The 144,179-nt window shown below is 37.8% G+C and overlaps 3 protein-coding genes and 2 pseudogenes across 6 annotated transcripts; 4 read left to right on the top strand and 1 right to left on the bottom strand.

Annotated features, from left to right (window-relative positions):
• Positions 1-17,798: 17,798 nt before the first annotated feature.
• LOC140498409 (S-formylglutathione hydrolase pseudogene) lies at positions 17,799-19,096 on the bottom strand (annotated as a pseudogene).
• Positions 19,097-20,297: 1,201 nt separating this feature from the next.
• On the top strand, positions 20,298-27,122 carry PENK (proenkephalin). Of its 3 annotated transcripts, XM_072604630.1 has the most exons (4): positions 20,533-20,600; positions 20,772-20,872; positions 21,476-21,616; positions 26,142-27,122. In XM_072604630.1, the coding sequence occupies exons 3-4, from the start codon at positions 21,479-21,481 to the stop codon at positions 26,802-26,804; spliced, it is 801 nt and encodes a 266-aa protein (XP_072460731.1). In that variant the 5' UTR covers positions 20,533-20,600; positions 20,772-20,872; positions 21,476-21,478; the 3' UTR covers positions 26,805-27,122. The 3 variants fall into 3 exon arrangements, with proteins under 3 accessions (XP_072460730.1, XP_072460731.1, XP_072460732.1); XM_072604629.1 differs by lacking the exon at positions 20,772-20,872 and having other exon boundaries at positions 20,298-20,600; XM_072604631.1 differs by lacking the exon at positions 20,533-20,600 and having other exon boundaries at positions 20,799-20,872; positions 21,350-21,616.
• A 9,558-nt stretch (positions 27,123-36,680) lies between these two features.
• Positions 36,681-37,870, top strand: LOC140498408 (cyclin-D1-binding protein 1 homolog; annotated as a pseudogene).
• Positions 37,871-56,887: 19,017 nt separating this feature from the next.
• On the top strand, positions 56,888-86,394 carry LOC140501254 (short-chain dehydrogenase/reductase family 16C member 6-like). Its single transcript, XM_072604628.1, has 7 exons — positions 56,888-57,056; positions 64,478-64,824; positions 73,145-73,276; positions 74,329-74,428; positions 77,692-77,836; positions 83,107-83,232; positions 86,012-86,394. The coding sequence occupies exons 2-7, from the start codon at positions 64,504-64,506 to the stop codon at positions 86,136-86,138; spliced, it is 951 nt and encodes a 316-aa protein (XP_072460729.1). The 5' UTR covers positions 56,888-57,056; positions 64,478-64,503; the 3' UTR covers positions 86,139-86,394.
• A 2,325-nt stretch (positions 86,395-88,719) lies between these two features.
• SDR16C5 (short chain dehydrogenase/reductase family 16C member 5) lies at positions 88,720-120,141 on the top strand. Of its 2 annotated transcripts, XM_072604627.1 has the most exons (8): positions 88,733-88,823; positions 92,043-92,084; positions 95,107-95,456; positions 104,192-104,323; positions 105,385-105,484; positions 109,359-109,503; positions 113,975-114,100; positions 118,540-120,141. In XM_072604627.1, exons 3-8 carry the CDS (start codon positions 95,121-95,123, stop codon positions 118,631-118,633), a joined length of 933 nt encoding a protein of 310 aa, XP_072460728.1. In that variant the 5' UTR covers positions 88,733-88,823; positions 92,043-92,084; positions 95,107-95,120; the 3' UTR covers positions 118,634-120,141. The 2 variants fall into 2 exon arrangements, with proteins under 2 accessions (XP_072460727.1, XP_072460728.1); XM_072604626.1 differs by lacking the exon at positions 92,043-92,084 and having other exon boundaries at positions 88,720-88,823.
• The last annotated feature ends 24,038 nt before the right edge of the window (positions 120,142-144,179 follow it).

Below are 144,179 nucleotides of genomic sequence, written 5' to 3'. Positions count from 1 at the left end.
TTCTTTTTCCCTTTCTGAACACAAGTCAGAGACCCAAGAATAAAGCTTTTTGGCCCAAAAGCAGCCAAAGGAAAAATAGAATATACTGAGAAACACATAGGAATTGCACATGCTTGCCACATGACCCTAGAAAAGAAATCACGGACAACATTCCTTCTGAACCATTGCCCCCTGGTCAAAGGTGGGAGGGAATCACTTATAGGTAGCATAGTGCCAGAATTTGGCCTTCTAACCAAAGTAGAGAAATTGCTTGGGTACATTAACCTTGGAAGTAGCCTCACAAGTACAAGTTCAAGCATTTATAGATCCGGCCTTCTATCCAAAGAAGGGTAAATTCTTGAGTAACTTCCACTGTAGTCAATAAAAAGTATACTCCATATGACACCTCCCCCCCCCACCCTCAGCTAGAATATCAAGGTACAAAAGCCATTTCTGCCCAATATTATAGCAAGTTATTCTGACAGTACTGTTACAGTGGGGAAGGTGCGGGACTGTCCGTCCAACAGAGTGTTTCACTTCTTAGAGGGAATTCAAACTACAGGGAGTTCAAAGTACAGGTAGCATTACAAGTTTAGGGGGCATGGATGGGTAGAATATTCACTCGAGAGAGAGAATTCGCTCAAATATCAGGATATCATCCTACTGGCAACATCAAATTCTCTTCCTTTCTGGGGGAATCTAAACAAAGTGCAGTAATGCTGAGTCTGAAGAACTCTAGGATACAGTGTAACAAGTGGGGTCACTAGAATGGGAGGAGAATTTTATTCATGGTTTATGGGCTATGAAAGACCCTTTCTGTGCATTTTACATTGTCATTCATGCTAGCTGATAATATAAGTTCCTGTGAGTCCTTTGCATTTTGAGTATTTTCTGTGAGGTGAAATAAGAACAGTCCTGTACTCAATACTACTATGTGTTACCTTGAATGATTGTACTGGAGTTAGAGATTTATTACCTCTATTTTTTTGATACCTAAAACAAATTCAATTCAATGATCTTCCCAACATAAATTTTGGATAGGGGCTGTTGTGGGAGCAAAAACCTAAGCACACACATTTTACCCCATGCAAGTTAGACTAGTGTTTCCTTAAAAGCTATTGGAGGAGTCCTTGAGATTTGATTGGCTCAAAGGACTAAGGTTCAGGCCACTGACACATATTCCTGGTCATCTGAGTACAAAAAGACCAATGCAGAATATGACGGATGAGCCCCTCTCTGAGGCTTAGAAAGCAGACCAACCCCATGAACAAACAGGAAAAATTGTGCTCCACTGAATCAATGCTTTCTCTTAAGTAAACATCCCTTACCTGCTCAGAATATCTTTCCTCTGCTATGGATAAGTAACTCTCCTCTAGTTACCAATTAGATGGATTATATAAGAGCATAATAAACCAACGAGTCACATTTTAGGCCAGCCCCCAAGATCAAACGCAGTCCTTGTGAGCCTAGAGCATGGAGGGTACTTGGCTGGGAGGTACACATTGAATCAATAAAAATAATGTGCAATGAAATATTTATTGCATGGCAATGTACTCATAGATTCTCCCAAGTAGCCACCAGATAGGGTTCTCCAAACCAAGGAGTTCTAGGGATAACACAGGTGAAATGGATGGGTTTTAAGTGTCAAATTAATGAATTTGTATTTTATTCTAGAGTATAAATTTTTAACCTTTTTTTGTGTCAGAGATCTCTTTTATAAATGGGAGCAGCTTTCTCAGAATAATGCATTTAAATGCATAAAATAAAATATATAAAATTACAAAGGAAAATAATTGTGGTGAAATACAGTCATCAAAATATTTTTAAAAGCAAGTTCAAAAAATTTAAAAGCAGAACCTAGAGTGCATTGTATACAGTAACAGCACTATTGTTTTTAAGAATAGCTTTAAGTGATTATGTCATTTTGACTATTATACATACTAAAATTAACTACAAAGGATCTATAAAGGAAAATGCTGTCTACATTCAGAGAAAACAGAAGGGTATATAACACACACACACACACACACATATATATATACACACATGTATATATGGTAGCCATCTCTAGGGCTGGGGGGAGGGAAGAAAAAGGGGGAAAGTTTCATGATAATTTTATTATTTATTTAAAAGGAATAACAAATTGTGCATAATAGATTTGCAATTTCATGGGCAATCATCTTTTTCTTCTATTCTACTATGTTATGAAAATACTTGTTTTATTTTTTTAAGTTCAAAACAAAATAAATATTTTTAACAGCAAATTCACAGATATTAAGAACCCCTTGTCTAGACACAATAAGAAGTCACTGAAACTTTAAGAGTGTGACCTAAACTTTAGAAAAATTACTTTGGTAGCTGTGTAGATGACAGATAAAAGACAGACCAAAAGATCAAAGAGAAGATTCTTATCCAGGTGAGCAGTAATGAACTAAGATGGTAGCCACGTGATTGGATACAAGGAAAGAGAGGTAAGCTATGCTGCAAAGAGAGAATCAGTAATACCTGGTGGTGCCTGATTGGAGAGGAGTGTGGAGAGAGAGGGAAGACCAGAGGATGCCTCCTAGGTTGTGAACCTGGATGAGTGGAAGAATGATAGTACCCTTCAACAGAAATAGCAGCTAATGACTCAAAATCAGAGAGCTCAGAAAAGATGTGCTATTACGTATTAGTTACCTATATAGAGATGAATATCTGCTATGATCGCCAAGAGAAATGATGTAGTTATACGCACAGTAAGGAAAAGAGCCCAGGACAGATATCAGAGAGTAAGGAGAATGATACATGGATGGTGGTTCAACAAAAATGTTGAAAAAGAGTTGCGATACAAAGGAGAAGCTAACCTAGAGGAAATTGTCATGAAAACCCAGGGAAGAGAGAATGTTTGGAAGTAGTCTGTGGTTAACAACATCACGTGCTTCAAAGAGGTCAAGGACAAGAGTTCTGAGGAAAGACCATTCAAAGAGATTTAAATCCTGCATTTGGGTACTAATTAGTCTGTTCAAACCTGAGTCCAAATCAACTTGACCTTTAAAATGATTTAGTTGCCCTAGTTTCCTCAAACCCATATTCATTCATCCAATAGTAATGTAGAAAGCGCAGCAACCCCCACAAGAGGAAAATTTAAGACTATTTTTAGAAAAATAAAATTCTAAGGATCATTTTTAACTAACAGTGACACTTTTCCAAATCATATGAGTCCAAAGTGGATCAGCTAACTCTTGTCTGGCCCTGGTCCATGCTCCAATATTTGCTCAGGTCAATGTTTTTAATCCAATGAATGAAACTCCTCTCCTCTCCTCTCTTCTCTTCTCCTTTCCTTTCTCTGATCTGCAAGCAGATCTACTTTACCCTAAAAACCAACAGATCTCACTTGTTAATTTCCCTTTGCTCAATCGTGATACTTTAGGCATTGACATATCTAGGTTTGTTTCTCTTTTCTAGTAACGTATTCGATAAAAGGTTTCACTCCCTATAATCAGTGTTGTGATTAGGCTGAGGTAATATAAATAGCTAAACCCTCTAGTCAATAGGCTGGATCTCCCACAATCCCACACACAGAAAGAAACCTCTTGTGGGTTAGCTTGGCATGTGGCAAAATTTGCCTCCTGCCTTACAGAAATGTTCCTCTCCTTTATCTCTGGCATAGGCAAGGGGTGGGCAGAGAAATTCAGAGAGGAGACACAATACCTTACAGATGCATGAGTGGAAGATTAGATGGAATTTTACATATTGTCATTGTACCATACCATTTTTGACAAATGGGTCTATATTTATTAGCAAACTAAAGCACCACTTTTCACTCCCACAAAATATAACATTATTACTTATCACCTAAGAGTCTCTCGTGCTCTGTGTAAGCTTCTAGCTCTACTTTAATTATTCACACAAGACAAAAAATAAGTACTTTTTATCTTTTTTCTATTCTGCAGCACACTTGAAAAACTCCCACAGGCAAAATAGGCATGACCTTAAGCTAGGGAGCAGTGAGGAACACAGCCACTTAATTAGTCAAGAAGTATTAAGTGCCTAGTTTATGACAGTCACTGTGCTAGGCACTGAGGATATAAAGACAAAAGTGAGACAGTCTCTACACTCAAATATTCTATCCACGGTATGATGTGTCCACAGATGGGACAGCTAGTTGGTACAATGGATAGAGCTCTGAAGTCAGGAAGAACTCAGTATAAATCTAACCTCAGACAAATTCAAATCCCAGCTATGTGACCCTGGGTAAGTCACCTAACCTCTGTCTGCCTCAGTTTCCTCATCTTTAAAATGGGGATAATCATAGCAGCTGTCTCCCAAAGTTGTTGTAAATATAAAGGGGAAAAATGTGTAAAGTGTTTTGCAAACATTATAAGTACTAGCTTTTTATTCTTTTTATACATCAGTAAATATGATATATACACAAGATAAACAAACAAGGATTTGAGCAGAAGGCCCTAATAACTGGAGGAATCAGAAAAGGAAAAACCTCTCTGAAAAAGTTTTTAGTTGAAACTTAAAGGGATCTGGGCCTGACATGAGGCAGAGGTGAAGGAAGGAAATAATTCCATGAATGACATGGAGGCAGGAGCTAGAATGTCCTTAAGCAGGCCAGCCTGGCTGGACTATGAAGGAGAGTAGTGAGTAATCAAGGAGAAAAAGGAGGCAGAAAGCAGAACACAGTGAGTTTTTAAACACCAATCAGAAGAGTTTGGAAAGGGAAGAAATCAGATGCAGGAAGAGCACTTAAGAGAAGGCTAAGAGTGGATGAGAGAGTATAATAAAATGGCAGCCAACCTTGTGAGCAGAATCCATAAACAGTTGTCAACATACTCATTTGCCAAAGTAGCTGACAACAATCAAGAGGTGCTTCGCCATATGCTTAACCTAGATGGTTAAGGAAGATTCTGAAGGTCACCTGGCAAGATAAGGTACCAGACACTGAGGTCCTTACTCAGCTAAACTGCTAGGCATTCAAACTATGCTTCAGAGAATGTAACTTCAATGGGCTAGCTGGGTTGTTCGAATACAAAACATATGCTTGCCAAAAAAGACTATTTTTATGGAGAACTTGCATGGGTCAGAAGAGGGGATACAAGGACACTCTCAAGGTCTCTCTCAAGAACTTTGGAACTGATTGTGTGACACTAGCACTGGACCATTCAGCATGGGGTGCCCACATCAGAGAAGGTGCTGTGCCCCATGAGCAAAGTAGAATTGACAGCTCAAAGGAAATGTAGGATGTGCAAATTTAGAGTATCCACCCCAAATGTTCACTCAGACTATCTGTGCCCAATCTGTAGAAGAGCATTCTGAGCTCATATTGGTCTGATCAGCCACAGTCGTACACATTGAAACTTCACTTTATCGTGGTGGTGTCAATTTGGTCCTCTTCAAGAATGTAGGACAACCACCAACTTAGATGTAAAGGGCTATAATTAAACTGAGGAAAGTTAGCTATAGAGATATATATGGCTTAGTGATAGTGTCTTCTTTTTTCTTTTAAGGAAACACTGGACTTAGAAGACTGGGATTTGATTCCCATTCCTGCCATTCATTAGCTGTGTCACCTCTCTGAGACTATACCCTCCTCCATAAAATGGAGAGTTTATTAACCTTACAAGGAGATTTTAAGGTTGAAATGAGATCATCTATGGGAAAGGATTTTGAAACTATAAAGTTCTATGTACATACAGACTACACTATACCATCACAGCACCTAATGTAGTACTCAACACAGAAGAGTTTTTCAAAAAGTGCTTGATGGTGAAATAGTTGAGGAGAATTTTCTATCTTTACTTGAAATGGAAAGGAACTAGTTGCTGAAGAGTATTCATAAATGTTGCCCCTGAGACCAAAGGTATTCTCCCAGGCCTTGAGTTTAGCATCATCTGAATTATATGCCTTGTATATTAAAGATATCTGGCATCTCCTTTTTCAGAATTGATGCATGTGTAAGAATTTTCATCTCTCTTTGTCTACCTCAGTACAGAAGCATACAGATCCTAATAGCCATGGGCCATCCAGTGTCAGGCTATGTCATGTTAAAGCAGCTCCATGGGAAGAGTGAGATGTATGGTTTCATTTCCCTAAGCTAGACAAAGATAGTGACCAGCAAATAGAAGTGAAGCCACAATTACGTGTCTCCTGGTATCCTGCATGAATGTATCCAGAAGAACTTTGAATTCAGTCAATAACCCCTGTAGATGAATGTGTAAGTTTTCTTTTGCTCCCTGAAATTCTAGACTTGACTAGAACATTAGGATTCCTATAAGGAGCCACAGTCAGGCCTACTCATACCCTCTCTGTCTTCTCCTCAGAACATATGCTGGTTCATATGTTCTGGAGGGTTTATATAAAATACATGAATGCATAAAAATATGAGTAACAAAGGAAATAATTTTCCTTCCCACATACCTCAGTAAAGATGCCAAAAACCTCTGAACTCATTCCTCTTTTGTAAGAGATGGTGGTGGTTGTCCTTTGTTTTCAAAGAGGACCAGGGGCATCACAGGGTGATATCTTGACTCTTGAGTGAACTAGATATGTGAGGCAGTTGAACAAAGTCAAAAGCCTCATTCTCCTTTCCAGAGTCACTGAAGTCTAGTGGCAAGACAAAAATCAAGACAGCTGGCAGTGGCCTGGGATGCAGTGGATGATCTTGGTGTCTTCAATGTCTGACCAAGCTCTAAGCACTACTGCTTCAGCCTCCTTCATGGTTATTGGAACAAATTGCTTTCATCTGCCTATTCTGCCAGGGGAAGACTTCACATGCTTGGAGTAGACATTCCCCCTAACTCACCAATGGGGTTGAAGCTTGTTGATTACCCTCAACCTGGTTTAGACTGTCAGCTGGGAAAATTTTACCAGGATGTTGCTGCTACACATACTATAGCTTCTTGGAACCACGGTTCACCTAACAGGTGAATGCCTAAAGTGAATAGGGATTGTGGTATAGAGTTCTTCCCCTGAAAAGAAATATTTGTAGAAACAAGATTAGTGGTTTGGACTTCTACAAATGGCTGCCCTTGATTTCATGCTGGAACTAAGTACTCAGTTCTTACCCCATGCCACCGACAAGAAATCCTAAGAAGACTTCCTTCAACAATGATTTTTCATGCTTCATTTTTCACAGCATTCCAGATCATATAAGATGCAGTCTTGGAAGGGACCCTAAGTAGCAAGCTTCTATATTTCTAAGAGACCTTGCTGTTGAATCTCTCTCCAACTCCCCCATCCACTGAAGGCATAATATATGGTATAATTTTAACCACTCACCATGATCCATCACTAATTAACATTTATGTATGATCAGACTATTTTTTTTTGCAATATTGTATATGTCATGGCCACTGTTATGTAGCAGTTAGGTGGACAGAGTACTGGACCTAAAGTTAGGAAGGCTTCAGTTCAAATTCAGCTTCAGAACTAACTATCTGCCTAATCCTGGGCAAATCACTTAATATTTGTCTCAATTTCCTCAACTGTAAAATGGGAATAAAAAGAGTTATCAAATTGTATACACCCTTTGATCCAGCATCACCACTACTAGGTCTGCTTCCTAAAGAGATCAAAGTAGAGGGGAAAGGACCTATTTGTACAAAATAATTTACAGTATATCTTCTTGTGGTGGCAAAAGATTAGAAACTGAGAGGATGCCCATCAATTGGTGAATGGCTGAACAAGTTGTGGCATAGAACTGTGATGGGATGCTATTATGTTATAAGAAATGATGAGCAGGATGATTTCAGAAAAAAAACTGGGAAGATTTACATGAATTCATGCAAAGTGAAGTGAGTAAAACCAAGAGAACATTGTACGTAGCAACAACAATATTGTAAGTATGATCAACTTAGTTGCTCTGATCAAGACAATGATACAAGACAATTCCAAAGGAGGTATGAGGAAAAATGGCATCCAAAGCCAAAAGGAGAATTAATGAACTCTGAATGATGCAAATTTAAACATTTTGTACTTTCTTTTTCATCTTTTTTGTGTGTTTTCTTTTGCAGTATGACCAATATGGAAACACGTCTTGCATGACTTCACATGTATAATTGTATATCATGTATAATTGATATCAAATTGCTTCCTTTTCAAGGAGGGGGTGCAGAGAAGAGGGAGATCATTTGGAAATCAAAAACTTTTATATGGTTGTTTAAAAATGGTACATGTAATTGGGAAATATTTAATGCAACAAATAAAATATATTTTAAAATAAATTAAAAATAATAAAATTGGGATAATGACAGCATCTACTTCCCAAGGTGGTTGTGAAGATAAAATGAGATATTTTTGTAAAGTTGTTAGCACAGCACCTGGCACGTAATAAGTGCTTAATAAATGCTTAAATGGTTTAAAGCACATTTTAGCGTATCTTTGACACTTAAGGTCTTTTGTTACTTCTTATTCCTAGTGCGTTAGAAATGAGGTTACATGGCATGATGGAGAAACAACCTGACTGATACTCAGGAAGAACCTGGTTACTAGTTCTAGGTCTACAGTACATTGGTTCTGGGTCCTTGGGAGAAAGTCATTACTTTTTCTGAGCTTCAGTTTCCTGTATCAATAACAACAGATTTAAAGTCACAAGGTCCTAAAATCTCATTTCCTTATTTTATAGATTAAGAAAATGACACCTAGAGAGATTAAGTGATTTGTGCACAGTCACAAACTAAGTAAGGGTCTGAGGTAGAATCTTTACCCAGATCTCCATAACTCCATCCACTGCTTATCCACTGCATCATGCTGCATAATCAGTAAGGCACTATATAAATGTGAGTGATGATGATGATGATGATGATGATGATGATGATGATGATGGTAATGATAATAATGGTGATGATGGATGGTGATGATGGTGATAAGCCACATTCTTATAAACTTCAGTGGCACAATGAAGGGCAATGGGGAGAAGTATGGGTGGTTTAAATAGATGTACCATATTGCTAACAAGGACATGTGCATAAGAAGTGGTATAAAATATGTCATCAAGAACATTAAAGAAGCAACATTGTTTATCAGAAAGAGCCGTGGTTCTGGAGTCAAAGAACCTGGGTTCAAATCTTACTTCTGATGCTTTGTACTTCAGTGACCTTGGGCAAGATATTTAATCTCCCTGGACCTCAGTTTCCTCATTTTTGAAACAAGTGGGCTGGAGTAGCTGTGCTATGATATCCCTTTTAACTTTAGATCTATCATCCATTGAAAGCTATAATCCAATATATTATCAAGAAAGGAGGTGGAACAAACATGTATCAATAGTCGCTGTTCAGTCACTTCCATTGTGACTGATTCTTTGTGACTCCATTTGGGTTTTTCTTGGCAAAGATACTGGAGTGGTTTACCATTTCCTTCTCCAGCTCATTTTACAAATAAGGAAACTGAGACAAACAGTGTTAAGTGACTTGCCCAGGGTTACAGAGCTAGTAAGTGTCTGAGTTGAATTTGAACTCAAGTCTTCCTGCCTCCAGACCTGGCATTCTATCCACTGCACCCCCTAGCTTCCCTATATCTAGATAACAGATGGAAAATTCAAGTGTTGGTCTTGGGTGTATAATCTGTCATCCAGCATGTAAATTATTCCTCCCAGTTTTGATGAGAATGATAGACTGACTTCACCTAAGTAACAGTTAAAAATGTTAACTAACAAAGGGATACAAACATCTGTTGTTTGGGACAACATGCATGGGGCATGTCATTAGAGACCTCTTCTGAGGTGATATCAAACCCATTAATAGCTAAGCTTTGGGTCTATTTGGATCTGACCTAATTATACTGTTTTCTAACTAATCTCCTTCTGTATCACTCACAGGAAAATAGGAACTGCAAAATGTTTTGCTGAAATATTGGTAAACTCTATCAACAGTATTCCTTTCACTTACTAATATAGTAATCCTGTCAAAAATTATGATGAATTCAATATGATGTCAATATGCAACCTACAGGTATTCTTATGGACAGATTAGCAGTCCTGTTTCTATTTGAGTATGACACCAACACTTTACACAGCCAAACTAATTAGCTAAATTAATTAACTTCATTCAGCTGAACAATATGGCTTAAGCAGGTCCCTAAGTATTCCCTTCAACTCTCTCCTCCCCCAACTGTCACCCAGTGTAGCACCCTTCTGAACTCTGAAGATTAAGACGAATGTGACCTAGTAAATATCAAATAAAATATGTGATAAAATTGGGTAGTTATATCAAAGAATGATTTTTCATTAATAACATAATAGCTAAAGAATGACAAAGCAGCTTCTTGCTTCTAGTCACATCTTCCTTTACCATTCTAAATCCATGTGGTGTTGAACCTAAGTTCAGCATGAATAGTTTACTTCCTTTGACCAAATTCAAAACAAATGGAAGTAACTTGAGCTTTACCTTCTTTCAAAAAAGAACACATTTTATTTTGAACATTCTTCTTAGCCAGCTCAAAGACAGTACTGAATGTGAGAAACCAAGATCATGAGAACTTGGGGACTGCGAAAAAGCCATTTGGCTTCAGGAGCTCAATTTTTTCACAGCACAATCATGAAATATAACTAAAGCACTCAAAATTAACACCTGAGTTGCTTATTGGCAATATCAATTTTTTTCACAAAAGAATCCTCCATTTGATTGATCTCTATAGCATCTATTAAGATGCTTTTTTCTAGTATGTTCTTCCAATAAATTCTTCTTGTTTTGAGGATGAATTTTATCATGAGAAAAAGGAAACAATGCATGTGTATGTTTACACACATACACACACACACAGACATACAATTTAGGAGTCCAGGAATATTAAAAGGTATATAAACATATAGCTAGGCACACTATATATGTATATGTGTGTATACATACACACACATATATGCATACACATAGATATGTGCACAGGTATATACTTATTAATGCACATCTATACATGAATGTGAGAATAATTACATTTTTACATCTCTGAACCTCAGTTTCCTCAAAATTAGAGATGAGACACTATCTACACGGGGTTCCTAGGAAATGATTTATAAGGTGTAAAATGTGTTCTAGTATTCTGTAGGCTCTGCAGGTTGTAACTATAACTCATGTCTACATACTGTTTTACAGTTAAAAAGCTAATTTAAAATGTGATTTCATTGAATCCTCACCTTATGAGGTATTATTGTCCTCCTTTTACAGATGAGCAATCTAAAACTTTGAGAGGTTTAAAGCATTTATCTAAGATGACACAAATAATGCGTAAAAGGGCTGATACTATAATTGAGGTGTCCTGACCTCATTTTCATTTATACCAATGAAGGAGAAATAAAATATAATAGATGCCATAAGGACACAGTGAAGCAGAGGGTTTCATCCACTGCCATCAAAATTGTGTATTGTCCTTGAATATGAAACCCCTGCAATTTTGTCTAAATGGTTATGTCAATACTGCCTTCTTAGATCATACGAACTTCTTTAACAGTTATAAAAGTATTCAGTCACCTCTTCTTTCCTACCCTTGAACAAGGAGTATTTTCTCATTATAACAACAAATTCTGCCAGCTGAGTGGCATTGACTCTCAGAAAACCTGCTTTTTCCATTGACTAGTTCTCCCTTTTTCTACTCCCCTCTCCTGTGAAATGCTTTATTCAGCTAATCTAAATTGACTCAAAATGCTGCTGATTGGGTATGCTCCATAAGATCCTAAAAGGTTATAAAAAAAAAAATCTATTCCCTAAGAGTTGGAAGCTGCTATCAACAAACAGTCCTTAGTCTACTAATAAATCCTTTCCTTTGCAGTTTGGATATTTGTGTTATTTGACCCTCAATCATCAGATCTAGCAGATGGATGATATTCTCCCACAACATTCCAGGAACCAAAGGATTACTGACTGGAAGTGTTTTGTTGGCCAGAGAGACTCTGGGAAGTGGCTAAGGAGGCTGAAAAAAAAAGATTTCTCATCACTCCGATGGTTAAAAGAATGGACAAAAGGAGTTTCTTCATGAAGACATAAATATCACTTATAAATGATTGTGGGGTTGAGCCAAGATGGCAGTGAAGAGAGATGGACCTGCTGTAGCTCTCCCCCCAAAGCCCATAAAATACCTGTAAAAAATGACTCTAAACAAATTCTAGAGCAGCAGAAGCTACAAAATGACAGAGTGAAAGATATTTCCAGCCCAAGATAGTCTACACAGCTGACAGAAAAAGTCTATCACAAGGGATGCAGAGAGGAGGGCAGCCCAGTCTTGGTCAAGTGGCACAGCACAGACAGGACTGGAGCAGACTTCAGAGTGGGGTGGTAGCTTAGATTCCAAGATTTCTTAACCGACAAACACCAAAGACAGCTTGAAAGTTTCGTAAGAAAGCTCTTTCACCTGGGTGAGAAGGGAACATGATCTGGCCCCAGCCCCAGGGCAGCAGCAGTCACTGCAACACAGTATCCATTTTAGAAAGCCTTGGCCTAAAGACCCTGGGGGAATTGGCTGATCTGGATCTCAGCCCTGAGTGGCAGCCCTGGGGTGAGGAAGAGTGCTGGTGGAGCAGGAATTCTACTCCCAGATCCTGAACAGAAAAGCTTATGGTTGCCCCCAGACCAGAGCACAGGCCAGGAGAGGAGTAAACTCCTCTCCCCTGATTGTGCCACCTTGGAGGAAATGAGAACTTACAGGTCCCACAAAATATACCTTCCACTTGATAAAGCACTCAAAAATCAAGTACCTGGCTGGAAAAATGCCCCCCAAAAGGCAAAAAAAAAATTAAGACTATAGAAGGTTACTTTCTTGGTGAACAGGTATTTTCTTCCATCCTTTTGGATGAGGAAAAACAATGCATACCATCAGAGGAAGACATCAAAGTCAAAGCTTCTGTATCCAAAACCTCCAAAAACATATGCAATGGTCTCAGGCCATGGAAGAACTCAAAAAGGATTTTGAAAGTCAAGTAAGAGAGGTGGAGGAAAAAATGGGAAGAGAAATGAGAGCAAGACCAGAAAATCATGTAAAGTCAGTCAACAGCTTGCTGAAGGAGACCCCAAAAAATGCTGAAGAAAATACACCTTTAAAAATCGACTAACCCAAATGGCAAAAGAGGTCCAAAAAGTCAATGAGAAGAATACTTTAAAAAGCAGAATTAGCCAAATGGAAAAGGAGGTTCAAAAGTTCACTGAAGAAATAGTTCTTTAAAATTTAGAATGGAGCAGATAGAAGCTAATGACTTTGTGAGAAAGCAAGAAATTACAAAACAAAATCAAAAGAAAGAAAAAAATAGAAGACAAGGTGAAATATCTCATTGGAAAAGCAATTGACCTGGAAAATAGATCCAGGAGAAACAATTTTAAAATTATAGGACTACCTGAAAGCCATGATCAAAAAAGAGAGCCTAGATATCATCTTTCTTGAAATTATCAAGAAAAACTTCCCTGATGTTCAAGAACCAAAGGGTAAAATAAATATTGAAAGAATCCAATGATCACCTCCTGAATGAGATCTGAAAAAAAAAAAAACCTCCTAGGAATACTGTAGCAAAATTCCAGAGTTCCCAGATCAAGGAGAAAATATTGCAAGTAGCCAGAAAGAAACAATTCAAGTATTGTGGAAATACAATCAGGATAAAACAAGATCTAGCAGCTTCTACATTAAAGGATCGAAGGACTTGGAATATGATATTCTAGAAGTCGAAGGAACTAGGATTAAAATCAAGAATCACCTACCCAGCAACGCTGAGTATAATACTTCAGGGGAAAAAATGGTCATTCAATGAAACAGAGGACTTTCCAGCATTCTTGATGAAAAGACCAAAGCTGAATAGAAAATGTGACTTTCAAACACAAGAATCAAGAGAAGCATGAAAACAGGAAAGAGAAATTATAAGGGACTTACTAAAGTTGAACCATTTGCATTCCTACATGGAAAGATAATATCTATAACTCTTGAAACTTTTCTCAGTATTTGAGTAGTTGGAGAGATTATATACATACATATACACACACAAGATAGATAGATAGATAGATAGATAGATAGATAGATAGATAGATAGATAGATAGATAGATAGATAGATAGATAGATGGATGGACGGACGGACGGACGGACGGACGGACGGACGGACGGACGGATGGATGGATGGATGGATGGATGGATGGAGAGAGAAAGAGAGAGAGAGAGAGAGGGGGAGAGGGAGAGGGCACAGGGTGAGTTGAATAGGAAAGGATGATATTTAAAAAATAAAATTAAGGGGTAAGAGATGAATACATTTGGAGGAGAAAGGGAGAAATGAAATGGGCCAAATTATCTCTCATAAAAGAGGTAAGAAAAAGTTTTTTCAATGGAGGGAAAAGGGGGAGGTGAAAGCGTAAAAGTGAAACTTACTCTCATCCCTTTTGGCTTAAGGAGGGAATAACATGCACACTCAATTTGGTATGCAAATCTATCTTACACTACAGGAAAGTAGGGGAGAAGGGGACAAGTGGGGTGTGGGGGGATGATAGAAGGGAGGGTAAATGGGAAGAGAGGGTAATTAGAGGTAAACATTTTTGGGGAGGGACAAGGTCAAAAGAGAGAATAGAATAAATGGGGGCCAGGATAGGATGGAGGGAAATATATTTAGTCTTTCACAATGTGACTTTTACAGAAGTCTTTTTCATAACTACATATGTATAGCCTATATTAAGTTGCTTGTCTTCTCAGTGGGGATGGGTGGGGAGGGAGGAAGGGAGAGAAGTTGGAACTCAAAGTTTTAGGAAAGAATGTTGAGAATGGTTTTTGCATGCAACTGGGAAATAAGAAATAGAGGTAATGGGGTATATAAATCTATCTTGCCCTACAAGAAAAGAGAGAAGATGGGGATAAGGTAAGAGAGGGGTGTGACAGAAGGAAGGGTAGATTGGGGCAAGGAGTAATCAGAATGCACAGCGTCCTGGGGTGGGGAAGGGGAGAGATGGGGAGAAAATTTGGAACTCAAAATCTTGTGGAAATGAATGTTGAAAAACTAAAAACAAATAAATAAAGAAATTTTTAAAAAATAAAGGACTTATGAAGAAAGACACTATCTGCATCCAGCGAAAGAACTTATAAATAGAAGTATGTGTAGAATAATGTTACATACATGCATACATACATACTGTATATGTACATATACATATGTGTATACATTTATATATAATACATAGACACACATATACATATATATCCCTATTTGTGTCTAATGGTCACCATCTCTAGGATAGGAGGGAGGAGGGAGGAGAAAAAGAAATTTATGTGGTAATTTTGTTGTATATTTGAAAGGAATAGCAAGTTGTGAATAATAGATTTGCAGTTTCATGTACAATCATATTTTTATTGTACTGTGCTATGGAAATGCTCGTTTTTATTCCATAAATTAAAAAAAAAAACATTCCAGGAACCCAGGTTAAGAAATTCCCCCAAATTCCTCAAAATTGGCAGCGTATAACCACTATGCTTCAAATATTTAGTTAATTCAACCTTTTATCATTTTGTGATTTTTTTAATATTTAAAGGAATTTTTCAGACTGCTTTCACTACCAGCTGTTTCTCCAAATAATCAAATTTCTATTCAGTTTCTGGATTTTTAAAAAGTAAAATTTCCTTATATAATCATTCCTTAGAATTGGAACCTACAGCATGGCTAATAGTATGTACATTATATACATACATAATGCATGTATTTCATAATATGTCATTTATACAACCTTCTGTCTCCTTTTAAACCCCCCCCCACATTCACACACGCATACTAAACTAACCATATATTTCAATAGCATATGCCTTATATGGTCCTCTCCGTGTATACATCCCTAAACTTAGTTGAAATTATCTATTTAACACTGTTAATCCATTGTCACTTTAATGAAGATAATAACACCTAACAAAATCCAGCCTGGAAAAATCACTCTCGTTTGTACAGCGCATGACATCCTAAGTCTAAGCTAAGTGCTTTTGGAAATATTACCTCATTCAATCTTCACAACAACCCTGTGAGGTCAGTACTATTATCCTCATTTTACATTTGAGAAAACTGAGGAAGACAGAGGTTAAGTGACTTACCCATGGTCACACAGCTAGTAAGTGTCTGAGGCTGGATTTGAACTCAAGTCTTTCTAACTTCAGACCCATTGATGTATTCACTGTGCCACAAGCTGCCTCTAATGGAAGGAGACTTTTCATGCAAAAAGTCAGTATTTTTCACTGCCTTATTTCTACTATAGACATAGCAGCAACTTTCTAGTTCCTATATTTTATGAAAGGGAAGTAGGGAAAAGAGAATGGATGCAATGAGGGAAATTTGAATGTATTTAAGCCATGATCTAAAGCCATGAAACATGAAAGACAATTGCAACATTCTTTCCCAAAAAAAACTTTCTGAACTCAAAGGTCTGAGGAAAACTCCAAATGGTTACTCAGTTGGGACATGGAGTGACTTGCAAAGGCTCCTGATTTTCAGAGGTAGAAGATAAGGTAACAGTAAGGTCCCTGAGTCTTTCTGAGCATGAGTAGTATTTTTTTATTAGATAGATAGGCACAAATGAGTTTACATCTCCTGCTAGGTCTGATAGAGTCAAGCAGCTAATCCAATAATAAAACTAGAGATCTGAAGAAACTACATGAAAGGGATTAGGAAATGCCTTGCTGCACCATTACATCATTAACTTCTGTCTCCATTCAGAGAAAAAGTGGTAGGGAACATTAGTCTCTGTACTTCAGTAAACATTATTTCCATGAGAAGATTGAGTGGTGATTATCATAATGGGCAGAAAAACAGATGTTTCTATACTCTCTCTCTCCCTCTCCTCTTTCCTTGCCTTCTTTCCCTTTTACTTCCCTCCTCCCCCCATTTAGAGACAAGTAAATAGCCCATTGGATAGAATACTAGACTTGAAGTGAGAAAAACATGAGTTCAAATTCTCCTGCAGACACCAAGTAGTTGTGGGAGCCTAGGCAAGTTACTTAATCTCTCTCAGCCTCATTTTCCCTATATATAAAAAGGAAGTAGGTTTATACCTGATGGCTGCTAGGGTCTGTTCCAACTCTAAAACATGATCCTGTGGTTCCTAGAGAGCTTGCCAAGGGGGGTAAGGAAAGGAAATAAGCATCTAGTAAGTGCCTACTATGTGTCAATGATGAAAATTTCCAACGATGAAAATACAAAAAAGCCCTCTCCCCCAAAAAATCCTTGCCTTCAGTGAACTCACATCAAAGGGGAGGAGATAACATGCAAACAATTATGTACAAACAAACTGTATATAAGATAAAACTCTCTGAATCTCAGTTTGCTAACCTGTAAAAATGAAAAGGTTAGACTAGATGAATTCAAAAGTCTCTTCCAGTTCTAATAGTCTGTGATTCTATACTTCTATAAGTAAATAGACTCTACATTCCCTTCCAGCTAAAAACTTTCATGATTTCATGCTTCTCTGATTCCTTTTGGTCTCTAGTGAGAAATTTAGGACATTATTGTTTAGTGTACACTGTTAGTAAGAAATAACCAGGTAAATAAGCTCATTCCCTTCATTTTCACACCCCTGTTTTTATTACTCCCTGACCATGAATATGATAAGCCCTCAGATAAAGACGTGTATTGTAACTCTATAATGTATTCTTTCTATACCACTTCTTAGCAAAAAACAACGGGGGAGAAATGTGGTTTAAAGAAAGCATTTGTTTCCACTTTCAAGGTTGCACAGGTCGGGAAAGTACAGTAGCTGGGGACAACATGATAATTTCCATCTGTAAAGAGCATAAAGAGTCCCATTGGAATCGTGCCTTTTCTTTTTTTTTTTTTTTCAGTTCATAAAATCTCTTTATTCAGTTACGTAGATACAATTCCATAATTTAATTCTCCACGAACTGATACACCCAATGACCAACAACTTACTATTACATCTCCAAATGCATCTAAATCACTGCATTCTTTATAGTCAACTGTAATCATTTACATATTCTGTGATCCTTTAAACTTAATTTTACAAGGATTTCAAACTGCTCATAGATTATGATATGTCTTCCATCAGAGTATCTATGAGGAACAAAAAGGAATCTAACTGCTTGATTTTATATATTCATTCAGAAGGTGGCAAGCTTGTGATAAAAATTAGAAGTGAATGTTCACAGGCAGTAATTTTTCATGTGTAATTATTTTCAAAAGTTCAGTTTACAGGGTAACTTTTATAACTGTGAGATTACTTGTATATGCAGCTTTATGCATTCAAGTATTTTGCATGATGTCTGATGTGGTCATTAATAAAAGCTGCTATGAAGTAGTAGTTATGATCATATCCCTCTTGCAATCGAAAAACAACTGGAATTTTCCGCTCCACACAGGCAGCTATAAAGTTGTCAGGAAGTAATTGCCCATCTTTAAGGAACTGGTCATCTTTGCCTTGATCGATTAATATGTCCAACTGAGAATCTGGATAAGATTTCACAAGTTGAGTAGCATCATATGCCTCCCACTTACTTTGATCTGATCCTAAATATTCACCAAAGGCCTTTTTCCCCCAAGGACAGAGTACTGGATTGCAGATTGGAGCGAATGCTGACATAGATTTGTATTTTCCAGGATTCTTCAGAGCACAAACCAGAGCTCCATGGCCTCCCATAGAATGGCCAAAAATAGATATCTTCTTTGGGTCAGCTGGAAAATTGGCATTTATCAACTTGGGCAGCTCATCTATTACATAAGAGTACATCCTATAGTTGGTTTTCCAAGGTTCTTCAGTGGCATTCACATAAAAACCAGCACCAGTACCAAAGTCCCAGCTATCATCTTCTCGTTTAATATTACAGCCACGTGGACTGGTATCGGGTGCAACAACAATGAGGCCATGCTCTGCTGCAGCTTGGTGATAACCAGCTTTTGTGATAAAATTTTGTTCTGTGCAAGTTAAACCAGACAGCCAATAAAGTAGAGGACATTTTTCAGTTTCTGCCTTTGGTGGTAAGTAGATTCCAAATTTCATTTTGCATTTTAGTTCCACACTGTCATGCTCATAAACTTTCTGAAAACCTTCAAAGCACTTGTTGCTGGAAATCTGTTTCAAGGCCATAGTTTCTTTGCTATTCAGGTGCTACTGTTTTCCCACTTACTGACCCAAGGTGACTAGCAGAAGGTGTATGATCCTAGGTCGAGGCAGGAGGCAGTAGAGACGGCAGGGGGTCAACCGTGCCTTTTCTTACATGAAGTATAAAAGACTAAGGAGGCCCCTAAAAGATTATATCTTTGCTTTTCCCTAGTTCTCTGATGCCAAGGAGAAACTCTTCCCTTAGGTCTATCCTAGTAGAGAATAATGTGGTGGAGATGGTTAATATTTGACCTGTATTCTTCCACTCAGATTCTCCGGCCTCGCACCCGCAATCCCTGACCAGCATCTTCTCCTTGGCTAGCAAGACCCGGCCACCTGGCTCTCTGGAACCAGCGCAGGAGCGCGCTGCCCTCTAGTGACCAAAAATTAGAAGATGCGGAGCTACAACTAGCCGTCCAAAGAGCCAGCATTTCCCAAGCCCAGCAGAGGAAGACCTTTTATCATTTCCCTGTCTTTCTTCCCCTCTTCTTGTCCGTCCTAGATCCCTCTTGCATGATAGTGGCAAAATAGCAGAAGGAATGTGGCACCAGTCTTTTACATGCTTTGTCTCCTCTGCTCAAATATTAAAATTTCTATAATCAGGCTTTTCCAGGACTTTGAGAATTTCTTGTTGCTGTTAAAGTAAAATAAAAAAAGCGAGGGATGTTTTTTCCCTCTCCAAACCTTCCAGGACATAGTGTGTCTTTAGATCTCTCCCTTTCTCTTCCCACCAAATTAAAACTGTTATATCTGCAAAGAGGCCTTATTAAGTTTATCTTGAACCCCCACTGAGGTTATGAGCATTTTTCATGCAATTATTCACAGGTCAGCTCTGCAAAATGCTTGAGTACCAACTTCAGACTATCTGCTTTAAGGTTTATCAGCAGAGTCTGTTAGCATTTGCTTTCTGCTAAGACAAGCTTTAACTTTGGGAGAAATATCCTGTCCTGTTCCATTAATGGGAAGTGATTCAGATTGGTATGACTGTCCTCAGTGTTCTTTGAAACTATGACCCTGGGAGAATGCTTTAGAAAGAGAGGAGACAAGTCTGATGTGGCCCTGCTGTTTACACATACCATTTCCAAGAAACCTAAGGAACTCCCCAGATGAAATTCTCCTCCATTTCACTCCCCTGTGACATTAATCGAACTTTGAAACCTTCAGATGATTGATGGGAAGATGACTGAGCCACCCCTTCTGCCACCCCCCCCAAATAAAAATGCTTTGAGAGTTAATTTTCCCAAAGGGCCTAGGGTTCATGTGCAGAAAATACCAAGCAAATCACCATGTGTGAGTAACAAGCCCACCCCAGCTTCCCAAACCTATTGGAAAGAATAGAAAATGAATCCTATCCAATCCCACACTGTCTGGCTCAGCTCCTTCTTAGTGATGATAGTTAATAAGATAGCAAGTGCGTCTGAGGTGGGATTTCGTAGGTCCTGCGTCAGCTGGAGCCTGTAGGTGATTGGGGGACTCTTGAGTTTTCCCTTTTTTTCACTAATTATAAAGTAGCTCCATCCACTTCCCAGCACACTGATTCAGGTGGAGAGTTCCAGCCCTTCACGTCCATCCATTTCAGTTACCCACTGAGGACGGTAAGTAAAGACCTCATAGCTCTGCTGATAACTCCTTACTTTCTAACCGAGGGACTGCCGTAAGTTTGCCAGCAGCAGTAAGAGGTGGAATTGCAGGCTATTGCTTTTCTCCTGTTGTTCTCCCCGTCTCCCCTCCAATCCCCTCCCCCTCCCCCACCTTCTTCCTTCTAGAGATTCTCCTGGGACACAAATTGCCCTGCTCCACTATAAATACTTGGTGAGCAAACCAAAGCATTTCAGTCAGCCCACACTTGATCCAAGGAAGCATCTATGTAAGTAAACTTTGCTAAAATATTGGATTTTCCTGGTGGATATGGGGGACCTATTTGCTGTTCGTTTCCTCTTTTATTTTGTTTTCTTAATTTTCCTCCTCTATTTTCCCTTTTGTGACTGAACTTGTATTAAATCTTCCGCTGGTGTGTTTTAGTCTTCCTTGGTACTGAGCCTGGCCACTCCATTTCATACTTTAGCGAGCTCTCAGTGTTCACAGCGTTCTAGGGGGAAAAACATCTGCCCCCAGGAAGTTGAGGCTTCTTAGGACCGCAGATGAAAGAAAGGACAAAATCTAGTCTATTTTGGTGGTCTCAAGAAAGATTTACTTCCTAGTCAGTCAGCACAAGGCAGGTAAAGATAGAAGCCTCTTCCCTCTTCCCTGAAGCTTGTCCGGATAGACAGAGTTCTTAAGAAAAGGTAAATGCTTATTACTAGTTGGAATTTGGATTTCCCCTGCTCTTGTGTGTGTCTTTCAGGAAGTAGGGAATGTGAGTAACCTGAGGACGAATTCGTGGATCAGGGAAGAAAAGCGGTTTTTCCTTAGCGTTACCAAAGGACGGTTAGACAGTGGCTGAGCTACGCATCCCACTCTCTCTTTTCAGCCCATGGCGCTGTTTCTGAAGCTCTGCAGTTTGCTTCTGGCTCTCAGCCCTGGCCTCTTCCTGACCGTCAGGGCGGAATGCAGCAAGGACTGCACCTCTTGCACCTACCGCCTGGGACAACATGCGGACATCAATCCATTGGTAAGCGCGAATTGGGGTAGGAGGAGAAAGAAGGGGGGAATGCTTGTTATTACATTTTGTTTCTGTTTTACCTAAACACAGCATAAGTACATCTCTCCATAACCAAAATCTAGACTCTCTTTGTTACACCTGAAGGAACTAAAGAGTAAATCTGACTCCAGAGCTAAGCTTATTCTGTGTCCCGCGGGAAATCTGTATCAGAATTTTGGCTTTGGGAAAAGGCAGGTGGGAGGCGGGGTAGGGGGGTGGACAAGTAGGCGGCTGGCAGGGACTATTATGCTGTTGGCGTTGGGTTGTTGTTGCTTTCCATCCGTGGTGGGTGTGTTTTGTATGTGTGCTTTAACAATTGGATATCTGAACCAGCTGAATTAGTCCACTTGAAAAAAAAATCACCAGGCAGTTTTTTTCAGGACCTCGGAGAGCAGCAGACGCACTGCTGTCCCAAGAGCATTGACCCACAATGCCAACTCCTTGCTCCCTATTTGTCTCACCACTTCATTCCACTAGACACTAATGTTAGAACCACTTCCTTTCAGCTAAAGGATGAGTAGCGGTATCGTTTAGTGGACAGTTTAACTGTAGTAGAAAGCGCACTCGATTTTGAGACAGACTAGGGTTCAGATTTCAGTTCTGCTATTTGTTGTGTAGCCTTGGCATGTCATTTCCCTGTCTGGGCTTCATTTTCCTCATTTGTAAAATAACACGGTTTGCCTAGATAACTTTAAAGATCCCTACTGGATCAAGACTGAATTTCACTGAAAGACAACAGTATCGGCCTTTGTTGAAAGGAGAAACGGGAGGGGAAGGAACAACAAGAAATTGGTAGAGTAGAAATGAAAGAATGCAAGAAAGACAGTGGGGATTTCACTTTTGGATCTTGTAATAATTACTAGACTATAATTTGTCCCACTCTACAGAAGGTATTGGAGAGTAGCTGAAGAAAGTACTGCAAAACAGTAACAGAGGCAAGGTGCAGGTGGGAGAAAGACCAATCCAGAACAAATGACTCAAAACAAAAATCAGGTTCCTTGGGAAATTTATTTTGAGACATATTCTGAATGGGGTACTTGGAATTTTTAAAAATGCAGTTTTCTAATCCTCTTTCTAAGGCAATGGTTAAGGTAGATAGGGACTCCTCAAGTAAACTCTGGTATTTGCAATGATCAAAAAAACTTAGCATATTTATTTAACATTCTTAACAATATGTTTCAGACTAGAAGCAGCTTTTCTTGGGCAAAATAATCTAATTCTACTTCACCTGTTCTATGCTTATATAGAATTATTATAAAGTGTATACATATTTTTGAATTTCTATATATATATATATATGTATATACATATGTATTATATTCTCTGAACTAGACCATGTCTTACTTGTCTTCACGTTTCTCCCAGTATCCAGCTCGGTTCTTTGCATGTAGGTTGTTAAATGAGAAAAGGATGAGTAAATGAAACTATATCATGGAGCCTTGTAAGATAATGACAAAATAACATTCTTTCCTTCATCCTTCTTCATTCTCTTTTAAGCTTTAGGTTGACTGTGCCTAGAGACTGAATGTAGAATAGACCCATTTGGAGAGCTGCAAACAGAGGAAAAGAGGAGTCAGGCACTAATTCTACACATATGTACCCTGTGTTTCTGATTATACAGTTCTCCCATCTTTAGTCATACTCTGACACCCAACTTTCACATATGTATGTTGTGACAATCTGCACATGTTCATACTGAGGCATCGCATATGTTATCCCTATCCCCACATGTATTGGCTAAATGATAATGGAATTTCTAATCTTTTTGTTTAATGAGCTAAAATTAAGGTGAAGTTTAGAATACTCTGTTCATTGTATTTAAAGTGATATGAATGATTAGCATTGCTTGTTCAATTATTTTTCTTCTTTACTCTTTTTCCTCACCCAATTCCCAACATACTACTACTCTTTTCATGTTCTTTTGTGGAAGAGCTAAATTATCCCCCAAATCTTACCACCCTGTGTTGTTATGATCTTTTCCCCCTTTCTTCTCTAAATCCTTCAAGGACTAATTTGCAAGTAAGCAACATTTTCCATATATGCCTTAGAAACTAAAATGAACTGATAACATTTTTGCCCAGATGTTGGTCAGCAGCCTTTACTGTGAGCCCTTTAACACAGATGGGCTCCTCATCAACTATAATAGTCTCTTAAGGCATTTTGAATGGCTAACTAATAATGGGTTGTGAGTCAAAATTAGAATTATCCTAATCTAATTAATATCGCTAGAATTGCATTAGTGGAGAGACAGGCTACCATGAAAACAAAAGCACTGTGGAAATTTAATTGCTTAATCAATATCACACATTTGTGAAGAAATCCTTAAGAATGCTGGTAGGGGTTGGAAGGTAGTTAACAAAGGAAGGATGTTATCACCCTTACAGTGATGTGTTTTCTGTGAGAAAAAGCAGGGATTTGTTTTTTAAATAATCTAGAAGAAAAAGGACAAGTTGTAACTTCATATTTTAACAGAAATACACTGTGATAATCATTTTTAATGTATAACCTTTTTCTAGCTATAACAGATATATATATATGTATTTTGAGAGAGAAATTTATAAATGCAACAAAATATTCTGTATATATTTAAATAATTTTTACTAACTATACCACTTTTCCTCCTTCTAACCTGTTTTTTCCTCCAAAAACTTAGGTAAAATATTAGAATATAAATCTAAAATTTAGGGTCAAAAGAGATCTTAGAGGTCAGTCTCCTTAGCTTCCTCATTTTGCTGATGAGGAAATTATGACCCAGAAAGAATTTACTTCCACAAAAGTCAAAACCAAGGTACCAGTCCAGGTTCTCTGACTGGTAATCCCTCTTCGATTTAATTTATGGGGCTCAATCTCAAGTTCATGTCCTTTGGAGGCAATATGGTACTGTATGAAGAGTATTAGTTCTTGACTAAAAAGATAGAAGTTCAAATTATATCTCTGATACTTTGTGTGCATGTGACTTCAGGCAAGTCATTTACCCTCCCTTGGCATCAGTTTCCTAATTTGCAAAATAAGGGGTTAGACTAGACATCCTTAGGGGTCCCTTGAAGCACACACTGAATGATCCTAATAATATCCTAATTCAGCAAATTTTATTTGAATGTCCACTCTTGATAGCTAATCAGTAAATGCCTGCACAAAGGTATGGAAGGCATCCAATTTATGAGATTATATTCATAATAGTAGAAAAGAAAACAGAAGTAATTTCTTTCTTAAAACATTTATACTCAACATTGTGGCTTGGAACAATACCAAAAAACATCACTGAGATGACTTCTTTGAAGTAGTTATATATTTTGGGCAGAGTAGATTCTCCTCTTGAGTAGAGGAGAATCTTAATAGTATCATTAGGAGCAATTCGTCCTAAGTCTTACATTGGTTAAGATTTAATTACTATATAATGAATAAAGGGAAGAATGGTATGCAGATTCATTTCCTTTTATTGAGTAACATGATATCCATTGAAAAAGGCTTTCAATTTTGCAATGACTAAGTGTTTATGAGAGGAATGGCCTTCAAGTTTGCATATTTATAATATTTTAATTATGTCAGACCTCAGAAGCAAATTTTCAGGACAAAAATGAAAAAAAAAGTGGGCAAGACTAAAATGAAAAATTTTCTACTTCATTTTAACATAAGGTCACCCTGTAGCATTATCAAGCTTAGTTTTGAATTTTAAGACTTTTTCCACAACTACTTTGGAATTCTTGTTGTCTGTAATAGAAAAGATAAAATAAAGAAAAGCCGCAATATTAGGAGCTATCTAGAATAAAATTACAATATACATAATATATTCATGTACATATTGTGTTGCAAGCAAGTATTGAACATCAAAGAATTATTTTTTTAAGCCAAATGCATTTTATTGTAATATTTCCTTGATTCAGGATTGTTTTCAGTCATATTGGTAAAGTGGAGTTGCTTTGAGTCATCAGGGAAAGTCAACCCAAGTCAATATAATCACTCCCATGTGGGTGCAAATCATTTTAATTTAAAATTCAAACTTTTAAATATCAGTGATACTATAATAACTATTTGTTTTAGTTCCATAACATTTGAACTTGCTAACTGCTTACAAAAGAGACTGGTAGTTCAAGGAACACCTGATGTTATGTCCTACCTTTGCCATATAATGACACTATAATCCTAATCACTTAACCTCTCAAGACAACTCTCAAAGGCCATACATTACAAAAAAAATGTCTGTCTTCATTGATAAAGAATTGCCTAATTCAATAAAATTATGGGTTCCATCTCTATTCCTATCCTTAAGTATCCATTCAGGGCAATGAATGTTTGTACTAAGAAAATGAAGATTAGTTTATTATGTGAACATTCTCCAGCAACAAGAACTAATATCAATAAATACAAGTATTTCAAGCTGATCTAAGTAATATTTCTAAGAATTAGAGCTGGTGTGAATAGAAGATGCAGGTAATCATATCTATTTAGCAAAGCCACAACAATATTTTACCATTGAATTAATCATTTTCTACAGGCTTGCACGCTAGAATGTGAAGGGAAATTGCCATCTGCCAAAGCCTGGGACACTTGTAAGGAGCTTCTGCAACTGACCAAGATGGATCTTTCTCAGGAAGGCACCAACCTCCTAGGAGACATCAAAGAAGATGAGAGTCATCTTCTAGCCAAAAAGTATGGGGGCTTCATGAAAAGGTATGGAGGATTCATGAAGAAAATGGATGAGCTTTATCGAGTGGAGCCAGAAGATGAGATGAATGGAGGAGAGGGCCTTGCCAAGCGATATGGAGGCTTCATGAAGAAAGATTCTGATGATGATGCATTGGCCAATTCATCAGACCTGTTGCTGAAAGAGTTGCTGGGAGCAGGAGACAAGTCTGAGGCAGGTCATTACCGAGAAGGTAATGAAAATGAGGAGGAAGTGAGCAAGAGGTATGGGGGCTTCATGAGAAGCTACAAGAGAAGTCCAGAACTGGAAGATGAAGCCAAAGAGCTACAGAAAAGATATGGGGGCTTTATGAGAAGAGTTGGAAGACCTGAATGGTGGCTGGACTACCAGAAAAGATATGGTGGATTTCTTAAGCGTTTCGCTGATTCTCTGCCTTCAGATGAAGAAGGAGAAAGTTATTCCAAAGAAATTCCAGAAATGGAGAAGAGATATGGAGGATTTATGAGATTTTAATACTTTTCCCCATCACTCCCCAAATGCCCTGCCCAGCTTTCCTTTGGAAAGACTGCCTCATTGATCATATTTTCTTGTAAGGTGTTGCTTGCCCTGTACAGTTTTTTTACTGTCCTAGTTAACAATACACCCTTCAATCTGTTATTTAAGTTTCTGTGTTCTTTGGAAGGTCTGCAACTTCTGTTCTAGTCCAATTCAAACCATCCTGGTAGTTTTCATGCTAATACTGTTTTTGTTCATTTGTTCTTTACTTTAAACAAAAATATCTATAAATGCTTACTTGTACATAGATAGAATAAATTCCTCATGCCAACTGCATAATGAGCTTGGAAGTGTCTATTTTCCACATAATGTTCAACCACCCTGCAGTTTTCATTATCCTACAGTGAAACCCACACTCCAAAGCAGTCAACAGATCAGCTCTGGGCAACTGCAGGCCAGTGGTCTACATCTCTCCAGGGAGTTGGGGTAGGGGGCGCGGGGGGGGAGAGAAGGAAAGAAAAAGATTTTCAATTTAATTTGCTACAATTAATACCTCTGATCAGTAAGAAATTATATATTTGAAAATCATACTATTCTTGCTTTCCCTTGTGCAAATAAGCTGCATTTAAAAAGTCCAAAGCATTACCGACTTCAGGTCTGACCTTGCATATAACAAGAACTTGCACTTTCTACATCTAAAATCAGCTGTTAATATTTTGTCTCTAATGCATCCCATTAATACTAAAAGGGGGCTTAGGATATCTTTCTTCATTTTACTGAATAAGAAATGGGAGCTCAGACAGGTTAAGTGATTCATCTAAGATTATACAGTTTACTAGCAGCAGCTCAGATCAAAGGTCTCCTATCCCAATCCAATGCTGTCTCCCAAACACTACACTGCTCCTTCATCTACCCTGCTTTCAAAAACCCAGGTACATTTATATTCATGTTGATATCAGTTGGTGCTTAATCAATAAACAAGTAAGTATTCGTGAAGTATTACATTTAAAGTTTTATGCTAGGTCCTTTGAGGGTTAAAAGGGAGGCAGAAGGCATAGTCTCTGACTTCTGGCAACCTGCTCTTAAATGGTCGTATTAAGTAAAGCTCCAGTACTGAACAGAGGTATATACACATCTCTACAAAAATTAACCATTATACACAAATCTGGAGAAGGATATGTATGTGCCCCAGGAAAGTTTGGAAAGTGCATTTCCTGTGTGGCTTCTGTTGGGTTTGAGCCTTCACTCTAAGACTTATAATTTGACTTGTTACAAAATAAACAAATGCTCCCAGAAAATGGAATTTCCAATCATTAAAATGCATGGATTTTTTTAAAAGAGGGATTTCAAGTTTTGTTTTCCCCTGAGGAGTTGGGATGATTCAAATATTTGATTTTATCTGCTCATCTAGGAATTACCTTCTTGGAGTTGCCTGGAACACTGATAATTAATATAATTTTCCTAGGGTCACCCAGTCAGTATGTATCAGAGGCAAGACCTAAATCCAGATTTTCCTAACACAGAGGTCAACATTCTATCCACTATTAGACTACCTACCTATTAAAAAAAAAGAAAAGTAGTATAGATAATAATGGCTGACATTTCTGGGGCACTTCAAGGTCTTCATCTCATTTAATCTTCCCAGCATCCCTGTGAGTTAATGTGCTATAGGTGTTATTTTCCATATTTTTATTAATGAAGAAACTAGAACTCGGGTTAAGTGACTCACCCAAATTCACACACCTGTTAAGTGTTAGGGGTGGGATTTAAAATTTGGGAGCAAAATCCTAATCCAAGGTGCAGTGCTCTTTTAATGCCTTTGTTCTCCATTACCTGTCCCTCCCACCTCCCATGTTTTTTGGTGCCCTAGGCAGCAATCTTACTCTCTTCACCATTCACAATTAATACTTTGGAATCAGATTTCAGAGTTAGAAGGAGCCTATGGGGCCATTTACTTTAACCTTTACTTGTACCTGAGCAGGAGTTCCTTCCATAATATCCTCAATAAGAAGTCATTCAGCCTCCAGATGAAGCCATCCAATTATGAACAGTTTACTTTTTCTGGAGACAATCCATTTCTCTTTTGTACAGCTCTAGTTTTGGAAATGCTTTTTTTTCCTCCTAAGACCAAGCTGAGATTTTCTTCTATTCAAATCACATCCATTGCTCCTATTTCTGTTCTCTAGACCTAAGCCAATAATTTATTTATTTATTTTAAACTTAAATACAAAATAAGAAAAGAAAAAAGCATTGCCATGCACTCATCAGAATGTGAGAGAAGATTCAGAATACACAGCAATAAATTTCTGTTTTAAGAAAGTCATATATTTACTACACATTACATTGAGAGCTGTCCATCTTTGCTTCTTTGTAAATTTTTTATTCTCTGCTGTGCACTTCACTTTCTTCTTTTCCCCTCTTCTTCCCCCATTCCCCCCAAAAGGCTACAATTAAGCATGGATATACATACACATACACATGCACACACGTATACACATACATACACCCATATACACACATATATAAATACTTATACACCTACATACATATACTTACATACATATATTCTTAGATATTTATAATCATACTCATATATATGTAGACCTACACATTCATATACATCTATGTAAGACCATACTATACATGTCTGTCCTCTGTTTTTCTGCGGGTGGATAACATCTTCCTTTATATGTCCAAGTCTTTCCATATTTTTCTAAGTACACCAACTTATTTCCTCCACCACAGCAATATTTCAACCTTATAATATCTAGTTATTTTAAATAGTCTAAAACAATATTGATTAACATGGGTGACATATAGTATAGCTTCCCTATTTTTCTCTTTTGATTAAATCCATTTTAGATTTAACTTTGCTTGAGATCATGATTGCTACCCCTGCTTTTTTCCTGATAAATTATACTCCTTATTTTTATTTTATGATTGTGTGTATCTCTTGTTTCCTATCCCTCCTGACTCCTCTATTTTACTTCTCTCAACTACCTTGCACTCTTACTACTTAACCACCTCCTCCAAAGATCCCTCCCTTACCCTATCCTCTCCTTCCCACCTTTTCCCCTTACCCTCTTGTTTCTATCTAAATTTAGAAAACTTTCATAGCCCTCCAAATATATATGTTGTTCCTTCCTTATCCCATTCCTGTTCATCTAGACACCTTTCTATACTCTCTCCTTAATCCTATTCCCTCACATTCTTATTTCTTTATGAATTTAGAAGACTTTTATTCCCTTCTAAATCTACATATTCTCTCTTTAACCCCGATCTGATGTGAGTAGGGTTCCCACTAAAAATCCTTCCCTTATCCTCTTTCCTCACCCTGTCCCATTAGTCTCTTATTTCTTTCTGTATTCAAAAGACTTGTATATCCTTCTAAATATGCATGTATTGTTCCCTCTTTAACCCATCCCTGATGAGAATTACCAGTCCTACTCTCCCAATCTAATTCCTCAGTGTCAGTTCTTCCTCTTATACCTCATTTTGTATAAGATGATTACTCTATTTCCCTTTTCCTAAATGGTTCTACTTTTTAGAATCACATCATATTCAAGTCTACCATAATCTTTCTTTCAAACTGCTGAATTACTAATAATAATCTTAGATATAAGTTTTTCATTTCCTCATATATAAACAGTCTGTCATTATTGAGGCCCTTGAGTCTTTGATGTTTATCTTATATTTCTCTTGGATCTTGTATGTCAGATTTTCTAGTGATTTCAGATCTCTTTGCAACAAAATCCTGACAGTCTGGCAATTCATTCAATGTCCTTTTTTTTCATTCAGGATTATGCTTAACTTTGCTGGTTTGATATTTTTGGCCACAACTCCAGTTCTTTTGCTCTTTGATATATATTGTGTTCCAAGACCTGTGGTCTTTTAATGTAGCTGCTGCTAGATCTTGTGTAATTTTAATTATGGCTCCACCACATTTGAACTGCTTTTTTTCTTGTTGCTTGTAATATTTTCTCCTTGAGCTGAGGGTTTCACAATTAGACTATGATATTCCTGTAGGTTTTTCTCATAAGATCTCTTTCAGGGAGTGATCAGTGGATTTTTTCTATTTCTACTTTGCCTTCTTGTTCTATTGATTCAGGACAATTTTCTTTAATTATTTCTTGTACTATTGTATAAAATTTGTTATGTTTTATCATAATTTCCAGGTAGTCTGATTATTCTTCTGTTTTCTCTTCTTGATAAGTTCTCTAGATGGGTTGCTTTTCTTATGAAATGTTTCACATTCTATTCTATTTTTTCATTCATTACATTTTTGTTTTATTATTCCTGGTCTCTTATCACTTTGCTGGTTTCCCCTTGTCCAATTCTAATTTTCAAGAAATCTTGTATCTCCTTAAGATTCTGATTAAGATTCCTTTTCTAGTTTACTGACTTTCTTTTCATAGTTTTGTTTTCCTTGGATTGTACCTACTTTTTTAATTTTTCCTCAGTCTCTCTCATTTGATTTTTAAAGTGTCTTCTATGAATTCTTTTGTGACAAGTGATCATTTGATGTTACTCTTTTGGATAGGAGAGGCTTTTTTTTTTGCTCCAGTTTCCTCCTCTGAAGAGGTACCCCAGTCTTCTCTATTCCCATAGTAACTTTCAATAGTTGGGTTCTTTCTCCTTCACCTGCTCATTTTTTTTTTGTTTATAGCAACTTACTTTTGTAAACGTCACTAGTCCTGGAGTATGGGACATGGTGACTCTGGCCTAGGATCCTTCTTCAGTTTTCCCCTCTGACCTGGAATCCAAAACAAGAACTTCACTCTCCTTTAAGTGCCCATAGCCAATGGAGGCTATGTCCCCACTGCTTCTGCCCTCACCACATCTATGCTGGTTAATTCTCACCTAGGGCTGTGTCTAGGTACAGTTGGGCCTGGCATCCCTTATCAGCAGAGGTTCCATCAATCTTCCGACACTCAGATGCCCAATTGCCCACACTGTCCAGGGGACAAAAATTTCTATGGTTAGAGCCAAGGCTACCTCTCAATCCAACTAGCCCCAGGACTCGCTGCTTGCTGTTTCAGTGGAGCTAGACTGAACATTTTTACACTTCACAGGGACCAAGCCTCAGTCCTGGGATTTTTCTTTGGATATTCTCTGGTTGTCCCAAGAGGACTACTGTTCTGCTTCAATTCTTGTTTATTTTTACTGTGCTACATTCGCCCTGAGGTGCTATTTCATCTTGTTTGTGGGAGAAATCTGGAGAGCTTGGAATTTTCTGACCTGCTCTGCTATCTTCCCAGAATGACAGCTAAGCCAATAATTTATCCTGACAGTACTTCCATGTGATAGCCCTGCAGACACACTGAAGCAGTTATCACAGAAATACAGCATGATGAAACGGAAAGATTATTAGAAAAGGAGTCAGAAGATTAAGACTCTAGTCACAGGCTCCACCACTAATCAGCTGTGGGACCTTGATCATTAAGTCATGTCCAAGGTTTCCAAATTTACAGATAAGGAACCTGAAGTTTAGAAAGGGGCCTGATTTACAGTGTTAAAATTTTATAACACTTTTTCCCCCAACCAAAAAAAATGTTTTATCTTCTCTAGGACAAATATGCCCAGTGCTTTCACATAGCACTACTATGGCAAGGGTTCAAATCTCCCTATCCATTGGATAGGTTATTTTCCTCTGGCATACTCTAACTTTTCAATGTTCTTCCCTTCCCAAAATGTAGTGCCTAGAACTGAACAAAACACATCAAATGTGGGCTGAGCAGCAAAGGGCATATTAAGACCAGAAACTCCCTTCTTTTTGATTGCATAAGTCTAATTAGTGTAGGTCAAGATGGTATTAGTTTGTTGTTTTGTTTTTGTTTGTTTTGGGGTAATTTTTTTTAACTTTTATCGTTATACTGATGAAAATGAAGTTTACAAGCCACTACAACCCTGAGGGCTTTTTTGTAGGCACCCTTCTTTAATCAGGAATCTTTCATAATCACTTGTACAACTGATTTTCTGAAACCAAGCATTAAATTTGAAATGAAAAGGGATAAATTTGATCTTATTATATTTGGCCCATGGTTGAAATCTGCCAAGCACTTTTGAGATCTCACTTCTGCCATTTGATTGTATTAGCTATCCCTTTCAATTTGGGTCATCCAGAAATTTGAAAACCTTGCCAAGTGTATCTTTTTTCTAAGCCCAAAGATCATAGCCAGTGGGTTAATTGACTTGTTTTAATATAAGTTTTTATAACTATATTCCAATACACTGGGTGCCCTTTGTAATGCTATGTATTTTATTTTATCCATTTAAACTCATTATTCTAAGAAGGGGTTCACTGGCAACAGATTGGATATAGAGGATGAGAGATAGTAAGGAACTGAGGATGACATCTAGGTTATGAACATGAGGGACTGGGAAAATGATGTTGCCCCTAAAATAATAGGGACATTGGAGGGAAGGGGATTTGGGGAAAAAATAATGAGTTTGGGAACTGATCTTAAGTTGTTTTTTACTTCAGGAGTTAACTTATGGCTTATTTAATTTCCTTTTATGAGATTGGGATGTTTATTTCTTATTCTGTTCATCTAGGTATTCTATATTTTGCAAATATTCATTTATTTAAGTTGTTGGTTTTATTGGTGCATAATTTTGGGGAAAACATTTTCTAATCATATACTTTACTTTTTTATTTGTTGTGAATTCTCATTTTTCATTTTTGATGGCATTAATTTGGTTTTCTTCTTTTTAATGAAATTAGCTAGTTATTTATCCTTGTTATTTTGTTCTTTAAAAAAAGCAGCCACTGCTTATAGTTTCTAATTCAATAGTTTTTGTTGTGGCTTTAAGCTTTGTTCGTTTTTTCCTTGATTCTAGGATTTCTATTTTGTTGTTTAATTTTTTATTTGTTTTCTAGGGATTTTTTTAATTACACATCAAACTCATTGATCTATACTTTATTTTTTGAGGGAATTAGTGAAAGCGTTCAGAAATATAGATTTTTCTCTGGACTGATTTGGCTGCATCCCTAAAATTTTGGCATGTTGCCTCATTGTTTTCATTATCTTTAATGAAATTATCTATGTTTCTGTAACTTTTTCTTTGACCCACCAATTCTTTATGAGTAACTTGTTTAGCATCCTATTGATTTTAACACTTTGTTTTTTACAGTGGCCTATATAATATAATTTTATTGCATTGTGGTCAGTAAAGATCATATTAAATATTTTTGCTTTTGTTTTTAAAAAAAGTTTTTTATGCCCTAATACATGCTCAATTTGTGTAAAGGTATCATGTAAACATATCTTATTAATATTTGAATCTTCTTTGGAGCTATAACAGTGACTTTCAGAAACTTCCACTTAACATTTAATGAATCAAGGTTTACCAAAGTTACCAACAAACTGTAAAACTAAGCCTCACCAGTTCTCCTCTCTATTTCTCCCTCTGCTAAAAGTACAAGGATCAAGAAATTGTCACAGGTGAGTGACCAAGAAGAAAAACAAAAGATACAATAAATCAACTACTGACTAATTAAACCTTCAATTAAATACTGTCTTTATGTTGTGTTGGCAAAGCATACTTTTTCATCTTTAACTCTGTCCCTCTGGGCCCAGAGGAGATCTAATAAAAAACTAAACCCAGAGAAAAGTTACCTCTTCTGAGCACTCCTAAAAATTCTTAAAGTTTTTCACTATGGCCACCCTTTTAATCATAAAAACCTGAAACATTTATATTTTTATGTTCCATTTAGGAAGTTTTACACTGCTCTGCATTTCCTTTATTTCAGCAGTGCAAGCTGAAGATTACAGATGGTAATATACTAGACAGTGAAATCAAAAACGAGCACCATGAAATTGTTTAAGTGCGTATAAGAAAATGAAAGGAAGTCAGAAGGAAGCGCAAACAACCAGGACAGTTTTTAAAGTAACGTTTAGGATTTATAGTACACTGTTTTTAAAGTAAGTCGTGACTCTTCTTTTCGAGCTCTTTGTCTCTAGAAATCATCTTCTTTGGTGTTTTAAGTACAAAAAAAAGAGAGAAAATTCTAATAACTTTCCTACTGTGATAGCTACAAAGTGATTTAATTTCAGATGCTCTCTTAATATCAAAGCGCTATTTTATTATTTTATAAAAGAGATTTATGCTAATAGGATAAAACACAATGTATCTAATCTTAAAGCATTCTAATTAAGCTAAAAAAAAAAACCCTGCTTTGTAATAAAAAGCTGCATTAACATTTACAAATAAAAATTCAATAGCCCTGTGGGTCAGATAGAGTCTGACTCAAAAAGAAAAATGCTAGTTGAGCCACTAGGATCACATCCTAAGTCACACATAACTTAAGAAACCTCATAATATAATAAAAGATGATGGCTGACATTTTTATTGTTGCAAAATATTTTCAATACATTGTCTTATTTGATACTAACAAAAACCTGAAAGGTAGGTACAGAAAGTGCCTCATTTTAAAAATAAGTAAATTGAAGCTTTGAGAGGTTACAAGCGCTTCCCAAAATCGTATATTTATTTAATTAGCTTCACCCTCTCCTAAACTCATTCTCTTTCCTCACAATTTCCAGTTGCACTACCCCTATGCCACCTTGGGCTCTTCCAAACAATCACCACTGCTGTAGTCTTACTTTCTTCCCTTCCAAATCTCAACTCTATAGTTCAACTTTATGTTATGCTAAACCCTTTATACTCTTCTCAATCCCCTGTTCCATTACCCTATCTTTCATACCTTTCTAGACCCCATCCCTGAATTACTTCTGTTATCTGTCTTTCATTGTTGCCCCAAGTGCTGCTAAAAGGCCACTCAAGGCTATGACAGAACCATGCTGACTAGTTCTGCTGCATATTAATAATATCCAGTCTCAGCTGGGGTATCATTGCTTGATGCCAGTCTTTTTACTCACCTTTGATTGACTTTTCCAAAACAATCCTTAAGCCACCTATGCCTCACTCCCCTTAGAGGATTTCATTTCATACTTTGCTGGAAAAATTTAAAACTATGTGTCGAGTTCCCTCTCCTTCCCTATTCTATATTTCAATTATCCTCTCAACATTATCCCATATCCTCTCTTGATTTGCTCCAGGCTCAGGCAATGAGATAGATTTTCTCCTTGCCAGTGCCAGCCCTTCTATCTGTGCCCTTGATACCATCCCTTCCCATTACCAGGAGCTTTCCCCTTCACTCATTCCTTCTTCCTCCCTAATTTTCAATCCTTCCTTATAAACTGGATCCTTCCCTACCCCTTACAAATATTCCCCTGTCCTTAAAACACCTTTGCTTGGCCTTCCTATCCCCTCAGGCTATCTTCCTACATCTCTCCTTTTCACAGTAAAACTTCTAGGGAAAAAGATCATTATTGATACTTATTGCCTTCTCTCAATTCTCAACCCCTTACAATCTGGCTTTTGTCCTCATCACTCAAAGAAAAATGGTCTCTCCAAAGTCTTTAACAACCTCTTCATTGCTAAATGCAGGAGTCTTTTTTCAGTCATCATCTTTCCTGACCTTTTGAAGTGTTTGACACTATTGACCACCCCCTCCCTGGATTTTCCTAATTCTGATGTGTTATAATTCTGCTTCCTTTCTGTTAGATCAGTCCTTCTTTGCTTTCTTTGCACATTCTTTATCCATGGCTGTCCCCTTGTATGAGTATATGAAAGGGATCTATGCTGGGCCAAGTCAACAAGCATTTGTTAAATGCTTATTATATGTCAGGCAGAAAGACAGTCCTAGGAATATGCTGGAGCCATCTCACATTGACTCCAAAGAGTTGATTGTTATATGTTCGGTGTGACCATTTTATACATAAGAAATTGGCAATGCCACAAGTCAGGGCTTGTTTTACTTATTAAGAAAGTGGTAGAGGAAATGTTAATAATGCAAATTACATTTAAAAATGCATTGTGCCGGGAGCGATGGATCTCGGGGCGGTGGGACCGAGACCGGAGGAGCCGTGGCGCAGCTGCGGAGGCTCATCGGGGCGCTGCGCTCCTTACTGCCGCGGGTGCTGGACGGCGAGGCCCGGAAGACCGCGGAGGCGTTCGATGCGCACAGATTTTGGGACCAGCTGGGCCAGAGGGCCATGGCCGTGTCCCAGGAAGCCACGAAGCTGAGCCTGGCCTTCGCGAGACCGCCCCTGCCTTTCCCCGAGGACTGCACGAAACTCTGTGAAGGTATCCAGAATGCTGTGTGGCAGAGGTTTCTACATTCTACTGGCTTCCCAAAGATCAAGGTATCACATTACGAAAAATGGTTCGAGATACCGTTGTGGATGTAGTGGAGGGGATGGCCCAGCTTGCAGAGGTGATCGTCAGAGCTCGACCTCAATGCATATCACACGAGTGATATCTAATATCAACTGGCAGTATCTGGGAAACATGTGACCAGGTGTCTCACCTCCCGAAAGATAACAAAGCAGCAGCCCTTTTAACGCTGGCTTCGTATCTGAGGGTAGTGAAGGATGCACTTGAGGAAATGGAGCAGGCACAAGGGGATGGTGGAGACCCTTACAGTGACATCTTGGAAGATGATGAATTGGGATCTCGGGGTAATAGGGACACATATTGGTCAGAAGAGGACCAGCAGCTCTTAGCCCCATGTATGGGTCTGATGAAAGCCTCTAAAGCTTGCCTCAAGAAAGTCAGGTCATCAGTGGAGACCCATGGGAAGACGATTGTCTCCGATCAGGTTGCCCAGCTCGATGACATTGTAGACATTTCCAGTGAGATCAGCCCTAGTGTGGATGAGTTGGCTCTAAGCATGTATCCACCTTTGAATCGGATGGCTGTGAGACTAAATGCTGCAAAACTTGCATCTGTGTTGAAAAAGGTTCTTGAAATCACAAAGGCAAGTCATGTGTGTCCCCACGAAGAAGAAAACTGGATCCAGTTTCTCTCAAGTGCCGTTGATCACAACATGAACAAAATCAAGAACCTTACCCAGGGTGAACTCTGAGCCTTCTTCCTCTTCCTCTCACGGTGCCACAACCATGCTCATGTCAGCTGTTGTGATGGAGCCAACAAGCTTCCTGGGTCAGGAGAGCTGTAGACTGCACTTAGAAAGAAAGGCTGTCTCCAAAGGCCGTCAAGTAACAGAGACTGTTAAATGTGTGCGAACCCTATGAGCTCAATGCTTTTAGGGGCGGAAACAAAAGATGATGATATGACCTCCTATTTATGTTACTCGGATTCCTGGAGAGCTTTGTCCTGTATATTCTTTATTTACAATAAAATATCTTTTTTTGTTTGTTTCCAAAAAAAAAAATGCATTGCGCCTAAATTGGATAGAGGGGAGCAGTCAGGTGTTAAATATTTACCAGCATACTCTGAATAGGACCTAACCTCAAGGAATTTACATTCTAATGGAGAAAGACAACACCTAAAAAGAAGCTGGAAGGGGGTGGGATGAAGGTATCTGGGTGAGGACATTGTAGAGAAAGTTCAGGATGAAAGTCAGGAGAGGAATGGATAATCTAGATGTCTTTCTTAAAATGGAGGTTGTAGGAGGAGCTAGTCAATCAGAAAGAGGGACCATAGGGGTAGGAGATATTTCCAAGGTGGGAAGTTAAAGAGATCTTCCAAGGTAGACAGATTTTTAGAGCATTATAGATAAAGTCTGGGAAAGTCAGAAGTGTAGCCTTCCTTGTATATATTTTCTATTGCTGATCTCATTAACTCCTATAACTATTTTATCTATGTACGTATGACTCCAAAATTTACATAACTCACTTTCATTTCTCTCCTTAGATCTGGTCTCAAACAGAGGCTAGACATCCTCATCTGAATGTGGGAAATTGTTCCAAAACCTAGGTTCTCAATTCCGCCATCTACTTCCTCCATATCTAAGGGGACAAGCTTAATAACTTTATTAATTATTAATTATAATTGACTTAATAAATATTAAGTGCCTGCTATGTGCCAGGCACTGTGCTAAGCAATTTATAAACATCCTCATTTGATCCTCACAACAATTCTGTGAGACAGGTGCTTTTGTTATTACCATTTTACAGTCAAGGAAGCTGAAACAGACAGAGGTTAAGTGAGTTGTTGACCCCCTTCCCCCACTAGGAAGTAAATGGTAGAGTTGAGTATGGCTAGGTTGAGAACCTAGGCATTGAAAGGAATGTGATGTCCTCATCAAAAACAGAGGATTTAGGAAGAAAGGTAATTTTAGGAGGCAAAGATAATGAGGTCTGGTTTTGACCAATGAGTTTGAGATGATTGTGAAACAAGTGAGAGAGAGACAGAGACAGAGACAGAGAGAGAAAGAATAAAGAGAAAAAAATATGCTCCAATTTATACTCTGACACTAACACTTCTTTACCTGGATATGAATAGCATTTTTCATCATGAGTCCTTTGGACTTGGGATAGATTATTATATTGATCAGAGTAACTAAGACTTTTCTCAGTTAATTACAATATTGCCATTGTCATGGAAATTGTCTTCCTCATTCTGGTCACTTCACTTTGGGGAATGGCTGAACAAGTTATGACATGAATATTATGGAACACTGTTGTGTTATATGAAATAATAAAGTAGATTTTTTTCAGAAAAACCTGGGGAGATCTATATGAACTGATGCAAAGTGAAGTGGGCAGAATGAATTAATGAATAACTTCTGTCTTAATGGAACCTATGTAGTCACTAAGCATTTCTTGGCAGCTACTTTTTCTAAAGCAGGGTCTCTTAACCTTTTTTTTGTCATGAACTCTTTGACAAGATAGTAAAATTGAACAATCACATCTTATAATAATGTATGGGCTTATTTTTAATTCACAATTAAATTTCAGGTAGAGGTTAGTGAAAATAAAGATGTTATTTTTCCCCTCCAAGTCTTTTGACCTCTTGAAATCTATGCACAGAACTCACAGGGGTTTAGGAATCCCAAGTCAAAAACTTGTATTCTAAAGATAGCCTATCTCTTTCCTCTAATGAAAGACCCTCATACCTATTTCTTAGCTTGGGTGTTCAATTATTCTTTCCTTTTCTACATTATGTTGTTTTACCCTACAACCTCCTAATATGGGTTAGGATTACCCTATCTCTTCAGGGTTTTTTCTACCTCAAAACTCTTTCTCCAAACTTTTAAGGAAGTCTTCATTCATCCTGATGATCTGAAGAGTAAAGATAGTTGCCTGTAGTTCTTAATTTTCTCCTCAAAGACAAAACTATAATTGTACTTTATATGTACATAACTGTTCCTAAGTATTGACAGAAACAAAAATATAGCACATTCTCTACAAATCACCACGAAATTTCCCTTTTCATCCATACCTGTTGGCAGCAAGATATTTAGGTCTTTAAGATTTTATTGATGATGGTTGGGGGTTAGATTTTTTTCTTTCTTATTTATTCTGTCTTTTTTTTTAACTGAGATGATTAACTCCTTTGACTCATGTAGTTTTCATTTATGATTTCTTGAAATATAGCTCTGAAAAACCAGGCTTTGATAAAGCTCACTGGAAGTCAAATGGAGCTACTTGATTATGCCTTTAAACCCAAATCACTCTGGCTCCCACTGGTTAGCCAATAATAATCCCAGCCTAGCCTCACTTGCTTATTATTTGGGTTTTGATGGTTCAGAGTGAGTATAAATAGCAATTGTTTCTATTCTTGCCAGAAACCCTAAGGTCTTCTCCCAGATCAATTCTTTTGAGAAAGCAAACTAGGCCATCTTTTGCAACAATTCTTACCTATTCTTTACTGACAGAGATTGCTCAATCCAATTCACTTGCATATCATGGCCTCACCCCCCTGATGTCATGGTCCTCTTCAAGAATGAAGGACAAAAAACAACGACCTACCCTTTAACTATTGAATGGGTGTTGCCTCAGACAAATTGAGACCTGGGAAAGTCCTTAACTTAAAAAGGCCAAAGTCTACTGCATCTGGGGCCATCACCAGTTGTGATAACCTGTGTCTTGCTACTGGACTTTGAATGACTCTGGAGGAGAGAGTGTGGCTGATGACTTTGCATATCTCTGCCTCACTTAAATCCAATTCACTTGTAAGTCAAACCATCACCCTACTCATGTCATTGGTCCTCTTCGAGCAGAAGGAAGGACAACAAACAACAGTAGTAGCAGGAGTGGCTAAACTGCATGGTTAATTACGAAAACTCACTGGCTGGTGAATACCTATTTACTACATGGTGATACTAATTTTCTGGGAGATCCTGAGAGATCTTACTTCATAAATGGCAAGCATCGCACCTTTTATTGTAATATGATGCTCAGCTGCCTTGATTTGCAATTAGCACCTTCCTGCAGAGTCCAAATGGAAACAGAAGCTGCTCTGGTTGATTCTCAAGAAGGAATTCAAGAATTCAATTATCAGCAAAACTCTGTGAACTAAATCTAATCACTTTACCTAAGTTCTCCTCCCTCTGATGCTCAGATCCTCCTTGTGTTTCTCTGGGTGAAACTTAATTTTCATTAAAGTAAGTCAAAATGACACAAGCAGTAAGTAGTCATAGTGGGACTAAAGCTCTTGCTTTCTTAATTCCAAATCCATTACTTTTAGCAATCTATGATTCCAAGAAGGGGAGTGAAGGAAGATATGACAGTAGTTAGGGATAGAAAGGTATCAGGGGTGGGGAACTAGTGACCTCAAGGTCACATGTGGCCTTCCAGGTCCTCAAGTGTGACCTTTGACTGAATCCAAACAGAAAAAAAAATCCCTTAATAAAAGAATTTGTTTGGTAAAACTTGGATTCAGTCAAAAGACCAAATCCAAGGACCTAGAAGTCACATGATCTCAAGGCCAGAGGTTCCCCTGGCAAAGGAAAGCTTTTTTCGAATTGTGGAGACCAGAGCACATTTTAAGGCATATGTGAAAGAGCTAGCAAAGAGGGCAATATTAAGGATGCATGGAAGAGAGAAATAAACTGATGTAGTCTTGGAGGTAGCAGTAAAGAAAGGGATCAAGGAACTTTAATAGAGAGATCAAACTTAGTGAGGAGTAAAGAGTATTCCCTTCTCCATCTACAAACTTGGACAGAGTAATACCTGGCATACTTCCCAAATGAGAAATATGTGTATGTATGTATATGAATATACCTATGTATGTATGTATATATATTTCATATAGTGTTTGGCAAACTCGAGTGCTATACAATTTTTATCACTCCTCAAAAAATATTACCCAGTTTACTCACTCACCACATTCACTAATATAACCTCCAAATAGCTTTTGGCTTTTTCACATTTTTCAAAAGTGAAATCCACCAAGATTTATCATAATGGGAAATATCTAGAGTAGGATCTTCATAAAAACTTAAAAGGAGAGCAGCATCAGTTCAATGGAGGCCCATTCCCCAAAGATGACTCCTTTTAAGAGAAGAATATTTATTTGTATCTGTGTCTTAGCATTTTTGTCTAATAGTAAAAATCACGTACAACGCATGTAAAGGAGTTTTCTTCTTTACATTAACTATGAAGTATTTCATGCAAATAAATATTCCAATTTTACCGATGAGGAAACCATAGCTCAAACAGGTTAAATGACTTGCTTAGGGTCACACTGGCTAATAAAAGGACTTGGGGGCTTCAACTAAGGTGTTCAAAGTCCATATTTGTACTATACCTCTCTACATACTTGCTTTCAGCCAGAAGCAAAATCAGTTATAGAAATTTAGCCTGTGGAGTGTATTATAGCTCTTTATTGATTCTTGGTTCTGTACAGACAGTTATGGTTCTTTATTGACTCTTCCTTCATTGGCTCCAAAAATACCCATCCTTAAAAACAAACAAACAAAAACTCTCAATATCTACCTCTTCTCCTCCCATTCTCGGCCAATTGTTTCTCAAAGCCTCCAGTCTTCTTACATGTTACTTCCCTCTGTGTACTCTTTGAACCAGCTACCCTGGCCTTCTTTGTTGTTTCATGCACACCATAATCCATCTCCCAATTCTATACCTATTTACGGGCTGTTTTCCATGCTTGGAATATTCTGCCTCCCCTTACATCATTGGCCTCCTTCAAATATCAACTCTAATTCCACCTTCTGCCGGAGGCCTTTCTGACCAGGTATAAGGTGGGGGACCATGTCAGCTGCTAGTTCTTTACTCTCTGAGACTACCTTCCATTAACTCTGTTTATATCTGGTATGGATATTGTTGTTTGCATCCTGTCTCCCCACCTTGGAATGTGAGCTCCTTGAGAACAGGGTCCAAGTTTTTGCCTTTTTTGTATCCTTGGCACTGAGCACAGTATCAAGTGGCACAAAATAATAGCTTCATAAATGCTTGTTGACTTAACAATATCAACAACAAAAGAAACTGAAGACTATATAATTATACCTACCTTTGTAGAGATAAGGGACTACGGGCATGGGATTTGCATACCTTGGTTAATGGATGGGTTAATTTTTGTGGAATTGCCTTTTTTTCTCTCTTACTATTTTTTTATAATAATGATTTTGTTGTAATGAATGATTCTCTGAGTGAGGAAAAAGGAAAAGATATAATTGTAAATGAAAGGAATAAAAATGATATCCATTTTAAATAGGTAATACAATAACCAAAAAAAAAGATTGAAACATTGCAGCATTTAGTATTAATAAGTCACACATCAAATAACAAATTCTTTCAACAGTCATAGAACGTAGCCTCCGTTTTATCACTGGAAATTATACAAGCATGTACTGTTTGTAGAAAAGAAATCCAGTGAAGAAGTGCAATGGTGAGCTGACAGCTTTAATTAAAAAACCCTGCTTTGAAATTTTTTTTTAAAAAAAAACATGATGGTAAAACACCAAAAGAGATGGAGAAAATGCAACATTTGAAGGTTAAAAAAGAGCGAAACTCCTTTGAGAATACACAATCTCATAAAACTAGATGTAAGCCACTAATCCGTATACTAAATTACTAACCCAATCAGTTTCAAACACTGTTGCATAGTAAATTAATGGTTGCCATAGCAAACTTAAGTGCATCAAGACTTTTGACAGTATATCCCATAAAATAGTATCTCGTAGCCTTAGATTCAATCAATCTCTCTGAAATGAAGCCTGGAACCCTCATGGCACTAAGTATAGATAGCTGATAGATAGAAAGATACATAGAAAGAAACACACACACACATCTAATATGTTAAGCATCTATTATATCAGACAGTTTTCATATGAAGACAAAAATTCCAAGTGAATCCCACATGACCTAATTCTTTCTATTTTAGGTCACCAATATTCATTCTTTCAAGGACAAAACCTCTTTTATCTTAATTCTTACAGAGCTTGTAGGACTCTCAAGAGATTTTCTAACCCAGTCTTCTTCCTTCACGTAATCAGAACCTACAGTCTGTTTACTGTTTTTGAAGATCTCCTAGGAAGAAGATTCTACAACCTCTAAAACAGCCTTTTCCAAGGTGAATCAACATTGCTGGCAAAAAATTCCTTCCTTAGGTATAACTACTTTCACTCAATGTGATTTAAGTACATTTTTCTTCTTCAGTCCTCTATGAAAATGGAAAACTAATCTGCTTTATAATAATCATTTATATATTTAAATATAGTTACCATCATCCTTTATCCTTACTGCATCTAGGATTAACACCACTAATCTTTCTTCATCAGACCAGTTGTATATCTTTTTAATCATTTTTTCATCTCCATACTGTTGAATGTTTCTCTGAAAATTTTATTTTTAAGAGCACAAAGTGAACTTGGACACAGCATTCTGAGAAGTTCTTACCCAAGCAGAATATTACAACATAAAATATCCATTGCTTTTTAAAGAACCCAGTAGGACCAAATCATATTCAGCAGATCCACTATGATTCTATGTGTTTTTCCCCATCAGTGGAACCAACTGTCAACATTACTCCATCCTGACCTGTGTTGTTTATTTGTTCAGAGGTTGCATTGCTATATATTTGTCCCAGAGGAATCTTACTCTGTTTTCAGTAGATTCTCTAATTTAGGGGTAGGGAACCTGCAGCCTCAAGGCCACATATGGCCCTCTAGGTCCTCAAGTGTGGTTCTTTGACTGAATCCAAACTTTTGCAGGTTCCCCACACCCTGGCACAGTCAAGTGCTTAAAGCATTTAGAGTTAGACTTAAAGTCTATTCAGGGAGACAACACATATCTGTGTAAGTATAGGCAAAATAAATACATGGTAATGGGGAGGAGACAAGGGGTATTAGTAGTTGGAGGAATCAGGAAAGACAGCATACAATAAGTGGCAAGGAAGTTAAGTCTTGAAGGAAACAAAGCAATTTCATGGTACCTACTGAGTATTCCTAGAGCTTATTTGTTGAGGGCCGGAATGGAGTGCGGTTGACAAGTTCAGGATAGACCTTCAGGGAAACTGTTCTTTGAGACAGTGCTCATTATCATCTGGAATGGCTCTCCATGCCCCCCAGATGTTGCTGTCTCCATGAGACAAACAAGAGAACTACAGAATACAAGGGATATGTAAAATAGATGCCCTCTAGGCCAACAGTCTTTAAGACAATAAGACTGGGCACACAGTATGTCATGTAGTCTTGCGGTTTCTGTCTATAATACCCCGACCCTTGGATCAATAAACAGAGTTGCCCTATCTTCTCATGCCTGCCCATGTGTCTTTCTTTTTCACTGCTGTCACTGAGCCATGTGGGAACACAGGCTGTCCGCCACAAATGGCTCCTCAAACAAGGACCTGACCCAGGAAACAGACTCATCTTTTGGTGATAGTGGCCCCCTTGTAAAGGAGCTCTGAGTTGTGACAAAGCAACTAAGGTAAGGTGAAGCCTCGAAGAACCCCTGTGGGGGCATTTCACTTCATCCGAGGTTCATGCAGACACAGTAAAATCTTAGCAATTACAGGCTTATGGGGAGAATTTACTGTGTTAACAGAATCAAAAAGCAGATTCTGTTCATAAGAAATCAAAACTGACAGGTAAATAGCAAAAGTAAGGTTAACAATGGGTCAGATACTATTTAAAGGCAGAAACACTCAGGTAGGGGTAGATGTGGAGAGGGAGGAAAGGGGAGAAGAGGTGGATTCCTGGTCAGAGGAAGCCTCAGCACTCCTGGAACCCTCAGCTCCCACAGAGCCGCTGCCATTCTATACTCCTCCAGAAACCCCAGAACCCAATAACCCAGGAGGAGTTGCAAGATAATTCATCCCTCTGGATTTAAAATTTTTAAAGGAATTAAAACAAGGGGCGATCAATTATAAACCAAGTAATCCTTACATTCAGTCTCTTCTAGACAGCATTTCTCAGACAGCCCTATGCCCCACTGATTGGTGTAATTTAGACAAAGCCACTCTTGAAGGAAATTACTTAATGTGGAAATCTGAATTTCATAAAGCATGTTTGGAACAAAGTAAAAGAAATCAAGCCATAGGTCCAATTTGTGCAGAGCATTTCTGACAATCTTTTCTCAGTTTTTTTAATTCTTTTTTTATTGTCTGTATATGTATTCTGTCTCTATGTTCTGTGTGAGTGTGTTTGTGTGTTAATCTCTTTCCCATATTTTCTCTTTCCTTCCCCCTTGTCCCTTCTATCTGATGACTGCAACATCAGGGAGGAGAATGAGATAAAGAAAGAGAGAAACTAATCTTATATTGCTAAATGCTGTTTCAGATAAGGTATACAAGGAAATAATGTGTGTGCAGTTTTAAGGAAAGCATAAAAGTTTTGGAAATTGTTGGAAAGTTGTTGGTAAAACTCTCTCTCCCTTTCTACTTTCTAACCCTGGCCAGGCTGTGAAGGTGGAGAAAAAAGACAAGAAGAAATCAGGGAAGCTTTTTCCCTCATACCAGAGAGGCAGACAGACTGACTAGCATTTTAATTTCTCATGCTGCACCTAAAAGAGAAAAGTTTTTGGATAATGGGAAATAACCAAAAAGTAGTTATCCTGGTCATATTTTCAGTGAAACATGTCACTCCTAATTGGATGTTTAAGACAGGTCAAAATTTCTTATATTATTTGGCACTAAGGCAAATTGGAAAAATGTATAGATCTGAAAAAGAGACATCTCAGCAGAGATAAAGCTTTTGAACTCTCCAGTAAAAAGGAGGGGACTTGGCACCACTGGATAGTTGTCCAGAAGTCTCCCTCACATCAGCTGATAGATTCAAAAGCCCTCTCTTTCAAAGAAGTTCTTAAGGACTGGACACAGAAGTAAAATTTACTTAAGGTTAGAACCATTAAGATTATTTTTCCCTGCAGTCCCAACTCATCATCCAGTTAGGGCTACAGTGAATTAATTGTTAGAACTGCTAAAGATAACTCTTATCATCCCAGATTAGATCAAGGGAAGTGAATGCTAAAGAATAGTAGGGAATTAATTTACCCTCCCCAAGATTAGGGGTTGGGCCACAGCAGTATGAGATCACAAGCCAATCAGCCCCTACGTTTAGTAAGCCCTGTCTTCTATTAATAATAATTATATGTGATGGTTTGGAAATGTAATTAATGACACCTAAGGTTCACTAGTTGTGCTTCAAAATTGTAATAGTCTTGTATTGTAAAAACCGAGTAATCCCTGTAATCCAGAAACAGTGTTAGAGAAACCAGTTTCTAATCTGAATTTTGTTGAAATGAAAAGGTGTTGGGAAAATTGTGTAAAACCAGTTGTTATTTTAAATTTTATCAGTCCTGCTAACCTTGTCTTATAATGTCTTGGTTTTTGTAATTGTCATTTAGAAAACCAGGTATTTTCACCTTTGCCTGTTAAAGAAGTTTCGGTTAAGACAATTTGGCTATCATTTTAAAAGTTGTAAAATTGTTAACTAGTTATTTGGAATTACTGTTTTAATGCTAAACCTAAAATTGTTAATTGATTACTGTGTGTAGAAAGAAAGGAATTGAATGAAAACTTTATTTAGATTCAACAGTCCTCCTGTACGCTTAGGGGTTGGCAGGCATAGGTGCCGTACCAATCTCCTTATTCCTGAGTCCAGCTATGAAACAGATACTACATAATTGGAGAATTTTACTCTTATCTGAATTCAAACAAAGTCAAGGATGTTTTATCCTGTCATATTTGCTATGTCACATGTCCCTGTTTTCTCTTTCTATAGCAAATTTCTATGATCAGCAGCAAGTGACCAACAAAACAAGTGAGCCCCTTTTGTGTAATCTTACTAGGAAATCTAATATTATTTTTATCTGAAATTAGAACATGTTCAGCAATCTAAGTAAACTACTTAAGACTCAACTAAGATGTCCCCATTGTTTAAAAGGATTTTATAAGCAATAACATTTTTCTGTAATCAGTCTCTTACTGTTGAGAGATCATATTGAACCTTTTTGACTAAAGCATTTTGTGTTATCTAGGAATTCTGTGATAATTAAGAATTTGGTTCTAATACTTTGGTCATTCCTATCACTTAACGACATTTTCTTACCAACTAAGTTTTAATGGATTTTAATTTTAAAGTTTTATTTTTGTTTCAAAGTAGAAGAGAACTATCATTTTAAAGGTTTTCAACTAATTTTCTTTATAAAGATTTAGTGACTGTTAACATCAGGACAAATTTTAAACTGTTTTAAAACAAAAGAAAACACTTTTAGAAGAAATATTTTAAAACAATCTCTCTTGTAAAGCCTACTAAATTTTCATTTTCAAGACAATGTAATTGATAAATTAATATGTAATGATCTATAAAGCAGAAAAGATCTTGCTGTTTTAATCTGAATTTGTAGTCATTCCATGGCCTGAGCAAAAGTTAAAATTAGTGTTTGAACTTATTAACAACTTAATTTCTAAAAGTTTTTCTTCCAGAATAAATGTAATCAGAGAAGGAAAAACTAGCCTGTGAACAACAATGTACATGTATTCAGTTGTAAGGTTCAAGTTTAAAATCTCTTTTGTTTAAGACAATGCAGTTATGCTGGTGAAGAATGGTAGCTTGTGACCTATCTTGTCTATGGTGGAAATATAAAGGAAAGTGAAGCACTCTGAATGATGGGGTTCAGACTCTGGCAATCTCCCTGAACTCCCCTTGAATCTTGCTACTTAACCTTGCTTTTCATACTCAAATTTGTAGCCAGGTCTTCCTGAATCTTCCCACTTAATCTAGTCTTTCATATTCAAATCTGTTGCCCTTGGCCTAGCCTGGCCTTCTTTGAGTGTTATGCCAGGGAAATTGCCTTTTATTTATATTCTTTTTGTGCCTGTTTGATCTTTTTCTAACTTCCATGCCAGGTTTTTCTTTTTCAAAGTGCAAGCCATCAACTTCTAGATAACTGCTCAGGCTATGTATCCCTTGAATAAGACCCCTCGAGTCAGGGATAGCTCTATATCCAATCTCAGCAGGAAGCAAGTTCAGAAGCTGAGACCTTCATCCCTTACCCCAAAAGATCTTGGGTTCCATCTCATACACAACTGTAAGGGCCTATTTTAGAGGGAAATAGACAAGCAGACAGTTTGCTCACACTGGCAGTTTTAGAAGCACAGCATTCCTACAACCAATTTCATCAGTCAGCTTCCATGCTTCGCAGGCAATTTCATGTTACTAGAGAACAAGCAAGAAGCATTGTAGTAAAGCCTTGTCCACATTGCATTCTGTTTTTGCCAGTTCCATCAAATACATCCATCAATCCTCAAGGATGCAATCCTCTTGAAATATGGCAAATGGATGTCACACACATCCCAGAATTTGGAAGGAATAAATACCTTCATGTGACTATAGACACATATTCAGGTTATACTTTTGCCACCCCACTGACTGGGGAAATCAACAAAATTTAGGTGTTTTCAACTCTAGATATTCCACAAATTGTAAAAACAGGTAACAGTCCAGCTTATACTAGTCAAGCCTTTACTAAATTCTGTCTGTCATACAGAATACAGCGTAGAACTAGCATTCCATATAATCCTACTGGTCAGGCCATTGTAGAATGTCACAATCATGACATAAAAACTCTCCTCCAAAAACAAAAGAAAAGAGGAGAAGAAGGTAAAAGAATAAGGAGAAGAGTTGACATCGTATTGTATACCTGATACCAGGTAGAGAGAGACTTATGCCTGCACAAAAACAGTTTCAAAAAAGGCAAAACACACCTCACTGATTGGAAAAAAAGTGAAGGTGAACTTGAACGACCCAAACTCTTAACATGGGGGTGAGGGTATGCTTGTATTCCCACAGGAATTGGTGAAGAAACGATCTGGACACTGGAAAGAAACATCTGACCTCTGACATACTTTGAAGAAGATAGTGAATGGGAATAGATTTAGTGAAGACTTCTCAGGAATATGGAGCCTTCTCCCTGGAGTGGAAGAGACTTTGGCCCAGGTTTCCATTCTTCCAGAGTGATTTCCATATAAGGCTATGTATTGCTTTAGGATCAATGGTTGGATATGACTCACTAACTCCTCAATACCTAATTTGCATATGTGCATGCAGTCTGCAGTCCTCACACAGGTCCACCCAATTTGCATAAGTTCTCAATGCCCAATTTGCATGAGTCTTCAATGCTTCCTTTGCATATATTTTCAATGCCTAATTTGCGTATAATGACACATATTTTCGCAGGCTTTGAAAGGGTTCAGGGAAGCTGAAAATTTGAACTGAGTTTCAAAAGGGATTGGTTAGATTTCCCGCCTAGAATGTAAGACCTTGCTTCTCAGCCAATGAGAATAATGGTCAGTGGTGGGAGGGGCATTTTCGTGTCAGGGTCTATATAAATTACCATTCTGCTTCTGTAAGGTGCCTCCCTACTCCAGCTTTACTGGTGAAGGGACTGCCCAGTTTCTCTCCAGAACCAAATAAAGAAGATTTTCTGTTTTTACCTTGAGACACCTCTGAGCAGTCAATTTGAGTAAGGGGCATTTGTGCTTTCCCCCACATAAAATATAGATTGAGGAAAAAGAAGAAGCCATGATCATTGGACTGACAGGACAATGAAGACACTCATTCTGCCTCTAGGCACTCTCCAACTGACCACTGCAGCAGAAGGAACTTATCAAGAGGGAGACAGATGGACTTTTTGTACATAATCTGCCTTGGGTTATGGGTGGTGACATGGGGAGGGAAGATACAGGAGGTAATTATGGTAGGATATGGGTCAAAGTAGTTTGGGAAACAAATAGATATATAGATAGAAAAAAAATTTTGCTTTTATGATTGGGAAATAATATGCTTTAATTGTACTAACATGCATTAATTGTATTTTCACTGAATATGTTGGTTTTCATGCAGCTAACACTAGCATTATATCTGTAATTATGTATCCTAGGTTTACTTTAATGCCTATCAAAAGTAAAGGCTGGTATATGTCTGTATCTGATCAAACTTTTAATCAGTTAATGTTGAAAGCAAGACAGAAAAGATGTATAAGTTGCATTATTTTAGGCATTATAAGCTTTGTGGCAACATTGGCTTCCTCTGCATCAGTTGGTTTATTCGTACATAAAATTTAATACTTGCTTTAAGGGAAACTTGTGGTGGTGGGAAACAAAGTTGATGTTCTGGAAACAAGATTGTCCGTGAGATTTGATTATAGGTTCATTTCTATTTGTTACTACTCTCTATTATAATAGCTCTCTATATAATTGGACTAAGATTAGAAATCATTTGAATGGGATACAGGGAATAGCAGTCTTACTTTGCACATTGAAGATCTTAGTCACATTGTTAATAATATAGATCAGGCCTCCAAGGGAAATCTTGATCCCAATGAAGCTGCAAGTGTGATTTGGGATTATTTTGCTAATACAAATCCCTTTGCATCCTTGTTTCATTGGCTCAATGTATCGGCCACCTATTTATAGGTGCCTTCTCTCTCATGGGTAAGGTCTTCAAACCCAAGTCCCTTATCTCCGGTTACAACAAAAGAAAGGGGGAATTGTTGAGGGCCAGGATAGAGTTCGAGTAACAAGTTCAGGATAGACCTTCAGGGAAACTGTTCTTTGAGACAGTGCTCATTATCATCTGGAATGGCTCTCTATGCCCCCTGGATGTTGCTGTCTCCATGAGACAAACAAGAGAACTACAGAATACAGGGGATATATAGAATAGATGCCCTCTAGGCTAACAGTCTTTAAGACAATAAGACTGGCCAAATCGCTAGAACAGGAGACAAGCATTGTATATCTTGTTCATTTCTGCCCCTAATTTTGCTATTCCTAGTTACTTTCCTCATCCAAAATACTACGTAGATCCACAGCCTAAAGGCTAAAATTCAAATTTCTCAGCCTTGTGTTCAAGGCCCTTGAAGAGGGGTCTATTATGTTTTTGTGTTTGTCCCCCCTAGACCTAGTATCTACCATATAGTAGGTACTTAACAAATCCTAACATCCTCTTCTAGAAAACCTTTATTGATCCCCTAGTTCTTAGGCCTCTTTCCTCAAATCATCATATATTTATTTATCTGTGTGTCTATGTTGTTTCCACCAATAGAACATAAGTTCCTTGAGAATGAGAACTAGTTTGTTTTTATTATTATGTCTTTGTATCTCTTGCACTTAGGACAGTGTTTATACCTTATAGGAGTATGAATTGATTGACTTGGTTTCTACGCCCATTCCATTGATAAGAAAATAAGGTTCCCAAAGTGAGGTGAGTTGCTCAGAGTCATGCATAGTTAAGTAAATGGCTGAGTTGAATTTAAAGTCCAGCAGTCTTTTCACTACAGCCAAAAGCCAACTGAATTGGTGAGAATTGCTACTTTGTTTTAGCAATATTCCTTTGTTAGGATGTTTTATAATAAAAAGTGATATCAGAATCTACTGTCCTATGAAAGTAAGAAATCTACATTTTACTGAATACTATTATTTTATTAATTTTAACTAATTATTAATGAGTAATTAGTCTTCCCTCTGAAAAAAAAAAACTCTTTGATCATTTTGTCTAAAAAAGGATGGACAGCCTTAGAAATTCATTACACATTTGCCCAATAGCTTGATGGTTGGCTTGTAGTAGTTAGACTTCTAAGACACTAAGAAAACAATAATGACTTCCTGAAACTCTCCCCCAAGGAACTTGGGATTTCTAGCAGGTTGTATGGCCCATTTTGTAGATATCCAAATCTGGATAATGAACAGTTTCTTCTGAACTTCAAACATAGAAATCCAATTACATTGGGATTTCATTATCTAATTCCCATAAATTACTTTGGGTTCCCCATATCTAAGGTCAAATATGACACCTCTATTAAAATGATAAAATCATAGATTTGGAAATGGAAGCAATCTTAGGACTCATTAAACCCAACATTTTTAGAGATGGAGATTTTATATCCACTTGCCTTTATTTCTGTTGCTTCTTATTCCCTCTTTCACTTCAGCTTTCATCTTTATCAGCCCTCTGAAACTATGTAATAATATCCTCTAGCCAAGTTCACTCTCATGCCTCTGGGGGTCTGAATTTTCCTTGGCCATTCTGATCATCTTTCCTGGACACTCGTGGCTTCAGAATGATTATCCAAAGTAACTGTTGCTCATTCCCTCCCAGCTCTATTTACTTATTTTTTTCTTCCTTTTGCTCATTAAAAGGACCATGCCCTGTTTACTTCTTAAAGAGGCCTATTGCCTGAATGGGCATTACCTCACTCTAAGTGACTACCTGAATAGGCCAAGATCTCCCAGTGCATCCTGGGACTCCATCCTGATGAATATCTGGTCACTGGACCCAGATGACTCAGGAGGGGAAGTGACGCTCGTGAACTTGCACAGCCTCCCTCACTCAACACAAAGTCGAGTGCAAGTCATGTCCTCATTTCTCTGATGTCATGGTCTTCTTTGAAAATGAAGGATGAACACAGACAGACACCTTGTGTGGAAATTTTGGTTTTCTTGCCCCTGCCCTTGTAATATTCCCTTTAGGTATCTACCAATTCTTATTGTACCATCCAAGGCATACATTCTTCCCATGACATTGCAGTACATCAAAGTCCATGCATAGGAGGTAGAAATTTCCACATAAACTCATCTTTCTGTAAAAACACATTCCAGGATTCAAAGGCTGATATATATCTATTCATGAAAGACTTTAACCAAAGTTTAAGTAAGCCTGGAAGTCCCTGACTCCTGACAACTTTCTGATTTAGGGTTAGAATCCTCTATTTTTTAATCTATAGCCCCTTGAACTAGTCTAGGGACTCCACTCAACAAAAATGCAAAGGGACAAAGTTTCCCTTAAAGTCAATAATATTCTCAACATGTAAATCAGCTTGCAAGTAAGAACAAAAGAATGAAGGTCAAATGTATTCCACCTTTGTTCTAATCTTCTGGCTTCACAAAGAGCGTGGGCAGACCTTGCATTGTTCTGGATTATTTTTTCGTAATCACCTAGGAGGCACAATAGTTAAGAATGCTGGAGATGAAGTCAGAAAGAGCTGAATCTGAATCCTGCCTCAAATATTTATCAGCTGTATAACCCCATAAACCTCTAAGTTTCCCTCCAGTTCTAAATCTATAATCCTGTTATATAATTCAAAGGAAGTTCTTGAGGACTTCTGCCAGAGGACTATGTACATTTGTATCTGTAAGAGGCTGAGAATTTAAATTCATCTTTGAAAATGTTGATTGCTCACTTGAGGTTCTCTATTTTGGTTGCCTCTTTTTCCCACAAAAATTTCTGCTGTGATTTTTATGAAATTAAGTTTTCAAGAAGGTGTGCACCCCAACATCAGAAGGGTCTCTGACACTAGGGTTGCACTATTATCTTACGCTGTCCCCCTCTCTATTTCACTAGCTCTATGTATTAATTCTATCAACAACTATCTGTAGCTACCCTTAGACAATTTTAGAGCCTCCCAAGCAGAATAACCATGATGTGAAATTAGGTGCAAAGGACTACGTATATAGATGATGCATTTTTGCTTATTGTTAATATAATTTGCTTCTTAATAGGAAGATGTTTCCCATCCATTAATAGGCCCATATGACCTGCTTAAATCACCTGAATTTGGGATCATAAAGTATAATAACTCCATTTGTTCCAGGATCCATGGCCATTTAGATTGCAAAGCCAAGGATCCTGAAAGAGTGGAGTATAAAGGCAAGCAAAGCAGGATCTTTTGCTGTTTTTGTTTTAGTATAATCAAGTGCCTCTGATTGAATCTTGTCTTCTATTGAATTAATCAAGAGTCTTTAACTAGAAACAGTATATGTATTTGAATTGTTAATTATTTTAATGTGATTAGAGAAGATCTTTCTCACCCCTTAATGGGCCTGCCCATTAAGGGGAGTTTGATTAGGGAAGATTTGTCCATACCCTTTGTTAATGAGGAACTGGTTCTCAAGGGTTGTGATGTCCTCTGGCTCTGAAAAGTGTATAAAGACTCTCTGGTGAGGTTTTACTTTGGTCCTTAGATTTTGGAAGAAGGTTTGTGTCCTAGATGAGCAGCCGCTAAGCAGCCCCCTGTCTTTGAAAACCTGCATGTTGGTGCTTCTCTCTCTGATAACTATGGTCAGACAGTTATCTGTCTATTGATTTGTGATATATGTGTTGCTTACTGTCAAGCAGGTGGAAGCCCTCTCTGTTGATTTTGATTTCTCTGTACCTTCTCTGAAGTTCAAGGTACTAACATTTTCCCCTGAACTAAGTGAATGATATATGTGCTTGATTAAAGTGATTTTTGACCCCCCCAAAAGTTATCTTTCCTTTTAGAAAAGCAGAACAAAGAATCTGTAATAGCAGGCCCTTCTGTGTATGTTGTGGTGCTTGCTTTTACACCATCCCAGAAGAGACTATTACAAGAGGATAAAAGTTGAGCACATGCTTCAATTACCTCATGGCAAGATGAAGACAGAGAACTTTTTTTCCAAAAGTCATCTTTGAATGAAATTTCTGACTCTTGGAACTTCAGCATAATCATGAAACAATAGCAAATGAAGAATAAGGACCACAATATTTCTTGGTCTTTTAAATTAGAAAAAAAAAACACTCTACAGTTGGTGATGCCTCATGTTTCAATAATTCTCCTATCACAAATCTAGAATTGGAAAGGACTTCAGAGACTATTGAGTGGGACAGGTTTAGTGAAGACTTCTCAGATTGTAGTTCTTCTCCCAGAGGTGAGGTAAGACTGAGAGGCTCAAGGTTACTATATTTTTAGAACAGAATAATTCCATATAAGGATATAAAACTGTGTAGTATGTTAGGGTCTCAATGATTGGATAAAGTTTACCTAATTCTTCAATGTCTTCATTTCAAAAGGGATAGGTTAGATTTCGTGTCTAAAATGTAAGATCATATTCTCAGCTAATGAGAATAATGGTCGGTGGGGGGGGAGGGACTTGAGTTAGGGTCTATATAAATCACTGCCCTTTTCTTTGTCTTCGGCTTTCCTACTCCTACAGGTTAGCCCCGCTTCTCGAGAACTGAATAAATCTCTTTTCGGTCATCACTTTGACAGGCCTCTGTCACACTATCTAGTCTAACCCTTCATTTCAGATGAGGAAACTAAGGCCCAAGGATGTTAATTGACTTGCTCAATGTCAGAGGTAAGTAGTCAAGACCTGAGGCAGAATATAAATTTGACATTACAGACACTGAAGGAAACAAATGTAAAAATATGAATGAAACATGAACACTGCCTTCAGAGAACTTGGAATCTAGACAGTTCAGTAACAGTAAACTTCTAACAGGACACAGTATGCATATAGAAAAAGCAGTACGGCCTTGGCTTTTATTTTCAAGTTTTTCTCTCCCTTTGTAGATGATACTTTGGAAAGGCATAAAGAACTTTCCCTCAGTGTCAGAAGTTTTAACTGAATAAGAAACATGGCCCAACATTTTTCCACTTAGATTTAGGAGATAACACTCACATGCCCAGAATAGAAAAGAAAGATATCTACAAAAAGAGATAATTACAATATCGTCATTTACTGGAGTAAATTTATTCCAGCCCCCTTTTGTGTAATCTTCTTCAATTAGAATGAGCTCCTTGAGGGTAGGAATGCCTCTTTGTTTGCACTGGTAACCCCATTGTTTAGCACAGTATCTGGTACATTGTAAAAAGTTTAATAAATGTTTTATCTGTCTACCTCTGAGACTTAAAGAATGTACTTTTAATTAATACTTTTTTTCTCTAGATCCTTTCAGGAGATATAGAAGCACAGATAAGAATTTCCTTCTACTTGTTGGCACTATAGGAATGTATTCATAAGTTAACACCTGGATACCTAGTGTCACACCCATACACTCTCACATAGTAGAAGAAGTGGGAGGAGAAATCCACTGCTAAATAAAGTGTGCTCCCAGGAACATTACATGAAATCTTCACAGCTGCCCTGTGAGTTTGCTTTCACATCAGCTTCCTAAAACTCTTAAAGGAGCTAACAGTTAACAAGGTATCATCGTGAACTTCACAGAGTGACTGCTGTACTACATCAAAAGAGTTATCGGTAAGATGGGTTCTTTGGCCATGGGAAGAATGCTCTGGGTTTATACCACCAGGAGTTGCCTTCACTGGAATGTATCACTGGATATTCAAATATGATTTATAGTAGCTTCCCAAACAGGGCATCAGGACACTTTGGTGTATTGAAAAGAGGTCTTGGCTGTTCCATAATCACAAAAACTTCTCTGTCACCATTATTTGATTCTTTTTTTTTAACCACAGTATGTAATGGTAATATCAGGGAAAGAAGGCTCATTGCATAATAGAGGACAGGACGCTGCTTGCTATAAGTAATATTTATGTATATTAAAGGAATGCATACCAGATGTCTTGACCTATGAGTGGCTGGAATAAGATTGACTCTTTAGATCTATACCCTTCCCTCCACCCTGCTGTTTGTCCCAAAAAGTTCAGATTATAGTTTATATATGTACCAAAAATTTGTTTCCAGCATATGAGAAATACCTGTTGCCCAAATACAAAATGCAAGTAAATACTTCGATTTTCTTCACAGCAGTTCCTCAACCTGGAACACAGCACAGTACCTCCCTGATTGACTGTTAGCACCTCTTGTATCTGTTTTCTTGGTTGCTACTACCCAAGGGCTGACCTGGACCAAGTCCAGGATGTCAGTTCTGTCTTAAACCAGTTAAGCAGAAAGCAGTATTTTATTACAAAAAAAAAAAAAAAAAACACACACAAAAAAACTTTTTATTTGCAAACAATGTACATTTTTTTTCCTTTCAGGATTAAAATATTATTTATATAAATTATGTATTTACTACATTATTTACTTTTACATGTATTACTTTAAGTTTTACAAAAGGGGGTTCCCTGAGAAGTTTTGAATTTGAATGCTTTCAGTAGCTAAAGTAGCTGATTTCATTAACTCAAGGAATAATTTAGCAATGATTTATGGTTGGGATTTCAAAAACCTGTTCTCTGTGTGTGTCTCAAAGAATAATTTAATCTCACTTCAGTCAATGAAGCATATATTCAAGGAATCTTAGGTTCTTATTCTTTTTTGCAGACAGACCAAATTGTGACCTGAAAGCAAATTTTCTTCCACTCAGTGGAAAAAGTGCTGACTCATTCTGCTGAATCTGTTGTCATGGTACCTGAGTTCAACTCCCAGCTCTGCTACTTACTGCCATTATGACTTTGAACAAGTCACTTAGACTCTCCGAGCTTCAGTTTCCTGGTCTGTAAATAGGAAGGGTTCTGGACTAGGGGACGCTAGATGATGCAGAGAATAGTGTACTGCTCCTGAAATCAGGAACTTTGAGTTCAAATCTGGTCACACACTTACTGGCTATGTGACTCTGGGTAAAAGTCACTTTGACCCTGACTACCTCAGAATGATAATAATAGCACTTACCTCCCAGAATTGTTGTGAAGATAAAATGAGATAACATTTAATAAAATACTTATTATAGTGCCAGGCACATAGAAGGTGCTTAATAAATGACTATTTCCTTCCTTCCAACTCTAAACCTATCACTCTGTGATCTCTTCTTCCATGTCCTATGATTCAGAAGATTCAGAACTCCTTTCTAAGCCACAGTTTTAAAAGGGAGGGAGGAGGGTACAAAGGAAAGGACAGACAAGATAGTGGTTCTTTTGAGTTTTGATAAAATTCATAATAATGAAGTTTTGTTGAGCCAGATTACTATTATGGACATGTAGCTAGATTCTCCTAGAACCCTAGCTTTTACCTAGTTTTAAGACTAAAAATTTTGGAAATTGCATTAATTTTTACATGTCACTAAGCCACTTTTCCTCTGGAGTCACTGATACCTCCAGTAGCTTGGAGGAGTGATGCTTATCATGGTGTCAGTGGAGCATCATACAAGTACATGCCACAACTAACAGACATGTAGCACATGTAGAGAAAGTCCTAAGAGCACCTTAGAAAAAACTTAGACTTGATTTTTCTTAAAGGAAGGTCCTGAGAGGAGCCATCCAGAGGAAGAGGCCTCAAAGGTGGAGGGTACAGTTATCTATTCTACCTAGCCAGAGCCGGGGGCACAGCACTTCCACAATCTGGAAAATTCATATAAAAATTTTTGGTCCTCCCTTCATACCAAAGAAGTCTGATTTTTTTCTTTAAATTTATGAGGTTTTAACAGCACCTTATTGTAAAATTTATGCTAAATATTTGGACATAGACTCTGGGTCCTCTGTTGGCCTTCACATGTTGTCTGTAGCTTCCACAAAACTCCCCCAAAATTACCATTTAATTTCTTCCAGGGGTGGGGAAACTGTGGCCTTGAGGTCACATATGGCCTTCTAGGTCCCTGGGTATGGCCTTTTGCTAAGTCCAAGTTTTACAGAACAAATCCTTTCATTAAGGGTATTTGTTCTGTGAAGTTTGGATTCTGTCAGAAGGCCTCACTTGAGGACCTAGAGGGCTACATGTGGGTTACACCCCTTATCCAGACCTGAGATTTATCAGAACGAAGATGAGGAAAGTCACGATGTGAAAGGGATAACTGTATTTCTAAAATGTGAATTCCTGGGCTGAAATGAAGCTTCAACATAAAGAGCTGTGACCTGGTAGAGGAAATCAAGAGGGAATCCTGGAGAGGAAATGGGATATAAAATGGATATCAATTCAATAAGGATTTATTAAACATCTACTATATGACAGTCACCAAGCTAGGCACAAGTCACACAAAAACAAAAATGACATCATTTCTGCCCTCAAGAAACTTATATTCTACTATATTGCAACAGCCAAGCAGTACGAAAGGCTAGTGTCTATTGGTGGAGGATAGAGAAACTCTAAAATCTTACTCCCCAGTTCTCTATTCTAGAATTCCATTCAGAATTTGTGTTCGTTTTATTCAAAAACTTGGCAATCGTACAATGAGTTTGAAAACTAGCTCTGCTGATTGCTACCTATGTATTCTTGGAAAAATCATTTAACCTCTGTAGGACTGAGCTCTTCCTCTATAAAATGAGGGAAATGGACTCAATAGCCTCTTAAGTCTCTTCCAGCTCCAAGTCTGTGCTCCTAATCCTCAACTCTTTATCCTACTTGCCTTTCACTTCACTCTTGGTGTTCCCCAAAAGACTAATGTCCTTTTTTTCCCAAGGAGTCAATAAAGGGTCTTCTTTTGCATAATATGCAGCCTGTTTGTGTGGGAACTACTCAGATGGAATAGCATCTGGTTATCCCAAAGGATGGTAAATTCTAGAAGGGGAGCCATAACCTTTCTTTTTTTTGCAATGGTTAAGAATTAGGTGGGGCGGAGCCAAGATGGCAGAGTAGAAAGACACACATACGCTAGCTCCGAACCCACAGCCCATAAAATATCTGTAAAAAAGAACTCCCAACAAATTCTGGAGCAGCAGAAGCCACAGGACAACAGAGAGGACAAGATTTCTGTTCCAGAGAGCCCTGAAAACCTCTCACAAAAGGTCCGTTGTGCTGCCACCGGGAGCCGAGCCCAGCCCTGCCTTGGCTGCGTGGCACCCAGACGAGCAGATCCGGGCAGGCTTCAGGGACGGAATCTCTGGTGGCCGCACAGGTCCCTCCAGCCACGGGCTCCAAAGGTTGGTGAGAGGGTCTTCTCAGCTTCCCGAGAAGGGAGTGGGGTGCCCCCATAACACAGGCCCCCTCAGGAGGCAGCAGCGGGGCCGTGGCAGACAGGGGCTCCTCAAGCAGGCAGGAGCCCAGATCCATTGTTGAAGGTCTCAGCATAAACCCCCTGAGGGAACTGAGCCCGTAAGGTGGCCCTGCCCCTACCTGAGCACCTGAACTTAATCTCACACTGAATAGCAGCCCCGCCCCCGCCGAAGCCCTGAGGCTGGGAAACAGCATTCGAATCTCAGACTTCAAGCGCTGGCTGGGCGGATCTGGAGGCAAAGTGGGTGTGAAGAGAACATTCAGAAGTCAAGTCACTGGCTGGGAAAATGCCCAGAAAAGGGAAAAAAAATAAGACTATAGAAGGTTACTTTCTTGGTGAACAGGTATTTCCTCCCTTCCTTTCTGATGAGGAAGAACAATGCTTACCATCAGGAAAAGACACAGAAGTCAAGGCTTCTGTATCCCAACTCATCCAATAGGCTCAGGCCATGGAAGAGCTCAAAAAGGATTTTGAAAATCAAGTTAGAGAGGTGGAGGAAAAACTGGGAAGAGAAATGAGAGACATGCAGGTAAAGCATGAAAAACAGGTCAGCACGCTGCTAAAGGAGACCCAAAAAAGTGCTGAAGAAAATAACACCTTGAAAAATAGGTTAACTCAACTGGCAAAAGAGGTTCAAAAAGCCAATGAGGAGAAGAATGCCTTAAAAAGCAGAATTAGCCAAATGGAAAAGGAGGTTCAAAAGCTCACTGAAGAAAATAGTTCTTTCAAAATTACAATGGAACAGATGGAGCCCAATGACTTTATGAGAAACCAAGAAATCACAAAACAAAACCAAAAGAATGAAAAAATGGAAGATAATGTGAAATATCTCATTGGAAAAACAACAGACCTGGAAAATAGATCCAGGAGAGACAATTTAAAAATTATGGGACTACCTGAAAGCCATGATCAAAAAAAGAGCCTGGACATCATCTTTCATGAAATTATCAAGGAAAAGTGCCCTGAGATTCTAGAACCAGAGGGCAAAATAAGTATTCAAGGAATCCACAGATCACCACCTGAAAGAGATCCAAAAAGAGAAACTCCTAGGAACATTGTGGCCAAATTCCAGAGTTACCAAGTCAAGGAGAAAATATTGCAAGCAGCTAGAAAGAAACAATTCAAGTATTGTGGAAATACAATCAGGATAACACAAGATCTAGCAGCTTCTACATTAAGGGATTGAAGGGCATGGAATAGGATATTCCAGAAGTCAAAGGAACTAGGACTAAAACCAAGAATCACCTACCCAGCAAAACTGAGTATGATACTTCAGGGGAAAAATTGGTCTTTCAATGAAATAGAGGACTTTCAAGCATTCTTGATGAAAAGACCAGAGCTGAAAAGAAAATTTGACTTTCAAACACAAGAATGAAGAGAAGCATGAAAAGGTAAACAGCAAAGAGAAGTCATAAGGGACTTACTAAAGTTGAACTGTTTACATTCCTGTATGGAAAGACAATATTTGTAACTCTTGAAACTTTTCAGTATCTGGGTACTGGGTGGGATTACACACACACACATGCATACACGCACACATACATAGAGACAGAGTGCACAGAGTGAATTGAAGAGGATGGGATCATATCTTAAAAAAAAAATGAAATCCGGCAGTGAGAGAGAAATATATTGGGAGGAGAAAGGGAGAAACGGAATGGGGCAAATTATCTCTCATAAAAGAGGTAAGCAAAAGACTTATTAGTGGAGGGAAAAAGAGGGGAGGTGAGAGAAAAACGTGAAGTTTACTCTCATTACATTCCACTAAAGGAAGGAATAAAATACACACTCATTTTGGTATGAAAACATATCTTACAATACAGGAAAGTGGGGGATAAGGGGATAAGCAGGGTGGGGGGGATGATGGAAGGGAGGGCAATGAGAGGAGGGAGCAATTTGAGGTCAACACTCATGGGGAAGGACAGGATCAAAAGAGAGAGTAGAAGTAATGGGGGACAGGATAGGATGGAGGGAAATATAGTTAGTCTTATACAACACGACTATTATGGAAGTCATTTGCAAAACTACACAGATATGGCCTATATTGAATTGCTTGCCTTCCAAAGGGAAGGGGTGGGGAAGGAGGGAGGAAGAGAAGTTGGAATTCAAAGTTTTAGGAACAACTGTCGAGTACTGTTCTTGCTAATAGGAAATAAGAAATACAGGTAAAGGGGTATAGAAAGATATTTGGCCCTACAGGACAAAAGAGAAGATGGAGACAAGGGCAGAGAAGGATGATAGAAGAGAGAGCAGATTGGTGATAGGGGCAATTAGAATGCTCGGTGTTTTGGGGTGGGGGAGGGGACAAAAGGGGAGGAAAATTTGGAACCCAAAATTTTGTGAAAATGAATGCTAAAAAGTTAAATAAAAAAAAAAGAATTAGGCTCACTATTTACTAGGGAGACAGTGTGTTATGACAGAAAGTATATCGAACTATAATTTCAAAAGACCTGGGTTCTGGACAGGATGTAACTATTTGTTACCTTGGGCAAATTATACAATCTCTCCCTAACATGATGTGACTGGATGACCTTCATAGGGTCCTGAGTATACAGCTGGAAGAAATGTTTGTAGTCATGTGAGGAAAGAGTCCCAGACAGGCTATGGTCACTAGAAGTCGCAATGCATAGACTGCTGAGTTCATGTAGGTCTCAAAATCTTACCTCTCTCAGTGTCAGTTTCCTCATTTGTACAAAGGGGGAAATAATATCACTTGTTTCATAAAGTTATTGTGAGGACTTGGTGAGATAACATGAGTGAAATTATTCTGCAAACCTTAAAGCACTATCCAGGGTGTCCCAAAAGTCTTGGTTCAGTTTAAGCTTTAACAACTGAAAACATGCATAGCTTAAAATCACACCCAGATTTTTGGGACTTCCTGTATAAGTGCAAGCTAATATGATTATTTTTAAGGAACATTCAACTCTGGTTCTATGGTCCTATGTCGATAAAAGCATTATCTGCCATGCTCAAAATGCAATGTTTTTGTCAGGATCAAATGAGATGATAATCATTAAAGTGTTTTAAAAGAATCTAATGTGTTATATGAGAGTAAAGTAGATTATTAGATCTCGAAAATTATGTATTGACAAGAAGCCTTAGAACAGGGATTCTTAACCTTTTTGATTGACTCCTTTGTTAGTCTGGTGAAACTTAGGGATCCCTTCTTAGGGAAATATTTTGAATATGTTGAATAAAATGCATAGGATTACAAATAAATCCAAGTATATTGAATTAAAGGTGTAATTTTTTTTTCCATCCAGTTCATGGAACTCCTAAAATCTATGTACAGAGGACCTATAAGATGCCAGGTTAAGAATACCACCTTTATATCATCATCATCATCACAGGCACTAAATAGTAGGAAAAAACACTGAACTAAAAGGCAAAAGGTCCATCTTCCAGGCCCTGTTTCTGCTACTTACTGATAATCACATAATTTTAGGTTGACTATCTCCATGAGCCTCCAATACTTCATTTATAAAATGGGTCAATAATACTTGCCTGGCCTTCCTCTTGGAGTTCTTGTGAGAATTAAATGAGATGAAAGTATTTTGTAAATCCTAAAATCCTGTGTAAATTAAGGTATAGTTATTACTATTTATATGATTTTAAGATATAAGTGAAATTAACCCTTAGAACTTCACCCTGTCCCTAGGAAGTAATATCAAGCAATTGTTTTCTCGATCCAACAAAATTAAAGGTTTAACTCATCAAAATAACCTAACTCATACGTTCATTTTGTAACTTCTTTTGTTCTAATATGCATGCTGACTTTTGCCTTTCTAATTATTAGGCAACACTTTTCTCCCAACAACTGACATGGAACTCTTGAAAGAGATAATCATGTTTTTGGGGAAATTTCTCTATTACTTTGGAGAGTCTGTAATCTACTATATCATTCCAAAACCTAAAAAGAAAGTTGCTGGTGAAATTGTGCTAATAACAGGAGCTGGAAGTGGTCTGGGAAGATTGTTGGCTTTAAAATTTGTCCGTCTTGGAGCAACAATAGTTCTCTGGGACATTAATCAAGAAAGTCTTGCTGAAACATGCAGGTTAGCCAAAGAACACAGTTCTGAAAGAGTGCATGCCTATACTTGTGATTGCAGCGAAAGACATGACATCTACAAAGTTGCAGAACAGGTAAGACCTATCGTACCTATCACCCAACAAATCACTGCATCTGGTCATCTAATTGTATTGCTTGGCAAGGAAAGGAAGAAGGGTAGACAAAAATCTTCTGGACTTTTTTCAGGATGGGAAACATCTGTGCCAACCCCCTAGACATTATTAGGGTTTTTATACTTTTTTTAAAATATAAGTATTTAAAATGTTTTAACATTCTTTTCTTAATTTTGAGTTAAAAATTCTCCACCTTCCTCCCACCCCTCCTCCACTCATTGAGAAGGCAAGCTACATAAGATCAATTATATATGTGAAATGATTCAAAACACATTTCTATATTAACCATGTTGAAACAAATAAAAAGCAAAAAAATAGAAAAACTATGTTTCAATCTGCACTCACAGTTCATCAGATCTCCTTTTGCAGGTGGATAGTGTTCACTAGAACAATCCCCAAAATCTGAAATAGTTTTTAAAGAAAATTTATTTGGTCATTTGGTAAAAGAGAGAGAGCCAGAAAGAAAGAAGGGTTGACTCCCTCCTCCAGATTCTGGGAGTATCTTGTCAAAGGTTTCAGTAGACACGTCCCATACAGATCATCTGATAAAGGTATTACATGTGACTCACACATGAATTACCTGAATATTTTGAATGGAGTCAGAATCTGGGGGAACCCAAAATTACTTGTAGCCATCTCCAGCATTTCTAGAGAGTTATTGAGGTCAGGATAACATTCTGGGTGTGAACAATCTATAGCTAGATTTAAATAGTATAATAATGAATAAGTTTTCCAAACAATATAACAAAGCACACTTTCCACAATAGTATTTTTCATCATGGGTCCTTTGAAATTGTCTTGGATATTGTACTCATCAAGGCATCTAAGTCTTTCACAGTTGATCATTGTTACCGTAATACTGTTACTGTGCTTTCCTGACACTTCTCACTTCACATTGTCTCAGGTCATTTAAGTCTTCCCGGGTTTTTTTTTTTCCTGAAACCATCCTGCTTGTCATTTCGTAAAGCACAATAGTAATCCATAACAATCATATACCATAACTTCTTCAGCCATTCCCCCAGTTGATAGGTATCCTTTCAGTTTCCAATTTTTTTGCCACCACAAAAAAAGAGCTGCTATAAATATTTTTGTACATATGGATCCTTTTTCCTTTTCTTTGATCTCTTTGGGATACAGATCTAATAGTCATACTACTAGGTCAAAGGGTATGCACAGTTTTATAGCCCTTTGGGTATAGCTCCAAACTGTTCTCCAGAATGATTGGACCAGTTCACAACTCCACCAGTGGTGCATTAGTGCCCCATCTTTTCCACATACCTTTCAGCATTTGCTACTTTCTTTTTCTGCCATGTTATTGAATCTAATAGTTACAAGGTTATACCTCAGAGTTGTTTTACTTTGCATTTCTCTAAATAGTAGTCATTTGGAGTATTTTCTTATGTGGATAGTGATAGCTTTGATTTCGTCTTCTGAAAACTATCTGTTCATATAGTCAAATATGAAATAGACTATTTAGCAATTGGGGAATGGCTCTCAAATGAGGCCTTTTATCAAAGAAACTTGCTAAAAAAATTTCTCAGTTTCCTTCTTTCCTTCTAATTTTGGATACATTGGTTCTGTTTGTGTAAAAACTTATTAATGTCATATATTCAAAATTATCCAATTTATTTTCCATGATCCTATCTCTTGTTTACTCATAAGTTCTTCCTTTACTTATAAATCTGACAGATAAATGTTTTCCATGCTGTCTTAATTTGTTTATAATTTCATTCTTTATGTCTAAATTATGCACCATTTTGACCTTATCTTAGCATACAGCATGAAATATTAGTCTATGCCTAGTTTCTGCCAAACTGCTCTCCCATTTTCTTAGTAATTTTTGTTGAAAGGTGAGTTTTGTCCCAAAAGCTTGGATCTTTTGGTTTATCAAACAATTAAGATGATCATTTACTATTATGTATTGTGAACCTAATCTATTCTACTGATTCACTGCTCTATTCTTTAGTCAGTACTAGATTGTTTTGATGGTTTCTGTTCTGTGATATAACTTGAAATCTGGTACCACTAGACCACCTTCCTTCATATTTTTTTCATTGATTCCATTGATATTTTTGACCTTTTGCTCTTTCAGATGATTTTGTTACTATTTTTTCTAGATCTATAAAGTAATTCTTTGGTAGTTTGATTGGTATGGCATTGAATAAGTAAATTAACTTAGGTTAAATTTTCATTTTTATTATGTTGGCTCAGCCTCCCCATAAACAATTAATATTTCTCCAGTTGTTTAAATCTGACTTTATTTGTGTGAAAAGTGTTTTGCAATTGTGTTCATATAGTTACTCAGTTTGTGTTGACAGATAAACTCTTATGTGTTTTATACTGTCTGCAGTTATTTTAAATAGAATTTCTATTTCTTCTTGTGGACTTTGTTGGCAATATAAAAAAGCTGTAGATTTACTCTATATCCTGCAACTTTGCTGAAATTATTAAATATTTCAGCTAGATTTTTAATTGATTTTCTAGGATTCCTTCACCCTGAAGGCCCATAAAACCTCTCTGCCTTCAGGGGTATTTCTTAGATCCCCTGTGAAAGGCTGAATTTAAGATTGTAAGAATGTAAAACACACATTTTGGTTTTTAGTTGTTTACAAATTAAGATTTTAGTGTCTGGAAAACACATTTATGTCTCAGTCAACCAATATACATTTTTTAAGTACATGCCAGGCACCGTGCTAGGTGCTGAGGATCAAAAAATAGAGGCAAAAAGACAGTTCTGTCCTTGAAAAGCTTACAATATAACAGGAAAGACAACATTAAAATGATTATATACAAAGCAAGCTATAGGCAAGATAAATAGGAACTAATTAAGAGAGGGAAGTCACTGGAACTAAGAGGGATTGGAGAAGTTTGTAGAAGGTGGGATATTAGTTGGGACTTAGTCGAAGTCAAGGAAATCAGTAGTTAGAAAAGAGGAGGGAGACCAACCCCTCCCCCCAAAAAATACCCCTTTCTACAAACAGTGGTTTTAAATTTCAGTTCTTTCTTATCACACAATGACTCTTACACAAAGACTTCCAGCTGTGGATACCTAAAGAAATGAGTTTAATGCTGCCCAGAGAAAAACTTTGTATGGGCAGCTAAAGCTACAAAAGCTTTACAAGCTAGGTTGAATTGTATCCCTGGCCAGTACCCTTGAGTAGAAGATTGGGTCACCCAAAACCAGAAAACTAACAGATTAAATAATGAATACTAATCTGCCAAATAGATGATAGATACCTTTCCAATCTCATAATGATTCTCCTTTAGGTAGTAAGCCTCTGGACCATGAAGTACTATGGCCTACCCCACTAAGAATCTATTATGTTTTCCATTAGTCTTTGTTGCAGCATACCTACCCTGAAATAAAAATAATGTATCTACTTAATCCTCACACTCTCCACCCATCCACCGTAATTGTGGCAAGAGGAATATATAAGCCAAGAGAGCCTAGAATCACAGAGGCAAAAGGGCTCCCTCCAATGCCTGGTAGATGGAACCTGACACTATATACCCAGTGCACCTGGTAGACAGAACCTGGGCCTGTGTATCCAAGAGAGAAAACACAGTAACAGCCTGAATGCCTCAAGAGTTGGTGGAAGTCTTCTACCAATGTTATTACATTAAGCCATAGCTTTCAGCTTCAGAAGCTATTCTAAGATAAGATGTCAAGGCACTGTCTTCAGCTTAGTGAAGAATGGGTATGACAAGTTTGCTGCCATAAAAGGCTGCTTTTCTTTATTTAAAAAATGCTATTTTTTTCAGAATCGCAGAGTCAGAAAAGACCTCAGTGGCTATTTTGTCAAACCCATTGCTAAAAAAATAATTCCCTTCACAGCATACCCCAAAAAGTGATCTTCCAGGCCTTACTCAGATATCTCAAGTGAAAGGAAAGGTTCTACTTTGGTAAAATTCTAATTGTTGTTAAATTCTTCTTTATATCATTTTTCTTTTTTTTCACCTTACACCTATCACTCCTGCTTCTGTCCTTCACAATCAAACACATTTCTAATCTCTTTCCCTTTGATAGTCCTTCCTCAATAAGTCTTTTCTTCTCTATGCTAAATATCCCTTTTTTTATTCCACTGATCTTCACATAACATGGACCTTCTCAAACATTCTCCAGTTTATCATGTTCTCTCCTAAAATGTGGCATCTAGAACCAAATATCATAATGCAGACATGGTATCCTATAGTGGGACTATCATCTCCTTATGCTTTACTTCTCTGAATGCAGCCCAAAATACCAAGCTTCTTTGATATTTCATTTGTGCCCCTACTACTTGAGATTGGGATGTTCAGGGAGGACTAGCACCTCTGGTATGAGGGCTTGCTTAGCCCTTTTCAGGGCTGCTCATCCGCCTTTGGTGTCCACCTTTCACCGACCTCTAACCTATGACTCTAAGAAGCTGTGGCATACCCAGGGGTCACAACGTGGTGAAATCATCTCATTAGATGAGCCAATCGGGATGAACACAACCAACAGGCCACTTGTTGGTGAATTATGGGAATGTCTACCCCCAAACATTTAAAAACTTCCCTTGGAGGAACGGGTGGATAAGAATAATTTGTTCCAATGACCATGAAGGCAGCTGAAGCTGGTTTTGTGGAATGCTTGGAGCTTAGTTAGACATTGAAGACACCAAGGTCATCCCCTGCATACCAGGCTATCACCAGTCATCGTGACTTTTATCTTGCCTCTGGACTTCAGTGATCCTAGAGAGAGTGAAGCTGATGATTTTGAATTGGGGAAAAGACTTTCTGCAACGTCAGAAAAACTCTGAGGATGAGAGTGTTTTAAAGTCCTAGAAGGAAGAGTATCCTATCCTTAAGTAAGAAAATGAATATTTGTTGAATCTAACCAGCAGTGAATTAATGTAATTATGGATAATAGCTTACTTTCTAGAATATTTTATGATTATAAAGCACTTAGAAATAGTTGAAAGAACTGTGGATGGAACACTGGGCCTGTAGTCAAGAAGACCTACATTCAAATCTGGCCTCAGACACTTACTGGTTATGTTGCCCTGGCAAGTCATTTAACCTTTGTTTACCTCAGTTTACTCAACTGCAAAATTGGAATAATAATTGCACTTACCCTGCAGGGTTGTTGTGAGGATTTAACTAGTTAATATTCATGAAATATTGGCTTAGCCCACTTAACACAGTACCTGGTACATAGTAGGGGTTATAGAAATGATTTTTCCCTTCATTTCTACTGTCTCATTTGATCTTCTAAAACTATCCTGTGAGGCTGATAGTATAAGCATTATTCACATCTTACAGAGGAGGAAGCTAAAGTTCATAGAGGTTATATGACTTGTCCAAGGATATAAAAATAATTAATAAGCAATAATGCCCAGATTCAAACTCAGGTTCTTTGACTCTAAATCAACTAAAATTTACTGTATTCCTCTTCATTTCAATAAAACTTCTATAGATTCTCCCAAATTTTTTCTTATGGGAATTTCTCTTCCCTTTAGGAATTTCTGACAAAAAAACCACAAATATCAGTACCAAACACCGTATCTCCTAATGTCTTTTCTTCTTGCCCCCTCCTTCGGATAGGCAACCTAAAATCTACCACCTCTCCAAAATCAAATTGCTTATCATTTTTATCTACCTTCTTTCTTCATTACCTCAAATTCCTTCAAGTTACAATGAACCTGGAAATCAAAAACATCTCAAGCAAAGGAACCACTGACAACTTAAAATTAACAATAACAATATAAGAAGAGTGATAGAGGGGTTAACTATCTAAGCCTAGTAGAAGGAAGACCTGGGTTGAAATCCCACTTCTAAAACATTCAGACTATATGACCGTGTGCAAGTCACTTAACCTCTTAGAGTTCCAGGTCACTCTCAGGTTATAAATTACAGGGCAACCAACCTACATTGGTACGGCAGACTTCCTCACTGAGAATTTCCTATACCAATGAAATCACAAGTCTAATCCAAAAACATCAGCAATAATAGTAACCATTTGTTGTTCAGACATTTTTCATTAATGCCCAACTCTTCATACCACATTTGGAGTGTTCTTGGCAAAGATACTAGAGCAGTTTGCCATTTCCTTCTCCAGCTCACTTTATAGTGGAAAAACTGAGGCAAATAGAGTTAAGTGACTTGCCCAGGGTCACACAGCTCATACACGTCTGAGACTGTAAAGCCAATCATGGTAGAAGCCAAAGTCAGGTGCAAAAAGGATAATTTCCAGTACATTAAATGAAAAAGGATTTGTACAAATAAAACAAATGTAGCCAAGATCAGAAGGGAAGCAAAAAATTAGAGAAAAAATTTATAGGCAGTTTCTCAGATAAAGGTCTCATATCTCAAAGATATATTGAACTTCATCAAATCTATAAGAATATGTCATTCCCCGATTGATACATGGTCAAAGGATATGAGCAAGCAGTTTTCCAATGAAGAAATCAAAACAATTTATAGTCATATGAAGAAATGTTCTAAATCATTATTGACTAAAGAAATGAAAATTAAAACAAGCTTTTTATCATTTTACACCTATTGGATTGGCTAAAATGATTGAAGGGGAATGTGACAAATAAATGTTGGATGTGCCATTTTATAAGAGAACAATTCTGTCATGCTAATTCATTTCCTAAGAAAACACAAATAGGATATTTTTGTTTGGTTAACTAACAATTTAGTTATATAAAGTTGTGTGTGTGTGTTTTGTTTTTATTAGACTTGTGATTTCACAGGTATAGGGAACTCCCAGTGAGAAAAATTATTTTATCAATGCAGATCTGTCCATACAGTGCAAATTTTTAATCCCAGAGTTTTGTAGGCACTGTGAAGTTAAGTGGCCTGCCAAAATCATACAGTCATTAGATAGGTGTCAGAGGCAAGATCTGAACACAGATATTCTTAATTTGTTCATCCATTTTCCAGGCATGTTCAGCTCTTCATGAACCCAGTTACGGTTTTCTTGGCAAAGATACTAGAGCAGTTTGTCATTTTCTTCTCCAGCTCATTTTAGAGATGAGGAAACTGAGCCAAACAGGGTTAAGTGACTTGCCCAAGATCTTACTAGCTAGTAAGTGTTAGAAGCCAGATTTGAACACAGGGAAATAAGTCTTCCTGACTCCAAGTCTGGTGCTCTATCCACTGGTTATACCTTCAATAGAAATAGGTGCATTGGAGGAGAGGAAAGTTGATAAGGAGACCCCTGATTAATACATTCCCCTCCACGTAGTTAATGAAATCATTCAGTCAAATAACATTTATGAAACAACTACTATTTATTCTTTATTTTCCTCAACTATTAAGCACCTAAACTGTGTGTGTGTTCATCCTTCGTTGCTGAAGAAGACCATGCCACCAGAGAAAGAATGACATGACTTGAACTTGACTTTGTTTTGAGTGAGGGAGGGCTGTGCAGGTCACCAGCCTCACTTCTCCTCCAGAGCCATCTGAATCCAGGGACCAGATATTTATCAGGATGACTGGAGATGACCTAGGATGAGGCAATTGGGGTTAAGTGACTTGCCCAAGGTCACACAGCTAGTGAGTGTCAAGTGTCTGAAATGGAAGTGAGATTTGAACTCAGGTCCTCCTGACTCCTGCACTGGTGCTCTATCCACTGAACCACCTAGCTGCCCAAGTACCTAAACTATTTATTAAGCCTCTACTGAGCCAGGTTCTGTGCTAACCATTAGGGATAGAAATATAAAAAAGAGAAATACAGTCACTGACAAAAGGAAACTGAAAGGGGAAGCAGGGCAGAAAAGAAGGTGACTGGTTCACAGGTATGACGGAAAAGTCCAACAGGGAGACAGATGCTAGTCACAAACCTATGACAGCCTAGATAATTTACTCTATGTGAGGTCCCTCTCTTCCAATTGATTGGAAGAGAATATGCCCCAGGTTTACAATGGGATTGTTTGATTCCTTTTGTTTTCACAATGTCATCTCACCTTTGCCATGAATTAATTGTGTCTATTGATTATCTATAAAAATTAAATGAATTACTGGAGACCTGTGAGCTATAGTTTTAAGAGTGAAGATCAACAAAGTGGCTCGAATCTAGGAGTAGCCAAGCCTTAGAACCTCTGCCTTATAACTATGAGTTGGAGGGATGGCTCATAGTGGGGTGGCATTTCAAGGAGTTTTAGTAGAGTGGTCTTGAGGGAGAAAGATCATGAGTTCTGCATGGTGATCCTGAGATACAAGGCAACTATGTAGCAAGATGACAAAGCCTTGGAACAACAAAATCCAAAGGTCACAGATTATATAAATTATTTGGGGGTTTTCTCCTATTCAGGTTAAAAGAGAAGTTGGCGATGTTACCATCCTCATCAACAATGCTGGAGTTGTAACAGGAAAACCATTCCTTGAGACTTCAGATGAGCAAGTGGAAAAATCTTTTCTTGTTAACACCTTTGCTCATATTTGGGTAAACTATTTTCTTTTTAAGCATAAAGATTATATAGTTAATTGTATTTCTCTAAATATCTGTTTATATCCATTCATTTATGAAAAATCTAATGGGGATACACTTGGATTGACAGACCAATTATTAGTGATCTGGTTTGACCTCATCCTTATTCAGTTTCATCTGACTCCTGCAGATTTACTTCATTTTATCTTCCTACTACAAAGTTCCGTCTGGTCCCAAACACGATTCCCTTTCCCAACTCCTTCTTATTAAGTCATGTCTTTTTAGACTGGGTAGAAATTGCCTGGCTAAAAAGATGGATTGTATTTATAGCAGATATTGTATGAAAGGCAGAAAATTTCTGTGAGATTTTACTGAGTGACAGGGAGAGAGATGCTAGTCAGAAAGTCTATGACAACACAAAAGAGGAAGTATATACACACATACATATGTGATATACATATGTGTATATTATGCACATAATGCCCTTTTGCAGGGCATGGAAAGAGTAAAAAAAGAGAACAAATACTCTATTTGCAAAGAAAGGATGGTGTCACTATAATTTTCAATGAAAGAACAAATGATCCCTATTAGAATAGCTGAAAATCTTTTGTAGCCAACTATTCCAAATCACTTGACCAAATTTCAAAATTATTTTCCCCTGAAAGTTACCTTCTTCAAGTGTGTTTTCCCTATAGCTTATTTAGCTATCTATTTTCATGGTGTCTTTGATTTTGTTCAGATTTGGAGAAGGGAGAGGAAAATTAAATTGTCACAAGAGTATCCAACGTTCTAATGACTTTAGCAGATTGGAAAACTAATGGTCACTTTCTCTACTAAAAATACAAACCTAAAATGCTCCACTGATTCAATTAGGAAAAACTTCATTTTTATTAATTTTGTGTTTATTTAACGAACATTTGACTAAACTGAAAGCTTTTTGAGGTCAGGGTCCACATTCTTTGTATCTGCCAAAGTGACTAGCATATATCTTAGCACATGGTAGGAAGTCAATAATATTAGTGGAATGAATTCATAAAATGTTGGGGTTGTCTACTTATGTCTTTTAGACTTACAAAGCTTTCCTTCCTGCCATGATAGCTAGCAACCATGGTCACTTGGTCTGTATTTCAAGTGCAGCTGGACTAATTGGCATAAATGGACTAGGAGGTGAGTATTTTATGGGGCTGATGTGGTCCAGGGTGATATGGACCTTGCAATTTGGATCCTGCCTCAATTTATGAGAAAATCTCCTTAATGGATTTGAATTAATCTATGTTCAATAGAAATTAATCTCTCTGTGTCTCATCAGTATTAATATGGGATTGCTTTAAAAAAAGATTAGCTTACATGCTTGCTTTTATTTTTTAAAAAATTTTGAACTTTAAGAAAATGTTTGGTTGTTTGGTTTTTAATATTTCCTCAATATTAGAAGCTTCTGGGGGATGCAGGATGCTTTTTTAAAATAAATTTGAAAGTATGTTCTATTCTGAAATGGACTAATGGTACTTTTGGGGGAGAATAGAAGGTGAGAAGCAGTACAATGTGAGTTCAGAAAAAGGTTCAGAATAGATACAAGCTGAAGTCTGCCTGATCAAATCCTGGTGTTAGAAAAGCATCCTTTATTTCATCTATCCTACCTAAAGCACCCTCAATATGATGTCTGAGAGGAGTTAAAAGAATTAATTTAGGGAATCTTTGAATGCCACTTGTCAATGATATTGTACATGAGAACCCTGAATAGAATGAAAATTTGGATGATATAAACCTACATATGTGGGTAAACCTAGTATTATTCGATAACATCTACTGCTATTTTAACCTTTTTTGTATCAACAATTATTAGATGTAAATAATGAAATCTCCATTGATATCCTGCTCCAAAATCTCATCATAGTATGGAACGGACTTTGAGTTGAAAAGCAAGTCAATGGAACACAAGTTCTGGAAAAACTTACCTACATGGTATTAAAGAACTGAACACTTGTAAAGAGAAATAATGATCTATAAGAGCTAGTTTCATCAAGTATAGAGTATAGCAGACTAAAATTATCCAGTGGAATATAAGCTCCATCAGGCAGAAGCATTTTCATTTTTTTCCTGTGTACTTCCAGTAGCCAATACAGTGGCTTGAATTAAACTAAATTTCCTTTTGTAACAGTATTATAATATTGATGTCTAATCAATGCCATTTCACAGATATAGTTTATCTAGTTTTTAGCAAGGTATTTGACAAAATATCTCATGATATCTTTGAGAATAAACTGGAGACATATGGGCAAGATAACAGCACAGTTAACTCTATCAAAAACTGGTGGAATGAGCAAATGAGAGTCAAATGACAGGAAAAAAAAGTTGTCAGTAAGGGCTTGACATCACACTGGAATGAGGTCTGTAGTAGAGTGCCCTAGGGATCTATCATTATGTTTTCATGCATAATAGTTTTATCAATGAATTAAATCATGGCATCAACAATATTCATATCAAATGTGTAGATGATGCAAAGTTAAGATATTGGGCAACAAAATTGGTATCTAAAAATATAACTAAAAGTCACAGTAATTAACTGCTATAAGATGGAATTTAATAAGTATAAATGAAAGTCCTACACTTTAGTTCAAAAATTAGTGGCACCTAGTCATTGACAATGATAGGACTTGTATGACAAGTCTATGATCATATATAGGAGAGTTGATGGCAGGGACTGGAAGAAAAAAGCATGGCTTGACAACAGTTCACATGAAAAAAGATCTGGGAAGTTTAGTGGACCAGAAACTCCATATGAAACGTCCATGAGATCTTGGATTATGAACTTAAAAATCACAATGTCTACATTAATGGAAGCGTAGTATCTATTAGACCAAAAGAGATTACAGTCCTGTGTGCTGATCAGATTACATCTGTGTTCAGTCCAGGGTGGCACATTTTAGGAAAGACGCTAACAAATGGAGAATATCCAGAGGAGAATGATCATGCTGATAAATGATAAGAGAGTATACTCTATGAGGTATGGCATAAAAACTGGGGATTTATACCATGGAGAAGAAGAGGACTTAAAATGGACGTATTAGATCTGGAAGGGAAAAGTCAATAAACATCTATTAAGCACCTGCTATGTGCCAGGGATACAAAAAAAAAAAGGTGAAATGAGTCCCTATGCCCAAGGGTGAGCACAGTCTAACAGGGAAGACAACAAGCAAACAACTATGTGCAAATAAGATACATACAGAATAAATTGGAGATAATGAACAGAGACAAGGCACTGCATTAAAGGTGACTGGGAAAGATTTCTTGTAAAAGGTAGGATTTAGCTGGATTTGAAGAAAACAAAAGATGGAGATGAAGAGGTAAAGAACTCTATGCATGAGGCATAGTCAATGAAAGTGCCCAGAATCAGAAGATGGAGTATTTTGTTTGAAAAGCAGCAAGGAGGCCAGTGTCATTGAATTACAGAATACATGGCGAAGGGTGGGGGGTGGAGAAGTAAAGTATAAAATAACTGGGAAGGTAGGAAAAGGCCAGGTTATGATGGGTTTTAAAGAGATTTTTTTATTTTACTCCGGAGGCAACAGAGAATTATTGACTAGGAGAGTGACATGGTCAGACTAATGCTCTTGGAAGATTAATTTGATAGCCGAATGATGGGAGTGGGGAGAGACTAGGCAGGGAGACCAAACAGAAGGCACATAGTCCAGGAAGGAAATGAGGAAGACCTGTTCCAGAGTAGTGATAGTATTAGAGGGAAAAAAAGAGGCATGCATGACAGATGTCATGAAGGTAGAATTGACAGAGTTTAGCAATAGATTAGATATGGGAGGAGGAGCAGAGAGGAGAAAAAGTGAAGGGTCAAGAATGATATCTAGGTTATAGGCCAGGGTGACTAGGAAGATAGCGGCACCCTTGATGGTAACAGGAAAGTTAGGAAAGAGGGGAGGTCTGGGAAGAAAGATGATTCCAGTTTGGAGCATGTTGAATTTAAGATGTCTATGGAATATCTTATTAAGAGGAGTTACCTGGATTTTTCCGGGCTTCAGAGGACAGAAGTAGGAGCTGTGGGTGAAAGTCACTGAGAGGCAACTTTCATCTTGACAGAAAAGAAAACTTTCAAATCGTTAGGAAGATCTGAAACTAGAATAAGGATACTTCTGAAGGTAGTAGATTTCAAATCCCAGGAAATCTTCAAGAGGAGGTTGAATAGCCACTTGTCAGGGTTATTGTAGAGTGGATGCATACTTGAGTACCTGATTGTACAAGAGGATCTTTGAGGTTTCTCCCATTTCTGAAATTCTGTGATTCTTCATTCCATGGTTATTATGTCACAAGTCTGAAAAAGATCCACTACTTCAGGTAAGCTTCGAATTAAAAAAAAAAGTTCCAGGAAATAATGTTAAAAATCTATTAATAATACTATTGTGATCTCTCCTATATTTCAGATTATTGTGCAAGTAAATTTGCATCATTTGGATTTGCAGAATCTATTTGTTTTGAATTGAGAAAACTAAAGAAACATGGAGTTAAAACTACCATTGTCTGCCCATATTTCATCAAAACTGGAATGTTTAATGGTTGCACAACCAAGTAAGAGATGATTTTATTTTTATAAGAATCTTTGCATATTCCAGACAGCAGTATGGCCGAGGCAAGCTGGTGCATTCCAAAAGACACTGGATGAACTGACAGCCTGAATTAGAGTCCCTAGCCTTCTACTAAGGAGCTGAGTGACCCCGGACAAGTCACTTCACCTCTATAGACCTCAATTTCTTCATCTGTAAAAGTGTTGGACCAAATTATGTCCAAGTTTCCTTCCAACTCTAGGATTCTTGATTTAAAAAAAAAAAGTCATCTGGACTCCTTTTAATACTTCAGGTATCAATAATTTGATCAGAGTGGGTGCTCCTTCCACTATTACAGATTACAACCCTTCCATATCTTATCCTTCATGAATTACAACTGGGTGGGAAATGCCATCTGTTAGCTGACCTTCTGTGAATGTATTTTACCAGACACAGTTACCTTAGAATTGATCATAAGATCATAGACTAGGAACTAGAAGAGACCTTAGAGGTTATGGAGTCCAACCCACTTGTTTCTAAAGAGAGAAAACTAAGGACCAGGGAGTTTAAATGAATTTGCCCAAAGTGACATAGACACCAAGTGCCAGAGTCAGAATCTGAAACCAATTTCTTCTTAGACAATTGATCTATATTCTATAACTAAAGTCCACATTAGAAGCCTTTCCTTCTTGTGAGGACCTGTCAGAAATAGCCCCCTGACAGCATAGCATTTGAGGACTGAGTCACTTTGATGACAAGATAAACCGTCAGAGTAGGACTTGGGTGTAAGTATCAGTGAGACAATATTAACAAATATAGGTGGAAGATTGGCACATTTTCCATCAGATTATGCCAATAATCTAATGACTTTTTTTTAATATGCCCTGAATTTCATAGTTAAACATTACTTGGGATCTAAAATTCCAAATGGAGCATTAAGAGTAATAGTTTTTCATACTTAGTATTGAGCCAGAGAAATTCATCTATGAAAAGCTTTGCCCACTAAAAAGAAGAAATATTTTTATAAGATAGTAGAATGTAAATGAAGAAGCATGGGGCAATAACAAATATTTTAATGCTAAGTGTAAGGTTGCTCAATGACTCCCATACTTGAGGGGCTGGCATGGAGAACAAGATCAACTGATGCAATTCAGGTAAACAGAGAAGTTGTCAGACTTTAAACGTATTACAACTATTTTATACTATATGGGGGTGGGGATGAGGGCAGCGAGAGTCTCATGAGGGAGGAGCCAGATTGAAATCATGCTGAGAACACCACTGGTAACTATTCAGAGAGAGGAGACCCCCTAGTGCTATCACCTGTCAGCTCCTGTCATCTCCCCAGCAAATTCTATTCTCACTCCTTCATAGTAAATCCATCTACAGAGAAATTTTAAGAAGAACAGGTAAAGCCAAATGGCACCTGAACTATGCTTAGAAGGAAACTACAGGTCACGGTAAGAAGGAAGTACCTTCTAAAACACGAGGAACCACTTGTACAAAAGCACAAAAGAAAGAAAAGGAATGTTATGGATGGGTAACAGCCAATCAGCTTTCAAAGACTTGTACTATCAAACTTGCAAATCATACAAAGTTAAGAAGGGTCTTTAACAATGGCTGACAGAGGATCCAGCAGAGCTCTTGAGAACTGGGGCAAATTTAATAAGAAAAAGTTTAACAGGTATAAATGTAAAGTATGATATTTGAGTTCAAAATTTGACTATACAAGTAAAACAGAGGAGAAGTACAGCTAGCTATCAGTTCTTCAAAGCAAACAAGTTTGAAGGCTTTAGGAGATTACAGGTTCCATTTGAGTTAACAATGGGCCATGCCACCTTCAAGAACTAATGTGATTTTAGACTGTATTAAGGGAAAAACAGCAGAAGAAGGGATAGTGAATCAAGTAATCAGTGAATATTCATTTAGTGCCTACTACGTGTCCCTATTTAAAAAAAAAAATTAGGTCCTTCTTTATTAATTTTTGTTCTCTATAAACAAATGTGACTTGATAGCACAAAATACATAGAATTCACCTCAAAAGGTGCAACATATTTGACAATTCTCTCCCCCCCCGCCCACCCCTTTCAAAATACTTATATTCTAAGGGGGGAGGGGGGAGGAATACACATGTAAGTATAGACAGAAAATTATAAATAAATACAAAGAGGTTTGGGAAAGAGGATACTAGAGTTACTAGTACTAGATGTAGGTAGGTATTAGATGTAGAGAGGTACTAGATGGTACTAGATGAAGAAGTATTATATCTTCACATTAAAGGAGATACTTAAGCTGCATTCTGAAAAAAGAAAGAGATTGTATCCAGTGAAGGTGAGAAGTGCATTCCACTTATTAGAGATGACCAGTGAAAAAAATCACAGGAATGAGAGACAGAGTACCCTGATAAGGAAAAGAGAGATGGCCAGCTTGGCTAAATCCCAAAATGTAGGAAAGATACCACTGTACATTGATGTTTTAAAAGTTCAAGAGATAGTTTCTGTATAATTAGTCATTTTATTAATCATTTAAATGTTAGCATTTTTTTTTTTGAACAATTGGAACTGACTTGCCAAGAGTCACGCAGCTGGTAAATATCTAGGGTCAGATTTGAACTCAGCCCCTCCTGACTCCAAGATCAGTCCCTGCTGCCCTCTACCATCTTACTAATAAAAGGGTTAGTGACACTGAAATGCCAAAGACCCCTTACGGAGGTGGGTGCAATCAACTCTGACTGGTTAACAATGAGAGAGTGAACATTACAATGAGAGATGGACCTATTCTATGAAAGACTGGGGATATGTCATTTACTTCTAAATTGCCTTGGGCAATCTAATCAAAGAATTTATAGCTACCCTTACCTATGTAGACTAAATTCATTGTAAGGTTGGGTAGGATCTGATCAAGACGGAAGAGAAAGTTAATTAATCTCTTTATCAACAATGTCCTTCAGATACTAAACCTAGAAATGGGGACTTTGGAAAGAAGGGTCTCCCCAAATCTCTGGTCATTAATAACCATTTCTCTCAGTACAATGAGGTCTGAGAGACAGTTTGGAGCCAGGATGTGAAGGAACACAAAAGCAAAAGAGAGGAGTTTATATTTGAACCTAGAGGCCATAGGAAGTCACTGAAGTTTATTACTCTGCCCTAGTCAAACCACGTATGGAATGATATATTCAGTTCTAGGTGCAACATTTTAGGAAGGTGAAGGATGAATTCAAGAATATTCAAAGGGAGGCAACCAAGATGATCATACCATACAAGAATAAGTGGAAAAAAACCTGGCGATATTTAGCCCAGAGAAGACTTGGGGAGGCAGGGATGATAATCCTCTTCAAGTACTTGGAGGGCTAGCATATGAGAGGAGAATTAGACTTGTGCTGCTTGGCCACAGAAGGTAGAACAAAAAGCAATGAGTGGGAGATGAAGAGAGGTGCATTTTGACTTCTGTTGGAAAGACATCTTAGTAATTAGAGCTTCCCAAATGTATAACGGGCTGCCTTGGGAAATGTTCACCATCACTGGATGAATTCAACCAGAAGCTAAATGATCACTTGTTTGATTTCTTTTAAAGGGAATGCTTTGTCAGGGACAAGTTGGGCCAGATGGCTTCTGAGGGTCTTTCATATGCTGAGACTCATTGATTATGCTCTTTTTTGCTCTGTCTCTCCAACCAGTGGAGAGAAGATATAATTGCAACTACATTTGTATAATATTTTGGGGGAGGGGGGGCAAAGTTCTTTACAAGTCAAGTCAAATAAATTAGTATTTATTAAGCTCTTACTAAGTACCAGGTACCATAGTGATCATTGAGAATATGTACAAAAACAGAAAGATAAGTCCTGCCTTCAGGGAGTGTACATTCTAATGGGGGAATTTAGCATATAAAAGGAAGTTGGCAAGCTAAAGTGCCCCCCACCCAGGTGATACAGGAAGAGAGAGAAGAAGTACCCATAGGAGCCTAGTAGAGAAAGTCTAAGAATCATGAAGAGGCATGATGACAAGGCTGGCCAAAGCATCCCCCTTAAAATGACAATTCTGGGAGGAATCAGCCAATCCCAGGAAGAGGCTACAGGAGCAACAGGTAAATTCAGTGTGAAAAGTCCAAGGGTGTGTGCAAACTTCCAGGATCAGGAGGTATCTGTGATATGATAGAGAAAATCCAGCAAGTCAGAAGTGCAGCCTACGGAGGAATAAAGACATGAAATGAAAAGAGGAATGACTGCTTCAATAAATTTAGGAATACACACGTGCATGCGCACACGCGCACACACACACACACACACACACACACACACACACACACACACACACAAGCAACGCACGTACACTTAAAGGCACCCGGAGAAGCAAGAAATGTAAAGAACAACAATTTTTTTCATTAACTGTCTCACTTGTACAGGAGTTTGTTCAGTTTCAATGACCACATTTTTCAAATTTTTTTTTAAAAAGATATATTGAAGGAAGCTGAGAGGCTTTTTGAAATGACATACTTAATTTCTGCTGTCCAAGGCTTACCCAGTTTCCAAGGACTCATCACCATCTCTCTCTCTCTCTCTCTCTCTCTCTCTCTCTCTCTCTCTCTCTCTCTCTCTCTCTCTCTGTGTGTGTGTGTCTCAGGCTCAGCTTGAGGAAATCAGGACTTGAAGTGTTGATGACATGACAGGGTATTAGTCAGATGGTAAGAGGTAATAGTAAGTGGTTGAAAGCAAATGGGAGTAGAAATGAGGCAAGTAATAGGGAAGCATAAGCAGAAAAACAAGAGACTTTGCTTTGGTGCTTTAGCAGCACTCTGTTTACAATCTCACCAGGGTTCAAGTTCTCTTGATTTGATTGAGCTCATTTCATTACCATCTTAGTTCTTCCCAGTACTCCCAGTGCTATGTGAATGCAGGATCTGAAATGAAGTCATGCTTCACATGGGTCCCCAGAGAGACCTTTCTCTCTTGAACATGACTTTTATGTTTTGGGAAAATATTATTTATTGAGGCTGTTTACTGGGAATATAGGAGAATGGCAGCACACCCAACAGGGAATGTTTCTTCTGTTGACCTCAGTAACTTTATAATCAGAAACCATAAAGCCATGATAGGAAATGTATTATAAGAAAATGAGGCAGGTAGTCATGAGCCCAACATTGGTGGAGATAAAGGAGGAAGTAAGCTGCCCCCTGCTTTTCTCTTCTTTTAAGGGGCATGACTTAAAGCAGGATATGTTATCTGCATGTCTGGCATAACCATTGAGTCTGATAACCATTAAAGAAATATCTGTGGTTTCTTGGTTTTTCTTTGTTTTCCAGGTTTCCAAGAATATTACCTCTTCTGGAGGCTGAATACATAGCTGAGAAAACTATGAATGCTATCCTGGAGGAGCAGCTTTATCTGATAACCCCCAAAATGGTATTATTTGCATTGCTGTTGAAACAGTAAGTTACTATGCATTTCTTAATCTTTCTCTAGCCCTGTTATCTGTCAACAAAATAACTACCATTTTTTACCTGCGAAGTCTTCTATTTAAGTCCTGCTCTAAGGACTTGTGGTGATGTGAACAGAACCTTGGGTTCTCAAAGACTATTCCAGCCAAGTGGAAGGTCTGGCAGGTCCCCCAAAAATGTGTATAAGCCTAGTTTGTCATCAGAAAGCTGGCCACTACATGACCAGGGTTGGGAATTTGGGTTTCTTTTTGTTTTGACCATAGCAACTCATGAAACCATGTACTACAGAGAGTTCCAATTTGTATTAGTAGAAAGGGAATTCATACTAATAAAAACTAAAGTTCCTTTAAATTTTACTTAGGAAGTAACTTCCTATTTGATGGATAAAATTTTATAAAATGAATACATTTATGCAATGTGATGAACATTTTTAAGACCTTTATGGAATAATGAGGTATAGTGGAAAGGACACTAGAATTAGAAACCAAAAAAGTATAAATTTTAATCCCAGCTCCACCACTGGTTTAGCTCTATAACCTTGGACAATTCACAATTCCTTTTTGACTCAGTTTTCTCATCTTTAAAATGGTAATAATAGTTGTGATACCTATCTCATAAGGAAACTTTTAGAATTAAATGATGACATATGAAAAGCATTTTATAACAGTAAGTGCTAAATAAGCATAGGCAATTATTAACTATTATTTTTATTAAGAGCTGTTGTTCTGTTTTTCTCATATGCTATGGGCTTTCTTAGGTTCAAGTAAACTCATTTCGAATAAATATAAAATATCATCCTTAAAAATAATGTCTTGATTTTCATTGAATTATTTAGGTAATTCAGCTGAAGTGAGGCTATAATGGGAAAAATTATGGACCAAAATCCTTGAATATGTGCTGAAAAACTATAAAAGAGAGTTGACAGCTAAATTTTCTTTTTTGATTACAGTTTTGCCAGTTTATTTCTATGACATAAGTGAGAGGAACTTACAAATGAGTAAACTAAGACTGACAGGTTGAGTTGCCCAGAGTCAAACACCTGGTAAGCATCTGAGGCAGGATAGATACTCAGGTCTTCCCAACTCCAAGTTTAGCACTCTATCTATTGTGCCATCTAGCTGTCTTATTTTTTTTCTCCATGACAAATAATCAAATAACTCACATTTATACAGAACTTTTGGGTTTTCAAAGCTCTTTCCTTATAATAAGTCTAAGTTAAGAAGTACCACAATATTATAAGACCCATTTTACAGGTGAGGAAACTAAGTTCAATGAGGTTAAATATCTTTTATCTATAGTCACACAGCTTCTAAGTTTTAATCCTTGATCTCAAACCCAGATCTCCTAGATCTAAGTCCAGGGTTCTTTCATTTGCAATTCCCTGTCTCTTCATGACCTATTAACATTCCTTATGTCACATAAATGTATCCTTTTTACAGTTATTCCTAATAAGAAACTATTTCCCAGGCCTTTCCTTCAAGGATTTGTGATTTTACCAGTATGTCTACTCTCTCTCCCTCTGCATGCCACAAGCCTCTTCAGCATGTTAGTAAGGGATTTAATAAATTGCCATGGAGAGATAAATTCATCACCTGATGACCGCTGCTCTGATGATGGGTCCCTCTGAGATCAGCTGGGATGGTCCTCAGATTATGCATTAATTGTCCATCACTATGTCTGTAATCAAAGACTTATAGCATCAGTAGGATCTGTTAGAGCTTAAATTCCATAGGCATAGCCTACAAAAAAAAAAAATAGAGTTAATGGTCAACTCTTTACCATATTGAAATGTATACCATGCTTTCTCTGAGATATTTGTTACCATTAGGGGCAGCTAGGTGTTACACTGGATAGAGCACCAGTGCAGGATTCAGGAGAACCTGAGTTCAAATCTCACCTCAGACACTTGACACTCACTAGCTGTGTGACCTTGGGCAAGTCACTTAACCCCAATTGCCTCATCCTGGGTCATCTCCAGTCATCCTGATGAATATCTGGTCACTGGATTCAGATGGCTCTGGAGGAGAAGTGATGCTGGTGACCTGCACAGCCCTCCCTCACTCAAAACAAGTCAAGTGTAAGTCATGTCATCATTTCTCTGATGGCATGGTCTTCTTCGGCAAGGAAGGATGAACACACACGTTACCATTATTCCTCAACAAATTATTCTAGCTTCAGTTATGTGAGTATTTGTTGTTGTTCAGTCATTTTTCAGTCATGTCTGACTCTTCATGGCCCCATTTGTGGTTTTCTTGGCAGACAGTGGACATATTTGCCATTTCCTTCTCCAACTCATTTTCAGATGAGGAAACTGAACCAAGCAGAATAAAGTAATTTACAGAGGGCCTAAGTGTGAGGCCAGATTTGAACTCAGGAAGATGAGTCTTCCTGACTCCAGGCCCAACACTCTAAACACTTCACCATCTAGCTGCCCCTATATAAGCATCCTAAACTCTATTTTGTACTGCTTGTCAAGTGGTTGGGCTTGATGAAAAAGAACACTGTCTCTAGAATCAAAGGACCTGACTTCAATCCCATCTCTGAGGCTTACTACCTGTGTGACATTGGGCAAGGCACTGCCCTCAATAAATCTCAATTTCTTCGTATGTAAAATGACCTCTAAGATCCCTTGCAGCTTGAGCACTACAATCTTCTTATAACCCAGAGTAGTATTTAGGAATATTGCTGTTGATAATAGATTTTACTCACAAGAAAAGTAGGGAACTTTTAATTGCTATTGTAAATAATATTATTTCTCTGTTTTCTCTAGTATGATATCCGTAAAAATGACTCTGGCCTTGGGTGATTTCCTTGGAGTTTTCAATTCTATGGATACTTTCCAAGGTAGAGTGGAGAAAGATGAAGTCCAGACTGTAGCAAAGACGACTTACCAATAACCGAAAATCCAAATGTGACAACATAAGGAATACCGCAAGCAGCGAGGAGCAATCCCTTTCCAGAGAGTCACTGGAGAGTCCAAATGTGCCTACTTTATTACCAGAAGTTTCTATGTTCATATCTCTAGGCATTTAGAATTCCATTGTAGTTCTTATTGTCTCCTGTGCTAGAGCCTAACTACCTCAGGTAGTTCCAACTACCTTGGTGAATGGTGTTAAATCCTAAAAAATGAAATAAAAATTTTAATTATCTTCATTCACTTTAATTTTTTTAAACACAAAATTTGGAAGAGGAAGGAGATGCCATAAAACCAAACAAATTATGTCATAATTTCAAACTATTCTAGACAGAATCCCTAACAAAGTAAAATCCTTCATGAATTAATGCCAGAGAATTCTAATAGAGTACTCACTCAGTATCCCTCTCCCAACCACCATGCAACAAGTACAGGATCACAAGAAAGTTCACAAGAAACTGAAAGACCTAACCCTAGGGTAGTGTCAAAATATTAGGGGATACAATGTTTTCCAGAGCTAAGGCCCAACTGCTGTGCCCTGAAATCGACAATAATCCTTTGGGCTCTCCTCTGGATGAGCTCAGCCATAGCAAAATCCCAGAATTGTTTCTGGTCATGAAGCCCTGCTGTGAATCAAACTTGCTACGTTGTTGCTGTTATCATTCATTATCAGGGCTACAGCTTATTGTGTAGCCATAGGTATAAGTACTGAGATCTCCCCTCATTGTCTAGCCTCCACCCCTGCTAGGGGCAAGTTTCCAATACGCGTGTCCTTGCTTGCAATCCATTTCCTTCACTTTGAAATTAAACTTCTGTTTGATTCCTGACTCTCCTGTCTCTAGGTTGCTTTGTTCAGCTCTGCCACCCACAAGATAGAGACTGAGGCCAGGTCCTTCTGGTTGACAGTTGGAACCCCCAAAGGCTGCAGCGATTACATTAACACTATCTTCTTCCACCCATCCCAAAAGAAGCAGAAAGCGACTGATTCTGCCCAGACACCTGAAGGAAAGAAAGAGAAAGGAGGAAGGAAGCAGATAGGGTGTCAGCATGCCCATCTACACTGGGCCTCAAGGAAAGTGGGCTAAATGTAGAGGTTAATCCTATCAAGCATGAACCCAGGCTAGCAAAGGCTGCTGGACTGTAATGATCAGTGCCAGCAGGCCTGCCCACCAAAAGGTTTGTCAAAAGCAGATGAAGAAAAGTGCCATAATTAAATACTTTAGGCTAAAATTAAATAGAAGTTAAAAATGTTTTCAGTTTCATCTTTGTATCTGCAGTGTTCCATATAGTGCCTTGCATATGGGAAGTGGTTTATATTTATAGAATTTAGTGTTCATCAAACTCTACAATATATTGGAAAAAGTGGTAGATTTAAAGTCAGAGGATGTAGGTTGGTTTTTCTATGTATTGCCTGTGGTCAAGATATTTCACCTCTGTGAACTTCAGTTTCCTGATTTGAAAACTGAGGGTAGTGGACAAGATGGTTGGTCCCAAAGGTTCCCTTCTATATGGGTTTCTGTGAACTTGAAAATAAGATTTCAGAGGTTCCAAGGCTACCACCGAAGCTGGTAATAGCCAGTCACCTACTAGGTGACTAAGAAAGCATACTCTGATCTACAAGTTTATGTATTGTGCAAAGTTTTATATCCCACAATGGTTCATGATGCCTTAAGAGTGGTAGGCACTGGATATTTGTTGAATGAATAGTAGGATTCACTGTTACATAAGAATCTCACATTAACAACCTCCATCCCCAGTTACACACATCCCCACATATCCACATAAAATAGTTTTATAAAAAGGGAAGGGAATTATGTTATAAATACAACAAAGAGCTATGCCTGGGCTAATTTTTCAGGGTGATGCCAGTCTGTGGGAGCCACATGAAAGGAGAGTATAGTCACTCTCTTGTTTCCTTTGCTAGTCAGAGTCAGCAAGCATTAGCAACACGGACGTCTGCCCGGGGCCCTTGTAGATGGTCCTCCATCATTCCTCGATACATGAACCACTTTATTTTCTCTCTCCTCCCCTCTGTCTCCCTTTCTTCCTCTGGTTCTGGGCCCTTTTTCTCTTTCTCCTCCCCTCTTCTGCTTAAGCCTTAGGCCTGCCAGTGCCACCCAGTGGCTCTCAGGGGCACTGCGGGGCCCCACAGGTGACAACGCAGAGCTGAGAAATTCCTTCATCCACTTCTAGGATGGAGGAATTCGATAATGCTTTCCGCATCTGCAGGAGGCCGAGAAGACTTCTTCCTCGTGCTGGTTGGATGTGACCCAAACCTGTCCCGTTCTTCCTTACTAACGAGACATTCTTGTCGGCCCCACCCAAAGGACCAGATTGCAGGTTTTCAAAGCTCCTGGGGGGGGGGGGGGGCGCGAGGGGAGAGGAAGGAGGAGGAGAAGGAAGGAAGAGGGGCAGAGACGGGAACGCAGGAGATGCTACAAGAGGTTTTTGGCACTTCAGACAGTGCGCGCCCTCTGCTGCTAGCCTGGCCCGGGGAACTCACATGACCAAGAGCTCCCAAATCCAAGACCAACAACTTCAGGGCGCCGTTCCAAAGATAAAGCGCAGGCGCAGGGCGTCACAGCTCGGGGTGTATGCAGTGTGAGCTTTTGCTTCCACTGGGAGAGCTTTGGAAACAGTCTGCGTCCAGAGCTTCCAAGAGCTGCAAGTAAGTGGCATTAAGTAGATGTGGTGGAGAAGGTGACGGGCAGCCGGGACTCTACCTTCCCTTCATTTGTGTGTGCCGCGTGCTTGTAGACGAGTGATGATCTTGATTGCCTCTAAGTGGCTAAAGTTGGGTTTCTGGGCTCGGGGAAGATCTGTTCAACTAAATGCAAGGGGGAGAAGGGGAAGGGGACAGGAGTGGGAGATTTCTATCCTGCTTTTGCCTTCTCCAATTCCAAAGCTCTTCTTTGCTTCGGGCTTTGGTTTCTCGGTCAGATTCTCAAATCTAGCTGGATTAAAGGCAGCAAGGGAGTTTCCCAGTCCTCGAAACTTCTAGCTTTGCTAGTTATGCCGGTTTCGGGTTCGCTGTATGCAGAAGATGTCACCCAAGCATTTTGAGTGAAAGCAGAAATAACCAGGAGATAACTTCATGGGTGTGTCAGGGAAATGTAACAAAATAAGTGACTGGTGAGAAGAGCGAAGTGCCACACACACACACACACACACACACACACACACACACACTCACACACTCACACTCACACACTCACTCACTCACTCACACACTCACTCACTCACTCACCTCTTGTTATACTTTAGGTAGTAGGAACAAAGGAGGACTTCCCAACCAAGATGTCCTAAAGACCAACCCCATGTGCTGCAAAAGGGGAGAATGAGTTGAAGATACTACCAGCTTTGGAGTGATTTCCCTGCTTCCCCAGAACCTTCCCCGCCACACACACACACGCGCGCGCGCGCGCGCGCGCGCACACACACACGCACACACACTTCTTTTGGGGTTTTCTTTTTCAATTCACAAGCATGTATTTTCGATCCCTTTTGCCTCTCCGTTCTACATCTCCGCCTTTTTATTCTCTTTTTTGCGTCGGCACCTACTACTCCATTCTCTTGCTGCTTTCTGTAAAGATGCCTAGAGGGTTTGTAAATCATCTTTTAATTACGATAGAATAGTTACAAATGAGGCAAAGAACCCCCATTCTATTCTTAAAGTAACTTGGTATAGATGAAGTTTCACCAGACAAACAGCTGCCCAAGGCTACAAAACTCACGTCATTCATTCTGTGATCCAGAATCTTGAGGCAATAGAAGGTTCTGCTTAATTTAATTTTCTTCCCCATTGAAGCTTATTCCTTTTTGAAATTATTTTCATATCAGTTCTTGTTGGAACTATATTCCCCAACTGGTAATAGTACACATTCCTGCCTTAGTGGAATGTGTCTAATTTTGGAGTCAAGACTTTGCTTCAGACATCAGCATGGTCTGGCTATGAGACTTGGGGCAAGTCATTTGATTTCTCTGCCTGAGTCCTCTCAACTGTTAAATAAGGGGGTTGAACTTGATGACCTCTAAGTAAGGTTTATACTGAACTTAATTTAACCTTTATTTGATACTAAATCTTTGATACCTCAAGATCAACAGTACCAACCAGTATTCTATTATGAATAAGTATATTGTTTAGGTGAGATCTATCCCCTTTAATTTGATTTACCTTCTTTAATCTATTCTGTCTTGATTTTTTTGTGCTGTCCTCCCCGTTACCATCCTCTCCTCTCACCTTCCTCCTTTTTAACCCCCCACCTACTTTATTACTCCTTTTTCTCCTTTCTTCTTCTTTCCTCTCCTTGCCAAAAATATTCAGTCAGGAAACAAACATTCATTAATGTTTAGCATGAACCAGACATTATGGCTAGGAATGCAAAGACAGAAAGTTCCTACCATCAAAGATCTTACATTCTAATGGTTGAGACAACCTGTAAGTAACTACTCATAAGTATATTCTAAATGGAGTAAATGGAGGATTCACTGAGTAATCAACACACTCCAAACTTAAGATGTTTCCCATTCACCCTCAACCATAGTTATGTGAAAAAATAGGTTATTTGTGGGTCCTGATTAGTTGGGTCCCAGCTAACTGAAATCTCTGTCATATTTAGTTAGCAAATCCTTCCTGTGCTCTCTTGGAGTGGAGAATAAAAGAAAAGAAGGAAAGAAAACAAGAGCAGAACAATCAGATCACAGAGGAATAAGTAAGATTGTGGCTGAGAAATAGAACAAGAGAAATTAAATTCCTGTTGACAGGAGTAGGCTCTTTGACTTATACAGGACACTTTGTAACAAGGTCCTTTTGTTAGATAACAATCTAAGAGAGAAACAGAAATGAACAGCAACAATAAAACAGTAAAAGCTAACAGGTAAAAATAAAAAAGTAGAAGAAAGAAAGAGCAACTGAGATGAGGGGAGAGAAAGAACTAAGCTTAAAAGACACGGAAATAAATCCCCACAAAGGCATAAAAACCAGAGAGGTGATAGAATGTCCAAGGTCAGACAGTCACATTGATAGTCCACCTAAACCTTAATTACTAAATAGTAATTGTTTCTCTTTTACCCAGGAGTTCTGAGGGCCTTCCTCTCCCAGTTTTTTTTTTTTTTAATTAAAGGGGCCATCCCTTGAGTAACTACTTAAAGATGCCTATTCATTGAACAAGTGTATCTCACTCAAGGTGAGAATGTGATAAGACCTTACCTGGAAAGGCCTTAGGGACTCATTGCATCCTGGGCCATCTCTGGTCATCCTGATGAAAATCAGGCCACTGGATCCAGATGGCTCAGGAGAAGAAAGTGAAGTTGGTGATCTTGCAGACCTGCTTCACTCATATCAAAGTCAACTGCATTTCTTGATATTGTGGTCTCCTTCGAGAACAAAGGACAAACTCAACAACCTATGCTGGACATATTATAAGGAAATGTCCATGAAAACCATGAACTTCAGTACACTGAACTAAGGTTTTGACAAAAAAATTAAGCCTGCTTATGCTTCCTGATAACTGGTAATAACCTTTTATATACATTTTAGAAGCCACATGGGGTAATAGAAGGAGAACTGATTTGGAGTCAACATGGCTTGAGTTTGGACACTTGGCATTTGTGTGACACTGTGCAACTTAAATTTTCTGAACCTCAGTCTCCTCTGTAAACAGAAGATAATATGTAATACCTTCCCTACTTCCTTCACAAGGTGGTTGTGGAAAAAGCGCATTGTAAATCATAAAGCATTATAGAAATATGAGTGGTTGGCATTAGTCTAAGAATAGCAAATTATCTTTGAAACACAGCCCCTGCTGTGTTCCCTGACCTGTGTGTGCATATGCCAATATGTAATCAAGATTGTTTTCTCAAAAGTGGGATTTTATTATTTCTGCAGACTTTTCCCATAGGAACCTCATCTTCTTTTTTGTAACAGAAGGTAAGCATAGCTACTACCCAAGCTACCACTTCAAGGCCTTCAATCTTATACCTTACTCCATACCACATTGTCTGATTTGGTGCACTGGCTTCCTGGCTGTTTCACAAGACACGCCATGTCTCAGCTCCAGGCATTTTCACTGGCTATTACCCATGTCAGGAATGTTCTCCCTTCTTATCTTTGCCTGCTGCTTTACCTGGCTTCTTTTAAGTGCCAATTAAAATTCCATTTTCCCCAGGAAATCATTCTCAATAGCTCTTAATTCTAGTGCTTAATTATTTACTATAGATCCTATACATATATATATATATATATATATAGAGAGAGAGAGAGAGAGAGAGAGAGAGAGAGAGAGAGACAGAGAGACAGAGAGAGAGAGAGAGAGAGACAGACAGAGAGAGAGAGAGAGAGAGAGAGAGAGAGAGAGAGAGAGGTTGTTTATTTATGTTTGTTTGTTACCTATGAGTTCCTTGAGAGCAGGGGCTGTCTTTTGCCTCTTTTTGTATCCCTAGTGTTTAGCATGGGGCAACTAGGTGGTGAAATGGATGGAATACCAGGCCTGAAGTCAGGAATCTCATCTTCCTAAGTTCAAGTCTGACCTCAGACACTTACCAGCTGTCTGACCCTGGGCAAGTCACTTAATCCTGTTTGCTTCAGTTTTCTCATATGTAAAATGAGCAGGAGAAGGAAATGGAAAACCATTCTAATATCTTTACCAAGAAAACCCCAAATGGGGTCACAAAGAGTCAGACATGACTGAATAACAACAAAAGTGTTTGGCATGGTGCCTGGCACATAGTAGGCATTTAATAAATGTTTATTGATTGATTGAGTGGAGGCACAAAAGATAAGTCTGAGATAGCCTGAAAGGCAAAATGTTGAGTTTCTGCTTACTTAAAATTTCTGCTAATATCATAAGAGGTATTCAGTAATTCATTCAGCTCCCCTTTAGCACATATTATGTGCAAAGCACGGCATTAAGCACTGGGAGAAAAAAAGAGTTTAAAGTCTAATAACAATTGATGCCTGTGTGGTTGAATATCACCAGTATGGCATATATGGAAATCAGCACTTGAGTAAAGCTAATGATCTTACATAGATGAAGGTTAGTCTTAAATAGACAGTAGCCAGAGTCAGGGCTAGAGAAAGAAAAGGAAAGCAATCTCCATGGGCATGTTATGAGTGAACTGGGAGAATCCAACAAGTGACACTTTTTAATATTTTAAGAAAATAATTTTTACATATTTAACACCAAAATAATCTTACATCAGGGCATATATAGATCATTATTTTGTGCTAAACCAAGTCACCTGAGTGCACTGAAAGTTTAATGCCTCTATAATTATAATTAATGCCCAGAGTGTATAGTTTTCTTGCTTAGGACCTATGAATGCCTTACCCAAATCTGACTGATCCAACTCAAAATCAAAGAGAAATAGTTTTTTTCCAAGCTTGGGAATTTTCACATAGATGATGGATTGAGTACATTATGCACTGATGCAGTGAAAGCCCTTTATTAAGTTCTCTATGGTGTGAATTAGTAGCCTCATTGTATATGTAAAATAAATCCAAAAAGCTATAGAGATATTGGAAATCTATTTCAGCTCTATGAGTTTATAAGGGGACAAAAAGGTGGGGGGAGGGATGGATGACATACCACATAGTGGTATATCAGCTTCTCAATATCTCATATATCGTCTTATTCATTTTTACTTCAGCAAAAATAACTATCAACTTTTTTTCTCAACAAAGTGCTCCATTCTGAAACAAATTCACTATGCTCGTTTACAGACATTAAATGTATGGTATTAAATAAGCTTTGTGTAAAATTTTATTATGCAACATGGTTTTCTTTTTAAGCTACTTTTCTCACTCCTCAGATCTGCAGCTTTATAATAATATGGACAACTCCAGAGAAAGTTGGGACAGGACTTACGCTCTGTGACCTGCTTTATTGCTACATAATGGCTATTTTCCCCCTTAACCAGTCCTGCAACACCTTTAAGCCTCAGCTGCCCCTGCTCTACCTCCAGTAGTGCTCTTTCAGTATCTTTCCACTTGGACTTTTCCTCCAAGAAAGATTGAAACGAAAGACTTAATTACTGTCACCACCTACAAAGAAGGTAGAAACCAGACTTAATTTGATTCAAACAGAAAGATTGATGAAGTTAATAGATCTCTCATTGGTCCAAGAGGTTCTGCTTTTCATTTCCATTACAATTTTCTAAATTTCCAGCCTGGAAAAAGACACTGTTGTTGCTCAGTTGTGTCCGGCTCTTCATATACCCACTTGGGGTTTTCTTAGCAAAATATACTGGGGTAGTTTGCCACTTCCTTCCGCTGCTCATTTTTCAGATGAGGAAACTAAGGCAAACAGAGTTAGGTGACTTGTCCAAGGTCACACCTTTAGTAATTGTCTGAGACCAGTTTTGAACTCAGGAGTCTTCTTGGCTCCAGACCCAGCACTCTACCCACTGCTCCACCTATACTGCCCAGAATCACTTCTACAACAAACCTGACAAAGTGGTTATTCAGTCTTCCTTAAAAGATGTTAATCAAAACCCAAACAATGAGCAAGCTTGGGCTAGGGCCTGTTATGTGAGAGGGAATTCACTATTTCCTTAGCTAATACCTTCCACTTTGGTATAGCTCTGATTTTTAGGAAATTTTCCTTTACATATTGAGCCAAAATTTGTCTCTTCAAGACTTCTACTCGTTGCCCTTACTTCTGCTTTCAGATATTAGAACAAGCTTTAATCCTTCTTCTATGTGTGACTTGAAGACATTTGTCATGTTGTCCCCAGAGTCTTCTCTTCTCCTAGCTAAATATCCCTAGTTGCTTCAACCAATGCTTAGATAGCATGATCTCCCAGCCCGTCATCATTCTGGTCATTCTCCTTTGGAAACTTTATAATTTGTCTAGTCTGTCAATGTCTTTCCAAAAATGTCATACTCAATTCCAGTTGGTCAGTCAATGTCTGTCCTAAAATGTGCTACCCAGTTAATTCATCTCTTTTTGTAGGCATTTGCTGAAATATGCCTTCCAAGATGAAAGCTGTGAAGGAGATGCTCATTTTTGCTGGCAAATTCACGTATAGCCTTGTGGAAGCTTTCTTCTTTTTCACCATGGTTCCAAGGCCAAAGAAAAATATTACTGGTGAAATAGTCCTTATAACGGGATCTGGAAGTGGAATTGGACGATTATTAGCCCTAAAATTTGCCCGTCTAGGAGCTATCCTTGTTCTCTGGGATATCAATGCAGAGGGCAACCAGGAAACTTGTGAATTGGCCAAAAAAGCTGGTGCATCAAGAGTGTATACCTATATCTGTAACTGCAGTGAAAGGCAAGATGTCTACCGAGTAGCAGATCTGGTAAGTCCTGTGTATTGTTTAGTTCCTTAACATAATAAAATTGTATCAACTACCCAGTTTTTGAGTAAATAGTTTAGCCAAAATTTGCATTGAGCTGGTTCTCTATAATATACTAATCTAGTTTGCAAATATTAAGTGTTTTTACTACATGCAAGGCACTATACAGTTATCCCTTTCATGTGATGATTTTCCCCATTGAGGTTTTGATATATAGGGGGTTGGCAGAAGAAATTAAATGGGAAGTTTGGGGGAATTTTGTGAAAATTACAGACAACATGCAAAGACCATCAGGCAACACAGAAAAAGGTTTAGAAACTCATAAATGCATAATATATATTATATATATACATACATATGTATGTATATATATATATATATAGTATTGTATAATATCAACAGGTTTAATCTTTTAATACCACAATAATTCCAGACTTATTCTCTGAAAGGAGGGCCAAAAAATTTTAAGAAGATTTTCCACATCACAGGAGTACCGCACCTATAACCCCCAAGATGTGAAAGGGATAACTTTACTAGCTGCTGGGTATACACAGTTAGATAATGAATGATATAAACCATGCCCTCAGGAGCATATAGCCTAATTCATACTTATTATCTTTCTGCCTTTAGTTTCTAAAATGATTTAAACTGTTTTGTTACTATGTGTGTGTCAATATCTTTAATCAAATCTTAATAATTTCTTTAGCCAAAAATCTCTTGATCCAATTTTTTTTCTAGGCAGATCATTTACAGGAGAGTAGCCCCATAGACCAAGGCCATAATTAGGTGAGGCACTCTGCTCTTTCTCTCTTTTTCTCTCATCCTGCCTCTCTCTCTTCCACATACCATCATCCTACACCTTGTTCCTGTATACTCAGTTTTAGTGAGGAGAAAAGTGTAAAATTGTGTGAGATGTTATTTTGCAACATTATTATATAACATAGTGCCTAGTTATAATGAAGAGAAAAGAAGAAAACCAAACATAATTCCAGGTGTGCAAAATCCCTTCTTTCCAGGCTCTGCGCTCCTCTACACTTCTTTCTTCTGTTTCCTGTTGGAAAAAGCCAGGATATGCAAGTAGCTAGCTAGCCAGTCCCATTACTATGTAAGTTTTGTCTTTCATTTAAATGGTTAGTTTTATACTATACATTCTTACAATCAACTTGAGCAATAGAGCTCAGCACAGTACCTGACACATAGTGGGTACTTAATAAATGTTCTTTGACTGACTACAGGTCAGTATTGAACATCTGAGGCACTTGAATTGTATCTGCAACATTTTTTCAACTGTCCTTGAATATTTATCTGTGTCTTCTAGAGTTTTGTTTGTAGTGGAGATTCAAGGTTTGAACAATGGATATATGACACTATTGATGTCATACCTATATATTCTTGATTGATACATAAACACTACCAATACTCAGGTGTTTACAGAAATGGCATAAGGTTGTCAGGTTTTTGGGTTGTTTTTTTTAACATTCCTTATTTTACTTTATGCATTCAACATTATATTGATGCTTTACTTAGAAGACAATAAAACATAGCACAGTTCTGTTTCCATTTTTTGATCACATATTCTTTTTCTTTTTTGGAACCCAGGAGAAAGTCAGATATATTTTCTGAATGTAAGCCCTGGGTCATTTTCATATCAATTGCCTGTTAACCTATGTTTTTCCCTCCCATCCCCATGGTCTTCCTGGGCCATTGACTGTCTTGTCCTGCATACAGGACTTAATAATTCTAGCCAGCTGAGAGCTTTTTATATTGTAATGAGCTGTCTCAGCCACCTTTGTCATCTGGAAATTTGATAAGCATGTCTTCTTTGTCTTCATCCAATTTATTCATAAAAATGATGAACACAATAGAGCCATGTGACCAGGTACTAGGGATTTGCCTCCAGACTGACATCAATTCATTAATCAGAACTCTTTTAAAATGATCATTTAACTAGTTACAACTCTACCTAAACTAGTACCTAGAATGATATTATAATTCTGTTCCTTATTAAAATCCAATTATTTTATATCCATAGCTTTTCCCTGTTCCATAATCTAGTAAATATTCCAAGAAGGGATTTAGGTTAAATGGAATGGAATGTTCTTACAGAAGCGATTATGGATAGTGATGATTGCTTTCTAAGTGCTTACAGATCATACCTCGATTTTCAAGTCTAATTTTTTTACTGAGATCAATGTGAAGATTGCACATTGATCTAGTTTTTAGAATTCATCCTTATAAATTCATCCTTATATTCGTTTCTTTCTGGAAAGTATGACGGTGTTTTCCTTTATCCCATTTTCTTAAACTTAAACCATTCTCCATCAGTTCCTCAAAGATAACTCACAATAATCTCCTTTATGGATTCCCTTTATGCCCTAGGTTGTAATTTATCCTTCATGAAGAGATGACAAATGAAATCTTGGAGGGGGATTAAGAGGTCAGCCTGGAGAGGAATGAAGACACAGGTGTTGGGCATCTGAGGTGCCGGCTAATTAGAAGGAGCCACTATAGGGATAGATAGTATTTCCAATCTGTGAAGTCTAGGACTGAAACTAGCTTCCAACATGGAGAGGTTTCTGGATTATTGTTGAAAAAGTCTGGGAAGAGAGTCAAGAGTACAGCCTAGAAAGGAATGAAGACTATGGTCTAGTCCAACGGTGAGGAACCTGCAGCCGTGAGGTCACATGTGGCCCTCTAGGTCCTCAAGTGAGGCCCTTTGACTGAATCCAAGCCTCATAGAACAAATTCCCTTAATAAAAGGAGGCCAGGGGATCCCTGCCTCTGATCCAGTCCAGTCTCATAATTTGACAGATGAGGAAACTGAGAACCAGAATGTCTATAAACTAGATTTTTCAGTGTTACAGAGTAAGGTGTTAGTAGTATCTTCTCATAAAATAGCAAGAAAAATGGGCTTACATAAAGGTTGACAAGAAACCCCACTAAGTCAGATCTTTCTGAGAGCATTTAAAGATAAAACTGGAAAAAAAGTACAACCAATAGATGAAAAGTGAATATCTATCAATATTCTATGACAAAGCATTTTCCTCATCAATGCCAGTGGACATAGTATTTGGATTCCAATGTCAAAGTACCTGTTTTCTGAATAAGAAAAATAAAAGCAGCTCAAAGAACAGCTAGAATAATCCATGTATACAGAGAAGAGGGTTGTTTCTGGGGTGACAGTTTTGGAGTGGTAAAGAGGCTTAATGATACCAGATGCTTGAGAAAAAAAAATCACAGACCTTATTATTTAGAAAAGGCAATGAAGAAAATATTACCAGCTCCCCACCCATGGACCTATGTTTCCCTCTCTAAAAAAATCTTTTTGAGAATAAGCTACCCATGAATTTAAAACATCCTTGATATAAGTATGAGAATGGAATAGATAGTCATTCACAAACAATGTTTGATCAAAGACCACATCTTATTTATAATAACACACTTGGCTGAAAGGTACAGAAGATTCACAAAGCCATTGTATGGACTATTAAAAAAAAATTTGTTAGAGTAAAGTGCCACTTAAAGGTTCTCCAACAAGATATCTCTCTTCGGAGGTTAGAATCATACAAAACTCCTTGAAAAAAATAGAACAAAACTTTGACTGTATTCAGGAATCACTAATTAAGTGCTGGCTCCGTGCTAGGCGCTGCAGTAGCTGCTGTGATTACAAATACAAAACCGGAATTGTCCCTGCCTTTAAGAGCTCACAGTCTACTGAAAACAACTTTCTGATAAATAATAAAGAAAGGCATAAAATATGTGCTTAAGGGTATTTTTCACTATCAAAGACAATGTGCAGTCTAAATTGAAAAGGAATCCTCCTTACATGCTCTTGTTTGCAGATCACTTTATGCTAAGTAACAAGCCCTGAAATAATGTAAATCATCCTAAATTAAATCTGTAATCTCTCAAACTGTTTTATCCTAACTATCCATACTAGAAAAACAAAGTAGATGAAGAATGCAATACCATTGAGACGCTAGCATGTGGTTGGATGGTTGGCCATCAGTACATATGGTTTAGTCAGATATCTCAGATGCATGAAACTGGGTCCAGAATTGAAAAGGAGAAGAATAGGTTGGACTGCATTTGGGATATTGTGAAATGTCCTGAATGACATTAAACTTCTCGGTGAAAGAGAAGCCCTGCCTTTTTCATCTAAGAATCCCTTTGATAACGTTCTATTTCTATGACACATAGATCAATGTCTCTGAAGAACCAAAACTACAGGTTACTCAAGGGGCAAAGAAAAAGTACATAGTAGGCATAAGTATGCTCCCAGAAGAACTGTGGAGAAGTGGCTTAAAGGATAATCATCTGAAGAGTCTATGCCTGGAAAAGGTCACATAGCAAGAGTAAATAATTACCAGTGGATAGCCTATGGGCTACAGTGTTATACACGCTGTTTCAGACAGCTAAGTGCCACAGTGGATAGAGCTCTAGAGTCAGAAAAAATTTAGTTTAAATCTAGCATCTTAGTTAATCTAGCACAGAGACTCATATAAGCTATGTGACCCTGAGCAAGTCATTTAACTTATATTTGCCTCAGTTTCCTCAACTGTAAGGTGGGAATAATAATAGCACCTACCTCCCAAATCATGATAAGGATCAAATGAGATATTATAAAACACTTAGCACAGTGCCTGGCACAGAATAGCTACTTCTGTACCCCCTTTAAAAGACGTAGAAGAAGATCCCAAGCATGTAGTATATGCTTCCCTGTAGGAGACTGCAGGATTGTTTATTGACCACTTTTGACTGAGAATGAGAACAGAGCGAGAAGGTACAAACAGGTTACAGTCTGTACCACTGATAAGTCTACATACACTGATGAAATCTGAAATCAGTTGGCATAGTGATGAAAGTAATTTATAGAACCCAAAAGAAACTGATTCATTTAGAGCAGTTACTTGTCCTCACTGCTTCCTCATCTTTATTTTTACTTTGTTCTTCTGCATTCAGTTTGAAGAGATTTCTTTGTCAGAGAAGTCAGAAGCCAGATAAGTGTTGAGTTTCCACTTCTCTTCAGTTGTACTGTCTTCTACCAAGCACCCAATCTCACTCTGCTCTTCGCTCCTAGCATACCTGAAATGTATATTTGATCTTTTCCCCAAAGTTCTTGCTCAGGCTATTCTGAGCTTTAGCCTGCCTGATAGATTTCTTACAGGTCTGTGCTGTATTTTTTTCATCTCTGATCTTTGAACATTTCCACCACCCACCCCCACCACACCCCTATTTATAACTGTTGAAAAGGATGACTGGGCAAGCCAGTTTAAAATTTACTTGACTTGATGATTCTCCAAGCAACCACACTCTTTGCATTAAATAAAAACATATTTCATCCCAACAATTAATTAATAAGTGCCTAAAAAGTGCAAAGTACTGTGCTCAATGGTGGGGAAGAAGAAAAACCCTCAAGTTTTACATGTAATAGAGCTTACAGTCAGATGCTTTATACAGTCAATAGCATCATTAAACCAAAGGATTTTATTCACCAGATCTTTACTGAGAATCTACTGTGTGCAGAGAAACTTGACTAGACTTTCCTGCTTTCATGGAGCTTTATAGCCTAAGAAAGAGATAATAATAATACCTGAGAGGTATATTTGAGAGAAAGGGTATAGGACAGTGGTATGTGAGATCCAAGAGAAAGTCATTATCAAGAGTAGGAATCAGAGGAGTCTTCACTGAGGAGGAAATATTTTAATTGAGCTCAGAAAAATATGAATAATGATTTCTAAATGATGGCTAGGTAAAATTACAGTAATATTGGATCCTCTGAATGTAGAGAAGATCAATGCTAATCTCCATCTCAATAGAAATAGTCAATCAATAGACTTATTAAGCATCTATTATGTATCAAGCACAGTGCTAAGTGTTAGGTATACAAAGAGAGGTAAAAGATAATCTCTCCTCTCTAGAAGCTCACAGTCTAATGAGGGGGACATATAAAACCACTTAGTCTAGCTAAGCTTTCTATATAGGATCAATTGGAAATTTTCTGCAAAGTGTGAAAATCCCAATCAGCTGTCCTGGATAGTTTATATCAGAGGTATCAAATGTGTGGCACCTGGGTCAAACCAAATTAAAACTGAATTGGGAAATATTCAACAAAATAAGTAAAAATCCAGTACTACATAGATAGTGTTAATTTGTGTTTTTCTAAATCAATACACAGCTGCAGGAATCCATTTACATTGGAGTTTGACGTCACTAGTTTAGACTTTGCCCTTTGAGATGAAAGTATATGTTTTAAGAGATCTTCTATTAAGGCCCTTTGCAACTCTTTGAGGTTTTGAATCAATCATACCAGTTCCTGCTTAATACAACAGGTATGGAAGGGGAAATCCTTGCTAACCAGTAAGTATGCCTTATGTCTAACTCTTGGAAGAATTTTTTTTCCAGCATAGCATGCAGGAAAAGAGGAAATGTATGCAAGACAACATCTGTACTTAAATTACATTTGATAGTGTTCATTTTCCAGCAAATGACTCCCTGTGAAAGAAGTTTAATCACGTTCAAAGAGCATTTTGCCATGTGATCATTAATCAGGGATATTTTAGGTTCAGTTGTCCACTTTTATTTTCTCAGAGATTCTTAGGAGAAAGAAAACTCCAGTCTGGGTCTCAGCATAATTCTGCTTGACATTAATCCCAACTCTCTCCCACTGTGGAAAGGAGGAGAAAAAGATGCCCATCTTGAATCTAATCTTATAGAAGGGAAAAATTGGGGTAGTGGTGTTCATATTACTGAAGCACTTGTCATGACTTGCCCTGGTACATTCAATATAAAATTTTATTTATGCAAATTGATTTATCCAGCTTTTAGGAATGTGCTAAATTACAGCAAGTGAAACTGCCAGAGTCTCCTATTGCTAAATGGCTGACATAAAAAGGAAACCTGGCCCCATCGAGGTGTAATCATTAGTTCCTTTACCAGATCAGATCAAAGATTTTTTTCTTCCCTTCCCTTTCCTTTCTTGGATGGGGTCTTCCCATCTCTCCATCAGTCTGGAAGTACAGGGGCTACTCATGGACTGATCCTACTATTGATCAGCACATGAGTTTTGACCTGCTCCATATCCAACCCAGATAAGTTCAATTTTATGTCAGCAATTTGGCGGCCTCTTGTCACTCTCCTCCAGGGACTCATATTGATGCAAGACATAGTGGGGACATTTGGTCAGCTTAGCCTACTGCAGCTCAGAACTCCCTGGTTCGAGAAATCCACTACCCTCATCCTCCATATTAGCAGAGATTGATAATAGGTGTGTATCACTATATATACTTGCAAAGGGCTTTTCCAGGGACAGTATCATTCTCCCTCCTTTCTAATACTTAATGCAAGTGGACTGACCTGGTTATTTCCAATCTTAATGTCAATTCAATTTTGATTCAGTCATATACCTTAACTCTTCTCTATAGCACCAAATCAAAGTATTCTCCATGGTCTTTTTTTTTTTTCAGTTCTGTCTCAGAGAATTAAAATAGAATGCTACACAGTGAGATAAAAGTAACTTTGCATTACTATGCAGTCTCTTGAATTTACTAAAGGACACAGACCCAATTAGCTTAGAGTTGGCCCCAGTTCAATTAACCCTAATGCTATTAGGGCACAGAAATTCCTATAATAAATGAGATCAATAACAATTTCAGTTTCCATAATACCTCCCACACCCAAACTGTGCCCTGACTGACTTTTCACTCTTATGTGCATGCTCAGCCCTCAGTTTGTAGGGCATCTATTAGAAGACCTGACTAAACATAAGAGGCTTACTCTGTATTTACTGGAGACGTTTCTGATAACAATGGAACATCTTCAACTTGCAGTTTTCTCTAACTTCTTAATTGAATATCGATCAAAATGAGGATTGTATGATAAATTATTGATGGGGGTGAGTGTGATGGAGTATCAATTCAGGACCTATAATTTCATCAGCATGGAATATCCTCCACCAAATCAGATCAGCAACTTCTTTGTAACTTACACAGAATTATAACCTTAAAGAGTTAGTTTCATGAGACACTGAGTGGTTAGGTTACATAGGTTACATACGTGATGTTTCTCAGAAATAGAACCCACATCTTCTTAACTTCTCCATCCCATACATACACCATGCTACTTCTTGTATTTGAGTACTACAAAATTACTACAGTAGAGAGAGTCTTTTGCAATTTTTTCTATTGACAAGCTCTTTTCCAAGTAATATTCCTAGGATCTATGATTTTACTAGTATGGGTACTCCCTTTACCAGTTCAGGCTAACAGCATGGTTCAGTGAAAAGAACAGTGGTTCTGGAGTCAGAACATGGGTTCATGTTTTGATGATTACTACATGTATGACCTTAGACAAGTCACCTTATGTCTTTGGTGGAATTCCCTCGCTAATACCATAGTAAATGTATTCCTGAGTTGCCATAAACAAAAAAGTTCATCCCCTGGTAACCAACTTCCTGATGCTGAGCTAGGCCGGGCCTTAGACAACATATCTCTTGTCCACTGTTGGGCCTGTATTCAGGGCCTCTGGGACTTAATTGGACTTACCAGAGGTTGCATGATCTTGATAATAACCTTCAAAAACCAAAGTCACCTCAAGACCATGGTAAAACATCAGAGTAAGAATTCAACAGAAGGCATTCAATTCTACTCTAGTTCACTAGGTAATGAAATCACAAAACACTAGGAAAATGAAAATCAGATTACATAATAAATTGTTTCTTTTTGTTTTCCCCTATCCAGGTTAAAAAAGAAGTTGGTGATGTCAGCATCCTTATTAATAATGCTGGAATTGTAACAGGAAAAGAATTCCTTGAGATTTCAGATGAATATATGGAAAAGTCATTTGACGTGAACTCCAAAGCACATTTCTGGGTGATTTTCTTGTTTTAGCATTCAAGCTCTCTTTTGCAAAATAGATTAGTCTTGTTGTTTTAGACAAACAGTGATTTGTTTTCTGGAGCTGTGAAATAACTTCAGAATTCTCTGAAGGTGGCATAACTTTTCAAGTCAAGGACTCATTCTAAATTATAGAATTACCTCATCCCAGGTCCCATTTAAACCTCTTTGATAATTTTTCTTTTATCAGAACTATGATTTCACTGATATGGAACCAATGGACCATTGTTGGTCTATTTTGATTAGCATAATCAAAATTTTGTTGGCATAAGGAATTTCTAGTGATAAAATATTGCTCAACTAATACAGATTGGTGCATATTTTACAACTTGTAATCTTACAAAATAGCCTAGAGCAGTGAGAGGTTAAGTGGCTTGCTCAGGGCCACATAACTTGTTTGTGTCAAACATAGGACGTGCACCCAGTCAAAAGTCATCACTCTATCCTTTATAAAGCTATAGGACATAGTGGAGAAAATGCTGGTCTTAGAGCCAGGAAGACCTGAGTTCAAATCCTGCATCAGACACTTCCTAGTTACATGACCTGGGCAAGTCACTTAACCATATTCAGCCTCTATTTCCTCGTCAGTAAAATGGTAATAGAGTTTACTTCACAAGATTGTTGTGGGACTTAAATGAGATTAGATAGATAGATGGATGGATGGATAGATAGACAGACAGACATAGATAGATATATGTACAAATGTAGTACTTTACAAACCTTGAACCAATAAAAATCATAAATCATATTTGCGTGGCACTTTATAGTTTTCACAGGGTTTTCACATATTATCTACCTGGGTTTTTTTTTGAGATTCCCCCACCTTTTCCCATCTTTCAAGTCTCTGTTCACCTGGATAACAATATGGTACAATAGATAAGTAATAAGGGACAGGATCCTGGAGTCAGGAGATATCAACCATAATCCTGATCCTTCTTTTGATATCTTTTTATATAATAGCAGCATGACCAACTGAAGCAAAAAGATATTGTATTTAACTAAACATTCTTGATATTTTATTTTACCATGCCTCATAGACTTATAAAGCCTTCCTTCCTGCTATGATTGCTAATAACCATGGACACTTGGTTTGCATTTCAAGTTCAGCTGGATTAGTTGGTGCAAATAAGCTATCAGGTAAGTACTGTATAACTCAAACAATCAGTGTTATGTAATATTTTGCATTGCATTGTCCTTTACAAACCTTATCTTGGAGTTTCATAATAATCTTGTGTAAAGTATTAACCTACTTTCACAAGGAAAGTAAATTAACAAATGATGTCTGTAGCAAAATTGGAATTAGAACTCTACTCCTAATTCTTTAAGCTGCCAACTGGCAAGTAGACACAAGTAACATCTGTTAGGCATGTTTATATAAAACTGAAATGTATAGTCTGGATTAGTCTTTATCTCTCACACAATTGCCTTGACAAGAAACTGAAACATGATTCATACGTACAATTGGTAAAACTTCCTAATAATTATAGTCATCCAAAAGTGTCATGGAATCCTCTCCACTAGAGGTCTCAAGCAAAGACCAGATGACCACTTGTGGAGCGTATGGCAGAAGTGGTTCTAGTTCAAGGGCAGGTTGAACTACATAACTTTGGGGTTCCTTTCAGACTCTGAGATTCTGTGAGTCTCTGATCAGTCTCTAGAGATCTGCTTGGAACTGTTACCACATCATGTATCTTAAGATTTGTTTAGGAGGGTGTTTTGTTTTGTTTTTTAATGAACTATACAAGTTTACCACAACCACAATATCTTCCTTTCTCCCTTTTTCTAAAGAAAGAAAGAAATGAACAGATCACTACCTAACAAGTAAATAAATGGTCTTCTGAATATTAAACTACATTTATATCACTAAATAAATACTAATCTGAAATTTTATTCCTTCATCTCTCACTCCAAGAGTGGCAGGAATTCCCCATCCCAAGTAGCCTAATAATTTCTGCCTTACTACTATTCTGTTGCAAATATCTCAGAACCTTCAAGGAAGTAGATCTATGCTTCGGGCCTACCTCCCTATAAAGCAGAGATTCTTAATCTTTTTTGCATCATAGACCCTATTAACAATCTGGTGAATCCCATGGATCCCTTCTCAGAAAAAAGAAAGTTTTTAAATGCATGAAATAGAATACATATGATTGCAAAAGAAAGCAATTATATTGAAATGTTGTTATGAAAATATTTTTAGACCAAGTTCACTGACCCCCAAAAATCTAGACATAGGACTCTAGGTTAAGGACCTCTGGCTTCCTAGGGAGAAGAGTAAAGGGAAAGGGGGTCCTCCTGTCACTAAGGCAACTTCCAGATACACTATATTATTGTACACAGTAGGTTTCAGTAAACTATCATTAATTCTATAGCTATACTAATGATAAATTATTAAATAACTTGATACTTAGAGAACTTTATGATACCATCACCTGTAATCCATGCCTCTATTGTCTCATTCTAGTATAACCATTAAGAGTTTTTCCCAAAACTTCCAGGCTACCAAAAATGTTACTAGTTCAAACAAATATACTATGGCCACCCTCCACTCCTCTCCTACTACATCCTTCCTAGCTGCTCTCCACTCCCTCTTATTACATCTCTTTTCTCCTTAGCTTCATTACTCTAGTTAGCGATGGTCCTTTTCAACAATTCATCTATTCATACCTCTCCTGCTAAATGACTTTCTTTCAAGGGACCTACACTCTTAATCCCAAATATACATTACTTTCCACTCTCACACCCACATTCAAGCATTGGCATGCCATAAAACTCACAATTCCTCTCATATTTTATTTCCTTCCAGTTATAGTTCCCTCCATTTTCTTTGCCTTCTGTCCATGACCACAGGCAGCAAAATGGCTCCTAATTCTGATGAGTCTTATACCTGTCTTCTGCCAGGTACTATTCCAGCCATGTTGTTGTTGTTTTTCCTTCATTTTCAAAGAGGACCAATGACATCTCAGGGTAATGTCTTGACGTGCTCATAAATTGGATTTAAATGAGGCAGAGTTGCACAGAATCATCCATTTCATTCTGTCTTCTAGAGTCATCAAAGACCAGTGGTGAGACAAAAATCAAGGTGACTGGCAATGACCTGGGATGCAGTGGATGACCATGGTGTCTTTGAAGTCTCACTAAGCTCTAAGCATTCCATGGAGCTTACTTCAGCTGCCTTCATGGACATTGGAACAAATTGTTGTCATCCACCCATTCCTCCAAGGAAAGTTTCCACATGCATGGGGTAGACAGTCCATAACTCACTGACAAGAGTCCTGTTGGTTACCCTCAACATGGTTTAGCCCATCTGCCCAGCTGGTTTTACCAGGGTGGGGCTGCTGTGCATGCTACAGCTTCTTGGAGCCACAGGTGAGAGTTGGATGAATCAGGTGGACATCAAAGGTGGATGAGCAACCCTGAAAAGGGCTCAGCAAGCCCTCACACCAGAAGTGCTAGTCTTTCTGAACAATCTCATATACCGCAGATATATTCCAGCTATACTCTATAGGCAAAATCATTCCCCTTTCACTTTAGAAGAAACAGGACTGCAACATTTAGAAAAGCTATGAGGGGCAACTAGATTGCATGGCAGATAGAACACTGACCCTGGAGTCAGGAGGACCTAAGTTCAAATCCAGCTTCAAACACCTGACATCTACTAGACCTGGGCAAGTCACTTAACCTCATTGCCTCAGAAAAGAAAAAGAAAAGAAAAGCTATGAAAACCACCTTAGCTGCTCTTCTCTTTGAAACATTCCCCATCAAGTGAATTGAGATTTCACGTATTTGTAAGAAAAGGAAACATGATTATATGCAAGAGTGCTGGAGCATCATAGATAACACATGCTGCACATGAAATGAAAAGCAGCATGGCTTGTAAATGGAGGGATGAGCTTAGAGTCAGAAAGACCTGAATTCAGGTGTTGCCTCTGCCATAGACTGACTATGCTATTCTGGGCAAGTTATGCTTCTGGTGTGAAGGCTAGCCAAGCCCTCTCCAGGGCTGCTTATTCATTTTTGGTGTCTACTTTCACCCAACTCTCACCTGTGACTCCAAGAAGTTGTTGCATGTGCAGAGACCACATCATAGTAAAAGCGTCTTGGCAAATGGGCTAAACTAGGTTGAGGGTAACTGACAGGCCTCAAACTCATCAGTGAATTAAGGGGATGTCTACCCCAAGCATGTGAAGACCTCTCCTGGTAGTACAGGTGAATGAAAACAGTTTGTTCCAATGATCATGATGGTGTCTGAAGTAGACTCACTCAGACTTCAAAGACACCAAGGTCATTGACTTTTGTCTTGTCACTGGACTTGACACAATGACTCTAGAAGAGAGAGTGAGGCTGATGACTTTGTGCAGCTCTGTCTCACTTAAATCCACCTTGTGATGTCACTGGTCTTCTTCAGAACTGAAGGTCAAACAACAACAGCTGTAGACAACTCTGAATCTATACACTGCAGAGAAGGTGTTCACCTGCAATGGTAAAAAGACTTCCCTCACCTGGAAGTTCCCTATATCTATGAAATCACAGATCCAGTTGCTATCCCTTACAAAACATATAGGAGGTCATCAAGTCAAACCAAGACTTGGAATCAGAAGTCCAATCATTATCCCTCATAAGATAGGAGACAGAGGTGGAGACTACTAGGACACTATTCTTTAAGAATACAAGACACTTATGCCCTGAGCCAACACATTAAGGGAATTAAGGGAAGATAGAGGATTGGTTTGCTGCCACTTTTCCCATCCCTGATTCTGCAGGCACACTATCCCTTATTCATTCACCCAAAGGCTATTTTTCGTTTGCCAGTATTCCTTCTTCCCAATCCCCTCTGATTTCCCCAGTGGAGACAGTGCTGTGGAGACTTAATTAATGTGATGTCTTAGATATAAAGACATCTGAAAAATAAAGTAACACACCCTATCAATTTTAACATTTAAAGTGAACTTTTTATTTTATACAGTCTAAAATGTTCTTTTAAGTACATTTGTGTTGGGTTTTCTTCTCACAGATTATTGTGCAAGCAAATTTGCAGCCTTTGGATTTGCCGAGGCCATATTTTTAGAAATGTTTGCCCAGGGACGTACAGGGATTAAAACAACTATTGTTTGTCCATTCTTTATAAACACTGGGATGTTTCAAGGTTGTACTACTGAGTGAGTACTTTTATTTTAAAGGAAATTTGTAATAAAATATAATTGGCTTTCAGTTTTATGAATAAAGATCAGTTGTTCTAGGAATGTTTCTCCTTCCCTCTCAGCCTCTCTTCCCTCCTTCCCTAACTCTGACTTTTGTAGACTTTTTGTGATGGCTTAAGAGCTATCTTCAATGACTTGCTGGCGGGAAGGGACCTGAGGGAAATTTGGTTTTTGTCTTGCTTTCTTTTCCATCCTTCCTTTCTTTCTTCCCTTCCTTCTTTCTTTCTTCTTCCCTTCTTTTCTTTCTTTCTTTTTAACTTTAATGTTCAGTATGAGTCAGGAAGTTTGATCTGGCTGCCAAAAAACTAATGCCTTCTTAATTTCTAGAGCAAGAAATGCAGTATTCTTGTGGTGCCCTGCACTGACTCCCATTTGTGTTTTTTGTCTTGTCCTGAAGTTTTATTGATACAGGAAGTTCCAAGTGGAAAACTCACTCTACCAATGCCAAGGGACAATGCCATTACAAGTTATGGTCTTAGAGTACACACTGAGGCACTGAGAAGTTAAGAGAGTCACAAAACAAGTCTGTTTCAGAGATCAAATTTTTGAACTCAAGTCTTCTTGACTCTAAAGCTACCTCGATGTGCACTGGTTATTGTGTAAAATTTGATGTGCTATACTTTATGATGAACTTCTGCAAACTGGAACCAATCTAGATTCTATAATTAGGATTACAGTGTCATAGATCTAGAGCTAAGAGGGACCTTCGCAGTCATCTAGTCCAACCTTCTCATTTCATAGATAAGGAAAGTGAAGCACAGAGAGGAGAGGTGACTTGCCCAGTGTCATACACGTAATAAGCAAAGTAAGTAAGAATTGAACCCAGATCCTCTGTATCCAAAGCCAGTGTTCTTTTTCTCCACTGAAGGCACTGGAGATGGTTAGCCTAGAAATAGACGATATCAGAAGAAACATGACAGCTGTCTTTGAATTACTGTCATATCAAAATGAAACAGATTTTGTGTTTGGCAAAGTTCCAGAGGGCAGTGCTAGGATGAGTGTTTAGAACATGAAGAGTGATTTAAGCTCAATATGAGGAAGAATTCTCTAGCCATTAGAACTTCTCAATAATGGAAATGGCTGGCTGCATTGTAAGGTTGTGAATTTCCTCACTGAAAGTTTTCAAATGGCCACTAGAGGAATATCTGTCAAGGATATTACAGAGATGATTCAGGCATTGAGTAGGAAGTTACACTGCGTGACCTCTCTTAGGTCCCTTCCATCTCTAAGATTATGAATCTCTATGGAATTTAATGTTTAAGCCTTAGAGAAGAAGTTTTCAGCTGTCAACTATCCACTGGGACTTCTGTAGTTCTTGGTAGCTCTTTACCTACTGTTCCTTTTCTTAAAAAAATTATTTTATTTTAAATTTTTTAAAAATCTTTTTTCCACCTCCCACTCTAATCTCCCTCCTCCCCCTGCCCCACACACACTGTAAAAAGAAAGAAAGAAAAACACTTGGAACAAATATGTATAACCAAGCAAACAAATTCCTATATTACTCATGTCAAAAAAAAATCTTATCCTGTACTATCCCCTCCCTGGATGGTCAGGAGATGGTTAGCATGTTTCATGATCAGTCCTCTAGAATCATGAATGATCATTGCATTGATCAGAGTTCTGAAATCCTTTAAAAAAAATTTTCTTTATAATATTGTTACTATGTAAGTTATTCTACTGTTCTGCTCATTTCATTCTTCTACAGTTTCCAGGTTTGTCTGAATCCATTCGTTTCATCATTTCTTATGACACAATAGTATTCCATAACATTTATATGCCATAATCTGATCAGCCATTTGCCAATTTAGGGACATCCCCTTAGTTTCCAGTTTTTTGCTGCTACAGAAACAGCTGCTATAAATATTTCAGTTCATATTCTCATTTCGACTTTTCATGGCATCCCATCCCTTTGTTTCCATCTCAGTATCCCGCCTTACCTTCTACTTCCTACTCCCACCCACACAAGAATACTTTCTCTCTCCACTGTCTCAGTTGGTGATGTCATTCACTCCCATGAGTTCAATTATCATCTCTATATAGATACTTCCAGATCTATATATCTAGTCTTGAGTATCTGTTCTAAAATTCAGTCCTACACTGTCTATTTTGAACTAGATGTCTTTAAGGTATCTCAAACTCACCATAAGTCATTATCTTCTCTTTTTCCTCCTTCCTCCCATACTGCTTCTGAATTTACCTATTTCAGTCAATGATACCACCCTCCTTCCAATCATCTTGGTCCACAAACTCAGAATCATCCTAAACTACTCACTTTCCCTCTTTCTGTATATTATTGGGTCAATTATCAAGTCTTCTCAGTTGCACTTTCGCTTTGCTCACCATTATCTCCTTAACTTAAAGCTTCCACTTTAGCCCAGGTCCTCATTGACTATCACTGAGACTATTACAATAGCCTCCTAATTGGTCTCCCTGTCTGAAGTCTCTCTCCACTCTGATATTTCTAAGACATAGGTGACCGTATCACTCCACTGTCCAAGAATCCTCAGAAGCTCTCTGTTGTCACTAGGATAAAATAACAATTGTTTGTTTCTAAAGTCCTTCACAATCTGGCTCCCCAAGAACTTCTCAGACTTATCATATGTTACTTCACTTCACATATTCAGCTTACACTAAACTGGCTCACTTGCTGTTCCCTGTACATGACATTGCCTCTCTTGTCTCCGTGACTTTGCACCAACTGTCCCCCATACCTGGAATCTACTCCGTCTTCACCTCTACCTAGATTCCTTTACGACTTAGTTCAACTGATGACAACCTTAGACGTGATGCCTGTCCTGAGTCTTTCCATTTGCTGGTGCTGTACTCCCAATGAACAATTCATTTGGCATTTACTCTTTGTGAATGGTATTTCCTCCCTGTCCCAAAAGAATTAAACTCCAAAAGGGCACAAGCGATTTCATCTTTGCCTCCGAATATCCAGCACTTAGCACAGTCCCTGTCGTGTAGTTGGTGCTTCAAAAATGCTTGTTAAGTGAACTGAATAATAATAGTAGGCCTATTCAATTGTCAGGTCCATTGAGTTAGCAGGCATACCTTTCAGTTAACAATTTTAGCCACCATAAGTTAAAGAATCTGAATCACTGGATTGACTGGTTTTATTTTCTTATTTCCCAAGATCTGGCTATTGACCTAGAATTTCTATTTTTCCATTTCAAATTCTATTTTATCGCAGCTTTGTAGAGAATGAGCAAAGAAATGCAAGAGATGAGGACATCCATTTACCAATAAACCTCTATGAAGTACCTGCTATGTGCCACTGTGCTAGGTGCTAAATAGTCAACCATAAAAATGTGCAGTTCTTGCTCCCAAAGAGTTTATGTTTTATCAGGAAGATGACATACAAATATATAAGTAGATACAAAATAATTACAAGTAACTACAAGGTAATTTGGTGGAGAGGTTCTAGCAGCTGGAGGGAGAGATCTCGCAAGGCTTCTCTTAGGAGACAGCATTTGAGCTCGAATTTGAAAAGAACTAGGGGTTCTAAAAAGCACCAATAAGAAGAGAATGAATTTCAAGCAGGGGAAAGAGCCTGTACAAAGGCCTCATTAATAAATGTGGAGGAAGACTCATCTTCCTGAGTTCAAATCTAGCCTAGAAAACTTGCTAGCTATATGACCCTGGGCAAGTCACTTAACCCTGTTTGCCTCAGTTCCTCCTCTGTAAAGTGAGCTGGAGAAGGAAATTGCAGAGTACTGCAGTATCTTTGCCGAGAAAACTCCAAATGGGGTCATGAAGAGGCAGACATGACTCAAAACAACAGTAAATATTGAGTGCCATGTGTGAGAAACAGTGAAAAGGTCAAGTTGGCTGCGTTACAAGTACAAAGGGGAGTAGTATATGATAAACTTAGGAATATAATTTGAAGTGAGATTGTAAAAGTCTTTAAATGCCAAACAGACAGTAGAAACAATAGGAAGCCACTTGACATTAATGAACAAGGGAATGAGATAGTCAGATCTGAGTTTTAGGAATATCATCTTGGCACCTGTATAGCAAAGGATAGATTAAAGAAGGGAGAGGCTCAGACCAAGTACATGGATGATATCTTAATAACTTATTCAAGAATTTTATCCTCATGTATTAAGGCAAAGAGATAGCCAGGTAGCACAATGGAAAGAGTGCTGGGCATACAGTCAGAAAGACACTAGTTGTGTCACTTTGGCTAAGTCACTTAACCTTTGTTGTTGCAAGAATCCAGTGAGATAATATTTGTAAAACCCTTAACACAGTGCCTGGCACATTATTAAGTGCTGTATAAATGCTAGCTGTCTTTATTGTTATTATTAGCTGTTCTTTTTATTATTAACAAAGATTCTTTTCATAATCTTACATAAAAGATAGTCTATTTTTAAAGTAACGACTAATTCTTATGGTAGACTAACATTTTACTGTTTCTGTTTTCCAGAAATCCTATCCTGTTGCCAATTCTAGATCCAGAGTATGTAGCCAATAAGATAATCAATGCAGTTCTGGAAGAACAGGTTTATCTGTATTTGCCACGATTTCTATACTTTATATTATTTTTAAAAAGGTAGGTCAATCTTTGTTTTCCTCTTTTTATATCTTTTATTCTGCTAATATATCAATTGCCTTCCCCCATTATGATTCCATCTTACTGCTAATAATAGTAATAAAATACTAGGTTTATTAATAAGATCCATTAATGCAATGCTTTTTTAAAAAAATTTCTAGTATTATGAATGAGAGTTGATGCATATGGGTAAGGGGCTTGTGCAGCAACAATGCACTCTCTCCAGGGTGGTAGCTGGAGCTTTTTTCTTCCATATGTACTTAATATTTCAGGGCAGCTAGGTGGTGCATTGGATAGAGCATCAGTGCAGGAGTCAGGAGGACCTGAGTTCAAATCTCACCTCAGACACTTGACACTCACTAGCTGTGTGACCTTGGGCAAGTCACGTAATCCCAATTGCCTCATCCTGGGTCATCTCTAGTCATCCTGATGAATATCTGATCACTGGATTCAGATGGTTCTGGAGGAGAAGTGAGGTTGGTGACCTGCACAGCCCTCCCTCAAAAACAAAGTCAAGTGCTTATCATGTCATCCTTTCTCTGATGGCATGGTCTTCTTTGGCAACGAAGGACGAACACACACACACTTAGTATTTCAGTATCCTGAAGGCCCACTAAGAGTTAAGTGGTGGAAATTGACTAATTAACTGATTCATTGACACACAACAGTGAAGTTTTAAAAGGAATTATTTTCTGGCAAACAATGATAGTAGAGAAATTAAAATGCAAGTTGGATATTGGGGCCTTGAGTAAATGACAGGCCCTTAGATTTTCTCAAGAACAACTGCCTTAAAAAAACAACAACTGTGTTCTCTGGGGTTTCTGAGATAGTGTTGGACAGTACCTTAGGTACTTAGAGAGTTAGACGTGAAAAAAAAATAAGTGATTAAAAATCTATATACTAGATATACTAGACAAGTAACTTTCCCTTCAAAAACGGTTATCTCTTAAGGCACCTAGCAAGCTAGAAGACTTCTTTACTCATTCCTCTCTCCTCTTCGCTTTTAGTCTATTGAAGGTACTAACAGCTACAGTCTGGCATGTCCCTTAAAGGAGCATAGGATCATAGATAGAGAACTAGAGGAGACTTAATAAGTCATCTATTCCAACAGTCTTATTTTACAATGAGGAAACTGAGGTCCAGCTGTTTAACTTTCCCAAGGTAACACAGGACGTAAGTAGTATAGCTGGGATTCAAACCCAACTCCTGTGACTTGAAATTCAGGAGTCTTTCTGTACTGCAGTTTCCTTAATTTTTTACCCTCAATATTTTTTTGATAGAACAACCACATACATAGTAGCAAGTCTGAATATCCCAAGAGGTCCATGAGGAAGCTGAGCTACTACTCTCTTTGGAGTTCTTTTTGAAGGAGACCTCAACTGGTAGTTTCTATCCCTGAACCTTCAAAGGTTAGATATTGCTGAGAAAGACAGCCATCATAGTAATAGTGATGATTGCAATGCATCCCATCTGAAGCATTTTGGTTTATAAAGCATTTTACAAGCATTTCCCTATGATCCTCAGAACAATCCTATGAATTACACTGGACAGATAATTTTTATCCATGCTTATTTTGGAAATGCTAAAACTGAATTTCAGAGATTCTACAGCTTGGCCAATGGTTATACAGCTAGTGGCTAGTAGACCTGGAATTTTCTCCAAGTGTCTTGTTCTTTCTTCTATATGAAACACCCATTCTTAGTTTTGGCCTACCCTTCTTTCTTTCTTTTTTGTTTAGACTTTAATAACATTTTATTTTTTCCCCAAATCCTCATAAAAACAATTTTGACATATGTAATCTTTTTAAGTTTTGAGTTCCAAATTCTATCCTTTCTTCCCTCCTCTCTGAGACAGTAAGCAATCTTATATAGTTTACACGTGTGCAGTCATTTAACATATTAGTCATTTTATTCAAGAAAACTGAAAAGAAAAAGAAGGGAGGGAGGGAGGAAGGAAGGAAGGAAGGAAGGAAGGAAGGAAGGAAGGAAGGAAGGAAGGAAGGAAGGAAGGAAGGAAGAGAGGAAGGAAGGAAGAGAGGAAGGAAGGAAGGAAGGAAGGAAGGAAGGAAGGAAGGAAGGAAGGAAGGAAGGAAGGAAGGAAGGGAAAGAGATAAAGAGGGAATGAGGGAGAGAGGGAAAGAAAGAACTTTGGCCTGCCCTTCTTTCTGGTGGTTTTCAGTGATGTAATGAAAAGAACACTAGATTTTCATTCAAATTACCTAGATTCAAATCTCTGTTTTATTTAAAGAAGCCATTTTATCTCTTAGGGTCTCAGTTTCTTCATCTATAAGATGAGAAGATTAAATGGACTAAATGACTTCTAAAAGTCCCTTCCAATTCTCAACCCTATGATTCTATGAAATAGTGATCAATAGACCTTAAGTAGTCTTTTGAGGGCTTTTCCAGGTCTGTAGAATGTTCCATGATGCAGGGCATTTGTAATGTCTAGGTAAGTTTCCTTCATAACAGAGGGACAAAAGAGGGACTTCATTCTGAGTGACTCAGCTAGAATCAGGGCAAGTAGAGTTTAAACACTGAGCAATTAGAATAATACTGCTTCTTCCACTACCATTATAGAGTTTAAAAAAAAGAATTAATTGAGTCCTACAACTCTTGACCCTGAAAGAAGGCAGCTGGCGCTTGTATTTCAGAAGAGTGGGGCTATGGATAGAGAGAGAGAGAGAGGTATAAAATTTCTTAGGTAAAAGAAGTTACATCTAATCCTATCATCCTTCTCCCTTTACCCTCTTCATGTCCTACCAAGAACTCTTTTATCTCCAACTCCACATTCCCTGTTGTGTGAAATCTCATGGGTCAGACAGAAGAATGTAATGGGTCAAAGGTTCTTACATTAGAAGAGATATTTTGGAAGTATATATGATGGCAACTGGCTACGGGTAGGTTATTAATCCATAGATTATTTTGTCCCACAATAGTAACTGAGCACTAAAATATTTGGGAACCATTGCCTCAATGACTAAATTTAATCCCATCTCCTTGGTACCTAACTTGCTTCCATGAAATGAATTCTTTCCTGTAGTCAACATGTTGCTGTATTCAATGGCATCAGCTGGCAGGAATGGACTCAATGTCTTTTTGAAGTCCCTACCAATGAGCCTGACATAATCCCATTTTAGAAACTGCCCAAAGAGCACATCTTCTCCGATTCATAGGACTCTAGAAGAGAGTTATAATAAATAGACAAGCTTTCCTTTTCACTGCAATATGCTCTTAGAAACCTTTGACATCTTATGAATTGCCTCTGTCTTAAAATTCCGGAGTCCTTAATTTTTTACCTTCTATCTGTGTTTGTGAAGGGAGTTATTCATGCTGACAAAATGGTTCAACAATTTTTCTTACCTCCTTAGAATTTAGAAGAACATTTTTGGTAATGATTTAGACAGACCAAATCTCTCTTAAGAACCTTTATAGGGAAAATAGAATGTCTTTTTTTTTTCCATTTCCTTTTAAATGCTTCTGTTTGTGAGTGTATTTAAACTACATCCCTTGACCTTAAAGCAAATTGGGCTTTGAGAAAATAGTCTGTAGCTCCCTTTCCTCTGATCACCAGATGGTGTATTCATGCATAATGAGAATGGAAAGAGGGATTCAGGGTGTAAATGTGGAGATACAGGCCTCATTAAAGCTGCTGAATGAATGGTGTGGTGTACAGAGATCTTGAAATCATAATATTAGTACTATTGGTAGTAGCTTTTAATTTTACAAAGTGCTTCACATAAATTCATTTGAGGCTCCTAACAATCTCATGACCTTATGCAATAGGTACTTATTTGTGTTATTATCTCATTTTACAGAGGAGGCAAATGAATCTCATAGAGATTAAATGACTTACCCATGGTCATCCATCTAGTAAGTGTCAAAGGTGGGACTCCTGACTCCAAGTGCAACACTCTAGTCACTGTACCACACAACCTCTGAGTTGTAACACAATGGATGATGTGGTTGTTTGTTGTTGTTACTGAGTGGTTTCAGTCATGTCTGATTCTCCATGACCCCATCTGGGGTTTTCGTGGCAAAGATACTGGAGTGTTTGCCATTTCCTTCTCCAGTACATTTTATATATGGGGAAACTGAGGCAATAAAGGTTAAGTGACTTGCCTAGGGTCACACAGCTATGAAGTGTCTGAGGCCATATTTGAACTCAGATCTTCCTGACTCCAGACCTGAAACTCTATACACTGTACATTTATCTGCCTGATGGCTTGACCTACTAATCCAGAAATCCCTGGTAGATCTGAGGTATGTGAGAAGACCAGATGTAACAAAAGAATATCTAACCTACCTGGAAAGAATATGCAATATATGTGTGCCTAAATTTAGGCAAAGTAGAACTTCAGAAAATGACATTTATCTTCACTTTATCTGAAAAAGTATCATGTTGAAGTATAACAAGAAATTCTGCCTTTATATTCTCTTTAGCTTTTTGCCAACCAAATCAGGATTGCTTCTGTGTGAATATATGAAAATCTTTGACGTAATGAATTCCTTCAAAGGACGACTAAAGGAGGCCTGAAAACCAAACTCCAAGGAAGATGCCACTTAGAAATCCAACTCCAGCACTGCCAAATATTTGTCATTTCACTGAAGAAATGACTAATGCTAATTGACACAATTTCTGAACACCACTAAAATACACATCCTACTACTTAGGCTAATATTTAGCTTTACTTAATTGGCCTACTACCTTCCTAGCCTGAAATATATATACATATGTTTTTAATATGGGTGGGGTTTTTTTTCCTGTTCTGGGAATGGGTAGATCTTTTTCTTTGAAAAAAATCTAAACCCCATCTTGACATGCCATTCGCACTGTCTTTGGGTGGGCAAGGGGAGAGGATAGACATCCCATTCTTAGTGATCCAGAATGTATTTGCGTAGGTGTCACCATACCTGTTCCCATCACCATTTTCCTTTTTCATCTTGCTTAACCTAGTACCTTTTGACACAGAGAAAGTTAGTCTCTCATCTTCTCCTGTCAGAGCAGTAGCACAAGGATGCCAAGTACCTGCTCATCAGTAACTCACCTTACCTAATCACCTGAGGTATCTAATTGGACAGCTAAGTTTCAAATACATCCAACCACACAATTCTAGCAACTTCACATTATGTACATTTGCATAATATTAGAAAGGTCTCTTAGGTAAACACCTTTTATTCTTCTAGAAAAGAGATCAGAAAGAGTTAGTGCCTCCCACCTCAGAAAGGAAGCTCATGGAATAAAATTCAAGCTTTTCCACAGGGCAGTTTCAGAAAACCAATATTTCTTTAGTTTCTTTACTATTCTGAAATAATTAATTAATCAGAGTTAATCTGTCATTTGTGTAATGTCTAATCTACTAGATTAAATAACTAAATAGATAAGTAGATTAAATAAATAAAAGATAATGTTTGCAAATTAGAATTTTTTCCAGAGAACAGAAAATCTGTATATGCTCATAATCTTCAATAATATTATGCTATCCAGTTGATTATATTTTACAACTTAATCATCAGTTGGCAAGGTACTTTTCGCCTTTGAGATTAACTCTAAAAGCAAGACTAAAAATTGTAACTGTGTTTGAAACTGCTTTCCATCTTTCCAAATCTCTTCAGCATGAGAAAAATTTTATAACTCAACTGTTTGTTGGAGGCACCTGCAAGACAAACTATGGAGGATGTATTTTTAAGTTCTTTCCATCCCTTCCCCCGCCCCAAATATTATTTTTTTTTTTTTTGGCGAAAAGGAGTAAGAAATGTCCTAGAAGACCCTTAGTCAGATGACTAGGTGAAAGTACTTGAAAATCAGTGGGCCTCCATCAGCGGTGTGGGAGTCATTGGATAGGGAGGAACTTAATTGCTCTCTGCTTGTGGTTTGTAAAGCCTTAGCCTTTTGCAACTTGCACAAGAAATCTTTATCTTCATGTATTTGTATTTCTTCTCTGCTCTACCATCCACTTTTTGTTGCTCATTGTATATCATGGGATCTTGATTAACGACTACTGAGAATCTGGGAAAATAAAGGTAACATACAGCACAAAACAAGGAAGGGTCTCCTTTGTGCCAAAATATAAAAAAGCATTTTATTCATAGGAAAGCACCTACACTCACTTAGTCACTCAAGAAACATTTACTAAGTTCTTCATTTTTGGCAACATTGTACCGTTGAAGACTTGTGTGTGTCATGCATGAACTGATCAATGACACTATCTTCCATTTATCTGAATACAATACAACTTCATGGATGTCCACTCACAGTGAACATTGACACTTGATAGACCACGTCATTGTAAAAAGAAAAGACGGGATATGAGAGTAATGAAAGCTATGTGTGGAGCAGAGTGCTGAACCAATTGTAGACTTACCTTCTCCAAACTACACGTACAACTCTCCCCTCACTCTATAAAGTATTAGGGCTTTTGTTCTTGTTCAGTCATTTTTCAGTTGAGGATGACTCTTCATGACCCTGTTAGGGGTTTCCTTGGTAAAGATACTGGAGTGGTTTGCATTTCCTTTCCCAGCTCATTTTATAGACGAAGAAACAGGCAAATAGGGTTAATTAACAGAGCTAAGTAAGTGTATGAAGCTGGATTTGAACTCAGGAAGATCAGTTTTCCAGACTCCAGGGCCAGCATTCTATCTATTGTGCCATCTAGCTGCCCAGAAAGAACAGCATTAAATTGAACAAAAGAAAAAAACAGTCTCCCTTTCCAAAAAAGGGTGGGGGTGGGGGTGGTTAACCAATATTCTAATTTCTTCAGTTCCAAAGTTAATTAAGAACAAAGCATAATATCAGTCCTATATTATAGTCATTTATTATGCTACTCTTAGGACCTATTTATTTAGTTAAGGAATGAAAGCAGAAACTAAGAAAATGGAATCTAACAAAAGGCTAAGGAACATAGTAGGCATCCGCTACAACATAGCACAGCTTACAACAATTATTTCTAATTGGAATTGCTGCAACAAAGTCACACCATTTAATTTCAGTTTCACAGTGCCCATAAAATTGTCTAAATAAATTCAGATCCTACTTTAAAAGCTCATATTCAAAAGTGAGAGACCACATGTCAAATAGAAAGATTGAGCAAATCGTAGATATTGAGGCAATTTAGTGCCATTGATTATCAAATGAACTTGACTTGTGCTTTTCATTCTCCATTCATGAGACTCATTCGAAATGCAGAATGAGTAGGGACAACACACACACATACACATACACACACACACACACATGCACACACATGCCACTGCCCCCAGAAGGGAATAAGGTAATGGGACTCAACAGTAGAACCCTGTAACTAAGGAATGCCCCCATCTACTCCCTGTGCATATATCATCAATAGACATTGTCCTTTCCTTCTTTTTGAATATGGTATTTTTGATTGTAGGTAAGAAATTGGAGAAAACACTTGTATGACCTAGTGGTTTTGTTTTTTTTAACTTTTTCTGTGTCAAAGACAGGCGCAAGAAATACATGGAAAGCTTGTCAGCAATCTGCTTTTCATTTCCCCAAGGGTCTAGCATCAGCATGCTACCTGACACTGAGAGGTGCTCATTCTGAAAATTGGAGAGAATGTGGGTGGACAAAAGTTGCAGAGAGTTAGAGCCTGAGAAAGTGAAGACCATGGACCAGAAGGACAGAAGGGCAGAGAATGAGGAGGGAGACCAAGAAGTTCATTGAAAATGCTATTTTCCTTCCCTACAGAATGGGAATTCCATGCCCTAAATAAACCTGGGGAGACCAAGTAGGCAGGCAGTTTGTTAAGTCTTTTCCTGAATTTTCTTGGTATTTCCAGTCAAGGAATAGGGAAGGATTTCCCTGAGCTGAGCTAATATAATAGAGCCCTATCATTAGACAAGGAAAAGGGGAATGAGTATTTTTTCCTAACTTTGTACTCAAGAAAAAGTTCTCTCAAAAAAAGTAAGCGGACGGGCAGAAAGGAGGAGAGGGTCATAATAGTGTATGGAAGACAATTTAGCCTTCTTTCTTGGTTCATAAATGCAGCCATCCTGGGTAAAACAAATAATCCTTCCAGCCTAATACTCTTATTTCTGACAGTTTCCAACAGTTGATCTGGAGGAATATTTTGTGGGGGATTATGATCCATCATGGATAGCTGGGTGATACAGTGGATAGAATACCAGACCTGGAGTCAGAAAGACTCATCTTCCCGAGTTTAAATCCAGCTTCAGACACTTACTAGTTGTGTGACCCTGGGCAAGTCACTTAGCCCAGTTTGTTTCAGTTTCTTCATCTCTAAAATGAGCTGGAGAAGGAAATGGCAGTATCTCTGCCAAGAAAACCCCAGATGGGGTCACAGAGAGTTGGACACAACTGAAATGATAACAATAATGATTCATCACAGTTTAATTTAACAGTTATTGCTTGTTCAAGGCATTGTGCTAGTTACTGGACCAATGGTTCTTACTGATAATACTAAATGTTTCTGTGATTTCATTGCGGTGAGTATTCCCTCTAAGGGAACAGCTTCTATCTAGCAGATCATTTAATGGCCAGCAGAGTAGATAGGGCATGGGAGTTGGAGTTAGAAAGACCTGGGTTCAAGTCTCACCTAAGACAATAGCTTTGTCACTCTCATAAGTCCCTAAACCTCTTTATGCCTCACTTTGCTTATCAATAAAATTAAGGGATTGGTCTCTAAGGTCCCCTCTAGCTCTAAAGTCTATGATCTTGTGATTTAAACCTTCATCAAGTGTATTTTTTTTTCAGTCTGTGCAATACCTTGGAGCATTTCCTCCTTCCCTTCTAATATATTCAGAGTAAAGCAATCAATAGCCCTCCAGCATATGCTTGGAGAATTAGATACACTTTGAGTCCCACATTTTAAGAGGGTGTATTGTTAATGGGGTTTTTTTTGCTTAATTTGAAGATCTTTCCCATCCATTAATAGGTTCATGTGACCTGCTTAAATCACATGGAAGCCTAAGTCCATAGGCTTAGTGGTGGGAGGAGCTTGCTGAACAGTGGAACAGGAAGGAGTGGAGCAGGATGAGGCAGAGCTACAGCAGAACTGGGAGGAAGATGGTTAGAGCAGTTAGAGTGGAGGACACAGGAAAATGGACAGTTTGTCTTCTAGTGTTTATTTGTGGGAAGGCAGAGGGGACAGGGGAAAGGCTTGGAATTGCCTTTGTCCCCTGCAGTGTTAATATATATTGACTTCTTGTTTACTATGATGGATCTGGCTCTCTGGTGTTGGGATCTGACTCTCTGGTGTTGGGATCTGGCTCTCTGGTGTTGGGATTTGGCTTTCTGGTGTTGGGATCTAGCTCCTGGTATCTGAATAAATGTTTTTCTTGTGCCATCTACATGGAGAGTCTGTTATACTTTGCAGTTTAGAACTACACTGGCATACTCATAGTCACCACCAGTGCTGTGAATATTGCCTTGGTAATACATTATTTGAAGAAAAGCCAGAGAATGATGATCTGGAAAAAAAAAAATGTCATATGGGGAATATTTGAAGGAATGTATTTTGAACCTGGATAAGAGAAGACTTAGAAGGCAAGGATTGTTATCTAAAGAAAGAACTGGACTCTGGGCAGCTCCAGAGGACAGAATGAGGACTAATAGGTAGAGATTGTAGAAGGCAGATAACAGACTTCATATGAAGAATTTTCTTTTTAAAAAAAATGGAATGGCCTATTTTTTAAGGTACTGAGTTCTCCATAAGTGGAGGTACATGAATAGAGGCCAGATGTACTTAGATTTTTGTAAGGAGAACTCCTGCATCAGGTTGGACATCAAATTAGAAAGTCTTTATGGTCCCTTTCAAAGCAATCTACAGGGAAAAGGTGACTTTTAAATCAAAAATCATTGTCATATGCATAATCCAAACTTTACAGTTTAATATTCAAAAGTTTTTGCTTTCTCAGTGTCTTTTCCTTTATTATCCATGTGAGTATCCCTCAAAATTAAATCCTGAATCTTTCTATATGCCCTCTCTTTTGGTAATTTCATCAACTACCATGGGCATAAGAGAAGGACACAAGCTTTTGTTAAACATCTACTATTTGCTAGACACTGTACTAAGCTCTTTGCAAATATCTCATTTGATCTTCTCAACAACCTTGGGAAGTAGATGCTCTTATTATTCCCATTTTACAGTTAAGAAAACAGGCTGATAAACATTAAGTGACTTGCCCAGGGTCATACAGTCTTAGATCACCAACCAGAAACCAGCTGGACGTGCCCAAATGGATGCTACATAGATTTCAAACACAATATGTACAAAATGGAATTTATTATTCCCTCTCCAAAACTCTTTTTCCAAAATTCACTATTTCTATTGAAGCCACTATCCTTTCTAATCACCCATCAATCAATCAAGAAGCATTGATTAAGCTTCTGCCATGTGCCAAACACTGTTCCCAGGACAAAATGTAAAAAAGACAGCTTCTGTCCTCAAGGATCTTACATTCTGCTACAGGAAGACAACACATAATTGTTTGGTCTCATCAGGAATGGTGAGTGGCACCATAGAAGACAAGGTTGCCTGCTTATCATGTGCCAAGTACTAAGGTAAATCTTGGGGATACAAACACAAAAGTAGAAGCAGTTCCTGCCCTCAATGAGCTTATATATTCTTATGCCTGTGTAGCATTATTTTTCATTATTAATAGCCCAGAAGAATTTCCATGGATGAAGATTAGTTAGTGAGGTGGTTAGTAACTTTATCACTAAGTTGCCAACATTGAAGTAAAATTAAATTCAGCCCTTGTTACCAGTCCCCAGTATTTTGGAGTTGGGGAGAGAAGGAGAAGGAGGTAGAAGAAAATGAAGATGGAAGAGAAGGAATATTTATTGTTGTACTGGTTAGTTGTTGTTTTGTTGAGGTAATGGTGGCTACAGTTGTGATTATGATTACTGTAGCTGTTTTCTCATGCAAAGGGACAGGAAGAGTAAATGATGACTGGAGAGATAGGTAGGAGAGATAACAAAGTACAGTAGAAAGAGCAATGAACTCCCCCAGTGGACTTGGGAGGTAGGGGTCCCTAGTTCAGTGCCAGCTTTGCTACCTAAGTTCCTTTGGGCAAGTCACAAACCTCTCTGGCCCTCCACTCTCCTCATCTGTAAAATGAGGGAGTTGAAGTAAATGACCCATGAGGTCCCTTCCAACTTTAGACCCATGATCCTGTGATCTTCAATTTAAACTAATAAAATTATTAAATCCTTGCCAGAAGGTGCTGTTCCATATGTTGTTTAGGAGTAAAAACAGTGATCCTAAAATACAGTTTCTGTTTTTTTTTTCTTTCTGGGTTTTGTTTGTTTAACATAGTATAATTGAGGAAAGGCCTAGTGAATGTGGGGACAGCCAAATCTGAGTCATTTCCTATAATGTGCATTAAATGGCCACATTTTGTAGTATTTACTGGATGCTTTACGTACTACTGTTACTCATAAGGCCTCGCACAGTGAAATGCTCTGGCCAGTGATGAGGATGACTAATTCATTAACCTTAATGCAGAGGCTGGATTCTTTTGAGAAACTTTGCTAAATAAACACAAATGAGTTTGCAGGGACATGTACAGTGTGGGTAAGTTCAGGGTGTGTGCCTTCTCCTTCCACGGATGTTGTTTAATATTGTGAAACCTGTTTTGAGGAGAGGTATTCCAGCCTCCCCAGGCAATCATTTCAATAAAGGTTTAATCCAATCAGGCCTCTGGTTCTTAAAGAGAACAAAAGCTCCACTCTTAAGTTGTGAAACAGAAAACTTTTGTTTCAGATTTAGGAACCATGGAACTAGAACTGAAAAAGTAAGTCGTAAGGTTATGAATTTCTACCCATAAGAGAAAAAAAAGAGTTCCTTTTTTAGTCCTAGAATATCATTTAAATAAAAAGAGTAGCTAACAATACCTCAGCATAAAGAAAAAACAAATTAAGAGCAGGAAAATAAGATTTTCCCTTGTTGGTACACATGGGCCTCTTTCCTTAAGACATATAGTGCTGAAATATTCTTTGTGAAAAGTTTTTTTTAATCAGATGATGGTTTAATACGGGAGTTCTTAACCCTTTTTTGTGTCATAGACCCCTTTGGCAATCTGGTGAATATCTCAGGATAATGATTTTAAATGCATAAAACCAAATACATGGGGTTACAAAGGAAACCAATCATAGTGAAACACAATAATACCAAAAAGTTAAAAACAACAACCACCTCACAGAAGCCAGGGTAAAAACTCCTGTTTTAATAACACTGAGGGAGAGAGAGAGAAAGAGAGAGAGAGAGAAAGAGATCTTCATTTTTTAATAAAAATTATTGCAAACTCTTTTGTCAACTGGAGTCCCGTTGTCCTTTTCTGTGAGCTTAATATTAAGTTTATTATATCATACTTCCTTATATAGTGGTGACAGCTTTGATGTCTTCCCATTTTGTTCAGTGCAGGGTCTCCCCAAGCCTTAAGGAAGTGTGCTACTGTTGATAGAAACACGTAGAAGTGCCTTGAACCACATCTAGAAGGACAGCATTACCTTCTTCCTTCCTCTTTCCCAGGGACACATGAAGCCACTTTTTGCCCTATATATGTCTGAGTCATCCAGAACATTTGCCAAGTACATATTCCCAGAAGGCACGAAGACACAAACCAGAAAGAAACTGTGGCTGCAGGTGTGCCAGATATAGACTAGGGATTCTCACCCACAGTAAAGCTGAAATGATTCTGCCAAGTGACTTCTTCATACGGCAAGCTGATCACGTGCCTAAGGCTTCTACTGCAGGGCTGATACCATGAGAACTATAGGAATTCTGAACCTTTTTTGTGTCCTGGACCTCTTTAACTTTTCTACTGAAGCCTATGGACCCCTTATCAGAAAAATGTTTTAAAATGCATAAGATTTCAAAGGAAACCAATTATTGAAATGCAGTTATCAAAATATTTTTTAAAATAAATTCATGGATCCCATATTAAGAATCTCTAATTTTCTTTTTTTATAATGGCAGAGTGTTCTATCAATCCCCAAACTGCCAACATTTAACAACCATGCTCCAGTCTTGTCAGAGGGTATTGAAATAACTTGCAGATCAATTTTGTGCTAAGTGTGTTGCAAACAATCAGTAATTAGCATGCTCAGAATTTAAGCTGAGAGGTCCCATCAGAAGTAAATCCAGGAAAAGCATAGGCAGGTGCTATAGAGAAAGAATGAACCTCTTTTCTGATGGGATCTGTTTCAAAAACAGCTGCTGTACACCTCTCTCCATGGGAGTAAAGAATGGGGCATAAAGTGAGTGCATTCCATTGGGGAATGATTGAAAAGAATCCGGCACAGAAATGCAATAGGATATCATCACACAGTGTGAAATTGGGAAAATAGCAACTAATATTTATATGCATATGACTGTTGTGTTTTACATTTGATCATCACAATGACCTTGTGAAATAGGCACTATTAATATCCCCATTTTACTAATGAGGGAACTGAGACTGAGAGATATAAAGTGACTATTGAGGGGCTAGATAGTGTTTGAGGCAATATCTGAACTCAGGTCTTCCTAACTCCAGTTCCAACATTTAAGTCAGTGTGCCAGTCTGCCTTGCTGCTATAAGTAAGGAATTCATCTGTAAAAAGAGATCTAGGGTGCTCCCAAGATGGAAAGAGGCTTAAGGTCTTTCTCTTCTTGGGAGGGTAATGAAATTGCATGGGAGGTGGCCTTCACTGGTAATGGAAATACCAATGATGGGTGTGGGAGCTGAGGGGAATCTTTCACTTGGTAAATAACCTCACCCACTGGTAAGCTTCTGAAAGGGGAAGTACTGGTATAAGGAAGCGATAATATATATATATATATATATATATATATACACTGACAAAGGAATCCAAAAGAATAGTTATGTGATTCACCTGGAAGGCAACCACTCACTGCATACTTCATTCTGAGTAGGCTTTCATCTACCCCCCCCCCCCCCCCAAGAGGTTTATCTAGTCCACGAGGGTTTTAGAATTCACTTCAGGTTATTAATCTCTCTGTTTGCATTCTCTCCCATCTATTAATTTCCAAATGGCTAATGAATACAATCACCAAGTGACTGAAAAGGTTTTCAAACTCCATTTGGGGTTGGGAGGATAGGAGGTGGGGCCTAGGGGTGGGGTGCGAGGGGAGGAGAAATGATTACTCTGCCACCACCCCACATGCATCTTGTTTATGGATAGATGCATCTCCTGCTTTTCCCCCGATCAATTCATTTTCACAACTTTTATCCCCAATAGATAACATTAATTACACAAAGGTAAATGGCCATTAATTTTATTTTAGATAATGGAAAATAGATTGACACAATAACAGGGGAAAAGAAAAAGGTAGGTGGGTACAATTCATTATTTATATAGACGTGTTTATTTCTAGCTCCAAACACTTACAACTACAGGAGTAAAACATGACTTTCTTATTATATTTCCTCCCCTTTCATGTCAAGGAAAAAGAGAAATACCTCAAAAGTAAGAACAGTGTTTCTTACACTCAGAGGCAGAGGAGATGGGTAAAGGCTTGAAGGGACACTCAGGTTATCACTAATCATTAATTAGCATATTTTTATCAACACAGCAAAATACCCTCAGTCATAACAGTGCTACACCTCATCACACTCTCTTTGAAAGGACAAAATGGAGGAGAGAACATCTGGCACCCAGTGTCTATCCATATTGCACCAAGGTGGAAGATACCAAATGAATAATGAACCTGTTTCTTTACTTTTTCTGGCATCTTTCTGTCTGAATTCTCTGCAAAACACTCCTATAATCTTCAGTTCTGCCATGTCCATTTTGATGGATTCTAGGGAAGCATTGGCATATCAACTCAAGCAAACAGAAACATGGGAAAATTTTTATGAACTCCTGCAGCATGAAAAAGAACCAAGAGAACAATACACTTAATTACTACAGAGTGTAAATAAAAGATCATTCAGATGATGCCAAACTCTCAGTGACTGAAAAACTTGTAATGGTCCCAGAGAGTGCCTATTATGTGCCAAGAAGTCTGGTGTAGTAAGTATAGGTCTGAGAGCTAGGAATACTTGGGTTCAGATCCTGCCCCTGACACATATTGGCCATATAATCCTGGCAAGTCACTTGACCTCTCAGCATTCTGGGTAATTCTCTAAAACTTTAGATTGAAGGGTGCAGAGCCAAGTTGGGGAAGAAAAGGCAGGGACTTGCCTGAGCTCTCCCTGATTCCCCTCCAAACAACTTTAAAAAATGACTCAAAATAGATTCTGAAGCAGCAGAGCATGCAAAAGGATGTGGTGTAACAATGTTCCAGTCCAAGACAACTTAGAAGGTTAGCAGGAAAGGTGTGTTGCACCAGGAGGAGAATGGAGTGTAGTTCAGTGCAGGCAATGCCCCTGCAAAATAGCAGCAGGGCTTGAGAGCAAATGAATCAGCAGCAATGAATTCTGGAGCTCTCAGACCATAAATGGTAAGGGAGTCAAACAACTGTTCAGAAGAAATTATAAGGGATTGCTGGCACTAGGTGTGGGATTCTGTTGCACTTGCCCATATGCCTGGGTCCTAGTCCCAGGGTGAGGAGGAGCACTAGGCTTACCAGGGCTTGCAGCTGCAGGGGAGTAGGGGTCCTGGTCACAATTCCAGGGTGGAAAAGAGTGCCTGTTGTCATTCATAGACCAGCTAAGGTCAGGAGAGTATTAAACACACCTCTCTTTAGATCATACCACATTGGAAGGACTGAAAACTTACAGAACCCCAGAACTAGCTCTGAAAAGAGCTGCACAAAAACCCTCAAGCTTTGCACAGTGCCCCCTTCATCCTGGGAGCAGAACCCAGCATAAAATATAACATGGAATTTTAATTTAACATAAAATTTAAAATCAAGGAAGAGATTAGAAAACTATGCAAATAACAAAAAAAAAAGGAACTTGAGTATAGAAAGTTACTCTGCTGACAGCGAAGATCAAAACAAACTCAGAAAAAAAGATAACCAAGTCAAAACTTCTCTATCTAGAGCCTCAAAGAAAAATGTAAATTGGTCTCAGGACCAAACAGAATTCCTAGAAGAGCTCAAAAACCATTTTTAAAATCAAATAAGAGGGGTAGAGGAAAAATTTGGAAAAGAAATGGAAGTGTTTCATGCAAGAAATCATGAAAAAAGAAGTCAATAGCTTGATAAATGAGGCAAAAAGAATACTGAAGAAAATAACCCCTTAAAAAAGAGAATAGACAAAATGGTAAAAGAGGTACAAAAATCCATGGAAAAGAACTCCTTAAAAAGCAAAATTAACCAAATAGGAAAAGGTGTACAAAAACTCACTGAAGAAAAGAACTTCTGAAAATGTAGAATGGTCAAATGGAAAAGGAGGTATAAAAACTCTGAAGAAATTGATTCCTTAAAAATTAGAATTGAGAAAATGGAAGCTAATGATTTTATGAGAGATCAAGAAACAATAAAACAAAATCAAGAGAATGAAAAAATAGAAGGAAATGTGAAAAACAACTAACCTGGGAAATGGATCTAGGTGAGATAACTTAAGAATTATTGGACTACCTGAAAGCTATAATGAAACAAAAAACATTTTTGGAGAAATTACCAAGTTAGAGAAATGCAAATTAAAACAGCATGAGCTACCACCTTACCTCTCAGTTTGGCTAATATGACTGAAAAAAAAATGATAAATGTTGGAGAAGATGTGGGGAAAATGGTACATTAATGTACTATTGATGAAGTTGTGAACTGATCCAACCATTCTGGAGAGTAATTTGGAACTATGCTCAAAGGGTAATCAAACTGTGCATACTTTTGATCCAGCAGTGCCTCTGCTAAGTCTGTATCCTAAAGAGATGATAAAAATGGAGAAAGGAGCTATATGTACAAAAATATTTAGAGTAACTCTTTTTATGGCAGCAAAGAACTGAAAATTGAGGGGATGTCCATCAATTGGGGAAGGACTGAATAAGTTAAGATATATGAATGTAATGGAGTACTATTGTGCTATAAGACATGATAAATCAGTAGGTTTCAGCTGCAGGGGAGTAGGGACTCTGACACAAGGGAAAGTGAGCAGAATCAGAACATTATGGAGTAATAGCAACATTGTGCAAGGATCAACTATGTAAATAGCTTAGCACTTCTCAGCACTAGAATGATCCAAAACAATTGCAAAGGACTCATGATGGAAAATATTATCCACCTCCAGAGAAAGAACTGATGGAATCTGAATGAAGATCAAAGCATATTATTTTCAATTTCCTTATTTTTTCCCCTTTTAGTCTGTTTCTTCTTTTGCAACATGACTGATATGGAAATATGTTTTATATGATTGCGCATATATCACCCATACAATGTTCTTGCCTTTTTGGGAATGGAGAAAAGAATAAAAATTTTAATTCAATTTTTTTTAAAAAAGTGAATGTTAAAAATTGTCTTTCCATGTAATTGGAAAAAAATAAAATACTATTTTAAAAAAAGAAATTATCAAGGAAAACTGACCTTATATTCTAGAACAAAGGGTAATGTAGAAATTGAAAGAATCCATGATTCACCTCCAAAAAGAGATACCAAAATGAAAACTCCCAGGAATATTATAGCCAAATTCCAGAGCTCCCAAGTCAAGAAGATAATACTGCAAGCAGCCAGAAAGAAACTATTCAAATATCAGAGAACCAAAGTCTCAATAAGATGAAATCTAGCAGCTTCTGCATTAAAGAATCAGAGGGCTTGGAATATGATATTTCAGAGAGCAAAGGTGCTAGGATTAAACCCAAGAATCACCTATCCAGCAAAACTGAGTGTAATGCTTCAAGGGAAAAAAAATGGATATTCAATGAAATATAGGACTTTTAAGTTTTCCTGATGAGAAGACCAGAGCTGAATAGAAAATCTGACTTTCAAATACAAGACAATATAAGAGAAGCATAAAAAGGTAACTAGGAAAAAAAAAATCATAAGGGATTCAATAAAGTTAAACTGTTTATAGTTCTACATGGGAAGAATGTTATCATTATTAGTACAGTTACAGGGAGTTTGCATAGAGAGCTCATGAAAAATGCAGTCCATCTTTAGAGAAAAAACTGGTGGAGTCTGAATACATTCCTTTTTTACTTTATTTTTCCTACTGCTGTTTTGGTCTGTGTTTTCTTTCACAATATGACCAACATGGAAATATGTTTTACATAGCTGCACAAATAAAACCTACATCAAATTGCTTGCCTTCTTGATTAGGGAAGAGGGAGGCAGGGAGAGAATTTGGAAATCAAAATTTTTTTTAATGTATGTTAAAAATTCTTTATACATGTAATTGGGGGAAAATAAAACACTAAATAAAACTTTAAATTGCAGAGAAGTTTCTAGCCTGCATTGGAAAGAAGGAATTTCCTTGGGGATGGAGACTAGATGGCAGAGTAAAAGCAGGCACTTGCTTGAGCTCTCCCCCAAACTCCACTGAATACCTGTAAAAAATGACTAAGCAAATTCTGGAGCTGCAGAATCCACAGAATGAGAGTGTGAAGTAAATCTCCAGCCCAAGACAGGTCAGAAGGTCACCAGGAAGCATCTATTACTCCAGGCTGGCAGTGAAGCACAGTCTAGCATGGGCCATGCCAGCACAAATAGGACCTGTGCAGGTCCCAGGGGGATTGAATCACTGGCAGGTGTGGCAGTTTCCAAACTTCTGGACCCCAAAACACAAGTGTTTTAAGGTCATTGGAAAAAAAACTGTCCAACCTATGTGACAGGGTAGTGCAGTTGGGCCCCAGGCCCAAGGGCAGGAAGAGGAAGGAGCCAGTGACAGCACTAGAAGCAGCAGCAGTAGCAACAGCAGTGATAGTGACTGTTTCTGAAGCTCCAGGCCCATAAATTGTGGGAGGAGTGAAGCGACTGACAGTATATCCCACCCACCCCCACCCCCACATACACACTGGAAGCAAAGTCCTACCTTGACAAAGAGCTCAAAAGTCTGACTGGGGAAATAAGCAAAAACTGGGGGGGGAAGGGGGGGAATTAGACTATAGAATCATACTTCAGTGACTAGGAAGATCAAAACATAGAACCAGAAGAAGACAACAAAGTCAAAGCTCCTACATCCAAAGCTTCCAAGAAAAATACAAATTGGTCACAGGCCATGGAAGTGCTCAAAAAAGATTTTGAAAATCAAGTAAGAAAAGTAGAGGAAAAATTGGGAAGAGAAATGAGAGTGATGCAAGAATATCATGAAAAACAAGTCAACTTCTTGCTAGAGGGAACCCAAAAAAATGCTGAAGGAAATAACACTTTAAAAAGTAGACTAACTCAAATGGCAAAAGAAGTTTGAAAAGCCAATGAGGAGAAGAATGCCTTAAAAAGCAGAATTGGCTAAATGGAGAAGGAGGTCCAAAAGCTCCCTGAAGAAAAGAATTCCTGGAGCACATGGAAACTAATGACTTTGTGAAAAATCAAGATATTATAAAACAAAAACAAAAGAATGAAAAAAATAGAAAACAATGTGAAATTTCTCATTGGAAAATCCACTGACCTGGAAAATGGATCAGGAGAAACAATTTTAAAATTATTGGACTACCTGAAAGCCATGATCAAAAAAAGAGCCTTGACATCATCTTTCAAGAAATTGTCAAGGAAAACTGCTCTGATATTCTAGAACCAACCACAGAGTAAAATAGATATAGAAAGAATCCACCAATCACCTCCTGAAAGAGATCCCAAAAGAAAATGTCCTAGGGATATTGTAGCCAAATTCCAGAGTTCCCCAGTCAAGGAAAAAGTATTGCAAGCAGCCAGAAAGAAATAATTTTAGTATTGTGGGAACACAATCAGGATAACACAAGATCTAGCAGCTTCTACGTTAAGGGATCAAAGAACTAGGATTAAAACCAAGAATCACCTACCCAGTAAAACTGAGTATAATCCTTTGTGGGGGGTGGGGGGAATGGGCATTCAATGAAACAGAGGAATTTCAAGCATTCTTGATGAAAAGACCAGAGCTGAAAACTTGACTTTCAAATACAAGAAGCAAGAGAAGCATTAAAACGCAAACAGGAAAGAGAAAGCATAAGAGCATTATTAAAATTGAACTGTTGGCATTCCTACATGGAAAGATGATATTTGTAATTCATGACACCTTTTTCAGTATTAGGGTAGTTGGAGGAGAAGGAGAGACAGACAGACAGACAGACAGACAGAGACAGAGAGAGAGACAGAGACACAGAGAGACAGAGAGAGTTGGCACAAGGTGAGTTGAATATGAAGGGATGATATCTAAAAAAATATATAATTAAGGAGTGAGAGAAAAATATATTGGGAGGAAATAGGAAGAGGTAGAACGGGGAAAATTATCTTACATAAGAGTCAAGAAAAAGGTTTCACAATGGAGGGGAAAAAGGGGAAGATGAGAAGGAATGAATAATCCTTCCTCTCATAGTTGGCTTGAGAAGTGAATAACATGCACACTCAATTGGGTATCTTACCCCACAGGAAAGTAGTGGGGAAGAAGATAAGAGAGAAGGATGATAAAAGGGAGGGAAGATTGGGGGAGGGGGTAGTCAAAAGCAAATACTTTTGAGAAGGGAGAGGGTCAAAGGAGAAAATAGAATAATTGGGGGGTGGGATAGGATGGAGGGAAATAAAGTTAGTCTTTCACAACATGACTATTATGGAAGTATTTTGCATGGCTACACATGTATACCTATATTGAATGGCTTGCCTTCTCAATGAGGGTGGGTGGGGAGGGAAGAAGAGAGACAATTTGGACCTCACAGTTTTAAAAAACAAATGCTAAATTGTGTTTACATGCAACTGGGAAATAAGATATACAGGCAATGGGGTATAGAATTCTATCTTGCCCTTCAAGAAAGTAAAGGGGAAGAGATAAGAGGGGGGATGATAAAATGGAGGGTAAACTGGGGAAGGGATAATTAGAATGCATGTCATTTTGGGTGGGGAAAGGGAAAGATGGGGAGAAAATTTGGAACTCAAAATATTTTGGAAATGAATGTTGAAAACTAAAATAATTTTCTTTAAAAAAGAATCTCTCTACTATATACTGACCAGTGGTCATCAAACTAACACCTGATGACTTTTTAGTATCACAAGTTTATTGTCTTCTTGGGCAGCCCATTTCATTTCTGGACAGTTCTTATTATTAAAAGTTATTGTTCTTGTTGAGTAGAAAGTTATTTCCTATCCCACCCATTAATTCTACTTCTCTCTGGACTTAAGTGAAGCAAATCTAATCACTCATCTACCTAACAGCCTTTCAGATATTTAAACATGAAGAGTATGTCCCATGTAAATCTTTTTTTCTTCTGAATAAAACTATCACATTTCTTCAACTGATCCTCAGACATCATGATTTCAAGTTACTTTACCAAACTAGTCCTTCACCTTTAAACACACCCTTTTTTGTTAATATCTTTCTTTAAAATGTGGCACACAAAATTAAAAAGAATAGTCCACATCTGGTCTGACCAAGGCAAAGTATGATGGGATGATCACTTACTTATTTGAACAGTATACTTTTTTAAATTTTTATTTAAGACTCAAATACCAGAACACAAAAACCAAACAGAAAGAAGAAAAACTGAAGATATCATAAACTTAAATATTGGAACTTAAATGCAAAATAAGAAAGAAAAAAACATATTATGTCCATAGCAGAACATAAGAGAGGATTCAAAATATGTAGCAATAAATTTTCATTTAAAGAAAGCCTGTATGATAAATAATACATGTTTTGTTGAAAACTGCCCATCTTTTCTTTGCTTCCTTGTGAGTTTTCTTTTGTTCTCTGTTGTGTACTTTTTTACTTTGTTCTTTTTCCCTTCTCCCCCATGCTACAGTTAAGTTTGGATATGTTTCCCTATAGCTATAGATATATACATACACATATACATATATACATACATATATATAGACATATATTTCCCAAACTCCTGATCTTTGTTTTATATTTGTGCATATCTTGTTTCCTATTCCTCCTGCCTCCTCTACTTTACTTTTAATGGCTACCTTGCCTTCCTATTTCTTTCCTACCCTCCTATAAGGATCCCTCCCCTATCTTTCCATTCCCATAAATCTGGTTGGTTGGTTGATATCCTTCATTCTCGAAGAGGACCAAAATGGCATTACTATGATAAAGTCAAGTTTCAATGTGTCCAACTGTGGCTGATCAGACCATTACGAGCTCAGAATGTTCTACCAGATTGTGCCCAAATAATCCACATGAACATTTGGAGTGGATACTCTACATTTGCACATCCTACTTTTCGTTTGAGTTGTTCCAATTTTGCTTTACTCATAGAGCACAGCACCTTCTCTAATGTGGGTACGCCATGCTGAGCAGTACTGTGACAGTGTCTCCAATGTCATAAAATCAAATCCAAAGTACTTGAGAGAGACCTTGAGAGTGTCCTTGTATCACTTCTTCTGACCATCATGTGATCACCTGTCCTATGTGATTTCTCCATAAAATAGTCTTTTTGGAAAGCCTACATTTTGCATTCCAATAACGTGGCCAGCACATCAGAGTTGTACTCTCTGAAGCACAGTTTGAGCCCTCACTCACTGAAATCAAAGTCAGTTGCCAGTCATTTCACCATCTTGATGTCATTGTCCACTTCAAGAACAAAGGACAAACACAAAAGCACAACAATCTAGTTTGAGTAAGGATCTCAGTGTCTGGTACGTTATCCTGCCAGGTGATCCTCAGAATCTTCCTAAGACAATTCAAATGGAAGTGAATGGCACTGGTAGACTGTCCATGTTTCACAGGCATACAACAATGAGGTCAGCACAACAGCTCTGTAGACCTTATTTTAGTAGTCAGTCTAATACCTCTTCTCTCCTATGCTTTCCTTCAGAGCCTCCCAAACACTGAGCTAGCTCTGGCAATGCATGTGTCAACCTCATTATCAATGTGTACATCCCTGGAAAGTATACTCCAAGGTAAGTGAATTTATCCACTGCTTTCAAAAATACTCCATTTGCTGTAACTGATGGTTCCACATATGGATGGTGTGGTAGTGGCTGATGGAGCACCTGTGTTTTCTTGGTATTAATTGTTAGAGCAAAATTAGCACAAGCAGCAGAGAATCTATCCATACTTTGTTGCATGTCAGCTTCAGAGGCTGTATTGAGTGTACAATCATCTACAAACAGAAAATCATGCACTGATACTCCCTCCACTTTGGAGTGAAAAGGCTTTGTAGCCTTTTCAAATTGAAGAATTTACCATCAGTGTGGTAGCTGACCTTGATGCTATGTTCATCCTAAAAAGCATGGGAGCAAACACACAATCTTGTTTCACTCCAAGGCCTTTCATATTGTTAGTCATGAGGGCTTATGGAAAATTATTTGGTTGCCCAGAGTTCATCAGTATTGTACATCGATTACATGATGGGATGCTTTCCTGGGTTCTGGATAGTAGACAATTCTCTCATGCCCCAGTTACCAATGGAGTGAAATAAGTCTCTGTGCTTACTCTCATGCTTTTTAGCATGATGTTTTCAATGCATAAACCTAAACACCCTTTTATAGCCTTCCTTAACCTGTTCCCTTACCCTTTCCTCTAAAGATCCCTCCTTTGTCCTCTCCCCACTCCCTTTGCCCTTACCATTTTGTTTCTTCTGAATTTAGGAGACTTTTATATTCTTCTTTTTTATTATTAATTAATTTGTTTTCAGTTCTCTACAATCACTTCCATAAATCTTAGATTTTCTTACCCTACCTCCCCAAGACAGCATGCAATCTTATATGGGTTCTACACATATGTTCTTATTAAACAAATTTTCACATTAGTCCTGTTGCATAGAAGAATTAAAATGAATGGGAGAAACCCTGAGAGAAACCCAAACAAAACAAAACAACACAAGGGAAAATATTTTGCTTCATTCTGTGTTCCAATCCCATAATTCTTTCTCTGGATGTGGATGGCATTTTGCCTCAAGAGTCCTTTGGGAATGTTTTAGGTCCTTGCATTGCTGTTCAAGGCTATCAGAAAAATTCCTTGGACACTGTGGCTGTTAATGTGCACAGTGATCTCCTGGTTCTACTCCTTTAACTCAGCATCAGTTCATATAAGTCCTTCCAGGCCTTTATGAAGTCTTCCTATTCATTATTTCTTATAGCACAATAGTATTCCATTACATTCATATGCCACAACTTGTTTGGCCATTCCCCAATTGATGGGCATCCCCTTGATTTCCAGTTCTTCGCCACCACAAAGAGAACTGTTATAAATATTTTTGTACACATGGAACCCTTTCCCATTTTTATGATTTCTTTGAGATTGGTAAAGGGTATGCACATTTTTGTACCTTTGAGCAGAGTTCCAAACTGCCCTCTAGAATGTTTGGATCAGCTCACAGTTCCACCAATAATGAATTAGTGTACCAACTGTCCCACATCTTCTTCAACATTGATCATCTTCCTGTTTTGTCATGTTAGCCAATTTGATAGTTATGATGTGGTACCTCAGAGTTGTTTTGATTTGCACCTCTCTGATCAATAGGCATTTAGGGCATTTTTTCATATGACTATAGATAACTTTAATTTCTTCCTCTGAAAACTGCCTGTTCATATCCTTTGACCATTTATCAACTGAGGAATGACTTGTATCCTTGTACATTTAACTCAATTCTCTACATATTTTAGAAATGAGGCCTTTATCATGGACACTAGTTGCAAAAATTCTTTCCCAGTTTTCTGCTTCCCTCCTAATCTTGATTGCATTGGGTTTGTTGGTGTAAAAACTTTTCAACTGAATGTAATCAAAATTATCCATTTCACACATCATAATGTTTTCTATCTTTTGTTTGATCAGAAATCTCTCCATTCTCCATAAATCTGACAAATACACTATTCCTTCTTCCCCTAATTTGTTTATAGTATCAGTCTTTATACCTAGATCATGTATGTATCCATTTGGATTTTACTCTTATGTATGGTGTCAGGCATTGGTCTGTGTCCACTTTCTGCCACACAGTTATCCAGTTTTCCCAATAGTTTTTGTCAAACAGTGAGTTCTTGGCCCAGAAGCTGGGGTCCTTGGGTTTATCAAACAGTACATTGTTGTATTTATTCATTGACTTCTGTGTCTTGAGTACCGAATCTATTCCACTGGTCTACCTCTCTGTTTCTTAGCCACTACTAAGAGGTTTTGATGATACCTGCTTTATAGTACAATTTGAGATCTGGTAGGGCTAGGGAATCTTCTCTAGCATTTCTTTTCATTAATTCTGATTGTATTCTGGACCTTTTGTTCTTGCAGATGAATTTTAATATTATTTTTTCTAGCTCTAGAAAATATTTTTCTGGTAGTTTCATTGGTATGGCACTAAATAAGTAAATTAATTTAGTTAGAATTGTCATTTTTATTATATTAGCTCAGTCTACCCACAAGCAACTGATGTTTTTCCACTTAATTAGATCTGACTTTATATGTGTGAAAAGTGTTTTGTAATTGTGTTCATATAGTCCCTGAGTTTATTTTGACAGGTAGAATTCTAGATATTTTGTAGTGTCTTCTGTAGCTCCAAATGGGATGTCTCTTTCTATCTCTATATTACTTTGTAAGTAATATATAGAAATGCAGATGATTTATGTGGGTTTATTTTGTAACTTGCAACTTTGTCAAAGTTTTTTTATTATTTCAAGTAGTTTCTTACTTGATTCTGTAGGATTCTCTAAGTATATCATCAAATCATCTGCAAAGAGTGATAACTTAGTTTCTTCTTTACCTATTCTAATTCCTTCAATTTCTTTTTTTCTCTTATTGCTATAGCTAATATTTCTAGGAATATATTGATAATGGACATCCTTGTTTCATCCCTGACCTTACTGGAAATGCATCTAGCTTATCCTCATTGCATATAATGCTTGCTGATGGTTTTAGGAGGATAGTGCTTATTATTTCATGGAAAGCTCCATTTATTCTTATGCTCTCCAATACTTTCAATAGGAATGGGTGTTGTATTTTGTCAAAAAGCTTTTTCTGCATCTATTGAGATAATCATATGATTTCTGTTAGTTTTGTTGTTGATATGATCAAAATACTGATAGTTTTCCTAATATGGAACCAACCCTGCATTCCTGATATAAATTCTACCTGACCATAATGTATTATTCTTGTGATAAGTTACTGTATTCTTTTTGCTAATATCTTATTCAAAATTTTTGCACCTATGTTCATTAGAGAAATTGGTCTATAATTTTCTTTCTCTGTTTTGGTTCTTTCTGGTTTAGATATCAGAATCATATTTATATCATAAAAAGAATTTGGTAGGAATCTTTCACCAATTTTCCCAAATAGTCTATATAGTATTAGAATTAACTGTTCTTTAAATGTTTGATAGAATTCACTTGTAAATCCATCTGGCCCTGGAGATTTTTTTCCAAGGAAGTTCATTGATGGCTTGCAATTTTTTTCTCTGAGATGAGGTTATTTAAGTATTCATGTTCCTCTTCTGTTAATTGGAGCAGTTTATATATTTTTTAATATTCATCCATTTCACTTAGATTGTCAAATTTATGGGCATACACTTGGGCAAAGCAATTTCTAATTATTTTTAAAATTCCTCCTCATTGGAGGTGAATTCACCCTTTTCCTTTTTGATATTTGGTTTTCTTCTTTTTTTAAATCAAATTGATACAAGGTTTATCAATTTTATGGGTTTTTTCATAAAACCAACTCCTAGATTTATTTATCATTTCAATAGCTTTCTTAATTTGATATTTACTTGGGAATTTTCAATTTGTTCTTTTTCTAGCTTTTAAAGCTACATACCCAACTCATTGATGTCCTCTTTCTCTATTTTATTCATGTAGGTGTTCAGTGAGATAAAACTTCCCTTAAGAACTGGTTTCTGCAGCATCTCATAAGTTTTGGTAAGTTGTCTCATTATTGTCATTCTCTTGAATGAAGTTATTGATGACAATTTGTTGTTTAACTCACTCATTCTTTAGGATTAGATTGTTTAGTTTCAATTAATTTTTGATCTATCTTTCCATGGGTTTTTATTACATATAATTTTTATTGCATTATGATCTGAGAAGGATGCATTGACTATCTCTGCCTTTCTGCACTGGATTGTGAGGTTTTTATGCCCCAGTACATGGTCAATTTTAGTATATGTGCCATGCACCACTGAGAAAAAGGTATGTTCCTTTCTATCTCCATTCAGTTTTCTCCAGAGATCTATCATATCTACCTTAGCCAGAGTTCTATTCACCTCCTTAACTTCTTTCTTGTTTATTTTGAGGTTAGATATATCAAGTTTGGAAAGGGGAAGGTTGAAGTCCCCCAGTAGTGGAGTTGTGCTGTCTATTTCTTCCTCTGACTCCCTTAACTTCTCCCTCTAAGAATTTGGATGCTATACCACTTTGTGCATATATGTTTAGTAATGATATTGCTTCATTGTCTATGGTGCCTTTTAGCAGGATATAATTTCCTTTTTTTTTTATCTCTTTTGATTATATCTATTTCTGCTTTTCCTTGTCTGAGATTAGGATTGCTACCCCTGCTTTTTTTAAATCCACTGAAGCATAATATGTTCTGCTCCAACCTTTTACCTTTACGCTTTGTGTATCCCCCTGTTCCAAATGTATTTCTTGTAAAAACAACATATTGATGGATTATAGTTTTTAATCCATTCTGCTATCCACTTCCATTTTATGGAAGAGTTCATCCCAATCACCTTCATAGTTATGATTGCTGTCTATGTATTTCCCTCCATCCTCTTTCCCCCTGTTTGTGTGTTTAATTCTTCCTTCTCCCTTCCCTTCCACAACAGAGTTTTAATTTTTGACCACCACCTCCCTCAGTCTTCCCTCCATTCTATCAGCCCTCCCCTTTATTTCCCCCTTTCCTTTCCTACATCCTCCTTCCCTTTTAGCTTCCCCTCCCTTTTCTTTCCCTTTTCCCCTCCTTTTTGCCTATACAGCAAGTTAGATTAATGTACTTAACTGAGTTTGTTGTTCCCTCCTTGAACCTAATCAGATGAGAGTAAATCTCAAACAGTGCTCATCTCCCTCCCTCTTTCCCTCTACTGTAATATGTTTCACTTTCTGTGGTGTAATTTATCTTTTTCTACCTCCTCCTTTTCACATCTCCCATTACAATCCCTTTGCACCCTTAAATCACATTTTTTATCATCATATCATTTAGTTTATACCCACGCCCTCTCTCTCTCTCTCTCTCTCTCTCTCTCTCTCTCTCTCTCTCTCTCTCTCTCTCTCTCTCTATATATATATATATATATATATATATATATATATATATATATCTTTTAAATATCATAATAAATGTATAATTCTTAAGGTTAATAAGTATCACTGTCCCTTACAGAGATATAAGCAGTTTGCCCATATTGAATTACAAATTTTCCCCCCGTTTACCTTTTATGCCTCTCTTGAGACTTGTGAAGATCAAATTTTCTAGTGAACTTTGGCCTTTTCATCAGGAAGGTCTGGAAATCCCTTATTTCATTGCATGTCCATCTCCTTGCCTGAAATGTTAAACTCAGTTTTGGTGGGTAATTGATCCCAAGATCTTTTGCCTTATGAAATATCATATTCCAGTCTCTCTGATCTTTTAATGTAGAAGCTGCAAGATCCTGTGTGATCCTAATTGTAGTTCCCTGGTATTTGAATTGCTTATTTCTAGTTGCTTGCAGTATTTTCTCCTTAACTTGATAGTTCTGGAATTTGACAATAATATTCCTTGGTTTTTTAGTTTGGGATCTCTTTCAGGAACTGGATTCTTTGGATGATTATTTTGCCCTCTGGATGTAGGACCTCAGGGCAGTTTTCCTTGATGAATTCTTAGAAGATATTGTCCAGGCTCTTTCTTCATCATGGTTTTCCAGTAGACCAATAATTCTTAGATTTTCTCTCCTGGATCTATTTTCCAGGTCAGTTGTTTTTCCAGTGAGTTATTTTACATTTTCTTCTGTTTTTTTTCATTCTTTAGATTCTGTTTGATTCTTGATGTCTCATAGAATCATGACCTCCTACTTGCCCAATTTTACTTTTTAATACATTGTATTCTTCAGTTAACTTTTGCATCTCCTTCTCCATTTGTACCAGCTAGATTTTGTATTTCTTTATCCATTTGTCCAAATTTCTTTTTAAGTTCTTCCATGAATCCTTTTTTCATATGTTTAACATCATTGGCCAATTGTCCTTCTACCTCTCTAATTTGGCTTTTAAAATCCTTCTTGAGTTCTTCTAAGAATGCTCTTTGAGATTAAGACCAGCTCATATTCCCTTCTGAGGTTTCAGGGAGTACAGTCTTAATGCTGATCTCTTTGATATTCGTGTTTTGATCTTTGTCCCTGTAGTAAGATTCTATGGTCTTTTCCTTTCTAGTTTGTTTCCTACTCTTGATGATTGCCATTTTCCTGGCTTTTAGAGTGGATCTCTGCTTCTGGGACAGAGGTGACTCTGTCCCATGGTTCTTGTGCTTAGAACTTGAGGCTTTGTGTATTGTGGCCTCAGGTTCTGTCGGCTAGAAGCTAGACTACTGCAGCTTACCTGGTGCTGAGCTGGCTGGTGTGCCAAAACAGAGGCCAGGTGAAGTCTTTCTATGTTTCCCTGGAGTTACCTTGGAGCTCCCTGCACAAGGTGTGGGGGAGGGAAGTGTGGCTACAGGAATTCTCTCCTGTGCTAGAGCACAGGCAGGCTCAGTGTTTGGTGAACCCCTGTTTGAGCTAGTGTCTTCCCAATTCCCCTGTATGAGATAAGACACACCTTGGGTCCTGGTGTTGGCATTTACAGGCTCCACTCCCCTGGGGCTCAGGATCTCCTCCTGGTTCACTGAGATGGGGCTGTCTGGGACAGCTCTGGTCCTGCACTGTTCTACTTCAATCATAGTAAGAGGAATCCCACTTTGTAATTTTCCTGGCCTCTCAAGTTTAGAGACTGTTTACCCCTTCAGCTGATCCCACTATTCCAGGATTTTTCCTGGGGAAATATTCTTTGGGTTTTTCAACAAGGTGTGGGGGATACCACTTACAGATCACTCTGCCATCTTGGCTCCCAGAAGTTCAAGTAGGTCATTTATGCTTCTTCCTAAAGGAAAAGGAATCTGACTAAACTAACCTATACTCTTCCAAATATATATGTATTGTT

Source organism: Notamacropus eugenii, chromosome 4 (assembly GCF_028372415.1).
Source record: "Notamacropus eugenii isolate mMacEug1 chromosome 4, mMacEug1.pri_v2, whole genome shotgun sequence".
Classification (NCBI taxonomy): domain Eukaryota; kingdom Metazoa; phylum Chordata; class Mammalia; order Diprotodontia; family Macropodidae; genus Notamacropus; species Notamacropus eugenii.
Note: the sequence above shows the minus strand (reverse complement) of the source record. Positions and strands in the feature narration are given on the sequence as shown.

Bases quoted from the DNA above. Each gene is read 5' to 3' on its own strand.
- PENK (XM_072604629.1), top strand. From the start codon at position 21,479: ATGGCGCTGTTTCTGAAGCTCTGCAGTTTGCTTCTGGCTCTCAGCCCT. The intron at 21,617-26,141 runs GTAAGCGCGAAT...CATTTTCTACAG, and splicing joins ATGCGGACATCAATCCATTG to GCTTGCACGCTAGAATGTGA.
- LOC140501254 (XM_072604628.1), top strand. From the start codon at position 64,504: ATGGAACTCTTGAAAGAGATAATCATGTTTTTGGGGAAATTTCTCTAT. The intron at 64,825-73,144 runs GTAAGACCTATC...TCTCCTATTCAG, and splicing joins TCTACAAAGTTGCAGAACAG to GTTAAAAGAGAAGTTGGCGA. The intron at 83,233-86,011 runs GTAAGTTACTAT...TGTTTTCTCTAG, and splicing joins TTTGCATTGCTGTTGAAACA to TATGATATCCGTAAAAATGA.
- SDR16C5 (XM_072604626.1), top strand. From the start codon at position 95,121: ATGCCTTCCAAGATGAAAGCTGTGAAGGAGATGCTCATTTTTGCTGGC. The intron at 95,457-104,191 runs GTAAGTCCTGTG...TCCCCTATCCAG, and splicing joins TCTACCGAGTAGCAGATCTG to GTTAAAAAAGAAGTTGGTGA. The intron at 109,504-113,974 runs GTGAGTACTTTT...TCTGTTTTCCAG, and splicing joins TTTCAAGGTTGTACTACTGA to AAATCCTATCCTGTTGCCAA.